The sequence below is a fragment of the Mastacembelus armatus genome, chromosome 17 (genome assembly GCF_900324485.2).
Source record: "Mastacembelus armatus chromosome 17, fMasArm1.2, whole genome shotgun sequence".
Lineage (NCBI taxonomy): Eukaryota > Metazoa > Chordata > Actinopteri > Synbranchiformes > Mastacembelidae > Mastacembelus > Mastacembelus armatus.
The window spans coordinates 502,253-646,431 of record NC_046649.1 but is presented as its reverse complement, the minus strand read 5'-3'; the positions used below and the strand labels follow the sequence as shown (position 1 = coordinate 646,431).

At 40.5% G+C, this 144,179-nt stretch overlaps 3 protein-coding genes and 1 long non-coding RNA gene across 6 annotated transcripts; 3 read left to right on the top strand and 1 right to left on the bottom strand.

Moving 5' to 3' along the window:
• Positions 1–26,176: 26,176 nt before the first annotated feature.
• LOC113133774 (uncharacterized) lies at positions 26,177–28,168 on the bottom strand. The gene is made up of 2 exons (XR_003296014.2): positions 27,757–28,168; positions 26,177–26,864 (listed from the first exon to the last, which is right to left on the bottom strand). It is a non-coding gene; the product is annotated as an uncharacterized LOC113133774 (long non-coding RNA).
• Positions 28,169–32,394: 4,226 nt separating this feature from the next.
• Positions 32,395–65,422, top strand: exoc3 (exocyst complex component 3). 3 transcript variants are annotated; one of them, XM_026314268.1, is made up of 16 exons: positions 32,395–32,528; positions 33,684–33,870; positions 34,591–34,810; positions 40,374–40,546; positions 40,896–41,108; positions 41,761–41,939; positions 45,475–45,591; positions 46,756–46,873; positions 59,997–60,122; positions 60,752–60,852; positions 61,112–61,222; positions 61,961–62,102; positions 62,575–62,697; positions 63,257–63,418; positions 63,601–63,722; positions 65,021–65,225. In XM_026314268.1, the coding sequence occupies exons 2-16, from the start codon at positions 33,727–33,729 to the stop codon at positions 65,223–65,225; spliced, it is 2,256 nt and encodes a 751-aa protein (XP_026170053.1). In that variant the 5' UTR covers positions 32,395–32,528; positions 33,684–33,726. The 3 variants fall into 3 exon arrangements, with proteins under 3 accessions (XP_026170053.1, XP_026170055.1, XP_026170054.1); XM_026314270.1 differs by lacking the exon at positions 45,475–45,591 and having other exon boundaries at positions 65,021–65,422; XM_026314269.1 differs by lacking the exon at positions 32,395–32,528 and having other exon boundaries at positions 33,727–33,870; positions 65,021–65,422.
• A 3,191-nt stretch (positions 65,423–68,613) lies between these two features.
• On the top strand, positions 68,614–94,661 carry dnajb6a (DnaJ heat shock protein family (Hsp40) member B6a). The gene is made up of 8 exons (XM_026313513.1): positions 68,614–68,774; positions 70,930–71,036; positions 76,440–76,549; positions 76,749–76,814; positions 80,075–80,185; positions 92,511–92,654; positions 92,799–92,994; positions 93,714–94,661. The coding sequence occupies exons 2-8, from the start codon at positions 70,972–70,974 to the stop codon at positions 93,817–93,819; spliced, it is 798 nt and encodes a 265-aa protein (XP_026169298.1). The 5' UTR covers positions 68,614–68,774; positions 70,930–70,971; the 3' UTR covers positions 93,820–94,661.
• An 18,846-nt stretch (positions 94,662–113,507) lies between these two features.
• On the top strand, positions 113,508–142,022 carry LOC113134336 (potassium voltage-gated channel subfamily B member 2-like). Its single transcript, XM_026313661.1, has 2 exons — positions 113,508–114,092; positions 139,893–142,022. Exons 1-2 carry the CDS (start codon positions 113,508–113,510, stop codon positions 141,780–141,782), a joined length of 2,475 nt encoding a protein of 824 aa, XP_026169446.1. The 3' UTR covers positions 141,783–142,022.
• Positions 142,023–144,179: the final 2,157 nt, after the last annotated feature.

Genomic DNA, 144,179 nt, shown 5'->3' with positions numbered 1-144,179 from the left:
AGAGAAAGGGAGGATACAGGAGATCAGATGAGTACGATAGACCTGAACCCTATAACCTTAATGCATGACTAGACCCCTCAAATACTGAAGAATTGGATCTTAGTGAAATTGTGGAGACTTATTATAGTACAGAAGAGAACAAAGTAATGCCCATTAGAGTGTTAAAAATTAATGGAGTAAAAATAAAATTTTTGTGTGATACAGGAGCAGACAGAACAGTATTAAGGGACAGAATTCCTGGAGTGACAAGAGGTGATAAACATATCTTTGTGAGATCAGCAAATGGACAGGTCACTCCTTGCAGTTTCTCTCAAAGCCTTGTGATTAAGGATGAGGCATCTGGCTTCCAGGAGAAGGCAATGGCAGTTTTATGTCCAAGCTGTCCAGTCAATCTACTGGGCAGAGATCTGTTGAGCAAATTGAAAATATCCTTGGTGCCCACTACCAATGGAATGGCTGCAATAGGTCCAGGGGAAGAGGTCCTCTCCTATGTAGTGCTAAAACAAGGGACGCCTTACTACTTGTGGTCCCTAGATCTGCCCACGCCTGACCCTGGACGGACAGGAGAGCAGCTCCTGCGCCTGTTGCCTGATCCTCAACCACCTCACACGGAAAGCCTCACTCCAGAGCAGATGCATGTCACTCTTTACTATAAGCACACTCCAGGCCCTGACTTAGATTATGCACAGAAATTTGAAAAACTAGGGCCACAAAGAATAACTCTTAAGACTCTTTACACTGACAGAAAAGGAAAAGCAGTCTGTTCTGTAGGCCTCACCCAGGAAGCTAAACGTCTTGTAAAAGGGTGGACACCTAATCCTTATCTGTCAGTGTCTAAGACTAATGACATGTACTGGGAGGAGTTGAAACAGTTTTTAAATGAAGCAGAAAGCATTTGTGATTGTCATGAGGGCAAGGGGGGCTGGTTCAGTAACAGTGTGGGAAACCGCTTTTACAAAAACCTAAATTGGGTTGTAACTGCCACTCCCCGTGCCCACATGGGGGAGGATGATCGAGAATGACTGTTGCTTCTAGAGGACATAGATCCGTGCTTGGCTGAAGTGCCCAGCAGTTTCTGGTCCCGAGGCAAGACTGATGTAGGCTTAATGACCACTGCCTCAGAAGTCATAATCAAACCTAAATCAGGTTATAGACCCAGAGCAAGACCTTTTTAAAATCAAAGACAAACTTTGCCTGCCTAGAAGTCTTTATCATACAGCAGCTATTTTGACACATGGGCCTTGCCATGTGTCAACAGGAGCGATGGTATATGCAGTGGAAAAGTATTTCCACGCACCAGGATTCAATAACTACTCAAAAAATTTTTGTAAATCCTGTTTGATTTGTTGTAAACACAACCCACAGGGAAATCTCAGACCAAAGAGAGGGAGATTCCCCAACCCAGATTATCCATTCCAAGTCATTCATATGGATTTTATAGAGTTGTCACAATGTCAGACATACAAGTGCTGCCTTGTTCTGATAGATGCATACTCTAAATGGGTTGAAATTGTGCCCAGTAAAAATGCTGATGCACTAACAGTGGCTAAAGCGCTGTGCAAAAATATTATTCCAGATCATGGGATCCCACAGCGAGTTTACAGTGATAATGGTCCACATTTTGTGAATGAAGTAGTTACACAAATGTCCAAACACCTGGGGTTTGAGTTAAAAAAACATTGCTCATACCACCCCCAGAGTGCAGGATTAGTTGAAAGAACTAATGGCACTATAAAAATGAGATTGAGAAAAACCATGGAGCAAACGGGGAGGACATGGGTAGAATGCATCCCTCTGGTAAAAATGTACATGAGGGTCACGCCAACAGACAAAGGCCTGACCCCATTTGAAATCCTTTATGGGAGACCTTTTACACTTCCCATTTGTGAGGATGTGTGTGAAAAACCTCAAGGAGAAACTACTCTTGCAGAGTGGATGAGTAAAATGTTAAATACCAAGGAAGTTGTGAGTGCAAATAATCTGCCAGATGACCTTTTGTCTCCACAGGGCCAGAGGGTTAAACCAGGAGACCGAGTGCTGATAAAGGTCATAAAAAGGAAAACCTGGTCTACACCTAAGTGGGAAGGACCCTACACTGTGATCCTGACTACACCCACAGCTGTAAAGATCCAAGAGAGACCCACGTGGATTCACCAGAGCCACTGTAAGGTACTGCAACATCTGGTGAGTGTCGAGTAGAGGTGGAAGTCGGCCGGTATCAAAACCTTTGGCCGCTGAAGAAAACATCTAATCCTCACTCCCAGCTATGGCACCCACCGCCTGCCCTAAAGGGTGGGAATGTGTTCTCCTACCAGTATGGCTCTGTCTGACCATACTGGTAATCTTCCTCACAATGGCAGATCTCGAGACTATAGCGAATAACAATTTTACGAAGGAGCACAAAAAACCTAGGGCCAAACGATGGACACGTACTGACCTCACAGACTGGCACTGGATACAGGAAATGCCTAATAACACCTTTAATTGTTGTTCTAATACTGTTTTGCTTATTTACTACATGTATTCTGCCATGTATTAAGTCTATGATTACCAAAATGTTCACCCAAGCCTTTGTGTCCTATACTCTCCTACAAACAATTCCACCGGAGGAGGAAGAGGGCCGAGTGTAAAGGAGATGTGAATGTTTTCTTTTATCTATGTAACGTTTTAGGTAGCAAGCCACAAGGAGACTGCCCTGGTGAGGGAGTCGGCTGGGAATTTTCCCCTGAAGGAGGGGTTTTTCGCCCAGCCTTGCTACATACATATCTATGTGTGTTATTCATTTTTATTTTAAGCATTATCACTGTTAGATTAGGACCTATGTGATTTCCTCCACTCCCTCCGTGGTCTGTTATGAATGATGGTTACTCAGAAAATCTTATGAAGTTGGGTCAGCCTGATGTATGTTTCACAATGACAAACAGGAGGGAAATGTTGGGGTTATAAGGACAAAAGTTCAAATTGTTGCCATTGTGGAATTAGATCTGAAGATAGGAAGTTTATGTGAGAGGTCTGTTTCTCCAGCTGACCTCCAGAACCTTATGACCCATGATGAACTGAAGTTTTATTGCACCCAAGTATCCTGTGTCTGGTTTTGTTCCCCACTATACAAATAAAGGACTGCTAAGTGAAAAGAGTGAGAGAAGGGTGAAAGTCGCATGGGGAGAGAAGAAAGTCTCTTCTCTCCGTTTGCAACTGAGGCGTTTTCACTTGCAGACAGATACTCGGTACAAAGTTGTCGTGTGTTTCATTGCCTTCAGGGAAAAGAACCATGTCAGTGTAGCATAAACCTGACATGGAAAATCTAGAGAGGTGGAGGTTTGCTCTGGAAAGGAGAGGAATGAAGGTTAGCCGCAGTAAAACAGAGTACATGTATGTAAATGAGAGGGGCTCAAGTAGAATGGTGAGGTTACAGGGAGTAGAGGTGAAGAAGGTGGAGGATTTTAAGTACCTAGGGTCAACAGTCCAGAGCAACAGAGAGTGTGGAAAAGAAGTGAAGAGACGTGTACAAGCAGGTTGGAACGGGTGGAGGAAAGTGTCAGGTGTGATGTGTGACAAAAGAGTGTCAGCAAGAATGAAAGGAAAGGTGTACAAGACAGTGGTGAGACCAGCAATGTTGTATGGTTTAGAGACAGTGGCACTGAGAAAAAGACAGGAAGCAGAGCTGGAGGTAGCAGAGCTGAAGATGTTGAGGTTCTCTCTGGGAGTGACGAGGATGGATAGGATCAGGAATGAGTACATCAGAGGGACAGCTCATGTTAGATGTTTTGGAGAAAAGGCCAGGGAAGCCAGATTGAGATGGTTTGGACATGTTCAGAGGAGGGACAGTGAATATATTGGTAAAAGGATGCTGAGATTAGAGCTGCCAGGAAGGAGGCTGTCCACCAATTCAAAATTCACCTGATCCTTTAAGCAGAACAAAGTCTCCCTTAGCAGCTACGTTTGATTACTGGCTGAGGAGCCAAACCAACAAAGGGGAAATACACCAGATGCCAATGATGATGTTCCCTAACCCTCAGCCTAGGCCACAAGATGCACAGGCACAGGCCAACTGGAATCCAGAAGTGCTCGTCTACAGACCATGGCAGCCAGATGAACTGAAGGAGGTCGCAGATGAACTACCAGACCCTCAAAAGCCTGGTGGTGAGAAATGGGTAACAGCGATGCAGCAATAACTCACTATGTATAACCCTACATTACAGGAAGTAGAAGCTGTGTGTCCAAACTCCAATGGGCAACAATCAGACCCGCAACATGGTCAACCACAGTAACAGTGGGATCACAGCAATTCACCACCACGATGGACACCCTGTATGATGCTGAGTTACTGCCTTTCCTTTGAGAGTCTGCTGGCCTGAGATTCATAATACCAGTCAAAAAAGGGTGAGTCAGCAGCTGATTATCGCACCTGCATGGAAACTGTATTAGGTGCTCACTCCGGAATTGACCTAGGTAATGCGGCATACACTCACCAGTTGAAAACTGTATCAGTAAATGAGGGCAAATGTATGCGTAACCTACCTCCGCCACAGAACCAGTACAGGTCACCTCGGGCCCATGACCCCAGCAATGTAGCATTAACAGTGATGTTCCTCCCCCACCATGAGACTGGCAAACGGCCCATTGCAGTTCCTGATTGACTAGAAACAAAGCATGTGTAATTACCTGCTTTTGGAGTGAAAGTCAGTGCTCTGGTGTCATTCAGAATAGGTGGAAAGATTACTGCTAAGGTAGTACAATTAGTAGGTGAGGCCTCCTAGTGAGTGCCAACATGCAGTGAAAGCCTCACTGATCAACATCAGGGTACAAAGGTGCCGGTTCTGTAAAAAGAAGTGGTCTAGGTGCAGAGCATGCCACACAATCCTCCATCCCTCTTTCTTTAGCTGTACCAATTAACCAATCCAACCATAGATTTTTATCCCCATACCTGGTTGCCAATTGGACTACATTAGTGGTGGTAATTTTACTATAATCTAAAGCCAAGACTGTACCTGGTACCCCAGTGTTTGTGTCAGGTGCGGGTTTACCTGGTGGAACTGCCGGTGTCGTGGTGTGGGTCTGGTTAAGTGGAGGAGGGTCTACCAGATTAATTTTGATAACGCCCATTGGATCAGTGTCAGAAAGGTCCACTCCGAGGACCAAGTAGACATACTGTATCTCTGTCCCTGGCCCTCTAAAAAAGGGTAAGCGGAAGACTGGCCAATAGTGAGCCCTACTGGATTTTTGCCGTGGCCCCCATTATTGCGGAAAAATCTGACCTTACTCTGCCACCGTGGATCCATGCCACAAGGAGTGGAGGGTAACCAATGTGGATCGATGGAAGCTGCCACATCCTCCCCAGGTTGGACACATGCTGGGAGAATGCTGATTATGGAGACACATATCGTTAAAAACATAATACCCACAAAGATAGAGATCATACCCTCTCCACATAAAAGCAGAATAAAAATACTGGTGGTATAGCTTAGCAAACAATCTTTCTGGACCCAAAGTCTTATTTCACTCCGTGTGTCTGTCCGTTGTTGGAACAAAGAACTTCAAACCTTCTCACCTATTATTTTGAGTCCCCTTCTGTGTTTGCCTCAGCAGCAAGAGACTCTTTAATATCACTTAACCGTTTACCTGGCTCCTCTGCTGGTGTGCACATGCTCCAGTGATACCATACATCACCTTTCCCTTTTAGTCTCACTGCATGAGATGTCCTCTCCACCACTCTGAACGGTCCTGTCCAGCGTGGTTCTGACCACTTGCATTTGATGGTTTTCAGCAACACCCACTCGGCCGTATGAGGTCCTGCCCCTGCTCCTCCTGGTCCCTTTGCTGTTTCTGTGATCTGAGAAAGCTGAGACAAGAGCCTTTAGTTGATCATAATACGGCTTATAGCCCCTCCTAGGAGGTTCCTCAAACCTTAGTCCAGCTCCCGGTCCCGGGATGTCATAATAAAGACGGCCGAATTGACGAATGAGACCACACTGTGCATCGTTAAAACGGTGAGCGCATGTCCCATTACAATGTGTGCAGTTTTTTGGATGACCTTTGCCACTCCTGCTGCATGCCTTGTGCATGGCGGATGTCATTTTTCCATATTGTCAAGCAGAATACTGATGTACATAAGTACTTTTTTACTCCCCCTTTGTTTCTGAAACAGAACACCGTTTACCGTGTGTTCAGCTTCAGAAACATAAAGAAAAAATGGCTGAGAGTAGTCTGGAATAGCCAAATCAGCAGCACGTGACAAAGTTCCCTTGAGGTCAATGAAGGAACGTTCGGCAGATTCATCCCAATCAAGGGCTGCTGCCATGTTTTTAGGCCCCGCTTGTTGGGCAAGGGCACGCAATGGAGCCGTGCGTTCACTGTACGCAGGGACAAAATGACGGCTGAACCCCGTGAGGCCCAGAAAAGATAACATTTGTTTAACTGTGGTGGGCTTAGGGTGATGAAGAATGGAAGCCCGATGCTGGGGAGACAACCCCGAGCCAGCCGCAGATATCAGGCGGCCCAGAAAAGAAACCTGTCGGTGGCACACCTGCAACTTAGATTTACTAACTTTAAAGCCAATGTCATGGAGCTTAAGCAGCACGTGACACGTGCCTTCAAGGCAGTCCTCAGGAGTGGCAGTGGCCAAAAGCAAGTCATCTGCATATTGAACCAAAACAACATTAGGCGGAAGCTGCAGATCTTCCATGAGCTGACACAATGCATGGTTAAAAAGGCCAGGTGACAAGAGAAAACCCTGTGGGACTCGGGTGTATTGCAGCCGTTCGCCACGGAACGTAAATGAGAAGATGTCACGGCATTCTTCTGCCAGTGGTAAACAGAAGAAGGCATTTGCCAAGTCAATACAAGAGAACCACTGATACTCAGGGGAGAGTGATGCCATGCAGTATAAGGATTTGGAACGGGGACAGTTGGCGTCGTCACTATCGCATTGATTCTCCGCAAATCATGTGCCATCCGAAACTTACCTGTCCCCTGTTTTTCTACCGGGAGTATTGGGGTGTTCCAGGCTGCAGTGGAAGGCTCCAATACTCCAGCACGCTTTAAACCGTCGATCGTTTCAGCTATGCCTTCCTCAGCAACAGGTTTTTGGGGATACTGAGGTTGCCAGATGGGAAATGTGTCTTTAACTGAGAAGGAGATAGGCTCCAACTCGTGGCAGAAACCCACGTCCGTGGGACCAGTTGCCCACAGTGAGATGGGCAGTCCCTGTAACTTATGAGGGGCGGCCTCATGGTCAGATTTTTCTCTGCCATGATGTCGAGTGATTGTTTGATGTTCCAATAGGACCTGATCTCTGGCTTCACAATTAATTTTGTAAGCATTGTGGGATGGAGAGAACAACACGTCAGGCAGCTGAGTGGGAGTCCAGTCCATGGCCAACAGCAGGGTTTTAGTCATTGGGCCCAAATCTTTAGCCTGATGTTCGGGATGCAGCAAGAGAGACACATGTGGGCAGGCTTCACGCCCCATTTCATACCATACCTTTTGGTCCTCAGTGAGCTCCACCACTCCAACCACACCCTCTGTTCCCACCAAAATTGAGGTGGTTTTAATATCCCAAATTTTACCCTCCAACTTGGAGTCAAAAATGGACTGATACCAATCCGTCTGATTTCGATCATAGAAAAGAGTGACATGCAGGGGATCCGCTGGAGGAGCGTAGGGCGCGATTAGAGAGATCCAGGGCTCCCAGGACGAGAACAGGGAGAATAGTCCACCCCCTTTTGGGGTTTCAGGTCGTAGTAAACCCCAATATATATCCTGTTATGACCCTAGGGGTCATTATGTGTGTGTGGTTGTGTGTTGTTGGCTCTCCTCTCCCCATTTCGAGTGTGTGTATATGTGTGTGTGTATCGGATGCTGGTGTGGGCGTAGACTCGAGGACCGTGGATTGGACTTCCGGGATTGGTCCAACACTTCCCGGAAGGACTATAAGAAGCCCACGGACTGCTGTTCAGGAGAGCTATTCTCCTTTGCCATTCCCAGCTATTTGATAAAGATGTCGGTTTTTGAGTTAGTTAGAAATTAGAGATTAGATTTTTGTTTCGAGTTTGTAGATTTAGTATTGATAGTATTTTTCGTTGTTTAGATTAGAAATACTTAGAGACTTAGGTTACGTTTGTGTTTTGTTTTCTCCTGTTTGTTTTAGGAGTTTCCAGGCTAGCGACCTGTGATTTTGTGTTGTTTCTTTTGATTAGCTATTATAGGGCTGTTTAGCGTTTTTGTTATTTAATCTTTTGTTTGTTTGAGATCGTAGGGCTATATTTAGCGTTTGTGTTTGTTTTCCATTATTCATATAGTATCGTAGGGCTCACGGAGCGTTTTTGTTTGAGTAGGGCTAAATTAGCGTTTTGTTTGTTTTGAACATTCTGTATTGTATTCTGTGTTTAAACAGAATAAATATTCTTGTTAATTGTAGTTCGTCTCGTTCGTGTTGGTTGAGAGTGGAAGAGGTTTGGAGGAAAACTCCACAATCGTGTTACGCTCCGGCAACCCCTAGGCTGGGGCGTAACAATCCGCCCCAGGATGGGGTGCCCGTGTGGCCCTATCTTCTGCTAGTAACCACTGTCCACTACTCATCAGTCCGTTCACAGAGCAGTTATGAGAATCACCATTGGGAAAAGTCACGACCACTCTCTCCGGGGAGCACAGAACTGATGCTCCCATCTTAATAAGTAAGTCTCTTGCCAGCAGGCGTTAAATACACCCGTGACTTACCCAGGTCCGTTGATGAGGAAGTACACAGAGGCGGCTGGAGTGGTTCAGCTGATTAAAGGTTTTATTTAAACTATACAGAGCGCTCTGGAGATCAACCCTCATGGGACACACGGACTATAGAATGTATATAGCTTAGCCACCGCCCTACATGCCAGTACTTCTCCACAAAAGGAATTCAGACTATTACCATATATGGAGTTGTTATTCCCTTTTGTCTCCCCTCATAGCGTTTTGACGCATCTTTTTCTGATAAGGCTGAAACAAACTTAAATTACTCCGTCAATTCTGATCGTACAAACAAAATAAGTATATCATTCAAATCTGTAAAGGGTCTAGTTTTAGGGGTATACCATCATAATAAAAACAAAACGTTGTGCTTTTTTTAAATAAAGAAAGCCGACAGGGTGCGCTCTCGGACTTTTCTGTCTCTGCCATTTCTCTTCACGGACGCGTAAATAAAACAACCAGAATCTCAGCGAATACTTGCCTCATAAAAATAAGAATTATATGGCTAGAAAGCTTGAAATGTTTTCTTTTGAATGAAACAATTCAAGTCGAAAACAAATCATCACTTTTGATTTAATCCGTATGAACGTAAGGAGAAGTCCGTTTTTTCCTGTCTCACCTCATTACAGGTAATGCGACCCCACCTTGTACTCTGTTCACTGTTCACATGTAAATCTCAGGTGAACCAGGTAAATATGTGCACACCCCCGAGAAATGACACAAAATATCAAACTTCATCATAGAATTTACTCACTTTTTCTGCACGTTTGGATGATGGCACGTGATGAAGCGCTCCTTATATTCCACACAGAGACAAACAGTTTACCTTGTCCTCAGAGTAAAAACACTGATTTTAACTCAAATGAGGAGTTAATTGCTTTCCCAATTGGAGTGGCAAACTCAATGAATGGGGTGTGGTCTGACAGCTGTGTGCATCTGGCACTTTCTTCAATTTGATTGATGTCCCAAACTGAGAGTACCTGTCCCATCAGAGCTCTCCAGTCACCTAAGGCCACCTTTTGTTCCTGTGTGAGCTGCTCAAACTTATTTAGCCACTTACCTCCTCCCTCTGCAGGGTGTGGGAGTTTTTCCACTATTCCATTCATGTCTGCAAATGACCATGGTTTGTACTGGTGTCTGCCCCCTTTCACCAAGAGGGGCGCTTGTATTGCTGGGGCTGGAGCATGGATTCTCAACACATATCTGGGAGCTTGCTGTGGCTCGTGCACCTGCAGTTGACCTGTCAGGGTGACCCCCACACCGCCTTTCTCATTCTCACTCTCCACTACCTCTTCCTGATCTATCCCTAGGTCAATCAACGTTTCTTCCTCTTTATCCCATTGGTCCTGTATCTCCTTACGTTCCCTGTCCTGTCTCACCTGAAATGGCTTCAAATTCTTCTGACTTACTTTTCCCTCGTCTCTTACACTAAACTTACTCTCACTCCCTCTTCATCGCCCTTCGGCCCCTAACGGTGTGGATGTCTGCTTCCCTGTGTCTACCTTCCACTGCTCTAAGTCTCTCAATAGGTCCCCAGTGTCTTCCTTTTCTTCCTCCACATCTAACTCTCCTCCCTTTATCCGCCACACTGGGGCCTGCACATGAGGTGGTGGAGGGGGTGCGTTGTGCAGGGGTGGATATAGGCGAGCCTCCATTCTCTCTTTGTCCTTCTCACACTTACTTGCATCCTTCTTATCATATAGTGCTATCCGAGCCTGCATCGCTCTCACAGCAAGTGCAATGTTATGTACCATCAGTCTGTGAGCTTCGTTTTCCTCCACTTCCTTCTTCCACATCCTCTTTGCCATCATTCCACTTACGGGTTTCTTCTTCAGTTCCTCCACTTCCCTCAATGCTTTCTGATCCTCCTGCATCAGGAGAGCAGCCAAATCCTCCATATCCTCGTCGTGCAATCCATACTTACTAATCGCTTCCTCATATTTCTGCTGATACTTACCTTTCTGCTTTTTCCGTTCCTGTTCAGGAATACCACTCATTAACTGATTACATGCCTCTACCCATTGCCACTTAAGAGTGACATACCAGCCTCCTTCTCCTCCACATTCTCTAATCCTTTCATCATCCATTATATACAGCAGTGACAGCCAACCGGTTTGTATGGAGTACACCCAAGCAACCGGTCCAACTGAGTACTACTTCTCTCGACCACGAGACCACTGCTTCGTTAGCACCGTTAGGTTTCCACAAATGATCTCAGGCAGCTTTTCGTACTCAGGACACTGTCACTGTACACAACACAAACTGTACATATACATATACACCAAAAAACAAAACAACAGCAACTTATTTATACTTACCAAAAAGTAAAAGTAAACCTGCTTGTTATCTTTATATTCTCTTATACCTTTACCTTACCTCACCACTTAACGGCTCTTATGGAGCCGTAGGTACTATGCTTTTAGCGTGTTCAATGAGGGTCTTTAGGGGGCGAACCAATACTTCCCAGAGGCACCCTTCCTCGAGACTTTATCCTGTACGTCTACAGGAATGGACTCCACCCTTACGGTCCTGTAACTGAATTTTAGGTGGATCCCATCCCCGCCAGGGATTTTAACCCAGTGGTCTCCTTCTCCCGTCAAATTAGGCGGTGTTGGGGTTATAAGGACAAACGTTCAAATTGTTGCCATTGTGGAATTAGATCTAAAGACAGGATGTTTATGTGAGAGGTCTGTTTCTCCAGCTGACCTCCATAACCTTATGACCCATGATGAACTGAAGTTTTATTGCACCCACGTATCCTGTGTCTGGTTTTGTTCCCCACTATACAAATAAAGGACTGCTAAGTGAAAAGAAGGAGAAGGGCGTAAGTCGCATGGGGAGAGAAAAAAGTCTCTTCTCTCCGTTTGCTACTGAGTCGGTTTTTCACTTGCAGACATATTCTCGGTACAAAGTTGTCGTGTGTTTCATTGCCTTCAGGAAAAGAACCATGTCAGTGTAGCATATACCTGACATACAGTGGGTACGGAAAGTATTCAGACCCCTTTAAATTTTTCACTCTTTGTGTCATTGCAGCCATTTGCCAAAATCAAAAAAGTTCATTTTATTTCTCATTAATGTACACTCAGCACCCCATCTTGACAGAAAAAAACAGAAATGTAGAAATTTTTGCAAATTTATTAAAAAAGAAAAACTGAAATATCACATGGTCATAAGTATTCAGACCCTTTGCAGTGACACTCATATTTAACTCACATGCTGTCCATTTCTTCTGATCCTCCTTTTGATGGTTCTGCTCCTTCATTGGAGTCCAGCTGTGTTTAATTAAACTGATTGGACTTGATTAGGAAAGGCACACACCTGTCTATATAAGACCTTACAGCTCACAATGCATGTCAGAGCAAATGAGAATCATGAGGTCGAAGGAACTGCCCAAGGAGCTCAGAGACAGAATTGTGGCAAGGCACAGATATGGCCAAGGTTACAAAAGAATTTCTGCAGCACTCAAGGTTCCTTAGAGCACAGTGGCCTCCATAATCCTCAAATGGAAAAAGTTTGGGATGACCAGAACTCTTCCTAGACCTGGCCATCCAGCCAAACTGAGCAATCGTGGGAGAAGAGCCTTGATGAGAGAGGTAAAGAAGAACCCAAAGATCACTGTGGCTAAGCTCCAGAGATGCAGTAGGGAGATGGGAGAAAGTTCCACAAAGTCAACTATCACTGCAGCCCTCCACCAGTCGGGGCTTTATAGCAGAGTGGCCCGATGGAAGCTTCTCCTCAGTGCAAGACACATGAAAACCCTCATAGAGTTTGCCAAAAAACACATGAAGGACTCCCAGACCATGAGAAATTAGATTCTCTGGTCTGATGAGACCAAGATTAAACTTTTTGGCATTAATTCTAAGCTGTATGTGTGGAGAAAACCAGGCACTGCTCATCACCTGCCCAATACAATCCCTACAGTGAAACATGGTGGTGGGAGCATCATGTTGTGGGGGTGTTTTTCAGCTGCAGGGACAGGACGACTGGTTGCAATTGAAGGAAAGATGAATGCGGCCAAGTACAGAGGTATCCTGGAAGAAAACCTCTTCCAGAGTGCTCAGGACCACAGACTGGGCCGAAGGTTCACCTTTCAACAGGACAATGACCCTAAGCACACAGCTAAAATAACAAAGGAGTGGCTTCGGAACAACTCTGTGACCGTTCTTGACTGGCCCAGCCAGAGCCCTGACCGAAACCCAATTGAGCATCTCTGGAGAGACCTGAAAATGGCTGTCCACCAACGTTCACCATCCAACCTGACAGAACTGGAGAGGATCTGCAAGGAAGAATGGCAGAGGATCCCCAAATCCAGGAGTGAAAAACTTGTTGCATCATTCCCAAGAAGACTCATGGCTGTACTAGCTCAAAAGGGTGCTTCTACTCAATACTGAGCACAGGGTCTGAATACTTATGACCATGTGATATTTCAGTTTTTCTTTTTTAATAAATTTGCAAAAATTTCTACATTTCTGTTTTTTTCTGTCAAGATGGGGTGCTGAGTGTACATTAATGAGAAATAAAATGAACTTTTTTGATTTTGGCAAATGGCTGCAATGACACAAAGAGTGAAAAATTTAAAGGGGTCTGAATACTTTCCGTACCCACTGTATTTATTGGTGTTTCCGCCCGGTTTCCAATACGACAGTGTGGATGAAGAGGAGGACGAGGACGCCGTGAATCTTTGCACAGTCAGCCGTTAGACGGCTGGAGAAAATCCACCCACGTGAATTCGTTGGGAGGTCGGCAGGTCCCCGTCCGGAAACATCCTCTCAGCCCTGCTGTCTGACGGAAACCGTGAAGGCAATCCTTACGTCAAGTCAGGTAAAAATCCGCAGGTGAAACTGTGTGAATGGACGTCAGAAAAAAATGTGTGAGTCTAAACTAAATACCGTTGCAGAGCGGGATTAGAATCAAATTGATTCGAATGCACGAACGGTGAAAATTGTTAGACAAGACCACTTGATACCTGTCAGGGACAGGGGGATAAAAGACCATGGCAAAAATAATCTCCCATGTCAGGAACGTAGTTGAGGTGTATCCAGTGTCAGGGACACTAGGAAGGCATTAAAACAGTACTGTGGAGTGAATGTGAATCCTTACTTGTTTGTTTGTTTGTTTGTTTGTTTTTGAAAAGGGAACGTTGGACAGGCAATTGCCAACCGAGTAGAACGGTGTCACTTCCCACTGAAACTGTGTGTTATTTGTTGGGCACAAATAAAAATTGAGAAGTTGAGTGTGTTGGACGGCTGTATCCGCAGGTAATTAGTACCTGTAGAAGCCTGATACAGTGGACGATCCACATGCTGTTGTGACTGATCGTTTGCTTGTGCCAAGTTGCAACTATGGGAAAAGGAAACAGTAAACCCCAATTAACGGGGGATCCTAAATTTATGAACACCTATTCCCCCGGATTGGCAAGATATTTGGGTGAATGGAAGAAAAAATATGAGTTTCCTGGGAAACTGGAAACCTGTGCATGCGATAGATTGGTAACTCAATTGAAAGCAGAAATGGCTATAGCAGAACCAAAGAGAATTGATAAATTCAAATTACAAATTATAGAAGCTGTTAAATGGCAGGAACAGGCAGAAAGGAGACGGCTTTGTGGACTGCAAGCAAAAAGAGAAAAAGATAAGAAGAAAGGTGATAAAAAGTCCCTCATAGCAGCTCTCCAAGAGGATCCAGCTGATTTTGTAGGGCGTCCACAAGCACTAATTCAACAGGAAGAACGTAGAGAGCAGCAGAGACGTCTGCTTGCACAAGCCGCAGCTGCGGCTGAGGCGGGGGAAGCAGGGTCAGCTGAAACCCCGGCTCCCCCAGTCCCCCCCATTGAGATAGTGGGACCTGTCCTACCTAGCCCCAGTCGCACTAGAACGGGAAAGTTGTACAGTCCCCTGGTTAATGAGGTTCAACAATTAGCAGCAGCTATGTCTGACACGAGCCCATTTAAAAACCCCCAGGGTGATGGGTCATGGATGGGGCCCCGTCCTGACCCACCCCCCTGGCCATTACTGGAAGACCAGACTAGCATCTTTCCAGCCATAGAGGTGCCTAACCCCCACTATGGAGTGGGAGGTGATAATAGGCCCCTTCTCTTAGTGAGGAGACCCTGGTCCTGCAAAGAATTAGAGGATGCAGTAAAAGGACTGGGGGATCCCCTCGCTAATGTTCGCCAGTGGATTGTTAACCTGCAGCAACTTAGACAAACTTACAATTTGGATGGACAGGAAATTGACTCAGTGTGTAGAAAAGCCTTAGGACATAGGTATGGAGGAGTAAGAGGAGAATATACTGGCCGAACTCCAGCTGGAGCAGTTCTGCCTCCTAATAATATCGTATTGGGAGCTCAATTCACAGCATTAACAGAGCGGATTAGAGATGCTTTTGTTAAACCTCCTGATTACCAAGCTATTGCTCAGTGTAAACAGAAAGATGACGAGGATGTGCAGGAATACAGAGGAAGGTTAGAGGAAGTGTTTAAAGCAAATAGTGGATTGAAACCTGAGGAGGCCCCTGGTTCAGCCTATCAGCAGCAGTTAAAGCAGGCCCTGCTGAGTGGGTTCCGCCCTTCCATTACGCATCACATACGAAAACTCAACATTAATACTCCTACAGATGGAGTCACTCAGATAATGAATTACGCACAACATGCACAGGATATGCAAAAGCATAAGTCAAAGCAACAGTCACAGGCTGCTGTGTTTGAACTTCTGGATGTGATGAGCAGTGGTGGATCTAGGGGGGGTCCTCAAAGATTCAGAAGAGGCACGGGCAGAGGAGGCCCAGCTAGGCAAGATAGCAGATTCAGAGATGAAGGAGAAGGAGAAAGAGATGAAACATGCTACAACTGTGGTCGACCAGGACATTTTGCACGAGAGTGTGATCAACCACGACAGAGACAGAATAGGAAGAGGCATAGATGGCCAGATGAGTACAACCGACCTGAACCCCATAACCTTAATGCATGACTAGACCTGTCAAATACTGAAGAATTGGATCTTAGTGAAATTGTGGAGACTTATTATAGTATAGAAGAGAACAAAGTAATGCCCATTAGAGTGTTAAAAATTAATGGAGTAAAAATAAAATTTTTGTGTGATACAGGAGCAGACAGAACAGTATTAAGGGATAGAATTCCTGGAGTGACAAGAGGTGATAAACATATCTTTCAGCAAATGGACAGGTCAGTCCTTGTAGCTTCTCTCAAAGATTTGTGATTAAGGATGAGGCATCTGCCTTCCAGGAAAAGGCAATGGCAGTTTTATGTCCAAGCTGTCCAGTCAATCTACTGGGAAGAGATCTGTTGAGCAAATTGAAAATATCCTTGGTTCCCACTACCAATGGAATGGCTGCAATAGGTCCAGGGGAAGAGGTCCCCTCCTATGTAGTGCTAAAACAAGGGACGCCTTAATACTGGTGGTCCCTAGATCTGCCCACGCCTGACCCTGGACGGACAGGAGAGCAGCTCCTGCGCCTGTTGCCTGATCCTCAACCACCTCACACGGAAAGCCTCACTCCGGAGCAGATGCATGTCACTCTTTACTATAAGCACACTCCAGGCCTGACTTAGATTATGCACAGAAATTTGAAAAACTAGGGCCACAAAGAATAACTCTTAAAACTCTTTACACTGACAGAAAAGGAAAAGCAGTCTGTTCTGTAGGCCTGACCCAGGAAGCTAAACGTCTTGTAAAAGGGTGGACGCCTAATCCTTATCTGTCAGTGTCTAAGACTAGTGACATGTACTGGGAGGAGCTGAAACAGTTTTTAAATGAAGCAGAAAGCATTTGTGATTGGCATGAGGGCAAGGGGGGCTGGTTCAGTAACAGTGTGGGAAACTGCTTTTACAAAAACCTAAATTGGGTTGTAACTGCCACTCCCCGTGCCCACATGGGGGAAATTGACCGAGAATGAGTGTTGCTTTTAGAGGACATAGATCCATGTTTGGCTGCAGTGCCCGACAGTTTCTGGTCCCGAAGCAAAACTGATGTAGGCCTAATGACCACAGCCTCAGAAGTCATAATCAAACCTAAATCAGGTTATAGACCCAGAATAAAACAGTATCCCCTAAAACCAGATGCTTTAGCAGGAATCAGACCTGTAGTGCAAGGGATGCTCGATGCATGAATCCTGGTGAGAGCCCCAGAGGCTCAGTGTAACACCCCCATATTTCCAGTCAAGAAAACTGATGGAAATAGTTGGAGGATGATCCAGGATTTGAGGGAGTCAATAGGGCAGTGGAGAGTAGAGCACCATGTGTCCCAGACACACACACCCTGATGAATCAATTAAGACCTGAGATGAAATGGTTTACAGTAGTAGACCTAAGCAATGCTTTCTTTTCTATACCAGTGCATCCACTCACAGGGATGGTTTGGTTTCACCTTTGAGGGAAAGAAGCTCACATACACTAGGTTACCCCAAGGCTATGTGGATAGCCCCACAATATTTGCTTCTGAATTAGAAAATTACTTATCTACATTCCACATATCTCCAAACAGCCAAGTTTTGACTTATGTTGATGACATCTTTATTGCATCAGACACCCAGCAACACATCAAAGACACTGCAATAGCGCTGTTCAAACACCTAGGAAAAACAGGCAACAAAGCATCCCTAGAAAAACTGCAATGGGCTGCCTCTGAAGTTGTATTCTTGGGTCATAAACTAACATCAGAAGGCAGAGCCCTGACTGAATCCAGGAAAATTCTAGGCCTATAGCAGCATAACTAAGGGATGGTTCAGGGTTGCCTGAAGCCAGCCCTAACTATATGCTTTGTCAAAGAGGAAATGTTTTAAGTCTAGCCTTAAAAGTACAGAGATTGTCTGCCTCCTGAACCCAGGCTGGAAGCTGGTTCCACAGGAGAGGAGCTTGATAACTAAAGGCTCTGCCTCCCATTCTGCTTTTGGAAATTCTGGGAACCACAAGTAGACCTGCACTCTGAGAGCGAAGTGGTCTATTTGGATAATATGGTACTATGAGGTCTTTGAGGTATGAAGGAGCTTGATTATGAAGGGATTTGTATGTGAGAAGAAGGATTTTAAATTCTATTCTATATTTTACAGGGAGCCATGAAGAGAAGCCAATATAGGAGAAATATGATCTCTCTTGCTAGTTCCTGTCAGGACTCTGGCTGCGGCATTCTGGATTATTTGGAGGCTTTTTATGGAGATATTGGGACATCCAGATAGTAATGAGTTACAGTAATCTAGCCTTGAGGTAAAAAATGCATGGACTAGTTTTTCTGCATCATTTTGAGACAGGATGTTCCTAATTTTGGAAATGTTGTGCAGTTCCAAAATTAGAATGCAGAACGAAGGAGCACAAAAAACCTAGCGCCAAACGATGGACACGTACTGACCTCACAGACTGGCACTGGATACAGGAAATGACTGGAATGCCCCATCCGTTTAAGACTAATATATGGTATAGATATGCTGCCCATGTGGCCAGAGCAAAAAACCGAACCGGATGCTACGTATGTTCCTAAATGCCACATTCAGTGTCACACCTAACTCTATACGTGGAGCCCCTCTCTGCCAAAGACAGTACATGCTTTGTGGGTCTAACCCAATATGGGAGAGACTATGGTGAGCACTTCCAAGTGCATGATTGGCATAAATACAAGTTCGAGGTTTTAAAGGTAATGAAGTGTTCTGGTGTATCAGAAGCCAATTATACGGCTGAATTGTGTTTCAATGGCACCCTAAATCTCACGTCAGTAACCACATGTATGCCACACACCAACAAAACTCTGATCCCGCAGACTGAAGGTAGTTACCAGAGTAATGTCACATGTAATGCATCGGGTATCACACCATTGAGGATGAACATCACGGGATGATGCGGCCCGGAACAGCCGTTCCTTCAGAGGCAAGCTACCAGGAGTGCTTAGATGTTCGGATGACACCCCAGGGAGTAACTAATGTTTTACAAGGTGTCTATCTTACCAGATAAACCACATAACCTTTTGTCCTGTGTAAATGATGAGCTGAAACTTCTAACTGCACAATCGCATCATGTGCCTTGTTTGTTCCTCACTATAAAAATAAAGGACTGTCAAATAAAGGAGAGTCAAGGTCGCATGGGGGAGAGAAGAAAGTCTCTTCTCTCCGTCTGCAACTGAGGCCATTTTCACTTGCAGGCATATACTCGGTACAAAGTTGTCGTGTGTTTCATTGCCTTCAGGGAAAAGAGCCGAGTCAGTGTAGCGTAAACCTGACAGTCTCAAATTAGTCGTTTATTAAAACACACTGAATAAAGCAGTTACAGAGCTCTGGGTCAAACCTTCCCTAGCCAATAACAGTCTTTGTCAGGGCACGAAGTCTGACTGACTATTCTTCCCTCGACCCAGTGATAATATTACAGAATGAAATGTGCAATCTTTAGGAAGTTGGCGTGTTCCTCTCCCATAGGTTGAGAACGATGGGATGTCCTGAGATATCACTGTTGCTATGCCTCCTGACAGAGGTCAACCTGCACTGTAAGACAAAGTACAACAACAAAAGCAACAGGCACATCCTATCTGATGTTATGTCTAGTCCACTTCTTGTAAGAAACCTTGCAATTACTGAAAAACAAGTTCATGTCTAAACTGCTACTGTTTCACACATACCAAAATGCTTCATGAGTATACTGTAATAATGCATTAAAGTTTAATCTATAATATGATAAAAGTAATCTAATACTGCCTTATACCTTAAGCTGTAATGTAATAAAAGTAATAATTCCCACAGTACTTGAGTTTGGGCCTGTGAATTCTCTTCCCGTTAAGAGCTCATAAGGAGTGAACCCTATGGCCTGATTCAGCGAACTCCGAATTGCCATAAGGGCTATGGGGAGTGCATCTACCCAGTTCAATTTGGTCTGTGCACAGATTTTAGCCAATTTGGTTTTTAAGTTTTGATTCATCCTCTCAACCTTTCCTTGGGACTGTGGGTGATACACTGTACCGAATGCATGCTTTATCCCCATTGCCTTTTCCACCTCCTGCAGGTCACTGTTTTTAAAATGAGTACCATTATCTGACCTAACCTTCTCGGGGAAGCCATGTCTGGGGATGCAATGGTTGATGAGACATTTAATGACTGTTTTGCTGCCTTCTCTTTTTGTAGGCCAAGCCTCCGAGCCAACCTGTAAAGACATATATATCTCCAATACGTACCTGTACCCTTGCACTCTCTCTCCCATATCTGTAAAGTCAACTACCACCTCTTGTCCTGGTCTTACCTGAATGGGAAATGCTCCCATATGAGGCTTCACTGTGGGCTTCGGGTTATATTCTGTGCATAGCTTATAACTTTTCACAAAATTTTTGGTCATATCTGCGATGAATGGATGCCACCAGTGAGCCAAATTTCTGTCCATTTGGCGGTGTCCGACGTGCCCAAGCCCATGTGCTTCCTCCAGCACACTCTTCCTCAGTCCTGGGGGCAGGACCAACCTGCCATCCGGACTTCTCCACAACCCATCCGTGTCTGTGGCTCCTCTTTGTGTCCATACTGATTTCTGTTGGGGAGAGGCCCCCTTTTGTGCTTGCTTAATCAGATCCAGAGATATGGGTGGTAGGAGCTCCGTGAGAACAGATTCAGTACTTACCATCTGTAGTCGGACCTGGTATCCTGCTACTTTTTCTGCTGCTTCATCAGCGACTCTGTTTCCTCTTGCTATGAGACCTTCCGAGGGATCATGTCCTCTGCACTTTATAATAGCCACTTCCCGCGGCAACTTCAATGCCTCCACCAGTTCCTTCATTTCTTCTTCATGTTTTATAGGCTTTTGATCCCCGGTGAGGAACCCTGTCCTGATCCATTGTCCCAAGTCTACCTGTGCTGCTCCCACTGCATATGCGGAGTCTGTGTAGATATTAACTTCCTTTCCTGTTCCCAACTTTAGTGCTGCTACTACAGCTACTATCTCTGCTCTCTGTGCTCTCCAACTTTCCCTCTTCCACTATCTCAAAGTCTTGTCCTGTCCACTTAACTACAGCATATCCTGCCTGCAGTCCTTTGGTATCATGCTTAAAACAACACCCATCTGTGAACCATGTTTCTGCCCCTGGGATTGCATTAGTCTGCAGATCTGATCTCACCTTAGCATCTATTGTGACCTTATCCTGGCAACAATGTGGCTCCCCTGCAATCATGTGGTCCACCATATTGATCCCTTCATGTGTGAAGGTGAGATTAGGTGCTTCTAATGCTTTGCTCAGCCTTCTCTGTCTAAGTGAAATGGGTCAGTGCAGTGTAGGGATTAGGAACAGGTAAAGTAGGAGTGACTGTGATCGAGTTTATTTTCCTAAGATCATGGACCATATGATATTTACCAGTTCCATGTTTCTCAACTGGGAGGATGGGAGTGTTCCAGGCTGAGGTGGATTGTTCAAGGATGCCGGATTTCAGGAGGCCCTGTATAGTTTCAGAAATTCCCACCTCTACTTGGGGCTTATGGGGATATTGAGCCTGCCATATTGGCCACTCGGCGGAAACGTTGAAAGAATTGGGAGGGCAGGACTTACAGATGCCCACGTTCGTGGAGCCCCGAGACCAGAGACTGTCTGGGAGTTGTTGTAGGAGGTGCTCTGCCAGATCATGGTCAGTTTTGTTTCTGCCATGATCTCTTGACAGCTGACAATGTTCAAGGATGGCCGAATCAATCGTCGAACAAGTAATTTTGTACATTTTGGAAGAGGAAGAAAAGTGGACCGCGGGCAATTGGGTTGAAGCCCAATCAGTGAGTGCAAGGGCTCTCTTTACCATAGGACCTAATTCTTAAGCTTGGTGCCCTGGATGTAAGGCTAAGGAAACATGTGGAGCGGCCTCATCTGCCATCTCATACCAGATCATCTGCTCAGGAGTAAGTTTGACGCCCGCAGCCACTCCCTCAGGACACACAAAGAGGTCAGAGCACTCCACTGTCCATGACCGCCCTTCCAAATGATTTAGAAATTCTTCCTGATACCAATCACAGGAGTTTCTGTCATAGAACAACGTTACATGGGGAGGGTCAGGGGGGTTGGTGTATCGCTCCAAGAGAGAGATCCACGGTTTCCACTCCATGTATGTGCTTATAATGCCCTTGAAGGTGGGAGCTTCAGTTTCCAGTATTCCCCAGTAAATGTCTGTTGTTTCATGTTGCCCTGGAAGTGGTTGAATTATCCATTGACCCCCAAGGGATGTGGTGCTGGGGGGACAATCCCCCTTTTCCCCATTCGGGAAAGAGATTTGCAGGCCCTCCGGCCCACAGAGTATAGAGGCTGCAATACGAGTCAGGAGGTCTCTGCCCATGAGATTAACCGGGACCTGGGGTGAGACAACAAACTTATGGACCAACAGCTGGCCGGCGATCTGATCAGGTAGCGGCTTGGTAACAGGCAGTCTTTGAGGTACCCCAGAGAACCCCACCACATCAGTGTGGTGTGAAATGTCACCTTGGTCAGGTGCCCCTGTCAAGGTGGAATATGTGGCACCTGTGTCGACAGGAAATGGCAGCGTTTGTTGTGCTACCCGCATCTGCAGCATGGGGTCTGCCTGTCCCCTACTGCTGGGATTTCTCTGTGGGGTGTGTCAATACTGCGAGGGGTGGTCATTCCAGTCCCCCCCTTCCATCATTGGGAACTGTCCTAGGGGTGCAGCGGATGGGTTTGGCGCCTGATAAATAGGTGCATTTGGCGCTTGTCAAGTGGGTGCATTCCCCCTAGAGGGCCCTTCACGGCCCCTTGGTGGTTGTCGTCTCCCCGGGGCAGACCGTAGACTCTTCCCCCCCTGCCATATCCTCCCCCTCCCCGAGCTCCCCTGTAAGGCTTATATATTCTCCAGCTGTTCTGGCCCCACCCTCCACCTTGTGGGGGTGGGGATCTACCCACGGTGGGATAGGGAAGAGGTCGGGCGTGTCCTGGACAGCGGGGTTTGAAGTGGGCTGAGCGACCAGTTGTTTTCCTAGTTTATGGTCTTTCTTGTTATCATTTACCTTTTTTCTGGCCTCCCCCAATTGTAATTTAAGCAGCTGTGTTTGTAATTCTTTCCTATCCTTTTCTCCCTTAGTCTCATCGTCCTTGGCTCTTTGGAGGTGATGCAATAGGTGCCTTTCCCAGACGGAAGACTCACTTCCCGGTAGGTCAGGGTTAGCCATCATGTCGTCTTTAACAGATGGGGGCACTCCTTCCATCATTGCTTGTCTGAACCATTCCTGTTGCAGCCCTCGCTTCCCTGGGTGACACCCAGTGATTTTCTCCCAGGCTTCCTTACAATTATCCAAATACTCTCTGGGGGGTCTGATCAGATTTCCATGGCAGTTTGGGGACACCAGCAGAGTTAGGCAGTGGGAACTTTTCACACATGATTTCACCTATCTCTGTAATCACCCTAACCAGCGGAGTTTCATCTGACTCCAGATCTGTCCCAGCCTGTTCCTCTACTTCCTTAAGGTCCCTGAAAGTCAAACACCTACCAGCCACAGCTCTGAAATCTCCTAAAGCAAGCCTCTGTCCTGCAGTCAGTTTATCCAACTTCTTAAGCAGTCCACCTACTTCAGAGGGACTGGGCATCTGCTCTACCAGGCTAGTAACATCTCCTAAGGCCAATGGTTTATATCTCTCTACCTCCGTCTCATCTAAAGAGGGAAATTCCCTGCCGATGTCGAAGGGCCAGGTCTCGCCGGTCCTTCGGGAAATCATCTCAAGGCACTTTACAAAAACTAAAACTAAAAACCCAACAATTCCCTTATGAGCAAGCACTTGGCGACAGTGGAGAGGAAAAACTCCCTTTAACGGAAGAAAAAACCTCCAGCAGGACCGGGCTCAGATTGGGCGGCCATCTGCCTCGACCAGTTCCACCAGTGGTGGAATATACTTGTGAGGTGGGAGGAGAGGAAGAGAGGGGAAGGGAAAGAAAAGGGAGGGGGGGGGGATAGGGTGGGGGAGCTCAGTGCACCGATGGTCCTCGGGCAGTCTAGGCCTATAGCAGCATAACTAAGGGATGGTTCAGGGTTGCCTGAAGCCAGCCCTAACTATATGCTTTGTCAAAAAGGAAGGTTTTAAGTCTAGCCTTAAAAGTACAGAGAGTGTCTGCCTCCTGAACCCAGGCTGGGAGCTGGTTCCACAGGAGAGGAGCTTGATAACTAAAGGCTCTGCCTCCCAGTCTGCTTTTGGAAACTCTGGGAACCACAAGTAGACCTGCACTCTGTGGAGGTGAGAGCGAAGTGGTCTATTTGGATAATATGGTACTATGAGGTCTTTAAGGTATGAAGGAGCTTGATTATGAAGTGATTTGTATGCGAGAAGAAGGATTTTAAATTCAATTCTGTATTTTATAGGGAGCCAATGAAGAGAAGCCAATATAGGAGAAATATGATCTCTCTTGCTAGTTCCTGTCAGGACTCTGGCTGCGGCATTCTGGATTAACTGAAGGCTTTTAATGGAGATATTAGGACATCCAGATAGTAATGAGTTACAGTAATCTAGCCTTGAGGTAACAAATGCATGGACTAGTTTTTCTGCATCATTTTGAGACAGGATGTTCCTAATTTTGGCAATGTTGCGTAGGTGAAAGAATGCAGTTCTAGAGATTTGTTTTATGTGTGAGTTAAAGGACATGTCCTGGTCAAAAATAACTCCAAGGTTTTTTACAGTAGTGCTGGAGGCCAGGGCTATGCCATCTAGAGTAGCTATAATTCTAGAAAAGTTATTTCTGAGATTTTTTGGCCCAAATATAATGACTTCTGTTTTCTCTGAGTTTAAAAGTAAAAAGTTACTGGTCATCCAGGCCTTTATGTCAGTTAGACAGGCTTGAAGTCTGGTTAACTGGTTTGTGTTAACAGGTTTAATAGATAGATATAACTGAGTGTCATCTGCATAGCAGTGGTAATTAATAGAGTGCTTCCTAATGACATAGCCTAAAGGAAGCATGTACAGGGTGAACAGAATCGGTCCTAGCACAGAGCCTTGTGGAACTCCATAACTAACTTTTGTGCGTGTGGAAGGTTCATCATGGACATGAACAAACTGGAATCTGTCCGATAAATAGGATTGGAACCATTTTAACGCTGTTCCTCTGATACCAGTCACATGCTCCAGTCTCTGTAATAAGAGGTTGTCGTCACGTCATGCATCGTCATAACTGCGCAAATATAGTCCATCATATGCACACTACAGAATTCAAGTGGAAGTAGTAGGCCCCTGCTGGGTTTCACACAAGGAATCTTCCTGCTGTGAAGCAACAGTGCTAACCACGTTGAATTTCTCCTGGACAATAATAATTCCACCACTGCGGCTCATTATCATCAGGACTTTTGTAAATATTTGAGAGTTTTGACTTTAGTTTATCCCATACAGTATGTTTCAGTTAGTGGCTTTGTGTTAAGTTTGCCAAAACTTCAGCTGCCATGAGGCCTGTGTTAATCTAAAACTGTTCTGCTATCTTTTATTAAAGCTACAGGCACTGAACAGTTTTAATGACTGCACCGTACTGACATATGTTTTTATGTTCCACTGATGCCATGTGTATAATGTTATGTGCTTATTTTATACAGTTGTTTGTTTTTCTGACATATTTTACTGTTTGACCTCTACTTTTCTCAGGTCATGGGTTCCACTGCCTGTAGCCTTTCAACGTGCATGTAGCCACCGGTGTTGAGAGTCCAGCTTCGTCAGCAGTGAAGGTCATGTACCCCAAGACAAGACTGCAGATGGTATTTGAGCGACAGTGTGAGGATAAGATAAAACATAGCTAGAGCTGATCAGTGGGCAGCACCAGGCCCATGAAGCTGCTTTCACTGAACTTATTGAGTCCTGGATTTCAATAAGTGTCACATGTCCTGGTGGGGTACAGCTCCCGGCAGAGGGTGTTTGATAAGAGGGCTCTTCAAAATCCACATACAGCAACATAGAGGATGCATAGACAGAGAGGAAGAGCACCTGAAGAGGAGACAGCCTGTTAGCAAGCACTACACTGAGGCAGCATCCACACCGTCACCTGTGTACCCACCTGGCCACATAAGTGTACTGTTAAATGTAAAGTTGGTGTTTGTACAAGGATGAAGTAGTCCACTAAAAACACATCAGTTCCAGTTTGCAGGTCACTATTTTCTTCAAGGACACATTCACTTATCACACTATAAAGTTTCTTCTGTTGTTGCTAACCCATGACTGCCAACATCCAGATGCTGGTGCAACACTGTTCTGCACAAAACTTGGACTGCAATAGCAAAACATTCCTACTGTATATGAACCCATACTCCAGTCATGTCCGCACTTTGAGAGTCAGTAAAGTTGCACACCCAGTCAGGTTTCTTTCGTTTGGTTTACAGTGTCAGTTGATTAATCCACTGCACCAAAATGTGCTTGTGTACAGAACTTTGAAAAGCTTTAGGCTACCCATTCTGTTGGTAAGTGCAGTGAGTCTGTATACCAGTCCTGTTTCTCAGAAATTAGTGAGCCAATAATAAAAACAGAGCAAAGAGTGAAGTGTTTATTCTATTCTGTCATAACGCAAAAACCTATGAAACTTAATTCTCATCTACAGTCAGTTACAGTATATGGTTTTTATGAGCCCTTCTTACAACAAGAACAATGGGAGAAACTGAACTGCTTTTGAAATTCCAAACTAGTGCCATTACCTTCAAGTGTCAGGTCGCAGAGCACAACGGTGATAACATTTATAAAATTATTTCAACCCAAAATGTGAAGGGAGGCTTGTGCACGTTGTATGCTTCAACCATTTTTTTAATATACTTTCTACTGAACAATGTAGATATAAAAAATGAAAAAGCAGGGACATGTCAATGTAGTGTGCAAATCTGCAGTAACAGTTTAACACCTGAGTTTAACTCACAAATAACCCATGCAGTAGCACTAGCACATCCAACAAGTGGTAAAACCAACACATTTTAAAAGAACGGCAGTTATGTCTTGTGTAACAAATCCCCATATGACTTATAGAACCAGGGTTTTAATCAGCAGTTTGTAGGTTATTCACCAACTGCAGGACCTCTGAAAGTCCTGCCACTTGAATAACTCGTTCAGGAGACAGGTGCCCTCTGCACTTTGCACATGAGTCTCCTGCCTGCAGCATCATGTTTACACACTGACGACATCCAATCAATGATCGGCAGCACTGAGCCAACATTGGCTCTGTCATTGTACCTGTAATGAAATAAAGATATAGCACTGTAAATGTGAGAAAATCTAGTTTCCTTGTTCCATTACACTTATGGACTCATGGAAGTGTACAACATTGTATTGTATGATAAATGTTAATTCAACTACTTATAATTTTGCAACAACTGAGTCTTTAGAGCTCTATTTCATTGAACCACTGATGACCTGTATGCTGGTTGTATACATTAGTCCAATGACTTCAGACCAATTATCTCAAATGTTACCATATTTAGTGACATAATCATGTTATTCTTAGTGGGAGATTTTAATACCATACTGGACTATATTCCATTTTCAATTTTAGGGCTGATAGGATAGAATAGGCCTAAAAATTAATTTACCAGATGTTCCAGCTGTGGGAACAATCGTTTGTCCTGCAGTACATTAAAATTACACTACATTTAACAGTACACTTATGTGGCATGAATGTATGTGGCCTCAGTGTAGTGCTTGACAACAGGCTGTCTCCTCTTCAGGTGCTCTTCCTCTCTGTCTATGCAACCTCTATGTTGCTGTATGTGGATTTTGAAGAGCCCTCTTATCAAACACCCTCTGGCGGGAGCTGTACCTCACCAGGACTTCAGGTCATGTAATGCACTTGTTGAAACCAGGATAAGACCTGATTATAATGAGCCGCAGTGGTGGAAAGTAACAAAGTACATTTACTCAAGTTCTGCACTTAAGTACAAAAAGTAACAGCTTCAAAACATAAGCATTTGTACTTTTCCTCAAGTAACATTTTAATGAAGGACTTTAACTTGTAACAGAGTATTTCTACACTGTGATATTATTACTTTAAGAGTCCCGAGTATTTTTTCCACCACTGATGAGCAGCTAAACAGGCAGGATGAAGCTAACAGCTAAATGGCTAACGTACCTTAGCACGGGCTCGGTGTGTGTCAGCACCGTGTAGACTCACACTGTCCGTGTCCGCCCGCGGATTTAAAATGTTTGGGTTCTGGTTCATTAAAAGTCACCGTGTGTGTCCCGAGACCAGCTGCTGGTGGAAGTGTCCAGGAGTTAGCGAGACTGTTGTCATAAAATTATCAGGGTTCCTACTGTGAAAGTCCTAGTGACTGGCCCCGCCCCCTGACTTCCTTTATCCTTATTTCATTGTCTAAGGTAGGACTTGGATATTGAGAACACGTGACAACCGTTTGCGTGATACCAAGTTACTCCAAGAAACAACAGCGTAAAAAAGGCATTACCCAAAGTCTATTTTACATATGAATAATGAATTGCACTTCATGCACGGACCCGGTCCCTCGACTTTTTCCAGTAAACTTTGAGCAGCGTTGGACCGCAGCATTTTCGTTTATTTTCAAGAGTAACTCCATTTTAAGCACTCTTATCTTGCGAAGAATGACCTCTTCATTATTTTCCATTCTGCTTTCCGCTGCTTCCACCATCTCGTTCTCTGCGATCTTACCTGGTTTGCTGCGCGAACCGGGCATATTCAATAAACCTCGAAATAGGACGATTATTTAATCAAACTTGCCTTAAAACAGTCCCTATTCTTTTAGTTATGTAAAATCATGAGAGAATGCGTTTGTTTAAACAAATATTAACAATTCAGTATGGAGACCAGTCAGAGACGTCTTCACATGTTGCCAACCAAGCCCACCAGAGCATCTAACACCCCCCGATCCAGACGAAGAGGCACTTTAGGTTCGCTGACCCGAAGCTCGCCTCCAAAACACCCAGTATCGTGGAGTATTGACAGCCGGTCTGAGCGAAACTGCATTAAACTATGCTACACTCGCCTTTCTCTGTTTTCTGAATCAGCTAGTGACTCATTTACTGCCGCACTAAATTTTCCAAATTATCTCCGCTTGTTAAGTAATTACAGTTGCTAGTTTTATTTTACTAGAGCAAATGATCAAACTACATGCCACTTTGACTACTGTGGAATGCAGACGCACCTATGGGGGCTTCATATAAGATAAAGGAAGTAACTGGCCTTAGTTTGCTCAAGCGACCCCCACCCAGAACACATAGAAGACAGTTGGCACTAACAACTCCATATAAGGTAATATCATAAATTCCTTTTGGTGGGGCGCTGCCCAACAGTTTAAACATTGTATAGTTTCCATCTATTGTTTAGATCTCTCTGCCTGCATGTGTGAGTGGATCTCCGGAGACGTCTCTGTACTTTTATAATAAACCGGTGTGCCGATTCCTAACTTACACTCCGTCCTCTTTTATCTCTCCATTAATGAACTTGGGTGAAGGTCACAAGGTCTGACTTTTCAACACTACTAACAATTAAAATTCTTTGTTAGGGAAATGCTTTATTCTTTTCATTCTGTTTCAATTGTTTACATATAATCCTACACCTATTTTCCTATACGTGTTCATTTTGTAATTTATGATGACATAGATGCAGATAGCTTCTCACCAACTGTGCCTGACAACTGTTTGACCCTGTTTAACCCCATTCTGTCAGACAAATGGTGAATCACTGTTTAACCTTATTTTGTGACTTATCTTAACAAATGGTTGACCGCTGACTAGGGTTCAATGATTTGACAGATCTGTGATGGACTGGTGACCTGTCCATCTGTACCCCTGCCTTCCACCCAAAAGAGAGCTGGGATAGGCTCCAGCAGATCCCCGTGACCCTGGTTAAGGAATAAGCGGGTATAGATAATGAATGGATGGATGGATGGATTTGACAGATGGTTGAAACTGCTCTCATCCCAGGAAGCCTTTCTTCATACCACCTGAACTATAAAATGCTCAGTTTGACTGGGCCTAGCAGTCAACGTCCTGATGTCCAGATGACTATTTCAACAATAGCATTGCATATTAGCAGGGCTTTATACTGCATCTATAACCTTTTATCAATTGAAAATATTTGGTGCATCTTAAAACGAAAAATATGAAAACGAAGACCCCAGACTGTTTAGCAGTTAGAAGCCTATATCAGACTGATGGGACAACATCCATCCATTATCTATACCCACTTATTCCTATTTAGGGTCACAGGGATCTGCTAGAGCATATCCCAGCTCGCTTCTGGTGAAAGGCAGAGGTACACCCTGGCGAGATTGCCTGTCCATCACAGGGCCACATATAGACAAACAACCATACGTGCTCACACTCCTATGGGAAATTTAGAATCTCCAATCAACCTGATATAGATGTTTTTGAAATGTGAGAGGAAATGGGAGAAAACCCACACAAGCACAGTGAGAACATGGAAACTCCTCACAGAAAGGGCCCTGCCAGGTTTAAAACCAGGAGCCCTCTTGCTGTGAAGCAACTGTACTATCCATGGTAAACATGGGCCTGTCCCAACTTTTGTGAGATGTGTTGCTGCCATCAAGTATAAAATTACCTTATTTTTTTCTTGAAATGGTACATTTTCTCAGTTAAAACATTTGATATGTTTTCTATGTTCTGTTGTTAATAAAATATGTGTGCAAATCATTGCATGCTGTTTTTATGTAGAAAATTACACAGGTCTCAGTGTTGACTTAGGTCATTCCTTCATCATATAGTGGTATCCAACTCTTTAATTTGAGTTAGACATCATGGTCTGTATTCTGACAGTGTTGAAATGTTAAAATGTGGTAACATGCTGTTTTCTTACCTTTACACAAAAATGATGGAAGCAGACCACTGTATTATATTGCTGTTGGCAGTGTAATCAGAGTTTTCAAGTTGTATGTAATGTTGCTTGATTTGGTCAATGCTGTTTAAGATAAGCATACTGCTGTGTATGACTCCACTAAAATACAGTCCCATAGTTTATTTGTGGAAACAGCTTTTTATGACCTGAAATTTTTAACAAATGACCAAATGGTGAAGGAAAAGGAGGAAAACATGAAAATTCAGAAAGTGCTCATGGGTTTTATCAGAAGATATGAACAAATGACCAATATGATCATTAAGGTGTAAGGACTTGTTAGCTTGTCTTTCCTTACATATTGTTAATATTGAATCCCACACAGTTATAACTGTTATATAATTTAAGTGTGATGCATTGTCTCCACATTAAAATACTTAAATACAACAGAAATATGAATTTTGATGATATGGTACTACACAGTTAAACTTTTTGTTGTTTTATATATGTTGATTAGCTTAGCTCACCTGTGCTGATACCATACTTGAGTGTGTCTCGACAGTCCACCAGTATCTGATCCAGAGTTTCTGGTTGGTCTGGCAGGTCCAGACTGAAGCCCTCCAATCCCTCCTTCAGCTGGTGTGGATAGTGGAAGTCCAGGACCTACTAAACAGGGAGTAGTGCAATGTGTCTTATATTTATTAATATACATGCACATTCAATACATATTTTCCAAATCTAAATGAAAATCTCACTTTTTGTAACGTATGTTACGTATTGGGGTTGTATCCAAAATTATTTACTCTGCCCCATTATTACAAATTTATGTTTTCATTGGACTGTACTGCTGAGTCATTGTTTGTCTCTATGTGTCATCGTGCATGACATTCCTAGCAAAGTAATTCAACGTTTTACAAAACTGGCACATGTCCAGGCACAGAATGGCTGGTATGACATTTCCTGGTGAGTTGTTCTCTCACAGTTTCTCTGTGTCTGCCAGTCTGGTTTTAATTTTTGCATTGAATTTAAATACCAACAAATGGAACTATGTCATTTCATAATAAAATGTCCAGCAGAATTAATTATAAATGTGACTGAACTGCATGTTGAGGATTCACACAAAACAGTCCTGATTAGGACCATAATTAGGAATAAGCGGGTATAGATAATGGATGGATAGATGGTTGGATGGATGGATATTGTTATAGATAAAACTATTCAACAGTTTGTAAAGTAGTTAATAAAAAATTGCATTTGCATATGTTAGAACCCAAAGGCACCAAAGAATTAAACAGGTAGCACATAAAGACTGAAGTAAAAATAAGAACTAAGACATGAATAGACTGACAGTTGACACTAGAATGACAAAAAGTATAATTAGTTCCATGTCTGCTATAGTATATACACCTCCAGTCTAAAGTTTGGGTAGACTTCCCCATTCAGTCAAATAAGACGGCTATTGTACTGCATAAATAGTCACTTTTAATTTAGATACATTTCACTGATAATACTTTGCGAGTAAGGGTTATACTTGTAATGTGAACACATTGACAAACCTGTGAATAGACACTGTTGGAAGCGATGCTTGACATAAATTTATTTAATTTTCTAAAGGATTATTGGACTTTATTATTAGCTTAGTGTGTTATATAAGTGTCAAAGAGAAATTACATGACCAATAAAGGTAAATTTGTGTCCTTTAAACATTTGACATCATTTTGAAAGCCATGGAGCACTTAATGAACCTATTAATTTTATTTTGACTAACTAAAAGATATAAAGTAATGTTAAGAATATTCAAAACATTATGAAACGTCTTAATAGTTTTGCTCCTTTCCAAAACAATTTTGGGAAAGGCCAAACTCCCATCCTCCAAAGCAGAGGTTGGTGGTATTGAACCTACACTGGTTAATCGCCATGAAAAAATCAGTACATGAAGAAGAAGGGGTTCACGATGGGCGGAGTTAAAAGGAGGAAGTTGCACCACAACAACAGGGATCCGACACAAACATATACTTTATAGGCTGTTTGTAGATATGGATTTGATGTTCCTGGTGTTTATTTCATAAATGCATGAGGTAAAAGTTTTTCTTTGATTTGTGTAAAAAGAAAGTTTTAGAGGTGTTAAGATTGTGTTAGCTTTGTCCAGTCCGTTGTTAGCTTAGCTTAGGCTCTTAAATTTTTTGAGCTAGAATCGTTGAGTTTATTTAACAGGTTAGCTTATATTTTTGTGTGACACTTTGTATGTCATAGGGAATACTGTTTCTGGCTGATGTTCAGCAGTTGTCCAAATAAAAATTACACTACGTTAACTAGCCGCTAGCTCGCTAGCTGTTATTACATCGTCACTCTACGTTACACTAACATTACTCGGTGCTACATTGATGCTGCATGGAAGCCAATTAGCATTAACAGACTAATTGCATTAACAGCATTAACAGTGTCTGACAGACTCACAGTGCTAAGAAGGTTTAAGAAATGTTGCATCACAGCTGTCGCTCCAGTCACATTTTGTACTGGAATTGGACGTCCCCTTTAGTCTCAGTATTGCTTTAATACATTTTTCGACAGACCTATTGTTTTTTTCCTCTTGTAATTTATGAAAGTATGTCTTGAAAGAATGACTTGTAAGTTACAGTCAATCTACAATGCAAGATCATCTGACAGTCGATCACTATGTACAAGTATATTTTCTGCACAAAGGGGTCTAATCTCTTTCTTTTTCAGAGCTGTTTTTTTGGTCCAAAACAATATAAGTTATACATACACATCTCTTTACTTTATACAATACTGCAATTGACTTTGAGATTTTTAACTTGATGTAGTTTATATTAATTGAGCTTTCCAACTCAATTTATAATGAATAAAAGCTCCCATAATTTTGATTTCAAGCACTCTTTCAACTGCAATATCATTTACAATAAATCTACTATGTGAGCTTATTTTGCAATTTCCAGTGAAAGTTTATTCCTTTTACACCATTTCTTAAAGACTGCCAAATCCCTCTCTACTATCACCAATAGCTGTTCCAGGTTTACGCCAGAGCAAATCTGGAACAGAAAGAAATGTTGTCATCACCAATGACACCAAACTGTGATTTTTATGTGTGGTATAAAAAATGTGGGTTCACGAATATTTCAATGCATTATTGACATAGATAATGTCTGAAGATGAAAAATAGCAAGTTTTGATTTGTATGAGACTTGTGACAGTGTGTATTTTTCCTCTTTCAGCTAAATAGTGTTTATGTGAAGGTAAATACTGTTGAGAAACACTATGGAGGAGACAAGTCGGGAGGCGGTTGCCACTGCAGTGCAACGTGTGGCAGGAATGCTGCAGAGATCAGACCAGCTGGACAAAGTTGAGCAGTACAGAAGAAGAGAGTCCCGAAAAAAGGCCTCTGTCGAAGCTAGGCTAAAGGTGATGTGTTAACAGACCGTGCAACATAGTTCACTACTCATTTACATTACACATAGGTCTATCAACATCCACTTTGTTAGTAAAATATCAAATATGAAAACTCAAAAGTTCACATGAAGTGTCAAAGTGTTCTAAAACCCAGAGCTAATTGTTTTAAATTATAATTATTGTTGATTCATTTTTAGCTTTGTTCATTTTCTAAAATTCAAAATTCTCTTTCTAGAATTGTTTCATATGGTCTCCTATTTTTTGTCTATGTTAGTTTCATCTCATCAGGATCACCATTGTGACCCTCTCAATCCCAGTTTTTTTTTTTCTTTTTAAGTCTTGATTGAATTTTGGAGGCTTCTGCATTACACCTCCATCATGTTTTGAGTATTCACAATTTTGTGACAACAGACATATGTCACACTGTAATAGTCTCCCGATCTGATGAACAGTAGTTCTGTTTTCCAGATAGCATGTCAGCTAAGCTGGTGTTTTCTTTTTACCATTTGTAAGCAGTTTATTATTATAGTAGAGATTGTTTGTATGTAATTAGCCCTCCTGTAACTAATAATGATTTCAGGTGCAGTAAGATATTTTACTTAGTAATGTGATACATAGTTAATTAAAACATGTATCATCCTAATGTTTTAATTGACACAGAAGAATATTATTAATAAAAATGCAAACCTCAACAGCAATATCTGTCTGTTGACGGGCCCTATTGTCCTTCAGGCAGCCATCCAGTCCCAGCTGGATGGGGTTCGCACTGGACTCACCCAGCTGCACAGTGCTCTGCTGGATGTCAAAGACATTCAGAACTCCTTAGCTGACGTGAGTAAAGACTGGAGGCAGAGCATCAACACCATAGAGAGCCTGAAAGATGTCAAGGATGCTGTAGTTCAACACAGTCAGCTGGCATCTGCTGTGGAAAACCTTAAAAACATATTCTCTGGTAAGTTTAGTTAAACCTGCACTACCGGATAAAGGTTTTAGAACACCCCCATTTTTCCAGTTTTTAATGATATTTAGGTAGTTCAAGTTCAGTGAATAACCTGGAATGGTACAAAGGTAAGTGGTAAACTGCCAGAGGTGAAAAAAATATTTAGGCTGCTAAAAACTGAAAAATAATATACATTTCAGCGTTATACAAAAGGCCTTTTTAAGGGAAGAAGAAATGGGGTAACAACATGGAAGTGTTCTGCGGGAATGGAAGTAAACTATTTTGGCTAATTACTCTCTGTATAAAGTCAGTGCTGGAAGAGAATATGTTACTAGACCCTCCTACACAATATTTGGACAGTATTGCTCTCTGAATGGAAAGAAAAAGGCAATTAACAAAGGACAGCTCAGACAGCTCATCATAACCCTTAAAAGTGTAGGCCTTTAGAGTAATTGCAAAGCAAGCTAAGCTCTCTGTAAGGACAGTTTCCTACAACATCAAAAGGCATTTGGAAGCTGGTGGACACTCTTGACAGGTAGAGGTCTGGCAGCCCCAAAGTCTCCAGACTTGAACCCCATCAAGCTGCTTTGGGATGGACTGGACAGAAAGGTGAAAGCAAAGCAACCTACAAATGCAACACATTTGTGGGAATGTCTGCAACAGTTTTGGGAAGAACTTTTCAAACAATATTTAATATCCGTTGCAGAGAGAATGCCACAAGTGTGTCTGTCTGTTATACAGTTGTACTTTTAAATTTAAAAGCTATAAATGATGCAGAAAACTGTTTATAAGGAAAGTGGTCAGACATTATATTTAGTGATTGCAGTTGTCATTATGATAATAAAAAGGCAGACATGTTTTGCATCTTCACTTAAATTTTGAGCAAAGTAACCAGATACAGTTGGCCAATTTTTGCAAAATATAAGTAAAAAATTTAGACAAAATTTTCTTAATCAAAATAATTCCATGATTTCTTTTTTTATGTCCAAATGTTAATTTTTCTATGCTTTACTTTCAGATTAAGATTGAGTTGTTCTATAACTTTTGACTCGTAGTGTACATAAAAGATGTCGGCAACTGTCTGTGTCAGTGTAATATTACTATAGAAACATCTCAAACTTCAGACAGGTTGGAAATCAAAATATCCACAATCTTTGACTCAAACCTATCATATGGTGAAAAAGGTCTGGGGTCTCATTTATAAAACTGTACATACAAACCTTACTAAACATGTACATGTACATAGAAGTGTACACATGTACATGTGTCTATATACCAAAAATGGCATGTGCCAAAAATTATTCAAACTTCAAATTCAATTTCATCCATCCATTATCTATACCCACTTATTCCTTAACCAGGGCCATAGGATCTGCTGGAGCCTATCCCAGCTCTCTTTTGGGTGAAAGGCAGGGGTACACTCTGGACAGGTCACCAGTCCATTGCAGGGCCATGTTTTTGGACTGTGGGAGGAAACCGGAGTACCCGGAGAAAACCCACGTAAACACAGGGAGAACATGCAAATTCCACACAGAAAGGCTGGATTGCGAAACCGGGACCTTCTTGCTGTGAGGCAACGGTGCTAACCACTCATCCACCGTGCTGCCCAATTCAACTTCAATTGAATTCAATTCAGTTTTACTTGTATAGCGCCAAATCACAATACAGTCATCTCAAGGCACTTTACAAAAAAACCAAAAACCAAACAAATCCCGTATGAGGAAGCACTTGGCGACAATGGAGAAGAAAAACTCCCTTTAACTTTGTCAAAGAGGAAGGTTTTAAGTCTAGCCTTAAAAGTACAGAGAGTACAAAGAGTGTCTGCCTCCTGAACCCAGGAGGAGCTGGTTCCACAGGAGGAGCTTGATAGCTAAAGGCTCTGCCGCCCATTCTTAGTTTTGGAAACTCTGGGAACCACAAGTAGACCTGCACTCTTAGAGTGATAATATGGTACTATGAGGTCTTTAAGGTATGAAGGAGCCTGATCATGAAGGGATTGGCTATGCTATCTGAAGTAGCTATATTGTGCCTGGACTCGTTTTTCTGCATCATTTTGAGACAGGATATTCCTAATTTTGGCAATATTGCACAAGTGAAAGAAGGCAGTTCTAGAGATTTGTTTTGTGTGAATTAAAGCACATATCCTGGTCAAAAATACCTCCAAGGTTTTAGGTACTGGCCTCACAGTAGTGCTGGAGGTCAAGGCTATACCATCTAAAGTAGCTATATTGTTAGAAAAGCTGTTTCTGAGGTTTTTAGGCCCAAATCCAACTTCTGTTTTCTCTGAATTTAAAAGTAGAAAGTTACTGGTCATCCAGGCCTTTATGTCCTTTAGGCATGTCTGTAGTCTGGCTACCTGATTTGTGTTATCAGGTTTCACAGATAGATGCAGCTGAGTCTCATCTGCATAGCAGTGGTAATTAATAGAGTGCTTTTAAATAACATTGCATGGAAGGAAGCATGTATAAGGTGAACAGAATCGGTCCTAGCACAGAACCTTTTGGTACTCCATAACTAACTTTTGTGCGCGTGGAATGTTCATCATGAACGTGAACAAATTGGAGTCTGTCCACTAAATAAGACTGGAATCATTTTAACGCTTTTCCTTTGATTCCAATCACATGCTCCAGTCTCTGTAATAAGATGTTGTGGTCAATAGTGTCAAATGCAGCACTAAGGTCTAGCAGGACAAGTACAGAGATGAGTCCATTATCTGAGGCTAAGAGAAGATTGTTGGTGACTTTTAACAGTGCTGTTTCTGTACTATGGTGTGCTCTAAATCCTGATTGAAATGTCTGTGGAGATTCTCAGTTGTCAAGGTGAAGGTGAAGGGTTCAGACATAACTTATCTTCAATCTACCAGGCTGCCCTTTCATCTGTTCCTAGAAAATTAAGGAACACATCCAATATCTATTCCTGTGACCCTGGTTAAGGAATAAGCAGGTATAGATAATGAATGGATGGATGGACATCCAATATTTTCCATGGAGGACACACTCTTGGTGAATCTGAGGGGTCACATGAGTCTACCATTAGATCATATTGACCATCACCTGAGCTCACTTCTTTTGTTTAACTTACGAGCCTATTCAGGTTAGGTGTGAAGTGAAACTAACTTAGGAGGATGGGTCTAATGACTCTCACCTGATTTACATAGCTCACCTAATGAGCCTATGGGTCTAGGCGTGTAGTGAATCCAACCTGAAAGATAAATTGGAGAGCCCATACCAGCTTTCTCTTAGACTAATGAAGCCACTTGGATGAGTGGTGAAACGTTTCAACCAAAAAACTAGAAGTCCAGTTGCCATGATTCAACCTTTAGCCTATCTTTAAATTGTTCATTTTTGTGTAAATCATAGACTACCTAGAATTGTGTGCGTGTGAATCAGCCTCAAGTTTTGTCCTATACTTTCCCATTTTTAATCAATAGTCCAATAGTCAATGCAAAGCACCTCGTGAAGGCTAATCTGCATGTTAATGAGTCTGGCCTGCAATTTCATCACTGTGAATCACAGTGACAGGTGAAGAACAAAGAAACCTAACTTCTCACACACTGAGATAGAGACGGTTGTATGGAATGGGGAGGTGGAAACCAACATGATTTGGTGGCCACAGCAGCGGGATCAGTAATCAAAAGACGCAGAGCCAACATGTTACTGCTGCTATTATTGTATGAATGGCAGAACTTTAGTAAGATGTAGTGTACATTGACATTGGACCACTTTTTCTTCTCTTTTACCAACAAGACCAAAGTGTAATAAGCGTGCACACGTTTCTTCATGCTGCTTATGTGCTGAAAAGTTAATGCCAGAAAGTGATTACAGTCTAAAAGACTGCGCACAGCCTATTAAAGTTGCCGGAGGCACACTGTTTCTCTGCATACAACTGATTTTGTCAGGATCAAATAATAAATTTAAAAAATAGTTACCACATGTGTTCCTATGCCATGACGGTATATACAGTATCTCACAGAAGTGAGTACACCCCTCACAGTATTGCAATCACTTATTTCATATTACAAATTTTATTTAATTGACATAAGTTTGAGAAACCTGTTTTCACTTTGACATTAGTTTTTTTTGTCAAAAAGCCAAACCTTTTAAAAATCTTTAAAAGAGTAAAACATCCAAGGGGGTTGTGAGGAAATAAGATGGCAGGACCCAAGTGCAGGGTTAAGAAAAAAACAACCGTCTTTATTGAGACCAGAGTATTGCCTGAGAAGCTTTGCCTGTGGAACCAGCGATCTTTCGTTATTAACCCTCTGGGGTATAAGGGTGTTTTGGGGCCCCAGACAAGTTTTGACATGCCCTGACATTTTTAAGTCACTCAAATAAGGCCATAAAACACATACTTTGGTCCACAAGACTTTTGAGAACTGGATCTTGTAGCCCAGAGTGTTTGCTTCAAAATTATGTGAAAATCATCTTGTTCGCTTATTCACAGAAAACACTGATTTAAATTTTCTAAGACACTTTTTGTTTAGAAAAGACATATGCAAGAAGGCATGCCTGATCATGAATAATCATGTGATTCACCTGAGAAGACAAAGACCCGCATAATGAGCGGCATAATGAGCGTTTCAGTCAGGAATGTGGCTGAGAGGGAATTACTCGTCAGGGATTATATCCTCTGCTGGGACTCAAATGCTAACGTTCATCATCTGAGTCGCGTTTTTCCTCTGATGAGAAACTAAACTCTTTGTCACTGTCCGGAACCATCCGAAGTGCTTCTTCATCCGCGTAGCGTGCCATCATCCAAACGCGCAGAAAAGTGTAATGAAGCTTGATGTTTTGTGCCATTTCTCGGGAGTGTGTACATAATTACCTGGCTCACCTCAGATTATTTCCATATGAACAGTACGCTCAGTGCGAGGCGGAATCACGTTAGCTATAATGACATAAGACAGGAGAAACCGTACCACTCCTTACTTTCATAGGGATTAGATAAAAAGAGATTGTTTTCATCTTGAATTGTTTCATTTAAAAGTAGACATTTCAAACTTTCTATACATATATTTCTCATGTCTTTGAGGCAAGTTTTTGCTGAGATTCAGGTTTTTTAATTATATGTCTGTGAAGAGAGAACCAATTTTGATTTAATATTTGAATTGGATTTTACAAGAAGGTGTTGAAATAAACATTACTCACTGCAAGCACAAATAACACTGCTGGATTTATTCTTCATGACAATGTGCATCAAACATATGCTATTAAGTAAAAGTAATTTTGTGTGAGGCATCAATTCACACAATTGCTCCTTGCACATTCAATTTTCTACAGTCTGATTTCATTTCTCCACCTCACCATCTGTACCATCAAATTCCCCTTGTCTCCAGAAGGGGAATATATCCAGCTTGAGTCAGGTCTTGTGTACAGGTGTGCACATTCACTCGTCACGTTTGGTTTTTATAGATGACAGACTGCATGGGAAATAATGTATGCCCCTTTCAGGGCCCATTTTGTTCATATGCAACGTTCATAAATGAGGCCCCTGCCTACTCATGGATGAAATTCTCTCCTGCTTTCTTTTTACACTTGGTACTCTGTGTGTCTTTGTCACTTTGTTGTGTGTATAGTACCAGAAATTGTAGCAGAGACACAGCAGCTGATAGAGCAGGGAGAGCTGCTGCAGGCCCATAGGAAGCTGATGGAGCTTGAATGTTCACGTGATGACCTCATGTATGAGCAATACCGTATGGATAGCAAGAACACCAGTGACATGAGCCTCATCTCCATCTACTTTGAAGATGTGAGTTCAAGTCATTTCATGTGAAGTATTAGTGTTGTAACATAACTATAAAACATCTAAGCATCACTGACTGACTTTTTCTCACTCCCGATACCCGATCCTTTACAGATACCTACACTTTTTTTTCCAAGAAAGGAAATTGATCTCATACCAGTACAGTTGATTTTTCATGTAGTTTAAATCATCTATTTAAATAAGATATCATGTATTTTTGAGATGATTTGGTCTTAAACCAGATAGTTCCTCTGTCTGACAAACAGTATAGCTATGTTCTAAGACATTATTATGTAATAACATAATTCAAAGATGGAAGCAGTAATTTTTTAAATGTCTTTCTGTTCATTTCCAGGTTCAGGGGTTGTCAGATGAGCTGGCTAAACAGTTATGGATGGTATTGCAGAGGTCCATGGTAACAGTTCGTCGTGATCCTACCATGCTGGTGTCAGTGGTTCGTATAATTGAACGTGAGGAGAAGATTGATCGGCGTATGGTTGATCGTAAGAAGCAGACTGCTTTCATTCCACCTGGGAGACCCAAACGGTGGAAGGACAAGATGTTTGAGGTAAGAAAATTGTATTACTCTTTAAATCCTCAAGGTTATGAAGATTTAGACAGTTAAGGTTAGGAATATAATGAAAATAAAGTTGGTAATGTTTTTGTTTGTTGTTCTTTCAAAGTTACTCTAGCTTGTCTCATATACTTGTATGTCCCCTAGATTTAGAACCCTTGTTTTTTCATTGCCCTAAATTCTCCTGTATTTAATTATAACTCTTAATTTCTTCCTCCCTTTATTTGACCCTCATCTAACTTATACTTTTGATCTTTTCTTTCTACATTCACCTCATTCATTTCTGTCCTTGTGTCCATTCAGCTCTTTTTCCTTGACTTCTAACTTTTTTTGATCTGGTTCACCTTCTAATTGCCCCTCTAACCCACTTAAGCTCCTCCTTCTGCCTGGATGTCTGGCATCTAGACGCACACAAAAACATCACTAAAATTTACATGTCAGTCAAGTCTTGTATTTTGCTATGAACACTCAATGTTGTAAGGATGTAAAATTATGGCATTCATTATTAATAGATTTTCTGTGGAATAGATATGGTGTTGAAGTTTTAGTTTTTTTTGTTTGTTTTGTAGTTATCTGCTCAGGTGTACAGGCCTGGCTCCTAAAATCATCAGCATTTCCTGATGTCTTTGATTTTTTTCTCTTGCAGGTGCTCGAGGGTACGGTCAGCACCCGCATTGAAGGCACCCAGGCAGTGACGAGAGAGGCTGATAAAATGTGGCTTGTACGTCTTCTTGAAATAACCAGGAAATATGTTCTGGATGACCTCATTGTTGTCAAGAATCTAATGGTGCAGTGCTTTCCCCCACACTATAACACTTTCAACAGGTAACAGTTACAAAATGCAAAATTAATTACTTTGTTTTTCTGTCAGCACAGAGCAGATCCCTAACATGAATGTGGAATGTGTGTTTTTATACCTGCCCCAAGCGCATTCCTTTCACTTTCAGATGGAGCAATTGAAACTGTATTGCACTTTTGTAAAACATTTTTGAGGAAATGGTACCTGAATAATCATAATAGTGGCCAAAGGAAGCAATAGGTAGGTGTCCATTCTTTGGTTGCAGCTTCTGGATGGAGCCAACATTCTGATGTCTTTGCTGTAGATCCTGGTGGTGTGAATCAGTGAGACAGTGTCTCACTCAGTCATGGTGTACAGCTTGATGTCGTCCATGTACAGGAATTGGCTGATGGTTGCTCCGTTTCGTAGTCGGTATTCGTAGCCAGTCTTAGTGATGACCTGGCTGAGGGGGTTCAGGTGAAGGTGAAGGTTCTTAGGGCCCTGTTGATGTTGTATATCTCCAAGCATTCCAGGATCCATGTGTGAGGCATTGAGTCGTAGGCTTTCTTTTAGTCAATCCAGGCAGTGCACAGATCTGTCTGGCCTTACAGTCTCAAGTGACTGCTTTATCTACCACAAGTTGATCTCCTCTTGTGTTCTTAACCATTCCTTTCTGGGCCCCACTCATGTATTGAGGCATGTGCTTGCACATCTTAGGTATGATGCCTGACAGGAGAGAGAGGTTATCGGACAGTAGTTGGATGGGACTGCTCTGTTTTGGGGGTCCTTCAGAATCAGGAACATCCTGCCTTCAGGTAGCCATTCATCATGGGTCCCATCCATTAGCAGCTGGTTCATTTGAGCTACTAGGCACTCATGGAATGCAATTAACTTCTTTAGTCAGTAGGTGTGGATCATGTCAGACCACAGTGCTATCCAGTTCTTCATACTTGAGATCCTTTCTTCATCTGTCATGGCAATGCTTACTGGGTCCTGTTCAGGGAGATTGCTGTGGTCTGGTCTCAGGTCCACTAGCCACTGAGCATTGGTGTTACGTGATGCCTCCTTCTCCCAGGTTTTTCCATTATTGTTCTAGCCTTGGTGGGTCTGCTCGCATGTTACTACCCTGCCACACTTTGGATGGTTTGGTGGAGAGCACCTTATTTATTCTCCTTGCTTCTATTTCTCTGGTGTACGTCTTCAGGCATGTAACCAGGGTTGTGAGTCGTTGATTGGCAGTCTCTAGGGCCACAGGTATGGACAGCTTGTTGTACTTCTTACCCAGCTGTTTCTTCATCCCATCTCTCTGCAGTTCTTCTTGTTGGCTAACTTCTCTCTTTGTTGCCCTTATTTTTACCTCCAACCTCTTTCTCCATGAAGGATACTGCTCCTTAATAGTGGTGTATATCAGCCTGTTGGTCTCAGTGATGGTCACAGTGGCATTTGTCTGTAATGCTGCATTCACATCTTCTAGTAGATTTTCAGAGTACATCACTTAGTCTTGTTAACCGGCTGCAAAGATTCCAGGTGCCCAGCTTACTCATGATCTTCAATCTTAGGTCAGCTGCTCTTCCCTTAGGTTCAACATCCTCTTCATATAACCCCTCTCCCTGGAGTTACTCATGTAGTAGCATTCCAAAAGTTCTCTATTCTTAGCCCTTCTCCATGAATGTTGTGTTCCAGTAGCCCACTTCTCCATCAGATTGCCCTAATTCCCCAGGACCTGACATGGACCTTCTTGACCTGGGCGATGGCCAAGCCGGTATAGATCATTAAACAAAGACAAACAGAGTAAATAAAAAATGCAGTTTATAAATGATGATTTCCTTTATTAAGGGGAAAAAGCTGGTCAAATGTGGGGGCTCAAACTAATTAATTTTTTTAATTTAATACCAACATATTAGCTGTAATTACTTTTTGGCAAGGAGAATAACTTTATTTTACTGGTTATACTGGGTGTTTACTGGTACTTACAGAGAATAGTCTACAGCAACAAAATGCTGTAGTCAGTAGAATGATTTCAAAATGAAATGATATGATTTTCAATTGCATATCTAGTCCACATCAGAATTGTTACAGTACACTGTTCAAATATAAAAGGCCATATACACAAAACATAAATTAAGGAAAAGTTTTACATGGCTTGTGAAAGTGCTGTAACCAGTAAAACAGGCTACAGAGGAAAGAAATCAACATATGCCACAGACAAATCACAGATTGTCACCTCCATCCAGGAGCTGCAACTGAAGAATCCACACCTACCTACTGCTTCCTTTGGCTGCTATTATTATTAGTCAGTTACCATTTCCAACTGAAAAAAAACGAAACTGAAAAATAGAAAAATGAAACAGAAAAAGAAAATTTAAACTATAAAATCAGACTTGAATTGAAAAATGAATTACTTTCAATGTCCTCATCTTTGTTCAGTTCTTATAGACTCATATCTCATTACATAAAAAAAAAGTCGCAGAGGAGAGAAAATCAAAGTACACAAAGACAATGTAAATCCCTAGCCATGCATATTAAACAATGAATGACATTTTGTTAATGCTGATGAAATGTCAAAAAAAAAGCTCTAGTGGTGATTTTAAAACAAAAGTTTCATTGGGAGAACATAGGCTTCTGAAAGCAGTGCTTCCTTGATGTAAGAAATCGGTCAGTGATCAGAATAAACATAATGTGGCACATACAGTAGTAAAATAGCCTCATCTCTGTAATGAGCTCATGTGTTCATTTTGACTGAACTGCACAGCAAGATATATAACCTATATCATTTTCCACTGTTAACTGCAGTGTTCATAGTTCAGCAGGCCAACCTTCCTTGCTTCTGTCTGGTAGGAGTTATAGATTATAGATTTGCATTAACAGACAATCACAGAAATCCCTTTTTTTCTTGCTCCCTGTATTTTCAAACTAAGTCATGTTTAAGGACCTCATTATATTATATAACTTTAGTTATAGTGTTTCACTCTGCTTTTAATCTTATGTGAGGTTTCACAATCTATCTGTGCTTAAAGAAATATTTTGTAACTTAAAATGTAAATAAGAACACATTTTCTCTTTATTGACTGACAAAGCAGCTACAGTATCACACACTCTTGCAATGTCAATGATTCTCAGCGACTGCACCTCAGGTCTGCAGTACTTCAGTAAAGTTAGAAAGATATTTTTATTCCACCTGTAGAAAGACAGAAAAGTTTAACTTTATCCAACTGAGCTGTACTCGGTGCTGGACAAACTATGTGTTAGTGTAAGTTGAGCACCACCTAGCACATGCCATGCTGCTGTACAAATGAAGAACAGTTGCAGTATAACTGACAACTTACCCTGTCAGAGTGTGACATTTGAACCGCTACAACTGTACATTTCTGCAGATTAGTGTTGAATGAATTGGAAAAGGATACCACAAAGTTCCAAATTTAACAATATGTTAAATTGAACTATAGGGTTTTGTTCAACAGTTTCACTACCAACTGATGAAAACCTCCAAAAATCCAAGTATTCAGTTATGCATTAATTCCACTATCATTTAGTATCATTGAGATATGTATCTGCTTACAAGTATGTGTGTGTGTGTTTTAGATTTTTCAGTCTCTACCACAATGCCGTGTCCAGTCGTGTTAATGAACTGGCTGCTGAGGACTTGGAGGCCAATGAGATTGTGTCTCTGCTAACGTGGGTCCTTAACACATATAAAAGGTACACACACACAAGCACAGACAGTGACAAGCTTGGTGCCATTATTTTTGGGACATTCAGGTGGAATCAGGTGTGACAGCAGAGATGAAGATTAACAGTTACTTATTTTAACATGTACTGAAGAAAATATGCATTAAAATGGACACATCATGGATTTTCCTAGTTTTACATGGGTTTACTATGATTATATATGCCTAGGGGCCAGACACCTTTTGGTTCATTTTTCCCTCCAGTGACATTTCAGACACTGATTCTTTTTTTGAAGTGGTTGGCTATATAGTCAAAATAAATAAGAGAAAAAATGGTATATATGATAAGAGGAAAAAACACATGCACAATATAAAGAGAAATGTACACTGTGCCTTGCAGCTTTCTCCGTCTACGTATAGGGAGTTTTCCCTATGGTAGCCCTAAGATGAAACGATGAAGAAAAGAATGAGCATATATTTAAGCTGCCTGTGTATGTTTTATTATCTGCAGGTCCTCACTATACATTTTAAACGTATGTATAGAGCCCACTGTATGGAGATCCCCACAGTTGTGGATTTAATCAGAATCCATATCAGCAATTTCTTTTCAGTATAAACAGGACATGATGTGAAATTTTTCTCCATCATTTGTACAGTAGTGATTGTAACAGATAAAAATAATTTTGTGTGTTTTCTGCTGTCTAATCTGTGCAACTACTGTTTTAGGTGTAGGATAATGAATCAAAATGCACAGTCCCAGTTTGTATAGTTAGGTGCCAGAACCTCAGAAACATCAATAAAATTCAAGATTAGGACAACACTCCACCAAAGTGTCTTCCTCACTGTGTACACTGGCAACAGATATTATAACAGCAATTTATATTTGATAACTGACACTTTATTTGACCTTTTCACTACCAATCCCACTGATTTCAGTATTTCAGCCACATTAAGTTGCAGTTTTTTAATTTCACTGGTGCATCTACATCCTAAATTGCAGTCAGCTGTTGCAACTCATTCAAATGCAATTGTCCAGAAGGCATGAATAATCATGCTTTCCAAAATGTCAAGATACGTCTTTAAAGGAGTAAGACTTAATGTATTTACTGATACTATACTATCGCTGGCTCACAGAATCTAAGAGACATCTGCAGATAGAACTGATCTCCGTGTGTCTGCATGTGTATATTTTTAGTGTGGAGATGATGGGCCACCCAGAACTCTGTTCAGAGTGTGACATCAACCAGCTGGAGCCTCTGCTGCCTCAGGATGTGGTAGATGACCTGCTCAACAAATATGTCAAAACTTTTACAGTAAGCACCACATACATACAGAAATATGCCTGTAGTCAACTTTTTTTTTACAGACACTGACTGGTGCTTCCATATGTAGCAGGGTGTCCGCGGATCCTTAAAAAGTCTTAAAAAGTCTTAAATTCCATATTATAAAACTAAGGCCTTAATTAGCATTAAAATGTCTTAAATTCACGTTTCAGAGGTCTTAAAATGAAATCTAACCGACCCCATAAAGAAGATTTTATTTTCATCTTGAAATCAATTTGAAAGCCTTTCGCGTATTTGTTACGCAGAACGAAATAGGCGGAACCAACTAAAATACGTGTTTGAGGGGAGTTTATTTAACACATCCTTTCCGGCAGCTGCGTGAACTGCGGGAAAGTTTCAGCATTACTCTTTTGCCATGGGTAAATGTAAATTTAATGACAATTGGTTACAAAACCCTAATTTTGCGCCGTGGTTAAGTCCAGTTAATGGCAACGTGTTCGAGGTCCGGTGCAGGTTGTGCAAAAAAATGTAAAACTCGGAACAATGGGTATGAAAGCTTTGGAGACCCACATGCAGTGTGAATAAGACAAAGCGGCTGTCGGAAAACACGTGGCATTTTATTTTTGTTTTACTCAATAAATCAAATGGTGTGTAAACAGTTTACATCAATAAACAGTGTGTTATGGTAATTGGTTGTATTGTGGGATGTTTTGTTTTATTTCTACAAAATTGGTCTTAAATTTCATTCAGCGTGGTATTAAAAAGGTCTTAAAAAGTCTTAAAAGTCTTAAAAAGGTCTTAAAAAGGTCTTAAAAAGTCTTAAATCTAGCTCTTAGAAACCTGCAGATACCCTGTGTAGGCTGATGAGATATGAATGACAAAACACCCAGCTACCAAAAAGGGTTCTTCTGATTCCTGACTGCTCTCCAAGGTGGGCATAGAAGAGCAGCTTTAATAATTGGAGTAAAAGAAACTACAGTAAATACACAATTTCTCAGTGTTATCCTCCTTGAGTACTAAAGTGCATAAAACAAAGTACAAAATGGGCAAGTACAAAAGTACAAGGAAAAGAGGATACAAATAAGAGTGCAAAAAAAAACTTCAGTGGGTTCCTGAGACAGCAGAAATACCACGTCAAACATCAGAAAAACACATTCTGGCATTAACATGAGAAATACTAAACATGTATTCAAATACAGTTACTACCTAATAATAACAACATCAACTGTACTTACAATGCTCACTTTTGCTAGCTTGCACTGGTACATAAAGCGGATGGATTGGATTCCAGCTTCAAGCTGGCAGTTCAACTAATAGCACATTTAAAGTACAAACTGTGGTCTTTTATTATATTCTGTGCAAAATAACTGTGCAACCCACTGTTGCTCTATAGTGCCTAGCTTAGCTGTGTTGAGGTGGCACAAGGGATTATTGTCAGGTATGACCATAAATTTTGAACCAAGCGGATAGCCCCTGAATTTTTCTGCAACCGCCCATTTAAGACCGAGCAGTTCCAGTTTCACACTGCTGTTATTACGGTCGTTCTATTCAGCATTGCGCAGCTTCCTACTGGCAAACACCATCACTCTTTTGTATTGTATTGTGATGATCACTGAGGACTCTCCATCGGTGCACGTTAATTTCTGTAGAGACACAGTACTCCCAGTTAGTACGGTGCTATCCTAACATTAATCCATGGATCAGTAGTGACATTAAAGACTTCCTGGACCCGAAGAAGAGGGCTTTCCAGGACAGGGATAAGGAGAAGCTGAGGAGTATACAACGGGAGCTCAAAAAGACACTGAGGCGAGCTAAGGTAGAGTACAAGAATAATTTGGAAAAACAGCTGGAGAACAGTAATACCAGGAGGGTGTGGAGGGGGTAAGGACCATCACTGGCTACAAACTGAACAACTTTCAGTCTTTGGATGGTGATGTGGATAAAGCTAATACCTTCGACCAGTATTACATCAGGTTTGACAATGTGGCTACTTCCACCTACAACTCTACAGCTACTCGCTCCACCACTACCCCAAATGTTCTTCCCTCCACCTCTGAAGCTCCTCATTATACCTCATTTCTGTGTCTGCTCCCTCCACCTCTGCTGCTGCTCCCACCACTATTATTACCTTTATGGCTGTTCCTGCCATCGGTGGCTCCCCTCCCTGACGTCATGGGTTATGGACTATTTGACTATTTCTAGGACACTTGAATGCAACACTGGGGCTCCACTGTTCTTGCTCCTTTTCTGTTCACGGTCTACACATCAGACTTTAGGTATAACTCAGAGTCTTGCCACATTCAGAAGTATTCTGATGATACGGCTGTTGTGACATGTGTGCACGGTGGACAGGAGGGGAAGTACAGGGACTTAATGGAGACCTTCACTGACTGGAGCAAAAAAAAAAAAAAACTATCTTCTGAACACCACCAAGACTAAGGAGCTGGTGGTGGATTTTAGGAGATCAAAATCAGATCATGCCAGTCAGTCTGCATTGATGGACAGGAGATAGAGACTGTGCAGACCTTCAAGTACCTCGGGGTGGTACTGGACAAAAAACTGGAGTGGTCTGCCAATGTGGATGCAGTGTACTCTTCTCCTTGAGACGGCTCAGTTCCTACAATGTCTGTAGTGACATGCTATGCATGTTCTACCACACTGCCATGGCAAGTGCTACGCAGGGGGCTGGACCCTGCCTTTATCTGTTTATAATATTTTATAGTGAAATTTCTGTGTTTAGGTAAATATAAGAGCTGCTAGACAATCTGAATTTCCCCCATGGGGGAACTGAGAGGTTGAGGAGATCCTTTGTCCCCACAGACATTAGACTTTTTAATAGTAATTGTTGATATGTTATTTATGTTATATGTTATTGACTGGGTGCCTTTATCTGTTTATAATATTTTATAGTGAAATTTCTGTGTTTAGGTAAATATAAGAGCTGCTAGACAATCTGAATTTCCCCCATGGGGGATGAATGAAGTATCTACCTATCTATCTCTATCTATCTACTCAACTTCTTCATGTTCACTCCCTTTCACATGCTCTCGGATCTTCATCTTCAGTTCCTCTTGTGGTACCTCAGATTCATTTAGCTATGCTGCCCCCCTGCCTATGGAACTCCCTTCCCTTTGATATTCACAACGGTGATTGCTTGCTGAATTTTAAAATGCATCTTAAGACATATCTTTTTATTCAGGCTTTTATATAATATGCTCTATTGCACTTTTACTGCATTTTACCTGTATATGCAGAATGTTTGTTGTATGTCTTGTGCAGTGATTTGTATTTTATTCTTTATTTCTGTTTGCCTATGAGGTGACCTTGGGTGTTTTAAAAGTTAAATTAAATAACTAATAAAATTAAATAATAATAAAATTCATTATTGGATTGCTGGCAAAGGCTCCAGGCTTATAAGTATCCAAATTATTTAATGAACTTTTTTTTCTTCAATTACAGGCAACAGTCAAACATGTAGAATATTGTCAGGTAGATTAGTTCAATTCAGTTCAGTTTTATTTGTATAGCGCCAAATCACAATACAATGATCCAAGACAAGTTAAAAAGTCCTATTTATCGGACAGATTCCAGTTTGTTCATGTCCATGATGAACCTTCCACACGAACAAAAGTTAGTTATTGAGTTCCACAAGGCTCCGTGCTAGGACCGATTCTGTTCACCCTGTACATGCTTCCTTTAGGATATGTCATTAGGAAGCACTCTATTAATTACCACTGCTATGCAGATGACACTCAGTTATATCTATCTATTAAACCTGTTAACACAAACCAGTTAACCAGACTTCAAGCCTGTCTAACAGACATAAAGGCCTGGATGACCAGTAACTTTTTACTTTTAAACTCGGAGAAAACAGAAGTCATTATATTTGAGCCAAAAAATCTCAGAAATAACTTTTCTAAAATTATAGCTACTCTAGATGGCATAACCCTGGCCTCCAGCACTACTGTAAAAAACCTTGGAGTTATTTTTGACCAGGACATGTCCTTTAACTCACACATAAAACAAATCTCTAGAACTGCATTCTTTCACACGCGCAACATTTCCAAAATTAAAAACATCCTGTCTCAAAATGATGCAGAAAAACTAGTCCATGCATTTGTTACCTCAAGGCTAGATTACTGTAACTCAATACTATCTGGATGTCCCAATATCTCAATAAAAAGCCTCCAATTAATCCAGAATGCCGCAGCCAGAGTCCTGACAGGAACTAGCAAGAGAGATCATATTTCTCCTATATTGGCTTCTCTTCATTGGCTCCCCGTAAAATATAGAATAGAATTTAAAATCCTTCTTCTCACATACAAATCCCTTCATAATCAAGCTCCTTCATACCTTAAAGACCTCATAGTACCATATTATCCCAATAGACCACTTCGCTCTCCGAGTGCAGGTCTACTTGTGGTTCCCAGAGTTTCCAAAAGCAGAATGGGAGGCAGAGCCTTTAGATATCAAGCTCCTCTCCTGTGGAACCAGCTCCCAGTCTGGGTTCAGGAGGCAGACAATCTCTGTACTTTTAAGGCTAGACTTAAAACATTTCCTCTTTGACAAAGCATATAGTTAGGGCTGGCTTCAGGCAACCCTGAACCATCCCTTAGTTATGCTGCTATAGGCCTAGACTGCCCGAGGACCATCGGTGCACTGATCTCCCCTACCCTAACCCCCCCTCCCTTCCCCTCCCCTCTCTTCTCTCCTCCCACCTCACATGTATATTCCACCACTGAATGTCACTAACCTTGTGCTCTCTCTCTCTCCCCTAGTTTGTGCTCTCTCCCTCTCTCTCTGTTCTCTCTGTACCTTCTGCGGGTGTTCCTGGTCCTGGAGCTGTATGTCGCTGATGTGCAGTTACTGGTCTCACCAACCTGCAGTGTCTATTTGTTGTTTATTGTTGCTGTTCTTTTCTCTCTGCTCTATCCACTCACCCCAACCGGTCGAGGCAGATGGCCGCCCAAACTGAGTCTGGTTCTGCTGGAGGTTTTTTCTTCCGTTAAAGGGAGTTTTTCCTCTCCACTGTCGCCAAGTGCTTGCTCATAAGGGAATTGTTGGGTTTTTAGTTTTAGTTTTTGTAAAGTGCCTTGAGATGATTTGTATTGTGATTTGGCGCTATACAAATGAATTGAATTTAATTGAAATTGAATTAAAAATACATAAGCAAGAATCTAAATTAGAGGCATGCCACCGCTTTGTCACCATATTTGCCCCTCATGATAACTGGAACGCTGCTTCTCCCTGTTTAGTCCTAACTCTGGGCATGAGCAGAAGGCCTGTCCCTGATGTTCTCAGAGTTCGAGATGGTTCATATGGCACCAACATGTCAGAGATGTAATGTAATGAGACTTATACACAAGCAGTGCTGTTTTAAAGTGTATTCTCTGAGAGACAGGAAACCAGTGAAGAGATCTGAGAACAGGAGTAATGTGGTTGTACTTCCTGATTCTAGTCAGGACCCGAGCAGCAGCGTTCTGAATGTATTGTAGCTGCCTTACAGCTCGTTTTGAGAGCCCCGTGAACAGGCCATTACAGTAATCTAAACTGGTGGAGATAAATGCATGGATGAGTCTTTCCAAGTCTGGTTTAGACATGATCCCATTGATTCTGGCAATGTTTTTGACATGATAAAATGCTGACGATGTTATCGATTTAATGTGGCTGTTAAAATTCAAATTCAAGTCTGAGTCCATGATTACCCCTAGATTTCTAACTTGATTTTTAAATTTTAGAGAAAGAGACTCGAGGTGACTGCTGACACTTTCTCTTTGTTTCTGTGGCCCAAAGATGATTATTTCAGTCTTGTCACTGTTTATTTGGAGAGAGTTGTTTTGCATCCACAGAGTGATCTGTTCAATACAGTGGCACAGTGAATCGACTGGTCGATATTCACCAGCTGTGAGTGAAATGTAAATCTGAGTGTCATCTGCATAGTTATGGTAGGACACATTATTGCTGCGTATTAACTGGCCTAAAGGAAACATGTAAAGGTTGAACAAAAGGGGTCCCAAGATGGACCCCTGGGAGACCCCACATGTCAACGCCATTTGGTCTGAGACACAGTTACCAACTTCAATGAAATACTTCCTGTCTTCAAGATGGGACTTGAACCATTTAAAGGCAATACCAGAGATGCCTATCCAGTCCTCTAACCTTTGTAACAGGATCACATGGTCCACTGTGTCAAAAGCAGTACTTAGATCCAGCAGAACTAAGACAGACACTCTGCCAGCATTGGTGTTCATACGAATGTCATTTGCCTAGTTTTAGTCGACTAAAATATATTGAGTTTGATTTAAATGTAATTTAGTTAAACTATTGTAATATACAAAATATTCTAAATGAAAATTAAATAAAAAACAAGTTTCATTATATATATATATATATGGAATATGGCCTTTCCATGAAAGACCAAAAATGAGATATGCATTGTTTATAACTTACATATGACATTCTTCATTCTTTAAAGCAAAAGTGCAACTCCAAAATATTTAAGAGGAAAAACTGACCCATATATCTTCTCTTTGTTTTCTCCCAGCTGTTTCCATTTCATTATACAGTAGTTTAAGTCAGACAGAAACCCAGTGTAGGCTATGATGATGTTGTGTACTCGCGCGTCCCACGTCACTAGGTGGATCAGTTACTTTTCAAATGTACGTGTGCATCTAAGAAGAAGTCTTGTTTTTATTAGTCAACAAAAATGTCAGTATATTTTAATTATAGTTTTCGTCGTCGTCACTTAATTTTTATTTAGTTAACGTCTTGTTTTCGTCAGTGAAAACTTGTCGTTGACGAAAATTTGTCAGGTTCAGAAGGCAGGAAGACCTAAAAGCCACACAAAACTCTAGTCCAAATAAACACAGGTTTTATTCACAGGAAAGATAAAGCAATGTAGTTCTGGTATTGATGAATGACCATGGAAAGGTGGGGGAAGTAGTCCGTACTTGATTCGGCCGCAGGATGGTTCACACCTAGGCCCACACCAGGTAACTCCGTAGGGAGTCTAGGTGGAGAAGGTAAGTCCAGGTTTTGACTCGCAGAGCAATATCTCACGGAACAGAGACTTCTGGTCAGAAATCCGGAGTTATGGTAGAGTCCCAAACTAAGATATAATCCAGAGTTATGGCAGAATTCCACAACTAAACGTTAGTCTCTTAACATAACTGAAAACACCTCCGGTCAGTCCTCTTATCGGTTAGGGAGGGAAAACCACAGTCATAGAAATTCCTCTGAACGAAACTCTCTTGCAGATTAGCGAGGAAGAAAACGAACAATCATTAGTCCTTAAGATAGCTTCAAAACAGCTGGCGAGATTTACCGTGAGAAACTCGTTTCACTCGACAAGGCAAACCCTAGGACCTGGTGAAAACTCCACGAAGAATCCTCTTCGTCCGCTTGGAAGCTCCTCATGAACCGTATCCTGGGTGGCGAAGTAGACAATCCCGCGATCCGTCTGTAGCTGAAGAGGCGACTAAATACCGTGAACTCCTGTAAGAAAAGTGGTGTTGCCTATTTGCTACCGGAAGCCCAGAGATAACTACTCCCACGAGGGAATATTTCAGAATAAAAGTCGCAACCGGACTCTACGTAACCGGTCGTGACAGTACCCCCCCCCCCCTCAACGGCGGCGGTTCCGAGTAAGCGCGGGGTGAGGTAGGAGACTGCTACTCCTCTTCGTCCGCTTGGAAGCTCCTCATGAACCGTATCCTGGGTGGCGAAGTAGACAATCCCGTGATCCGTCTGTAGCTGAAGAGGCGACTAAATACCGTGAACTCCTGTAAGAAAACACAGGTGAGTGGTGTTGCCTATTTGCTACCGGAAGCCCAGAGGTAACTACTCCCACGAGGGAATATTTCAGAATAAGAGTCGCAACCAGACTCTACGTAACCGGTCGTGACAAAATTATAACGAAAATACTTCGTCAACGAAATTAACACTGGTTTTGGTAAACTTTTTCAAGGATTTTGCCTAAAAACGGCAGGTTTGATATGGGCTGGTAGTTGTTCAGTACCATAGCATCAATGCTGCTCTTCTTTTAGGACAGGCTTGATGACAGCAATTTTCAAGGCCCTTGGAAATGTTCCAGACTGTAATGAGTTATTAACTAATTGAATGAGTTGTGGTAACAACCTGCTTAGTACTGATTTCAGAAATTTAGTGGGTAAAACATCAAGGCAACAGGTGGATGAACTCAGACTGGAGATGATCTCTTCAACTGTTATGTCATTTACTGGTGTAAAGTGTGTCAGTTCTACCAAGTGTCTCCTGGATGGCTGCAGAGTTGGTATCTGCCTTGTGCAATTTATTGTTTGTTTAATACCCTTTTGATGCCCTGAATTATGTAATTAAAAAATAATGCAAATTCATTACATTTAGATGTTGAAATTAGTTCCAGTGGAGATGGAGGGTTTGTTAACCAACTCACTGTAGCAAATAGGACAAGTGAGTTGTTACTACTGTTGTTGATGATTTCAGAAAAATACATTTCTCTCTTTCTACGTAGAGTTTCATTGAACACACACAACATCTGCTTATAAATATCATAATGAACCTGGAGCTTTGATTTACGCCATTTTCGTTCAGCCTTCTGGCACTCCCTTTTCTGTGCCCTGACTGAGTCATCATTTCTCCACGGTGGCTTTTGTCTGTTCCTGATTAATTTATCTTTAACAGGAGCAATCACATCTATGACATTTAGAACACTTGAAGTATATGAATTCAACAAATCTTCAACATGAGAGAAAGTGGTATTTTCAAACTTAATCATCACCATAAACAGTTTCCTGGTGTTATCAAGTACCTCCTGAACCCAGACTGGGAGCTGGTTCCACAGGACGGGAGCTTGATAGCTAAAGGCTCTGCCTCCCATTCTACTTTTGGAAACTCTGGGAAACCAGGTTTAAGGTATGAAGGAGCTTGATCATGAAGGGATTTGTATGTGAGAAGAAGAATTTTAAATTCTATTCTGGATTTTACAGGGAGCCAATGAAGAGAAGCTAATATAGGAGAAACAGGATCTCTCTTGCTTTTTCCTGTCAAGACTCTGGCTGTAGCATTCTGGATTGACTGGAGACTTTCCTGATTGTAATGAGTTAAAGTAATCTATCCCTGAAGTAACAAATGCATGAACTAGGTTTTCTGCATCATTTTGTGACAGGATGTTCCTAATTTTGTCAATATTGTGCATAGGAAAGAAGGCAGTTGTAGAGATTTGTTTTATGTGTGAATTAAAGGACATATCCAGGTCAAAATTAACTCAAAGGTTTTTCACACTATGCCATCTAAAGTAGCTATATTGTTAGAAAAGCTGTTTCTGAGGTTTTTAGACCCAAACACAATAACTTCTGTTGGTCATCCAGGCCTTTATGTCCTTTAGACAAACCTGAAGTCGTGCTAACTGGTTTGTGTTATCAGGTTTCATAGATAGATGCAGCTGAGTGTCATCTGCATAGCAGTGGTAATTAATAGAGTGCTTCCTAATAACATTGCCTGCATGTATACAGTGGGTACGGAAAGTATTCAGACCCCGTTAAATTTTTCACTCTTTGTGTCATTGCGGCCATTTGCCAAAATCAAAAAAGTTCATTTTATTTCTCATTAATGTGCAAAAATGTAGAAAAAAACAGAAATGTAGAAATTTTTGCAAATTTATTAAAAAAGAAAAATTGAAATATCACATGGTCATAAGTAATGACACTTTGCAGTGAAACTCATATTTAACTCACATGCTGTCCATTTCTTCTGATCCTCCTTGAGATGGTTCTGCTCCTTCATTGGAGTCCAGCTGTGTTTAATTAAACTGATTGGACTTGATTAGGAAAGGCACACACCTGTCTATATAAGACCTTACAGCTCACAGTGCATGTCAGAGCAAATGAGAATCATGAGGTCGAAGGAACTGCCCAAGGAGCTCAGAAACAGAATTGTGGCAAGGCACAGATCTGGCCAAGGTTACAAAAGAATTTCTGCAGCACTCAAGGTTCCTAACAGCACAGTGGCCTCCATAATCCTCAAATGGAAAAAGTTTGGGACGACCAGAACTCTTCCTAGACCTGGCTGTCCAGCCAAACTGAGAAATCATGGAAGAAGAGCCTTGGTGAGAGAGGTAAAGAAGAACCCAAAGATCACTGTGGCTGAGCTCCAGAGATGCAGTAGGGAGATGGGAGAAAGTTCCACAAAGTCAACTATCACTGCAGCCTCAGTCGGGGCTTTATGGCAGAGTGGCCCGACGGAAGCCTCTCCTCAGTGCAAGACACATGAAAGCCTGCATAGAGTTTGCCAAAAAACACATGAAGGACTCCCAGACTATGAGAAATAAGATTCTCTGGTCTGATGAGACCAAGATTGAACTTTTTGGCATTAATTCTAAGCGGTATGTGTGGAGAAAACCAGGCACTGCTCATCACCTGCCCAATGCAATCCCTACAGTGAAACATGGTGGTGGGAGTATCATGTTGTGGGGGTGTTTTTCAGCTGCAGGGGCAGGACGACTGGTTGCAATTGAAGGAAAGATGAATGCGGCCAAGTACAGAGATATCCTGGAAGAAAACCTCTTCCAGAGTGCTCAGGACCTCAGACTGGGCCGAAGGTTCACCTTTCAACAGGACAATGACCCTAAGCACACAGCTAAAATAACAAAGGAGTGGCTTCGGAACAACTCTGTGACCATTCTTGACTGGCCCAGCCAGAGCCCTGACCTAAACCCAATTGAGTATCTCTGCAGAGACCTGAAAATGGCTGTCCACCAACATTCACCATCCAACCTGACTGAACTGGAGAGGATCTGCAAGGAAGAATGGCAGAGGATCCCCAAATCCAGGTGTGAAAAACTTGTTGCATCATTCCCAAGAAGACTCATGGCTGTACTAGCTCAAAAGAGTGCTTCTACTCAATACTGAGCACAGGGTCTGAATACTTATGACCATGTGATATTTCAGTTTTTCTTTTTTAATAAATTTGCAAAAATTTCTACATTTCTGTTTTTTTCTGTCAAGATGGGGTGCTGAGTGTATATTAATGAGAAATAAAATGAACTTTTTTTGATTTTGGCAAATGGCTGCAATGACACAAAGAGTGAAAAATTTAAAGGGGTCTGAATACTTTCCGTACCCACTGTAAGGTGAACAGAATTGGTCCTAGCGCAGAACCTTGTGGAACTCCATAACTAATTTTGCTCGTGGAATGTTCATCATGAACATGAACAAATTGGAATCTTTCCGATTAATAAGACTGGATCCATTTTAACGCTGTTCCTATGATTCCAGTCACATACTCCAGTCTCTGTAATAAGATGCTGTGGTCGATTGTGTCAAATCCAGCACTAAGGTCTAGCAGGACAGGTATAGAAATGAGTCCATTATCAGAGGCTAAGTGAAGATCGTTGTGACTTTTAACAGTGTTATTCCTGTACTATGATTTGCTCTAGTTGTAGTTCATTTTTGTGTAAGTGGTCTGATAGCTGCTTAGAAACAGCTTTTTCAAGGATTTTAGAAATAAATGGTAGGTTGGATATTGGTCTATAATTAGCCAAGACTCCTGGATCAAAACTAGGCTTTTTGAGTCTTTGTCTTTAAGCAGTCCAGTCGGGATGGGGTCTAAAAGACATGTTGATGATTTAGATGAAGCAATTGCTGATGTGAATTGAGAGAGATCTATGGGAGAGAAGCAGTCTAAACTTGTCTGAGGTCTTACAGATGATTAAAGAGCTACTGTAGTAGAAGATTCATTTATTGCAGGTATAGGAAGCATCTGCTGAATTTTATCTCTAATAGTTGTGATTTTATTTGTAAAGAAACTCATAAAGTCATCACTGCTTAGAGCTAAAGGAACACTGGGCTCAACAGAGCTGTGACTTTTTGTCAGCCTGGCTACACTGCTAAAAAGAAACCTGGGATTGTTCTTATCTTCCTCTATTAGTGATGAATAGTATGCAGTTCTGGCTTTACAGAGAGCTTTTTTATATGTTAATAGACTGTTTTTCCAGGCTAAATAAAATTCCTCTAATTTTGTGAAATGCCACTACCTTTCCATACTTTGTGATGCCTGCTTTAAGGTACGAATATGTAAACTATACCATGGAGCTAATCTCCTCTTATTCACTAACTTCTTTTTCATAGGTGCCACAGTATCAAGAGTTTCATGCAGTGAGGCTACAGCACTGTCAACAACATGATCAATTTGGTAGGAAGTGGGATTGAGGCAGCTGCCCTCTACTGTGTTGGCACATGGCATAGATGTAAATAAAGATGGAATAATTTTCTTAAATTTATTAATGGCGTTGTCAGATAAACATCTGCTGTAGTGGAATTTTCGTCCAAATGCTGCATGATCCATCATTTTAAATTCAAAAGTTATTAAAGAATGATTTGGGGGGAAAAACTATTAGATGTTCAATTTTGATGCCATAGGTCAGAACAAGATCAAGGGTGTGATTGAAACAGTGGGTGGGTTTATTAACATTTTGAGTGAAACCAATTTAATCTAATATTGAATTAAATGCAGTGCTGAGACTATTATTTTCAACATCTACATGAATGTTAAAATCTCCCACTATAATGACTTTATCTGAACTAAGCACTGAATCAGACAGGAAGTCCGGAAATTCAGTTAAAAACTCTGTCTTACCATGAACTAAGAACACAGTAAAGCAAACAATGGATACAGAGATTTTTTTATTAGCAAACTCTAAGTGTTCAGAGTTATAATAACTCACCCTCATGTATTATTATCTCCTAGTTTCATGGCTGCATCATGGAATTTATTTTGAAGTAATGACAGCTTCACTATCTATGTTGCTGACCCCTACCATTTTGTTTTTGACACAGTTGAACAACTCAAAATCCTTGTACCTGCTTTTATTTCATTTTTACCTTCAGGTCGAAATGCCCACATAATTAAATTGTGCGCTCTGCATTGATTACTGTATTGGACATCTAATCACAGTAATAAAAATAACTATCACCTTTCTCTGTGCCACATCTTTTCTCCCAACCATGCACCTTCCCTGAAGCTGTAAAGTTTTAAATGAACATTTAAATGCCTACATATAATAATGAAAATGTTAAACCAGCTGCAATGGTACAGAAACAATGTTACAAACCACTGTTTTGTGGATCCCTACTCTCTGTTTGACTGTCACTGTCTTCAGTCTAATATAACAGGCTGGCTGAGAAAGGCACTGGAAACAGATAAGAAAGACTGGCTGAAAGACACAGAGCCTGAGGCCGACCAAGACGGATACTACCAGACCACTCTGCCTGCCATTGTCTTTCAGGTAGTACACACTTACACATAGATCTTTAATTATGGTAAGTAATCCTGATTAGAAATAGGAATAAGCATGTGTTACATACATGATATGTTTTCAGTAGACTGGAGGTATGAGTGCAGTGACACCCTGACACATTCAGGAACTTGTCTTAAAGGTGTTCCAGATTTAATTGACTGTAGACTTTATTGCCTTGCTGGCAAGTGAAACTTTGCTCATGCACTCTTGCAACATCATATCATGTGGCTACTTAAGTCGTTTGTGGGCCTTTCTGCTGACAAGGAATGATTATATACATGTCCTATAAATATTTTAGTTTTTCCACCTACCATTAATTTGCCACACCTCCTACACAATATCCTTGTCGTATAAGGATTTATCCATTTTGTTAGGGGCACAGAATATAGCATGAACTCATGTAAATGAGGTACAGTGTTTGTGTAATTGTTTAAATAGATTTGAAAATATTAAGCCATGATGACGTACAAACAAAAGTGAAAGATTTGAATACTTCATTAAGTCACTTTTTTGCTTCTTGATTCTTAAAATGAAAACATTTACTTGGAGAGCACCATATTTATTGCTTCTATTCTCTCATCCTGATCTTTATTTATTTTCACTCTACTTTTCATCAGATGTTTGAGCAGAACCTGCAAGTTGCGGCGCAGATTGATGGGAATTTTAAAGAACAAGTTCTGAAGCTCTGCCTGAAACAGATGAACTCTTTCCTTATGAGGTTATTTATTGCATTTCAGAACTTTATAACCACCAGCCCATAAGCTTAATAAAGGAAAAATGTCAGAATCTTTATTTAAGGTCAAACAAAAAATATTGTAGTGTTAAAACCTACATTTACACAATGGACACCAATGTCAAAAATGAGAAGAAATAATCATTTATATATTTGTTCCATTATAAAAAGTTCAACTGATTAAAATACCTTCATGATCAACAATCACTGTATAGACATAACATATGTGTGTTTTGTTGTGTAGGTACAGAGAAGAGGTGGTGGCCTACAAAGAGGAGCACATCAGAGACAGACAGCTGCCGCAGTGTTATGTACAGTACATGATAGCCATCATTAACAACTGCCAGACATTCAAGTAAGATTTAATTTTTTACCTGCACTAGTGTTAACACTTTTAGTAAAAGACAACTTTGGCCATATTGTTAAGTGAGTTTGACTAATGTCTGTTTCAGGCAAGAACCAGAGGTTATGTTATGGTCTGGGTGTATTGTTTTTATATAGGGTAGGTTTACAGTATAAAGGCATATATGCTCTTGCGCTTTAGTATCCTATTAACATAAATGTGAAAAATCCTTCCAAGTCACCCTTGTTCAACAGAAATTATAAAGCATAGCATCTGGAGTATTTGACTTAGGTATAGTCAAATAGTGCAAATACAAACTAGCCATCTTGTTCAAATGTTTAAGAAAAATAATTCCTAAATTCCTAATTCCTAACTTTTGACATCAGTATTGAACCAGTCTCGGGTCCATACATTTTTCTCTAAATTATTTATCCATAATATTCTTGAAAAGGATAAGCTATACCTTTCTTCCTAATTTTTTTATGAACCTTTTTGGTAATAACGCTGTAACTCTTTTTTTTTTTTTCAAATTTTAATAATCTGTATTTTCTTTGTTTTCATTGGGCATATTCAGTAGTATTTTCCTTAAATGAATTCATCACAGTTTGGGGTGATAATTAGCAGAGTTCAATATAAAGAAAACTGTAGTGCATATTTTTGTCTTCATAAATAAATCTATACATAAATGAATGATTAAATAACATTTTAGGCTTTCATTTATTGCGTGACAGTATTGTGTGTGTTCCTCAGAGAGTCCATCAACAGTCTGAAGAGGAAGTACTCTCAGTCTTCAGAGCCTACTGACAGTGATGCTGCCATAGAGAGGATGCTCAATGAGGTGGCCAAGGAGGGATGCCAGTTCCTGTTGGATGAAGTCTTCCTAGACCTTGAAGTAAGAAGGCCTCCTCTTGGACTCATCTACTTTCATAGTCTATTTAAAGGGTGTTGTATTTGTAGCCAAGTCTTTGTATAAGCCTTATTCCTATATACAATGCAATTATATTTTTTCTAAAATATATTCATACTTAAAGTGAAATCTGGCCAAAGGATTTTGGTGCAAATACCAGTTACTTTAGTGTTATGGTTACACTCAGGAACTTCAGTAATACTCTCAAATTTAATTATCTTACACTGTACATGAAATTCACTGAGGTTAAAAAATTATGGCAAACGGCCAGCTGTTATTAAATCCGGAAACACATGGTAGTCACAGTCATGTAGCTGTTTTATCAAATACTATGTCAACGTGAAAGTACAGACTATTGACCTGATGCATAAATGACCAAGTCCCTTGATATATAAGGATTTTGTATAAATAACAAAAAAGCACTCAGTTGCTTGGATTTTGATATCCTTTTGACCAGCATCATCTGAATGAACTGCTGACCAGGAAGTGGCTGATGGGCTGTCATGCTGTGGACACCATTTGTGTGACAGTGGAAGACTACTTTAATGACTTTAACAAGATCAAGAAACCCTTCAATCAGGTAGGATTAGAGCAGAACATGGTGTCTTAGCATGGTATCCATAAAGTCTTAATCACTTTCTGTCAAACATTTTCAGAAATGTTTGTCTTTGTGCCTTCTCTCTCCTGTAGTTTGTGCTCTCTCTCTCTCTGTCCTCTCTCTCTCTTCTGCAGGTGTCCCTGGTCCTGGAACTGTATATTGCTGATGTGCAGTTACTGGCCCCACCAACCTACACACTGGTTGTTTGTTGTTTATTGTTGCTGTTCTTTTCTCTCTCCTCTATCCACTCACCCCAACCAATCGAGGCAGCTGGCCACCCAAACTGAGCATGGTTCTGCTGGAGGTTTTTTCTGTTAGAGGGAGTTTTTCCTCTCCACTGTCACTAAGTGCTCATAAGGGATTTGTTGCCTTTTTTTTAAAGTGCCTTGAGATGATTGTATTGTGATTTGGCACTATACAACGTGAAGTGGAAAATATGCAACATATTCTCACAGTTCCATAGCTCTGGGAGTGTGAGTGCCATCATGTGACATGAGGTTCTTCATCTGATCTTATGACATGTTGGTTGCGATATGTACAGGAGATGACAAGTGAGGCCCTGCGCCGGGTAGTGGTGGAGTACATTAAGGCAGTAATGCAGAAGAGGATCACCTTTAAAAACGCTGATGAGAGAAAGGAGGGAGCTGAGAGGATGATCAAAGAGGCTCATCAGTTTAAGTTCCTCTTCAGGAAACTAGCTGCTGTGAGTTTATGCACAATATAATGCTTTTCTGTATTGCAATATTACCCCTAAGCACACGTATTACAGTTGCCAACCATTAGCAGAGCTGTCATAAACATAGCATAACAGCTTACTGGTTATGAAAGCAAACCCTTTTTAAAAGTTGGAAGGGAATCCTTCACTTGCATGATTGCCATGTTTAGGGTGAAGACACAGACCGACTTTGCGGTGCCATCGCAGCCATTGCTGAAGTATTTAAGCTGACTGATCCCACGCTCCTGTTCCTGGAGGTCCCCACTCTGGTGTCCAAATATCCTGATATCAGGTACACACACATTTTGGCAGCCAGTTCATCAGGCATCAACACGATTAATGTATCTTAACTATTAACTTGCATCTAAAGGTAGAGTCATGATAACTGGACTTCTAGTTTTTAAGTCGAAACGTTTCACCACTCATCCGAGTAGCTTCATCAGTCTGAGAGAAAGCTGATATGGAACCTGCAATTTATCTTCCAGGTTGGTTTCACTCCACCCCTAGTCCACCCCTAGTCCCATAGGTCATTATTCATTAGGTGAGCTATGTAAATCAGGTGAGAGTCGATAGACCCACACTCCTGATTTGGTTTCACGTCACACCTGGCCTGAATAGGCTCATTAGGTGAACAAAAGAAGTGATCTTAGGTGAGGGTCGTTACAATCTAATGGTAGGCTCATGTGACCCCTCTGATTCACCAAGAAAGTGTCCTGCCTGGCAGACATTTGATTTGTTCCTTAATTTGCTGGGAATAGATGAAAGTGCAACCTGGTAGATTATGACAGGTTATGTCTGAGCCCTCCACCCCTGTTAGGAGAGGGTTTTACCTTCTGGCACTAGTGGGAGCTGGCTGCTGGTTGCATCATCTCCTGCGTCTTTAACATTGTACATTTGTCACCCATCTGCTGTAATCATGTGGAATACTGTAGTGTAAGGTAAATCACATCAGTGCAATATATTGTAGTCACTTTACCTGGTATTTATTTATTTATCCATTGATATCCATATACTGTATGTTCCCATAGGCACATATTGTACACACTTATAGTTTTTGTAGCTTTATAGTATTTTACTTTTTTCCACTTGGATATAGATGGCTCCTCTGACTCCTGTCAAACCACCTATCTTTTCTGTCCAAAATATGTACCTCACTGTTTTCAAATGAGTGTCCTGTCTCTTTTTGAGAAGATAGTGACAGTAGTGGGATGATAAGTGTGTTCAGGAGAAATAGTCAGCAGTCTCTAGAGACTGATAAGTTTGTTTTAAGCCTTGCACCATTACCATCACACTTTTTTTCATACACCTCTGTGACACATAGAATATCATGCCTAGAATATCACGCTTTTTTATATTTAACATTAGATCAGGTCATAATTATAACTGACTTTTGACAGTGATTAGTGGAAAAAAAAGGAGTTAATGTACATACATATGTGTTGGGGATGGACGATACCGACTCTGATTGGCTGTATCAAAAATTTGCTCTTGAAGGTTTTGTATGCCATTCCTTTCTCACAAATGCCACATTACCAAAAAGTTGCTGATGATTTTTTTTTTTCTTCTTCTTCTTGTTTCTGCTGTCTGTAGAGAGGAGCACATCCAGGCGTTGTTGGCAGTCCGTGGGGATGCCAGCAGAGAAATGCGCCAGATGATCATTGGGACCCTCAGCGAGAACAAAGTATCTTATTCTGGTGTCACACAACCTATCTTCAAAGAAATAACTGTACCCACTATCACCATGACGACCATGACTACCATGACCTCCATGGCCACTGCAAAGCTGCTCAAATAAAACCTGCCATCATGACACTATTGCCAACTTCAGCACCTTTACACACAATAGCATTTGAAAATGTCTTTTCCAGCCAGTTGTTTTTAATAGTTCATGGCCGCTTGCTGTGTTTTCTGTCCTTTTATTTGCTTTTTTCATTACCATCTTCATCGAGTATATCCATCAAAACAATAATAAAATTATAGATGTAAAAAGGATTGTGGTGACACTGCTAATCAGAAGTCAAAGAATTACTTACCTGTTTTTTTTTCTATTTTTCCTGTTTGTCATTTGACAGTACATAGAATGAAGAAATCTGTTGTAGGGGTTATTCCTTCTTGTATAGTTAACTACTATGGTGGCTAAGTGGCTAAGCAGTGTGTTGTCAATGCCAATTTCTGCCAGTAAAATTAAAAATAAAGTTTAGTTATGAATTAAAAAAACATTTATGGTAACACAAAATTATGAGATACAAATTCGAGAAAAATTTTAAATTTAATGGACGTGCACTAGCCTACTCTGCCTTTAACCTCACGCGTAACTTTTAAAAAGAATGTTAAATTGTTGCAGTAGTGTTTATGCCATTAGATGGTGCCCCTTCACATCGAATAAAATAGATTTTTTTTCAAACTGGTCTTTCAGTCACTACAAGACTGCTGTTATATTTTTTCTCCAAAAAACTCCATAACAACAATACTATACTAATACTTGAGAAACATGCCACTTTTCTATGAAGATGTATGTATTGCTTCTGGAGAATCTTCAGGCGAGTTAATGTTAACTGTGTTTAGTGCTATACAGTACCACTAGCTCCTACTATAAACACACACACACACACACATATATATATATATATAAATATATATGAGCGCACATGTCACATGTCCATAGGTTTTAAATAGGTTCTCAAATATAAAGACCTTAAATCGTGCTCGACAGTAAGCGCGGTTTTCACGAGTGAGAGACATCTGAAGAGAACCACGGTGTTTATTATTAATGGCACAATGGAACGCTAGGGTTTTGCTGTTTTCATTGCTAATATACTTCCAGGTCAGCTGGTCACCACAGAAACGACAACAATGGAACGAACATACAGTGGGTACGGAAAGTATTCAGACCCCTTTAAATTTTTCACTCTTTGTGTCATTGCAGCCATTTGCCAAAATCAAAAAAGTTCATTTTATTTCTCATTAATGTACACTCAGCACCCCATCTTGACAGAAAAAAACAGAAATGTAGAAATTTTTGCAAATTTATTAAAAAAGAAAAACTGAAATATCACATGGTCGTAAGTATTCAGACCCTGTGCTCAGTATTGAGTAGAAGCACCCTTTTGAGCTAGTACAGCCATGAGTCTTCTTGGGAATGATGCAACAAGTTTTTCACACCTGGATTTGGGGATCCTCTGCCATTCTTCCTTGCAGATCCTCTCCAGTTCCATCAGGTTGGATGGTGAACGTTGGTGGACAGCCATTTTCAGGTCTCTCCAGAGATGCTCAATTGGGTTTAGGTCAGGGCTCTGGCTGGGCCAGTCAAGAACGGTCACAGAGTTGTTCCGAAGCCACTCCTTTGTTATTTTAGCTGTGTGCTTAGGGTCATTGTCCTGTTGAAAGGTGAACCTTTGGCTCAGTCTGAGGTCCTGAGCACTCTGGAAGAGGTTTTCTTCCAGGATATCTCTGTACTTGGCCGCATTCATCTTTCCTTCAATTGCAACCAGTCGTCCTGTCCCTGCAGCTGAAAAACACCCCCACAACATGATGCTCCCACCACCATGTTTCACTGTAGGGATTGTATTGGGCAGGTGATGAGCAGTGCCTGGTTTTCTCCACACATACCGCAACGCCAAAAAGTTCAATCTTGGTCTCATCAGACCAGAGAATCTTATTTCTCATAGTCTGGGAGTCCTTCATGTGTTTTTTGGCAAACTCTATGCAGGCTTTCATGTGTCTTGCACTGAGGAGAGGCTTCCGTCGCGCCACTCTGCCATAAAGCCCCGACTGGTGGAGGGCTGCAGTGATAGTTGACTTTGTGGAACTTTCTCCCATCTCCCTACTGCATCTCTGGAGCTCAGCCACAGTGATCTTTGGGTTCTTCTTTACCTCTCTCACCAAGGCTCTTCTCCCACTATTGCTCAGTTTGGCTGGACGGCCAGGTCTAGGAAGAGTTCTGGTCATCCCAAACTTTTTCCATTTGAGGATTATGGAGGCCACGGTGCTCTTAGGAACCTTGAGGGCTGCAGAAATTATTTTGTAACCTTGGCCAGATCTGTGCCTTGCCACAATTCTGTCTCTGAGCTCCTTGGGCAGTTTTCCTTCGACCTCATGATTCTCATTTGCTCTGACATGCACTGTGAGCTGTAAGGTCTTATATAGACAGGTGTGTGCCTTTCCTAATCAAGTCCAATCAGTTTAATTAAACACAGCTGGACTCCAATGAAGGAGCAGAACCATCTCAAGGAGGATCAGAAGAAATGGACAGCATGTGAGTTAAATATGAGTGTCACTGCAAAGGGTCTGAATACTTATGATCATGTGATATTTCAGTTTTTCTTTTTTAATAAATTTGCAAAAATTTCTACATTTCTGTTTTTTTCTGTCAAGATGGGGTGCTGAGTGTACATTAATGAGAAATAAAATGAACTTTTTTGATTTTGGCAAATGGCTGCAATGACACAAAGAGTGAAAAATTTAAAGGGGTCTGAATACTTTCCGTACCCACTGTAAGTGTGGGAGCCGTTCGGGGTAGTACGGAGCCCCGGATTTAACGTCTTTATATTTGAGGGCAATCTCAAAATAAAACCTATGGACGTGACATGTGCGCCCCATCGCTGTGGTTTCCATGGAGACAGTCTCACAATGAAAGATTTACAATGAAAAAGTTTTGCGGGATCTCGCAAAAGGTCATCTTTTTTATTTTTTACAACCATCTATTTTTTCTCTCCCATGTTCCTTCCGGGGCTCCGTATTGTTGCAATAGTAATCCTGCTCTGTCTAGTTTGGTGGCCGATCCAAACCAGACAGTAATTGAAGGTCAGAGGGCGATCGCGCTCGGCTCTGAGCTGCAGCATTCTGAAAGCCCAGCAAGGGGTGGAGAGAGCCCTGATCAAAGCCTTATATAAAGTGAGTTGCAGTAGTCCGCCCGTGATGTGAGAACAGCATTAAATGAGACTTGAAACTGAAAAAAATACTAAATTTACTTTGTGCCCTCATTTCTTTTAAGTTGTTATTGTCTCAAATCTCATTCAATACATTTCCAACATGTTTGGGGTAGGATTTAATTTCTGATCCGTACTCCGAAGCAGAATGTGGCGGTAGTGGTATTGCCCACCGCCGTTAAAATACAAGATGAAGAACGGCAAAAAATAACCAGCAGAGGGCAGCAATACTCAATTGTAGCGTGTACTCTGTCAAACTAAAGAAGAAGGAGGAACAGGACGTAGTGTCTCACCTGAAAAGCTGCAGATCGTTTAACATGAATAAAATTGTTTAGGTTCTGTTACCATATAAGTAATACAAAAACTCTGGAGACTTTTCTATCTGCTGAGATCGTGGACAGTTGGACTTTAACTGGGTAACGTTACCTTAAGAGTGTTTGATAGCACAGCTAACGTGGTAAATGTTTACTGCTAGCAGTCTCTAGGCTAATGCTCTGTAACGAGCTTACGTTAGGTTCACTGAGGTGAGCCAAGCAAAAATAATTGTTGTGACAGTAAATATAATTCCTTGAGAATTGCTTGACAGACTACACCACTATTCTTAAAGCTGTGTGCTTAATTACCCCCGCTAACGCTACTTTTTTGCTCTCACTGTTCATTAATGTTAGCCAGGTAGTAGTAGCAATTCAAGGCACAGAGAGGTAAACAAGACAGCGACACTCAAGACAGTTGAAACTGGTTGTATTGACGTCAAGCAAACATGTAAGGGTGACCCATTTTAATTTCTGAAGTCTAACACGTTTTCAAGATTAATCTAGATTTTTCTTTGCGGTTGATCTGTGTAGTGATAAATCAGGGCACAGACAGTTAATTTGCCACACACAAGTACCGATGGTTTCATAGCAATGGATGCAATTAGTGGCCGCTGGTGGCGAAATATGTGTGGAGCATCCTTTCTGCAGACAAGAACCGCTATAGTCAGAAAGAAGAGCCGAGGACAGAGAAGACATTTTTTGAAAAAAGATTACTGTAAGCATTGTTGCTAATATTTGAAAATGATTCACATTATAATTAGAACATAATTCCTCATGATTTTCAGCACTGGAATATTGAATTTAAAATACCAATGCTTTATATAGCTGAAAATGCACATTTATATTAATGTTCTTTTTTGACTATTGTACTGAGCATAAGAATGGTGTTCATACTGTGCCAAAAATTGCATACAGAGAATGCAAAGGGAGTACATGGGTCTTAATAAAAGTAGAGTGTTTTTTTAGTTTTAATTAGAAAACAAAAAATACGCATTTTAAAATTTGACTAAAAAAAAATGTAGTTGCTGCTTTAGGCCCAGTTGACACACTTCTACTGTCAGAAAAAGTTATTGTTAAACAGGCCTTCACAATATAAATAAAATCTGCATTGTGTGATAACATTGTTCAATATTGCAACGACGATATGACTTGTGATAAATATTTTTGTCTATTTTATCTATACAGTCCCTATGTAAGTCAGTTTAGTTACAAAGCTACTGTTCTCAGCAATATGGTATCAGCAACAGACTGTCGCTGCTTAGATTAGTAAATAAGTACAAACTTTCTTACTCTGGTGATCAGGGCTCTTAAGTTAAACGTGGGCCCGAAACTCTGAACCTAGCAACTCACAGCACAAAGCAGGTGAAAGACACTTACTTTGTCATCATTCATGCAAAGTGTTTCTGAACACTATAAACTAGTACAAACTGGTAAACAGTTCTCTTAACCTACTTTGCATTGGTCACAGTGTCTTTGCTGCAGCACTAACTGCTCACTGGCTGACTGCAGCCACATAGCCTGTGCAAGGAAGGACAGTTCCCCTGATCAGGGTCAGCTGTTGTAGCAGTGTTTCTTCAGCAAAACTGATTGATGATGATTTTTTTTTTTTTTATTCATTATGTTTCAGGCAGTATTGTGATATGTTGATTGCGTATTTTCATATCATGATGACAATGAAAATACGATTCATCAGTCAGCACTATTGTTAAACACATAACCATGTGCATTTCTGTCTTCGAAACATTAAAGTGAAACAGTCTACTCACTCCTTGATTTAACTTTAACAACTCAGACATAGAAATAGCCTGTTATTTTGGGGCAGTAGTAGCAATGATTAGCTACAAAGAATCACAATCTAAAAGCGTCTTACTTCACACATTCATCGTATGAAATCTTAATTTACATTTTGTAATTTAATTGTGTAACTGGGTGGTATTTAATGTTTGAATCACAGTATAATAAAAATGTTGTTTGTAAATGTATGTTTTTTTTTCCACAGTGGTAAATGCATGCACAGTCACAATTTGGTTATATGAGCAGTTACACTATTTTCTTGATTGTTTTAGCTCTTTGCACAATCAGGTATGTAAGTTCATCACAAAGATGGTTTAAATATGTGGTTTTGACTGTTAAACCCAGGATTAACCACATTGGTTCTTAGTACTGAACAGTGCTGTGTTGGTGTTTTGATCACAGATACTTAAAGCTGTTGTATATGTAACATTAGTCAGCAGCTATCTTTTCTTTGTTTTTTAAGGTTCATCAAGCTCACAGTAATATCTCCCTTCATCCACTCATCATGGTGGACTATTATCAGGTTTTGGGAGTACGGAGAGATGCATCTGCAGATGACATAAAGAAAGCGTGAGTTGAAGCTTTTATCACTCACCTGTGATGGTTCTAAATTCTTCACCAGACATCTGCACAGTTGTTTTGACATTATTATCCTGTAAAGGCTTTCTGTAGGCTGCTTTCCTTTTTATGGTGCTTAATTTACAACAAAAGCTCTTGGTGAGCTAAAACTAGCAGGGTTACCTAACTCCATCTCATGATTTTCAAGAGAAAGTAAGTGATTTTTCTAAGGTTTTATTTTGCACAAATTCCATACAAATATTAAAATAAACAATTAAATTTGGGTACTTGCTGTAATTGGTGTGAATCCAGACCCTGATTTAGTTTATTGGTATGTGTCGTAGGCCACTGTTATTTTTTGAAAACTAATTAAAAGCAGTAGCATTGTTGGTTTTCACTCTGTTTGGGGTATGTGGAAAATAGCCTCACAGACCTTGCCTTCTAAGAGTGTATAAGAACAAGTCAACAGTCTGTGCAAAGGTTTAGTGGTGAGTGGAACAAATTTGAAGACAATGGTTCAGTGTCTTTGATTTGATTTAGGGGTTAGAAGAGAAAAATGTTATTGACATTTGCTTTAACTTCTTCTAAATAAATTTAGGATGGAGCACATCAGTGTGCTCCATTGGCTTTAACTGCAGTAAAGTGCTGAGTCTAACAGGGGCTAATTGTTATGGGCATATTCTGCTAAAACCCATCGGCTAGAAATTCAAGTATTCAAAACATGATCCTGTGTGGAAATCTGTTCCTGTGAGCTCCAAAATCCTAATTTTCACATAACCTTGTTTTGTGTTTCTTAGTTTGAACATTTAACTTCCTCATATTAGTAAGTATAATGTTCTCAATTACACAACTTTGTATTATTTTTTTAACACCCCGCCTCCCTCCCAAAACACACACACACACACACACACAAAACACACTCCAACTTGCCATCACAAAATATAACAAAAACTCAATACTCCAATTCAATGACTGATTTTGGCATAAAAATATGACAGAAAATAATAAAAAAACTAATAAATAATAAATACCATATTAAACTGAAGGTTTTACATTATTTTACACCTACTTTGGCTTTTTTCTTTAATTTATTATGTTTTGCTACAACATAGACCTGAATGTGTAGGCCTGCCCCCACACAGCAAAATCAGCATATCAAATTAACACTGTCAGAGTTGATTTCAAGACTTTTGAAGCATCTACATGGGTCCACACCACAAAGTGTTAATTTAACCCTTTTTGGAGAGTTGACATCTTAGCACTTAGTGTAATTGCTGACTCTTTTAGAGTTAGAAATGTAACACTTCTCAACACTAACCAGTGTTAGTTTTTCCTCAGCATTCACATCTAGTGTTAAAAACCAACTCTCTCACTGGGGTTCATTTACATTTAATAACACTGACCCGTGTTAATAGAACTAACTCTTTTTGGTGTTAACCTCCACATCCAGCTCCCCCTACATACTTACAAAAGATAAAAAACAATAAAACTTGTACAAAGACATCAACACTTTATTAAAATAATTTGTTGCAGGTACACCCATAACACTGAACTCATTACAGCATGGAATGACAACAGAGGGCCAGTTTCCTTGAAGATGGTTATACTTCTTCCCACCTGAGGGAGAAGGAACGCAATTGAATCAATTTGAAATTTGGTTCTGACCAGCACACATGCCTAGGAATCAGGAGAAAATATTAAAACATTTGAATTTAAAACCACAATTATTTTTGTTCTCATGTTGACAGTTTTTTTTTGATGAGAAAGACGCTTACATGCTTAGATGCTTCCTCTGTTTCCCATTTACTAATTCTGTACAAACACATCTCTTGTTCTAATCTAAGCTATATGTAATATTCGATCCAGTGAACTAGTACAAATTCTGCAAATAACTATAGTGTGAGAAAGATTCTTGACTGCACTCATCTGAAAATGCATTTTCAGATTTTTTTTTAAGTATTTTGAATACTTAGATAAATTCTTTTAGATTCTTAATCTGAAATTTGTCTTGCATAAAAAGAGCAGCAACTCCGTTGTGACACAAAATACATTAACATTCACATAAGACATAGACATTCAACATAACATTTCACACCACATATTATTTACTCGCCATTATAACACCTTTGATTTTTATAAGATGTTTCAATCCAGATTTTGCAGCAGTGAACAGACAGCTGTACCATACTGCATTACAATACTGTAGAACACTAAGAATGACAGCAGTAAAAAACAACAGAAGCATCTGCTGAGTGACTCTGAAAGATTGGAGCCATTTGCTGTTGATGGTGGGGTTTGGAAGAATTAATTTAGAGCTGAATACAATTTCCTTCTTTGTATTTGTTTCCAGAGCTTCTTTTTTTTTTGCTCCACATCACAAAGCTGTTGACACCCTGTTGGTGCAACCCTGGGCTGTCTGAGCTATCCTACAGTGTTAGTAAAACAGTGTCATCTGAATATTTTAAGACATATTGATTTTGATTATTTGAAGTTGAATGACAAAGTAAAAAGTAGAGAGTAAAACTGAGCTCACACACCACTGAGGTGCACCAACATTGGTCATGATGGCAGAAGAGAATGTCTTATTCACTTTAACCAGCTAGACTGTTGGTGAGGAAAGATGTATACCAGTGAATCAGATATGGATTCACTCCCTGGTGGGACATTTTGGAAATTAAAATGCCAGGTTGAATTGTGTTGAAAGCAGATGGAACTCCTGTCAGACTTCATGGTGTCCCACACTTCTTTTTTAGTTTTAACCCTTGTGCACTGTTCAAAAACACTACCCTTTCGTTATGTCATCACTATTATGAAATTGGCATTTAAAGAGTACAAGCTTGGATTTTTTTTATCATTTAATAGTTTTGATCAGAACTGAAGTTGATTAACAGATTTATGCAAAAAAGTTGAAAAAAATATCTATCTGATATACTTTTACAGCAGTTTATTTTAGTGGATGTTTTCATCCAAAACATAACGAAAGGGTAGTGAATTTGTCCACAGTATATTGACCAATGATGGCACGTTACGCGGGTGAAAAAGCGCTTCATATGTTCCAGACAGTGACGAATAGTTTACTTTGTCCTCAGTGGAAAAACATGACTCAAATGTCAAACATTTGCATCTATATTGTATTGCACTAATTCCCTCTCGGCCACATTCCTGACTGAAAGGCTCTGTTCGGGTCTTTGTCTTCTCAGTTAAATCACATGACTATTCATAATCAGTCACACCTTCCTGCATATGTCTTTTCTAAAGTGTCTTAGAAAATTTAAGTCAGTGTATTGTTTTCTGTGAATGAGTGAACAACATGACTTTCACATCATTTTGAAGCAAACACTCTAGGCTACAAGATCCAGTTCTCAAAAGTCTTGTAATTCAATGTTCTATATGTGTTTTATGGTCTTATTTCAGTGACTTAAAAATTGTAGTTTTTCACTAACCATGCATAAACACTGTTTTCTCAAAAGCACAATCATGTATAAACTTGCTGCTCACATATTATTTGTTTGTGCTGATTACAGTGTTATCAGACTTTAGCCATTAATATGTTTAAAAGCAACTGAAAAAAAGCACAAATGTCACAGCATGTCAAAACTTGTCCAGGTCCCCAAAACACCCTCAGACACCAGAGGGTTAAAGTTATTTTCTGTCTAAGTGTTAACATGTCTTTATTATTAAAAGCCAAATTTCTCTTATTTATAATTTTTTTTGATATTCTTTGTATATCATATGATTTAGTATTTGGATAGATTTTAATTTCGTTTACTACCAACTGCACACAAGTTAATATAATCATTAATCACTGTCGTTCTTTCATTTAGGGAACCTTCATGAATACTGTCCCAGTCACTCCAATCAAAACATGTTCTGAGTTGTTCCTTGTTCTCATTTGTCCAGATTCTTATCACTTTCTTTTGTGGCTTAGTTCTCTTAAATTTGGTCTTGCAAACTGGAACCAAGCCCAGGCAACACAGACTCTAGATGACACCGATTCGTATCGCCACCTACTGGTGCATCAGGATATTTTAGTTGTAATTCATGAACACAGGCAGCTATGATATTAGCTGCTTTTGCAGCTTTACCATTAGGAGGAACATACATATTACAAAAAGTAATATACATTCAAACTCCCTCGGCAAGTAAAAAGGTCTTAAAGTCATTCCCAGAAGCTCCACATTTGGGTGGTATTAATGTAAATCCACTTTGTTGTTCAGAGAGTGCAGATTTGTGAGGATAACTGAAGGGAGTGGTGGGCAATTAAATCTCTGCCGTAGCCGATTCTTGTCTTCTGCATTTCCTACTCCATTTAGTTCTTATTAGCTCCAGAGGAATAGTGGCCAACATCCAAATCTCAGATTTCAAGTTGTATAAAGTCCGCTTTCATAATTCCAACAAAGTCTGTAAGAGCGAGTTGTTTGTATTAGTTCCCTGCACTTGTTCATGTTGCCGTCACTCAGATGTTCTGCTGTTTTGCAATGGCAATGACAGACAGGATCCACAAAGGCAAATAATCCACAAGATCAAGGGCAACATTGATGAAGTACTTCTCTTACCTGGACGGTATTTAGACATACATTCTTACGAAACGAGTAATACGTGGGTTAGACATCATTTACAGCCACAAAACACATGCAAGCATACTGATATGCAGTGTGCAGCCAAGCAGCGCACCCTGCACAGTCCTTCAGTGTCTTAAGTATTTTTGAAAGCACATACTACAGTACTACTATAGTACAATATTTTCACTGAGCAACTTTTACTTATCCATCCATCCATCCATCCATTTTCTATACCCGCTTTTTCCTGAAAGCCAGGGTCACGGGCATCTTCTGGAGCCTATCCCACTTTTACTTATATTGGAGTAATATTTGGCCAGGAGGATCTATACTTTGACTCAAGTAATGAAGTTGAATTCTTGTGCACCACGTCTGGTACAGTACCCCTGAGCAGCTGTTCTTCTGCTTCCTTGTAGCTTTTTCTCTAATATCACACTATTTTTGATTCCTTGCATTACTTAAAACACATCTGCTAACTAAAAGACGCTACACACGTTTCACATTAAAAGCCACACTGCCAGTCCCCATTTCAACGAGGTCCATGTAAAGCAGCAGCAGGCAATGTTGTTTTTGCATTGACTGTAACTTATACTGCTGTGGAGAGCAATCAGTGAACAAGGAGTCTTGCTACAAAGAGAGAGCGTTACATGGACACAGCAGTCCATGGTGCATTCTGTAAATCCCAGTTTTTTTTAGGACCAGCTGAAGAATATTCAATACAATGTCGATTACTGTAAGCAAAATAAAAATAATTTATAGTTGAATTACTGAGTCTTTCATGTTAATCTTGTCAGCAGCTAGCAATATTTTTTTCAGACACCTTTGTTTGAATAGTCATTCTCTTGTCTTCATGCAGGTACAGAAAGCTGGCCCTCAGGTGGCACCCTGACAAAAACCCAGACAATAAGGAGGAAGCAGAGAAGAAGTTCAAGGAGCTGTCAGAGGCTTATGAAGTCTTGTCAGATGGTTTGTATCACTTTCTGTGCATGGCTGGAAATGAACACCAGACACCAGAGCACAGTAGTTAACAGAGTGAAGCAAATAACAACAACATAGGCTATGAAGGGAGTAAAGCAGGTCTAATGGTACCCAACTCTCTTTCCTCTTCAGTGATCCCTGTGGGTGTGAGTTGTGTTAGTATTGTTATTCTACTTTCCTCTTCCAGCTAACAAGAGGGGCATATATGATCGTTACGGCAAAGAGGGACTGACAGGGAACAATGGAGGAAGAGGCAAGTACTCAAAACTTAGCAATAACCTCCTTTTCTTCTGTGCATGTAAACCAGTCAGAGGTTTTTCACACCCCCTCTAATTTAAAGTTGTAGCCATTCAAAGTGTTACACTTTGCCATAGTAAGTAGCTGCTTTTACCATTTTTGTTCATCATTTGTACCACAGCACAGCATGTGCTACACTTTGTCTGTAGGTGGCGTTCAGCTTACACTCATACATACAGCACTCTGTGTATGCACACTGTAGCCCATACTAGAATGAATCTGTACTTAGAAAAGTAAAGATCAGGGTTTGCTGTAAACTGTGATTATTGTGTGTAAATTGTCTTACTTTGCGTTAATGTTTTGGACAGTTTCACTTGACTTCATGAGGACAATTATCCAACTATTGTGCCTGTACAACTAAACTGAAAAAGTAGTTTTGTAAGGAATATATTTGTAAGGAAAATATTTGATTGTTTGATTATATTCTGATATAACATAATTTTTGAATTCTACCTTTAACATTCTACCTTTTAAAACAGTAAAACCCAGGTACAATAGGGAAGGTTTGGCAGAGGTAGAGTTAGGCAGGAGACCTAAGTTTGCAGATTGACATGGGGATTACTTTTAATTTTTGCTGTGCCAGACTCAGCACATAATAAATCTAAAAGTACAGTGGGTACAGAAAGTATTCAGATCCCTTTTAAATTTTTCACTCTTTGTCATTACAGCCATTTGCCAAAATCAAAAAAGTTCATTTTATTTCTCATTAATGTACACTCAGCACCCCATCTTGACAGAAAAAAACAGAAATGTAGAAATTTTTGCAAATTTATTAAAAAAGAAAAACTGAAATATCACATGGTCATAAGTATTCAGACCCTTTGCAGTGACACTCATATTTAACTCACATGCTGTCCATTTCTTCTGATCCTCCTTGAGATGTTTCTGCTCCTTCATTGGAGTCCAGCTGTGTTTAATTAAACTGATTGGACTTGATTAGAAAAGACACACACCTGTCTATATAAGACCTTACAGCTCACAGTGCATGTCAGAGCAAATGAGAATCATGAGGTCAAAGGAACTCCCCAAGGAGCTCAGAGACAGAATTATGCCAAGGCACAGATCTGGCCAAGGTTACAAAAGAATTTCTGCAGCACTCAAGGTTCCTAAGAGCACAGTGGCCTCTATAATCCTCAAATGGAAAAAGTTTGGGACGACCAGAACTCTTGCTAGACCTGGCCATCCAGCCAAACTGAGCAATAGTGGGAGAAGAGCCTTGGTGAGAGAGGTAAAGAAGAACCCAAAGATCACTGTGGCTGAGCTCCAGAGATGCAGTAGGGAGATGGGAGGAAGTTCCACAAAGTCAACTATCACTGCAGCCCTCTACCAGTCGGGGCTTTATGGCAGAGTGGCCCGACGGAAGCCTTTCCTCAGTGCAAGACACATGAAAGCCCGCATAGAGTTTGCCAAAAGACACATGAAGGACTCCCAGACTATGAGAAATAAGATTCTCTGGTCTGATGAGACCAAGATTGAACTTTTTGGCGTTAATTGTAAGCGGTATGTGTGGAGAAAACCAGGCACTGCTCATCACCTGCCCAATACAATCCCTACAGTGAAACATGGTTGTGGGAGCATCATGTTGTGGCGGTGTTTTTCAGCTGCAGGGACAGGACGATTGGTTGCAATTGAAGGAAAGATGAATGCGGCTAAGTACAGAGATATTCTGGAAGAAAACCTCTTCCAGAGTGCTCAGGACCTCAGACTGGGCCGAAGGTTCACCTTTCAACAGGACAATGACCCTAAGCACACAGCTAAAATAACAAAGGAGTGGCTTTGGAACAACTCTGTGAACGTTCTTGACTGGCCCAGCCAGAGCCCTGGCCTAAACCCAATTGAGCATCTCTGGAGAGACCTGAAAATGGCTGTCCACCAACGTTCACCATCCAACCTGACAGAACTGGATAGGATCTGCAAGGAAGAATGGCCGAAGATCCCCAAATCCAGGTGTGAAAAACTTGTTGCATCATTCCCAAGAAGACTCATGGCTGTACTAGCTCAAAAGGGTGCTTCTACTCAATACTGAGCACAGGGTCTGAATACTTATGACCATGTGATATTTCAGTTTTTCTTTTTTTAATAAATTTGCAAAAATTTCTACATTTCTGTTTTTTTCTGTCAAGATGGGGTGCTGAGTGTACATTAATGAGAAATAAAATGAACTTTTTTGATTTTGGCAAATGGCTGCAATGACACAAAGAGTGAAATATTTAAAGGGGTCTGAATACTTTCCGTACCCACTGTATATATCAGAAGCAGATATAGAGGAAGCTGCTTGCTATAATGGACAATAATAAACACCCCCTCCACGACATCCAGACTAAAACAGGGTAGCAGCTGCAGTGGGAGGCTCATCTCATTGCGCTGCAGAACTGAGAGGTTGAGGAGATCCTTTGTCCCCACAGACATTAGACTTTTTAACATTAACTACTGATACTTTATATAGTAGATTTTCTGTGTAAAGTAAATATAAGAGCTGCTGGAAAATCTGAATTTCCCCCATGGGGGATGAATAAAGTATCTATCTATCATTGAAGCTATAGTCAGAAAACTGACTTTTGTGCTAGAGGATCATAGATTTTGGCATTTTGTACAAAATGTTAAATCAACACTAGAATGTGTTTGTATCTGAGCAGTGAAAACAGTTTTTATTAGGGGTGGGAATGTTTACAAATTATCATAAATGAGTACTTGCAACCCATGACCCTGGTTAAGGAATAAACAGGTATAGATGATGGATGGATGGAGTACTTGCAAGTTTTTGAAGCGTTCACATTTTTTCCGTATAACAGCCTAATGTTAGTCTATCAGTCTGTGAATTACAGAAGGGGGGATTCCGAGTTCTTGGATCAATAAGTCAGTAGCGAAAAACTCATACAGTGCCTTTTACAACTGTCTTAAGGCAGACGATTTTATTACAACAAGCTGTCCTCCACACTGGAAACAGTCCCTGCACCCTTGTCAAGCTCACTCCATTAATCCAATTTTTTTGAGTTCAGTTTGGCCAAAGGCAGGTGGACAAAACATAAATCAGAATTATTTTATTTATTTAATGGCAGTGTATATATAGCAGTTAATGTGTGGTCTGTGCCAGCAACCAGGAAGAACAACAGCACAACTCAGAATATAGTGACTGTAGTCTGAGCTTTTTGCCACACATTTCTATCAAACAAACCTTTAATCTGACCTTTGTATGACACTGAAATGATCTTTCAGGGGGCCATTTCCACAATGGAGAGCATTTCCGTGAACCATTCACATTCCGTAACCCGGAAGATGTCTTCAGGGAATTCTTTGGTGGCAGAGACCCATTTCCAGACTTTCTTGGTAAGTTAGTTTTCTCTTTCTTTAAGCTTTGGTTTTATTTGGCCTGGGCACACAAAATATATATATATATATACCTTTATATACCTTACTGAGTCAATAGACATAGACAGAAGCAACTGCTCATTTTATTTACCTTTACTATATAAACCATATTCAGAGATCAGAGTTTACTTATCTCAGCCTATATCATAAGAAAAAAGGATAGCAAACAGACTTAACAGTCAAACTAACTATACTCAAATTTCAGTTTTCTCGTCAGAGGAAAACACAACTCAGATGAGTAACGTTTGCATCTGCATTGTGTTGCAGTAAGTCCCTCTCAGCCACATTCCTGACTGAAAGGCTTATTACCAGCTCATTATGCTGGTCTTTGTCTTCTCAGGTAAATCACATGATTATTCATGATCAGGCATGCCTCCTTGCATATGTCTGTTCTACTAAAAAAAACTGTCTTAGAAAATTTAAATCAGTGTATTGTTTTCTGTGAATGAGTGAACAAGATGACTTTCATATAATTTTGAAGCAAACACCCTAGGCTACAAGATGCTGCTCACATATTATTGTAACCCAGTTTGTGCAGATTACAGTGTTAACAGACTTTAACCATTAATATGTTTAAAAGCAACTGAAAAAGGCACAAATGTCAAAACTTGTCCCAGACCCCAGGGGGTTAAAGTACTCCGGAAAAATGCAAAAAAAAACTTTGCGCATAGGTAACAGTATAAATCAACACTGTCTTCAAATGAGTGTCCTGTTTTTCCTTTAAATGGAGATGCACATCTGATTGTGGTCCTGAGGAGCTGCTCCTCCTGTGCTGGGCCCCCTCCTGTTAAGTGGTTGTTTGGTTTCTCCAATGTAGAGTCTGAGCATTCTTCCTTACCCTGGACGACATATACTACATTGGTCCTTTTTTGTTTTGGTGTTTAGTCTTCAGGGTGAACCAGTCTAAAGGTGAAGACATGCTGCAAGGTGGCGTCGAAAGAGACTACTTGCTACGTGTGCCTACATTAGCATGCTAACAGCAGCAGTGCTGTGCAAAAGATGAGCACGGTATGAAGGACAACATAACTATTGCAACAGGCCACAGGCTGTTTATTTCTGGGGCTTTTATTTATTTTCTAGTGGCTCAACATTATAAGTGACATTGTTCACTGACTTTAAAATTAGAAGCAATGAGCTCAATAATATTACTACTTGCCTATTAATAATAACATTATGTTTACTGTAATGAGTAATTTTACTACTATGCTTGAATTTTTCATGACATAACATCATACTCACAGGCTTCTGTGTTGAATACACTGAAGGCTATCATTTTTTTCAGCTTCCTATCCTCTAACATAACCCAACAATCTTGATGTCTTATTTCTTTGTAGGTCACTTTGTCTTTTTTAACAGGGGGATCTCGGCCAATCCACGTTCACAGGATTGGTGGCAACTCATACAAACTGGAAAGACAGAGTGGTTAAAAAACTTTCGAATGAGAAGAAATACTTCTCAAGGTCTTTGTTGTTTGCGGTTTGCCATGTGGTATGTCCAGATGTTGTCCACATTGTCCCAGGAAGTCATTACAGCAGTAAATACTGTACTAAATCCACAGTACCTAAAAACACACTCTGCTGCTGAATTTAGAAAAAATATTACAAGGCTTCAGAGTAGGCTGCAGCCATAGATTATTTTTGGAGTTGAGTATTCTACCAAATATTTCAGCGATTACTTGTGTAATCAGATAAAATAGACTTTTGCATTTTTAAACAATTCTACTATTGCGTAATGCATGACAGAAACAATAGGTTATCTTGAAGTGATGTTACCTTCTGTCGGCTCCGCTGCGAGCCCGTCTGATTCACAGCTGAATGCTTTCTGTTCAGATGTTGAAGCGTTGACGAAGTGCTGTTGTGGTATGGCAGTTCTACTTTACAATACATGCATTGCACAGTGTTGTCATAATTTTTTAAGTTTGAAAAGATCCCAAACTTTGGACATTTTCTGCCTTTGACAGACAGTTTCGCTCTATGCCATAATGGCAACTTTTAATACTGAAATACGTAGGCAAAGAATTTGCTTTGAGGATTTTTTGTAATTGAATTCCTCGATTTCCTCGAGGATTTGTTGCAGCCCTGCTTCAGAGATAAAAGGAGATACCCACAAGTTCTCAAATTTCCCACAAGCTCTCTATCCTAGCTGTACATTTCCCACATACAGGCCTTCACCAGCTGCAGGATGAAATCTCACCTGGGGATGGATGTGGAGGTACACTGTTTGAAAAGGACATGGATGTTTTCCCAGCCATGTCCAAGAGATTGCAGAACACTGCGACTGGCCATCTTTGAGTAGCATCTTTAACTGAACATAGCTGAGCCATCTAATCAACCCCTCCCCATAACAGAAATTAGCGCAACATAAATACATTTGTGACAACAATAACAGTATATTTATCTATTTATTTATCAATAGGCCTAAGTATTGAGCTCCTAATGATCATATCTATCTTGGTAAGATTGTAGAATGTGACTGTGTCTGGCTTCCTCTTCTGGTCACTCCTGATGGTCATGGTCTGGAGCATTGTGCATAAAACACTTTTATGCTTTTGCCCTGGTACACAATGAGAGTCGCACGTTCATGTTTCAGCACCTTGGTTAAGAACAGCTCCCCTTGTTTATTGTGCCAGCCAGGCTTGTGTTCTTTATTTAGGTGATTTTTATCCAGGGAAAGGGATGTAAAAAAGTTGTCAGTGGTAACATTTCTTCCCTTTTCCCCATGTATGGTTCCACCAACCTCATGACCACACTCTCTCCTAGAGCCTGATGTGGTGGTCACATCTTGTCTCTGCCCAGGTATGGGAAGCCACTTTGTCTGGTTTGATTGCCATATATTGTGTGAAGCGGTACCGTGCTTTTGTAGGGAACAACTTTTCAATCACTGTAATGTTTGCTCCAGGCTTGTAACAGGCGTGACAGTTTTGCCACAAAACCTGGGCTGTCATGGTGTGAGCTGCTGTGTTTGGGTCATTGGGAACTGAAGAAGGGACCAAGTACTGGTAAGTGTAGAACTTGTTGAAGCTGTTGCAGGCCAGTAGGTTGGAGTTGGTGGCCATGAAGGATGATTGTGTGATTGACCAGAAGACAACAAATTAACATTGTTCAGTCTTTGACTGAACATCTGAGTATTTGCTTGTTGTTGTGCTTGCATCATTTGAAACCTCCTTTCCTCTGCCTCCTGTTGTACAGATGTACAGCAGATTCTGAAGGGTTGCATTCTCCTGTGTTTGGCGGGTTTGCTCGGCTTCAAAGATTCCATTCAGCTGCTTGTTATGCTGAACAAGATAAATCTACACCCCACGATCATAATCAAAAGCTTCAGCCTTGCGCTTCCTTCCCAGGTGCCTCCCTGGGAACAGCCAGCTTTTCTTTCTTTGCCCTTTGTCCATCACTGCTGGGTGAAGCATTACTGTCCTCTCTGTCAGTGGAGTTAGTGTCATCTGTAGAGCCACTTGGTTCTGGAGACACCTTGTCCTTTCAGTGAAATATAAACAATAGTTTTACATTTAAACATTATGCAGTAGAGCAGGAGTGTCAAACTAATTTTCACCGAGGGCCACATCAGCATAATGGCTGTCCTCAAAGGGCCATATGTAACTTATAAATGTAACTAAATGTAACCGAATGTAATGTAAAATGAATGTAACTTGTCCTTAATGTTAAATAACTGAATTTATTACTTATTCAAGTTACAAGCATAACAGTTGCACAGAAAAAATATGTTTGCTCGTTCCTCTGTTATAACATAAATCCTTTTAATTTGTCAGGTTATGAAACCCAGATAACTCCATCAATCAAGGATCAAACTATCCAAGTGAATAAAGAAAAATAAAATCAAACATAAGTTATGACATTAACTTTGTTCAAACGTTCAACAGCTCGTCAGTGACAGAGAGATCCGAATTCATGCCTCTAATAAAAATTGGTAACTGTGCTGGACAAGTTGTTGCTTTTCTTGAAGGCTAGCTTTGGCGTACTTAGCTCCGTGTTTGGTGTCAAAATGCCGGCGTAGATTATACTCTTTGACAACAGACACCGCCTCGTAACACAAAAGACATACCGGTCTTTCTCCTTGAAGCACAAACAAATATTCGCCTTCCCATCTTTCTTGAAACAGTCTTCTATCTCTATCAACTTTTCTCTTTCTGGACATTTTGGGGTCATTATTTAACTCTCAGTTCCACTTGTTGGCATTGACGTGGAAACACGTTACCTCGCGGGTATCACAGTCGACAGGCATTGTGGGAAATGTAGTTTTTGGTCAAAGCACGCTTTTGACCTATTTTTTTAGACACTCAGACCTTTTATGCTCTCATGTGGCCCGCGGGCCTGAGTTTGACACCCCTGCAGTAGAGTATAGCCGACTACATTTCAGCTAGTGCCTGAAGAATAAAACATTGCCTCCAGCAAAGAAGTTATGGTTTTTGTTGTTAGTTTCTGTTTGCTTGGTAGTTTGACAGGATAACTCATAGAAAGGTATGAACAGATTATAAAAGTAATTTACAGAAAGATGGGAAATAAATCATTTTTGGGTTGATCTAATACTGTATAAAAGTTAATGATAATAAATAATCCTAAATTATCACAAAAGTAACAAAATAAGCTGAAATTACCCAAATAAACGTTGTATATGGATCAGAGGGAACCAGACGACTGACTGGTATATACGATGTACAGTATAATAATCACAGATGGCAGTAACCAGACAACTAGGGTAAAAACTTGCAGAATCGCCAGACTTGAAATGGAATGTTTCACACTTTTGACATTAATACACAGCATTGACATTATGTACGGTGGGTACGGAAAGTATTCAGACCCCTTTAAATTTTTCACTCTTTGTGTCATTGCAGCCATTTGCCAAAATCAAAAAAGTTCATTTTATTTCTCACACTCAGCACCCCATCTTGACAGAAAAAAACAGAAATGTAGAAATTTTTGCAAATTTATTAAAAAAGAAAAACTGAAATATCACATGGTCATAAGTATTGAGACCCTTTACACTCATATTTAACTCACATGCTGTCCATTTCTTCTGATCCTCCTTGAGATGGTTCTGCTCCTTCATTGGAGTCCAGCTGTGTTTAATTAAACTGATTGGACTTGATTAGAAAAGGCACACACCTGTCTATATAAGACCTTACAGCTCACAGTGCATGTCAGAGCAAATGAGAATCATGAGGTCGAAGGAAAACTGTCCAAGGAGCTCAGAGACAGAATTGTGGCAAGGCACACATCTGGCCAAGGTTACAAAAGAATTTCTGCAGCACTCAAGGTTCCTAAGAGCACAGTGGCCTCCATAATCCTCAAATGGAAAAAGTTTGGGACGACCAGAACTCTTGCTAGACCTGGCCGTCCAGCCAAACTGAGCAATAGTGGGAGAAGAGCCTTGGTGAGAGAGGTAAAGAAGAACCCAAAGATCACTGTGGCTGAGCCCCAGAGATGCAGTAGGGAGATGGGAGAAAGTTCCACAAAGTCAACTATCACTGCAGCCCTCCACCAGTCGGGGCTTTATGGCAGAGTGGCGCGACGGAAGCCTCTCCTCAGTGCAAGACACATGAAAGCCCGCATAGAGTTTGCCAAAAAACACATGAAGGACTCCCAGACCATGGGAAATAAGATTCTCTGGTCTGATGAGACCAAGATTGAACTTTTTGGCTTTAATTCTAAGCGGTATGTGTGGAGAAAACCAGGCACTGCTCATCTTCTGCCCAATACAATCCCTACAGTGAAACATGGTGGTGGGAGCATTATGTTGTGGGGGTGTTTTTCAGCTGCAGGGACAGGACGACTGGTTGCAATTGAAGGAAAGATGAATGCGGCCAAGTACAGAGATATCCTGGAAGAAAACCTCTTCCAGAGTGCTCAGGACCTCAGACTGAGCCAAAGGTTCACCTTTCAACAGGACAATGACCCTAAGCACACAGCTAAAATAACAAAGGAGTGGCTTTGGAACAACTCTGTGAACGTTCTTGACTGGCCCAGCCAGAGCCCTGAGCTAAACCCAATTGAGCTTCTCTGCAGAGACCTGAAAATGGCTGTCCACCAACGTTCACCATCCAACCTGACAGAACTGGAGAGGATCTGCAAGAAAGAATGGCAGAGGATCCCCAAATCCAGGTGTGAAAAACTTGTTGCATCATTCCCAAGAAGACTCATGGCTGTACTAGCTCAAAAGGGTGCTTCTACTCAATACTGAGCACAGGGTCTGAATACTTATGACCATGTGATATTTCAGTTTTTCTTTTTTAATAAATTTGCAAAAATTTCTACATTTCTGTTTTTTTCTGTCAAGATGGGGTGCTGAGTGTACATTAATGAGAAATAAAATGAACTTTTTTGATTTTGGCAAATGGCTGCAATGACACAAAGAGTGAAAAATTTAAAGGGGTCTGAATACTTTCCGTACCCACTGTATGTAACGTGCATCACTTACTCACCATCAAGCTCAGCTTCGCCTAAATAGCTGGTCAAAGCAGGTGATAGGTGTCTTATTTGTTTGGTGCTTGGATTGCACGGAGCATGCAGTTTGAAATAAGGAGACGAACACTGAATACCAAACAGACTTTCAAGCTTTAATCCACTGCCTGAAACCGCATTACTTGTTGCTAATCAATTTCGACACCCACCAACCTCTTGCCGTAGTACCGTAAAACAAGTGTCAGAAATATTCAGTGCTTACGTGCATATTACAATGGGGTGCTTTGGTTAGATGAAGCCTTGTCTGGACTGCTGGTCTCCACTGTGTCTACGGAGCAAACTGTTGGTCTTGTTCCTAGGATCTTGTCGACTTTGTCAAACCTCAGACATTTGTCCTTTGCTTCACCAGAACTACTGCTCTTGTTTAGCTCAGGTGGCACCTTTATGTAACTTTGGCAAAGTTTTTTCACTTTAACACGGCACTGTTCAGGAGACCGCTCGAACCGTAGTACCAGAAAACTAATGTTGCAAATATTCAGTGCCTACATGAATATTACATCTCCTTTCTTTTAAAACAAACATGACGCAAAATCACATTGTCACTGTAGTGTACATATATATACTTGAATCACTGGAACATTGCTATATCATAAACACAGAGGATGCTGCATTTCAAATATTTCAACATATATGACACTTATAACACATGTAGCATACTATACAACGATATTTGGGAACAAAGTGTCCTCTCAGGCAGTCCGCACCAGATTTTAGATTCCATTCTTTCATAGGGGCAGCAATCTGCCTACACCCTAGACGAAATACAAATCACAAATCAAGAATTTCTCTTGGCCGCACTGCTCGACCTGACCTGGTATGGTATTTATTGGCTGGATCTGTCTGTCTTTTGAATGCTGTACTGGCACTTCAGCAGGTACCTGAAGGATGGGCTAGGCATTTATGTCTTCCTCTTCCTCCTTGACCCTCAGGGGTTGACGAACGCGCCAGTGCGTTTTGTGGCATCTTCTCCTGATAATGCTGAAACAAACTTAAATTACTCTGTCAATTTTGATCGTACAGATAAAAGCAATACATCATTCGAATCTGTAAAGGGTCTAGTTTTAGTTGTATACTCATAATAACAAAACGCTGTGCTTTTGTTAAATAAAGAAAGCAGACAGGGTGCGCTCTCTTCTCTGTCTCTGTCATCTCTCTTCACAGACACGTAAATAAAACAACCAGAACCTCAAGTCGAAAACAAACGACGTAAAATGTCAAACTTCATCATAGACTTTACTCTCTTTTCACTGCGTTTGGACGCGAGTGAAGAAGCGCTTCGTATGTTCCAGACAGAGACGAATAGTTTACTTTTTCCTTAGAGTAAAAACACGACTCAAATGACGAACGTTTGGATCCGTATTGTATTCTGTTGTGTTGCAGTAATCCCTTCTCAGCCACATTGACTGAAAGGCTTATTATGCGGTTCTTTGTGCGGGTCTTTGAGTGCGTCTTTTGTACCTCAGGTAAATCACATGACTATTCATGGTGAGACACACCTTCCTGCATATGCACAAAAACTGTCTTAAAATATTTAAATCAGTGTATTGTTTTCTGTGAATGAGTGAACAAAGATGCCTTTCACATCATTGTGAAGCAAACACTTTACACTACAAGATGCATTTCTCAAAAGTCTTGTGAACCAATGTTCTGTATGTATTTTATGGTCTTATTGTACACTGTCCACTGTTCACATGTAAATAATCTCAGGTGAACCAGGTAAATATGTGCACGCCCCCGAAAAATGACACAAAATATCAAACTTCATCATAGAATTTACTCACTTTTTCTGCGCGTTTGGATGATGGCGCGTTACGCACGTGAAGCGGCGCTCCTTACATTGCACACAGAGACAAATAGTTTAGCTTGTCCTCAGAGTAAAAACACTGATTTTAACTCAAATGAGGATCGTTTGGCTCCTCATTGTTTTGTATTGTGCTGCACTAATCCGTCCCATCAACATTGACTGAAAGGCTCATTATGCGCGTCTTTGTCTGGTCGTTCAGTGCGTCTTTTGTGTTCTCAGGTAAATCACATGACTATTCATCCTCAGACACACCCTCTTGCATATGGCCTTTCTGGACAAAAAGTGTCTTAGAAAATTTAAATCAGTGTATTGTTTTCTGTGAATGTGTGAACAAGATGACATTCACAGCACTCTGAAGTAAACACTTTAGCCTACAACATGCTGGTCTCCAAAGTCTTGTGAGCCAATGTTCTGTTTGTGTTTTATGGTCTTATTTCAGTGAGTAAAAAATTGTAGTTTTTCACTAACCATGCACTAACACTTTTTTCTCAAAAACACAATCATGTATAAACTTGCTGCTCACATATTATTGTAGCCAATTTTGTGCTGATTACAGTGTTATTAGACTTTAGACATTAATATGTTTAAAAAACACTGAAAAAAGCACAAATGTCAGGACATGTCAAAATTTGTCCAGGCCCCAAAAACCCCCTCAGACCCCAGAGGGTTAATGTTTGCAGAAATGCAGGGCTCCACGGGCTTCTCTTTCGTGCTGAGAAGGTGACACCGGTTTCTGCAATATACCTGACCATCTGGAGTGCGAACATGGTAGGATCTTTCTCTAGTGGCAGGATGAACAACAGCAGGCTTCCAGAGGCCGTGCTCTTGTATGCAAATGAAATGCGATGGGTTGTCCAGTGTGAAGCTGTGACAATGGACGAGCTGAGTGATCGTAGTGCTCTTTCTGATGCTGCTGCTGCTTTACTCTTTTGGAGTGTGCCTCCTGACAAAGTGATAATTTGAGGTAGGAGCTGTTTGTTAGTGGTTGGTAGTATGGATCACAGTCTGCGACTCATGAGGAGCTGTGCGGGTGACTTGAAGTTGTCAACAGGTGTGTTCCCATACTTTAACAGGCCAAGTTGGGGATCTTTCCTATCCATCTTGGCTTTTGTTAAGATTGATTTCGCGATCTGCACAGTCTTCTCAGCCATACCGTTACTCTGTGGGTAATGGGGGCTAGAGGTGGTATGTGCAAAACCCCATGACAGCTTCAGCTGTGGTGGTGCTAATCTTGTCCAATTCAAAGTTGCGGCTATAGTAGTCTATTGTAACCATGTATTCTTCGTGGTTCCAGGTAAAGAGGTCTGAAGCTATCATCTGCCATGGTCTGGTCTGGATTCATGGGCTCCTTAGTGTTTGAACAACATTGCTCCAGGCAAGTATTGCGTGTTTCAACCATGCGTTCTATTTGTTTACTCATTCCTGGCCAGAATAACACATCTCATGCCCTTTGCCTCGACTTCTCTATGCCCATGTGACCGACGTGAATGCATGTGAGCATGTCTTTTCTGAGTGAGGTGACTATTTTCTCACCTTTGAGAATGATTCCTTTGGCCAATGAGAGTTCATCTCGGAAGTTCCAGAAATCACTGATATCTGCGGAGCATTTCTTCCTCTCTCTAGGCCATCCATCCCGAATCACGTCTGAGCTGGACAAGCTGGCTGTCTGAGTCGGTCTCGGCACAGATTTGTTGCAGTTTTTCGTCACTGACTGGTAAGCTTTTGCATAACGTGAACCTGCATGTCTATTCCTTCACCGAGATTGTCATGCTCGGTCTCTGTGGACTTTCTAGAGAGGGTGTCCGTCACTGGAATCTCTTTTCGTGGCTGGTGTGTGATGGTGATGTCATATCATTCTTTGAAGTCGTGGCAGAGCTGCGGCTAAAGGTTTTCTTATCACTGATTCAAGCGGCTTTAGCTCAGAGCCAACGCTCAACAGCTTCTCCCGCACTCGCGGAGAGTAAATGCCAAACACGATGTGATCTCTAACCATTTCCACACTGTCTGCATAAGCAGTGTTTCACTAATAGTCGTTAGTTCAGTCACAAATTGTTCAAAACTTTCGTTGGCTTCTCGTACTCGTGAAATTTATATCTGGTGAAGATTTTGTTCGTTTTGGGCATATGGTTCATACTTGTAGTATGTTTGCAGTACCTTTGCTTCATCCGTCGTCAGTGCCCAGGTGTTGAAGATATCTTTTCCTTTTTCTCCTATCCACAGGAGCAGATGGCTGCACTTTTCATCTTTGCCATTTTACTTCAATGGACCTGCAAACATGAGCTCTGCATGCTGTCTGAACTTACGCCATGCGTCTGGTAAGTCAGACAGTTCCCAGTTCTTGTGTGGCAATGGTACTCCTGCAAATTACATTTTATTTACTTGTCTTCTGACACCATGTCTTACTTGTTTGTTGCTTGGATTGCACCAAGCATGCAGTTTGAGGTGATGAACAGTGCAATAAGGTGATGAACAGTGAGTACCAAACAAACTTTCAAGCTTTAATCGCCTGCCTGCAACCACATTACATGTCACTAATCACTTCTGACACCCACCAACCTCTTCAGTGCTTACATGCATATTACAATGGGGTGCTTTGGTTAGATGAAGCCTTGTCTGGGCTGCTGGTCTCCACTATGTCTACGGAACAAACTGTTGGTCTTGTTTCTAGGATCTTATCGACTTCATCAAACCTCAGACATTTGTCCTTTGCTTCACCAGAACTACTGCTCTTATTTAGCTCAGGTGGCACCTTTATATAACTTTGCCGAAGTTTTTTCACTTTAACACGGCACTGTTCAGGAGACCGCTCGAACCCTCACTCCTTTTGTATAGTCTTTCATTTTTTCGCTGAACATATTGAATACCACCGCTTTGTTGTTTGTTTTCTTTAGCAGCTGAGTTATGTGTGTGTCTGCCCAAATATCAAGGAGGCATTTGTTTCCTCACAGCTCCAGGTTTGTCCATGGCTCATTTTAGCAACTGGTAACAGTGAGCGCGGCGTGTGAGGGATTCTGCAACTGATTATTTCCCTTAATGTCCGGCGGATACTGTAGACTATAGGCATATGCTTTTTGGAGCTGAGCCAGATTTATAATCACACCATAAACGCATGTTTGTATTCACTCATGCACAAAGGGGGCAAACGAACTGTGGTCCACTTTAACCAACCACACAGCAGGTGTGAATATATCATTAAACTTTAAACGGGTCTAGACCATTTGAACTTTTAGTGTGTAGGTTAATTTCTTTATATCTTCTATACTTTTTTATTTCTGGCAGCTTGCATTATAACTTTTTTGGGTCTTTTTTTTTTTTAATTTTTTTTTTAAACTTCTCCACTTGTATTGTGTAATCCTCTGTCAGGCTAGAGTGGGTGATGTCACTAATGACATCACACGCTAGCTTTTCCTCTACAACTTTTTTGTCTGTTTTCTTTTGTTCTTCTGTCAACTTTAAGCTTTCCTATGGACCTGTGGATCTATGGATTTTCCACCAGATGGCCGAAACCACGGAGTGACCGTTCAATCTCCCATTCCCTCACATTATAAAAGAGGTCTAAGAGTTCTGGTCAAAGTCATAAATGAAGGCTTTTCTAACTCACCAGCAATCTCTCATTTTTTGGAATATCTTCCAAAAATAAAAATAGGTATCCATCTCTTCATCGAAGCCTCCTGGCATTTTTTGGGAAGGAATTATTTTGATAGGTCTTATTTTTCTGTAGTCCTCCATTTTCTGAGGTGAACTTTTCTCAACTTCTTCAGTACTGTGCCGTCTTAAGTGCTGTGTCACTGAGTACATTTATTTATATATTTGGGAGTCAACAATATTATTACAGATCTACTTTTTTATGTTTTCCTGAAAGTTTAAGTTGCTATTATGCCATTTTCAAAATGACTTGGCTGCTTAAGTGTAAAGAAGGTAGTACATCAGTTTTTTTTTTTTTTTTTACCAAGTTTGGTGCCTGATTGAAATTCTTCCTTTCTCTCCTGTTCTGTCTCAGGTGCAGATCCTTTTAGTGATGATCCTTTTTTCAGCAACAATCGGCAGCAACAAAGTCGCACAGGTTGCAGGGCAGGTGGCTCATTTTTTGGGGGGTTTGTCGGTTTTCCTCCTTTCGGCGCTGGCTTCTCACCTTTTGACCAAGGTGAGAAATAAACCAGTGAATAAACAGAAATAACAAAAATCGACTGCAAGTCACAGCTAAAACTGTATGTGTGTAATATTACACATTGCAAACCACTGGGACCTTTTTAAATGACACTCTCGTTCTCTGTCTCATGTCTCTCAGGCTTTGGTTCTTTTGGCTCCATGAGTACCATGGGTCATATGGGTCACATGACAACCATGGGCAGTCTGGCAGGAAGTGGCTTCACCTCTTTCTCGTCCACCTCCTTTGGGAATGGTGGGGGAGGAGGCATGGGCAACTTCCGGTCTGTGTCCACCTCCACCAAGATCGTCAATGGCAGGAAGATAACAACTAAAAGGTAGATCTTGATCATATTAAAATATATGGAGCAGCTGTGCAGTGTGAGTTCTTCACTTCCTTCAAACATTGTAGTGGTATTATTTTAATCATTGTTGGTGTCTTTCGAATGAGTGGAAAATGGAAATGCAAGCTACGTAAAGATACTTGCTCTGGTATACAGACATTTAATTTGAAACACCATATATAAGAAAAGCAAATAATACTAATAAGCCTATGCATATGTAAATGAAGTTATCACCAGAAAATAAGACTGCAAAGGACAGTTCCGTCCCATCTACTATGAACCATGTTGTATAACAATGAAAATTCATCATCAACTAGGCACAGCATGAAGAGTCATTGTACTCTTTAACACTACTATTACTCAGTTCTAATACTGAATTTAATAACTATGGTATTTAACTCCACATTTAGGTAAAACCTACACATTCACACAGCTCCCTGCCGAACCAGTCACAGTGCATGAGAGTTGTGTAGTTATGTTAATTAATAGTTTCACAATTTCACAAAATTCACTTCATCTATTACAAAGAAAATGGAATTAATTGAAATTAGTTTAATAAACCAGGAGATACTGTATGAAACTGTTTTAAGTAGATGTGACTGAAGCATTGCAAAGCATACATAAGTTTTCAGGAGAGAATAAAGACTTTAGAAAACATGAGTGATTAGAAACAGCAGAGTATCGCCTGAGTAGTGCACTGTGTCCTCTTCCAGAATTGTGGAGAACGGTCAGGAACGGGTGGAGGTAGAGGAGGATGGGCAGCTGCGGTCATTAACCATTAACGGCAAAGAGCAGCTGCTGCGACTGGAACACAAGTAGAGGACCGAAATATCTTCTGCTGGAGAAGTGTTACCTCAGCACAAACATACCAACAAATTTGAGCTTGAAATATAAAGGGAAAAAAACAACAGAATGATGTATTAATAGTGTTCTACTATTATTTGGATGTACATACTTAGGTTGTGTTTATTTACCTTCATATCCTCTCCCTGCTAACTCTCATTTGTCAACCAACAATTCAAATCGGAGGATTTGGATGTAGACTTTTCTATGCATTTTGTTAATAATTATTTCTGACATAGAGCTATCATTATTTTTTGGCTCAGGGTGGTGTAATTGTTTCAGTGTTTGGGACCACAGTATTGTTGTGATATGTATATGACTAGACCCCCACCCAATTCCTCATTACTTTATGAATGCACTCCACATGCGTCAGTCTGTGTGCCGACAGCACACACACTTTTCAATTAGAACAAAGCATGACTTTGCTTTTTCATCTGAATAGTATCCAAATTTTTAAAATTGATTTATAAAAGGGATTAGGAATGATTAAAGCATCTTCCCTTTTTCCCTTGACTGCTTGTCTAACCTCTCAGTAATAATTCTTTCTTATTAAAAAAACAAAACAAAACAAAACAAAAAAAAAACTACAATGCTGGTCAGAGGTGTTATGCAATTTTATAAGTTCTAATACCAATGTGTTTTTGGTTTATTTAATTATGCATGTACACCTATTGATGTATAGTCTTAATGTAAAAGCTGCATTATAATTCACAAATAAACAAAGGCATTCTGTAAATGATAAATAACTATAGAAGGAATTTTGTGTACTTTGTAAACCAATAAATCTTTCATCCTGTTTTCAGGATGCTGAAATCTTGGCTGGAATCTCTTAGTTTACAGGGATAGTTAAAGAATTTATGCTCTAAATTTGAAGTATTGTGTTTCTGTCCTTACGGTTAGATTTTGCTTTTTCGGATAATTTGAAAATGAACGCTAAAGAAACTTACAAACATTTGTATTAAAGTAAAATATTAACTTTGTAACATGTTTAATTGCAGAAACTCATATTATATACTCAAAATGAATCTGTGTCAGATTCATTCACAAAAGTGAATGACACAATAGTGTCAAAGTAACACTAAAGTGTTATGTCCCATCTGTCAATTAGTTACTGCTTATTGCTGCTATCCATCGGGGGCTGGAGCTGATCCTGGCTGACACTGAGCAAACAGTAGGGTACACCCTGGACAGGTCACCAGTCTATCACAGGGCTGACACAGACACAGTGAAACACACTCACACCTACTGGGAAATTAAATTAACCACTCAACCTTGTATTTGTACTGTGGGAGACAGCTGGAGTAAATGGAGAAAACCCATGTAAACATAGGAAGAACATGCAAAATCCCAAGACTTTTTTGCTCTGAGGTAACTGCCTCACCATGCTCTCAACAAATGTGTCTTTTTAAAAAAATATCAGTATAACTGCTGCAAACTACACTCCCACTAATAAGCACGGCTCCAGAATTAGTGACAAAGTTGTCACTGAACAAATATCTTCTATGCGTGTATGCCTTGAGCTTGGAGCTAATCACTTTGAGAGGATTCTGAACAACCATGACAGAAACGATGAAAAGGTTACACATCCCATCTGACATGGGGACAATTCAAGATCCCCATTAATCAGCTATACAAGTGTCATGAGTGAGTACAAGGTCTGGGCTTCTTCATGTAACCCAGATCGTGATTAGTGCTGAAAAGTTGAAAATTAAGTTTTGTGTCCAGAATGTTTTTTTTTTCCAAATTAATTTGTTCTGTTGCTCCAAATTAACTGCTTGGCCAAGCTTGAGAGCTGGTTAGGGAGGGGGTTTTTTGTTTGTTTTTTGCATGGCCTCTCTCTCAGATCTTTACTTTCTAATAAAGAGTGAAATTGGAAGTGAAAAAATTTGCCCCATTCCAGATTTTTTTAAATTTTTTTGCATATTTATCAAATTCAGATCATCAAACAAATTTGTGTTGCTTTTTCAGATCTTTTAACATTTAACACTTTGTCAGACAGGTTCTATTTAAGTGATTTCTTGATTTAGCAGGTATCAGTAATCAGTGGCCTGGGTGTGGCAAGTGAAATGTAACTCAGCTTTCCAAAAAATGTGGTTAATGTGGACTTACTTTTTCACGTAGGGCCAGGCTAGTTTGGACAGCATTTTTTCCCTTAATAAATGAAATCATCATTTAAAAAATTATTTTTGTATTTACTCTGGTTAAGTTTGTGTAATATTAAAATTTGTTTGAATCTGAATAATTTAAATATGACAGATATGCAAAAAAAAACAAAAAAATCAGGAATTTATAGTGTTTCATATCCTTGAGAGGATTTTCTTGATTTTCTTGTCATTTGGTGCTAAACAAATTAATTTAATTAAATTGAACTGAATTCATGTATTGAGGAATGGAGGTCACACATTTGAATTTGATTGATTATAAGAAATTTGGATTCCAAAAAACCTTTAAAAGCCTAATGCTTCTGAAAAAAGTTTTTACTCCTGCTTAGAATCGTGCATCTTATTAGTGCCAGTGAGTTTTCCAGTCTCCATCCCTCTACCTCTGATAGTCCCTATATCTGAGGTCAAAACTGATCTGAAGAGTTTAGAGAAAACTACAGCAGCATGACAGTGCCACCTGCTGCTACATTGCATAACTATATTATAGTATGACTGGATTATAGTAGTTATGCAGTGTGATATGCTCCAGTTCAATCTCCACAGCAGTGAGTTAATGGGCTGCTATTACAGCTGCGGAGCTAACTTCAAATTCAACCAAGTTTTCATCTGTTGCTCATTATACATTTATTTCTTCAGGAAGTGAGAGGGAGCAATAAATACACAATCTCACCCCTCAGTTTTTAAACCGACTTTTGGAGCCTGGATGAGAGGGGAGAGAGGGCTGAAAATGAGGCTGTCATTGGTTTAATTTAAAAAATGTATTTCATACACTGGTTCAACTACTCATCTATACATGTTACAATAAAGTTTAAAAAAAGCCACAAAAGCATGATTTAATATCTATGCTGATATCAAAAAGTATCAAGATCATATTCTTAAGTAGAAACAGCACAATATAAAAATATTCTGTTACAGGTGAAATTCTCTAAATAAAGTATTATCAAATATACTTTTAGGGGGTTCTATTATGTAAAACCTACTTTTTTGGCCATTTCAGTACAATTACCTGGCTGCCTGGTGTCTGTAGACACACACCAAGTAAGGTAGAGGTGTGCCCCCCTCCTTTTTTTTTTTCCTTTTTCCTGTTTTTTGAAGAACATCGGTGAAACGGTATGTTTTACACTTCCTTCTCTTCTATACATATACAAGAGACATTCCTCTGGTTCTGCCCAAACACCACTCATGGAAAACCTCACCAAACCTCTGCTGGTCGCCATTATTGCACACTCACCTCACCCCCCGAGAGGATAAACACAGCAGGACACAAGCTAAGGGCAGAAGCTGCTCTGGTGTTGACTGTAACAACATGAGTCTGTTCTCACTGGCATCAGTATTCAATTCAGTTCAATTCACTTCAATTCAATTGTATTTGTATAGCACCAAATCACAATACAATCATCTCAAGGCACTTTACAAAAACTAAACTAAACTAAAAACCCAACAAATCCTTTATGAGCAAGCACTTGTTGACAGTGGAGAGTAAAAACTCTTTGTCAAATAAGGGAAATAAATAAATATAAATCTATAAATAAATAAAATAAAATTTTATAATAATTTATAAAACAATAAAATTATTAAATAAAATTTGTAATAAAATCTATAAATTATAAAATATAAATCTTTGTCAATTTTTACAATTATAAGTCAAACACAGGCCCAAGCCAAATTGTTTTTTGTGAAAACTGTCACATATGCAATGTAAACAAGCACACAACTGAGACTCACTCTCTTTTGGACCGCCTTTGCTGGACACACAAGGCACACCTGTCCTAATGTACAATGTACACGAAATCTGTGCGGTCTGTGCCTTGAGGGAGGCTGCCCAGGTCTTGATGTGAACGCCCACAATCTTGATGCTTGCTAAACTGTACCGTAATGTCAAGGATTTGAACATTTCTGAAACTAGGTGACACCAACTGAAATTATTCAAAACACTTAGAGAATTAAAATCAGTGACAGCTCATTCTACACTCCCATTAAAGTTGGGATTATCTACTCTTACTGCCATGCTAGACAGTGATTCAGTGGCCTGTTCTTTAAGTGAAGTAGCCCGCCAATCGCTGAAGAATGCTAGTATTGATCTGTCCCATCAAGAATATACAGATGTTTTATTCACTGTGATGGTGTCCACGTAAATCAGTGGTGAATCTTGAGATGGAAGTCTATGGATGCAAGTTGTCTGAGCCCACTTTTGTTGTGAAATAGCAGGGTGATCTACCTGTGGGCTCTTACGTGATCAGGCATTTGGTCCACCAGTTCAAAAGCTCCTGCTACTGAGAGGCTGTGTCTACATCTAGTTTGGGGGATGCAGACCTTGAACAGTTTCCCTGCTTGCTGGCCTGGATCACTGGCCCGGTGAGGAAGTCCCAGATGAGGTTGGCACTGTGAGATGTAACAGAGCTCTCACTCTGGAGGCTGGTAGTCAGTATGTGGTGTGGGGAAAGCTGTAGAGGGATAATAAATTGTCACCTGGTAGTACTGTCATGTCGGAACCTACGTCTTCCCGCTCCACAACTCGAGTAGTCATTATAGTAGCCAGAGTAGTAACACCTCTCAGGGGAGACAGATGGCTCCCCCTAAAGATCCTCACTGTCACAGATGGCCCTATTACCGTTTGTAGGAATGCGTAGATTGCTGACCTGTACACATGCCTTGCTCTAGAGGACTTGGAGGTCCCAGAAATCAGTTGTTTGAATCAGGCCACATCTGTGCAACCCCTTGGAATTTCAGGCTTGGAGGATAGTTAAAGCGTTCACCAGAGGCTTCAGCTGGTTGACCTTGTGATCAAGTATGAGGACATCTCTTGCCATCCCTTGACTACAGAGAATTCAAATGGTTTGTGCACAGGATTCAACTCATGGATGACAGGCCCTTCTGCTTATCCTATCATTGTGTGTGTCTTGCGGAGTACGAGAAGCTCTGCCAGGTACTTAACTAAATGGAGGACATCCATCCATTTTCTATACCCGCTTATTCCTTAACCAGGGTCACAGGGATCTGCTGGAGCCTATCCCAGTTCTCTTTCAGGTGGGAGGCAGGGGTACACCCTGGACAGAAAGGTAAGACTTTGCTTAGACAAAAGTCTTGTCACATCTTTAAAGGATTCAACCAATCACAGATTCGAGCATCACCTGTGACAAATACTGTAATTAACACATTCCCAGGTGTGTAGAAGAAGAACCCCAGCGCATCCTGACCTGACAACATGCCAAAGACTCAACCACAGACCAAAGTACTGATCATCAAGAGCCTGAAGACCAAGTCTTCTGCTGAGGTGGCAGACATCTTTAATGAATCTAAACGTCAAGTGGAGAGGATAAGAGAAAGATCTGAAAAAACTGATGAAGTTCATGACAGGCCCAGGTCAGGCAGACCCCGTAAGACAACTGTTCGAGAGGACCGTTTGTTGGTTCGACAGTCCAGGGCCAGCCCTTTTTCAACTGCAGCAGAGCTACATAACAACTGGTCACCAGAAACCCCTGTATCTACAAGAACAGTTTGTCGAATTCTCTCATGCAGTGGTCTCAATGGCCGAATTAGTGCTCAGAAACCAGCATTAAACAGAAGACAGCTAAAAAATTGTGTTGCATTTGCCAAGGCCCACAGCTTGCAGGGAGGATGGACTGTGGAAAAGTGGCAGAAGGTTGATTTTTCCAATGAATCATCTATTGAACTGCATCCCAATCGTCGCAAATACTGCAGAAGATCTATTGGAACCCGCATGGACCCAAGATTCACACAGAAAACAGTCAAGTTTGGTGGAGGAAAAATCATGGTTTGGGGTTACATTCAGTATGGGGCATGCAGAGTGGCAACATCAACAGCCTGAGGTATCAAGACATTCTTGCTGCCCATTACATTCCAAACCACAGGAGAGGGCAAATAATTCAGCAGGATGGCGCTCCTTCTCATACTTCAGCCTCCACATCAAAGTTCCTGAAAGCAAAGAAGGTCAAGGTGTTCCTGGATTGGCCAGCCCAGTCACCAGACATGAACATTATTGAGCATGTCTGGGGTAAGATGAAGGAGGAGGCATTGAAGATGAAACCAAAGAATCTTGATGAACTCTGTGAGTCCTGCAAGAATGCTTTCTTTGCCATTCCAGATGACTTTATTAATAAGTTATTTGAGTCATTGCCGAGACGTATGGATGCAGTCCTCCAAGCTCATGGAAGTCATACACAATATTAATTCTTTTTCCACTGCACCATGACTTTATGTTCTGTACTGTACATTATTTCTGTTAAGTGACAAGACTTTTGTCTAAGCAAAGTCTGACCTTTCTGTCCTAATTAAATAATTAAAAATCAAGGCATGATAAGATTTTATTTTGGTAAAATAAGCGTAATCTAGTGGCCTTTGCCTTTCATATAAGCCACTTCTGGGCCAAATGATCATCTAGAAGTCAAGTTATTATTTGTTGTTCCTACAACTTGGATAGGCGACAAGACTTTTGTCAGGGTGTGTATGGGTGCTCCTGTGAGGAGTAGGACTGAACTGGGGATTTTGCCACATTATTGTAAAAATGTTTTAGATTTCAGTAACACTACAACTAATCTTTCTTATACAGATTTGATGGGTCAGACCGGGACTCCAATGATGAGAACTACTGGGCTTAGGCCATGGCATAAGGGTTTACACCTCTGAGTGAGGTAAAAAAGGAGAGAATTAGAGAATTATAAGGGAAATGAAACATTTAGGTTAGCATAAAAGAATAAGTTGCTTGTGTAATAAGAGTATGGGACAGCTAATAGATTATTAATTATTAGGGCATAGACAGTTGAGTTTCAATTCAATTCAATTCAATTCAATTCAATTTTATTTGTATAGCGCCAAATCACAATACAAATCATCTCAAGGCACTTTACAAAAACTAAAACTAAAAACCCAACAATTCCCTTATGAGCAAGCACTTGGCGACAGTGGAGAGGAAAAAACTCCCTTTAACGGAAGAAAAAAACCTCCAGCAGAACCGGGCTCAGTTTGGGCGGCCATCTGCCTCGACCGGTTGGGGTGAGTGGATAGAGCAGAGAGAAAAGAACAGCAACAATAAACAACAAATAGACACTGCAAGTTGGTGGGACCAGTAACTGCACATCAGCGATATACAGCTCCAGGACCAGGGACACCTGCAGAAGGTACAGAGAGAATAGAGAGAGAGGGAGAGAGCACAAACTAGGGGAGAGAGAGAACGCAAGGTTAGTAAGATTCAATGGTGGAATATACATGAGGTGGGAGGAGAGAAGAGAGGGGAGGGGAAGGGGGGAGCTCAGTGCACCGATGGTCCTCGGGCAGTCTAGGCCTATAGCAGCATAACTAAGGGATGGTTCAGGGTTGCCTGAAGCCAGCCCTAACTATATGCTTTGTCAAAGAAGAAGGTTTTAAGTCTAGCCTTAAAAGTATAGAGAGTGTCTGCCTCCTGAACCCAGGCTGGGAGCTGGTTCCATAGGAGAGGAGCTTGATAACTAAAGGCTCTGCCTCCCATTCTGCTTTTGGAAACTCTGGGAACCACAAGTAGACCTGCACTCTGAGAGCGAAGTGGTCGATTGGGATAATATGGTACTATGAGGTCTTTAAGGTATGAAGGAGCTTGATTATGAAGGGATTTGTATGTGAGAAGAAGGATTTTAAATTCTATTCTATATTTTACAGGGAGCCAATGAAGAGAAGCCAATATAGGAGAAATATGATCTCTCCTGCTAGTTCCTGTCAGGACTCTGGCTGCGGCATTCTGGATTAATTGGAGGCTTTTTATGGAGATATTGGGACATCCAGATAGTAATGAGTTACAGTAATCTAGCCTTGAGGTAACAAATGCATGGACTAGTTTTTCTGCATCATTTTGAGACAGGATGTTCCTAATTTTGGAAATGTTGCACAGGTGAAAGAATGCAGTTCTAGAGATTTGTTTTATGTGTGAGTTAAAGGACATGTCCTGGTCAAAAATAACTCCAAGGTTTTTTACAGTAGTGCTAGAGGCCAGGGTTATGCCATCTAGAGTAGCTATAATTTTAGAAAAGTTATTTCTGAGATTTTTTGGCCCAAATATAATGACTTCTGTTTTCTCTGAGTTTAAAAGTAAAAAGTTACTGGTCATCCAAGCCTTTATGTCAGTTAGACAGGCTTGAAGTCTGGTTAACTGGTTTGTGTTAACAGGTTTAATAGATAGATATAACTGAGTGTCATCTGCATAGCAGTGGTAATTAATAGAGTGCTTCCTAATGACATATCCTAAAGGAAGCATGTACAGGGTGAACAGAATCGGTCCTAGAACGGAGCCTTGTGGAACTCCATAACTAACTTTTGTTCGTGTGGAAGGTTCATCATGGACATGAACAAACTGGAATCTGTCCGATAAATAGGATTGGAACCACTTTAACGCTGTTCCTCTGATACCAATCACATGCTCCAGTCTCTGTAATAAGATATTGTGGTCAATGGTGTCGATTGCTGCACTAAGGTCTAGGAGGACAAGTATTGAAACAAGTCCATTATCTGAGGCTAAGAGAAGATCGTTGGTAACTTTCAACAGTGCTGTTTCTGTACTATGATGTGCTCTAAATCCTGATTGAAAATCTTCAAATAGTTCATTCCTGTGTAAGTGGTCTGATAGCTGCTTAGCAACAGCTTTTTCTAGGATTTTAGAAATAAATGGCAGGTTGGATATTGGTCTATAATTAGCCAAGACTCCTGGATCAAGACTAGGCTTTTTGAGTAAAGGTTTGATTACTGCAGTCTGAGTTTGCATAGGTTTGTATGTTATGATAAAACATGTTTTAAAAAGAGTCGTGCATCATGCACTATATGAGGAAGTGAAAATAGCATTGTCTCCACGTGTGAAGAAACAGACACACAACTAGGATAAGTGTGTGGTTGCAGGAGGACCCACACACGCACACACACACACACCTACACACAAAGTTTCACATGGGCAGTTTCCTTATAAGGACTTATAAAGGCTCCAAGGAAGGAATGTGGAATGTGCCAAGAGGCTGGGACTCTGCCTATGCACCGACGAAGGGGAGGACTGAGTCTAAACTATAGTTTATCCCCCACCTATAGTCAGCCAATAGTATTCATCATTCTACTCATATATATATATATATATATATATATATATATATATATATATATATATATACTCATTGAACTCAGGAATGTCATATCTCTTCTGTGGGGTTGGTTGCAGATTAACAGCTTGCTGGCTGCGATTTCCAACACAGAAGAGGGTCCTTGTACAAGCTTTTTGGAATTTCAAATTAAGAATATATTTTTGAAAGAAGTCTTCTCCTCTGCTTTTTCAACAAAAGAACACGCCTTAACACACAGGACCCAAATGCAGGACAAGTCTTTATTTAAATAAGTTTTTTTTAAGGTGAATGTGTGGTATATTATTAGTGCAACTGTGTTACAGGTGTTACGGTATTTTTGTAATGCACGTGGTTCAGCACAGGCTGAGGAAGATAAACAGTAAAGACGACATACCATGTAGGTCCGTGTCTCTCTGTTTTTCTTCTATTAAAAATACTACAGTGGCGAAGAAGCTGGCTGGCAAACTCATGTGTGTAAGTGAGTACTACAGAAACTGTTCACCAGTTTTTTTTTTTTTTTTTGAAGCAGCTAGAAACTCAAAGTCTGCAAGGGATTCACAGTGTGATGGCAGAGATAAGTCAGGCTGTAGCTCCCGAAAAGTGGAAGAGTGGCATCTAGTGGCTGTCGCGGGTACTTCGGGAAGAAATTGCAAGTACAAGAAAACACGAGAAAATAAACAGGAACAAAAAAAAAACAAAAAATTCTGAATTGCACAGAGGTGATAAACAACAAGTGTCAGCAAAATGGCAATGATTGGTGGAGTTCCTGATTTTGAAAGTAGAAAAGAAGATTTATAACTTACTTTGAGCAATGTGAAAGATGGCTTACAGCAAATGACATTGCAGCAGAAAAGAAAGCGGATGTGTTCAGAGTATGGACTACTGAAGAATTTAAGTTAACCAACGAAAAGAAAGCTGATGTGTTCAGAGTATGGACTACTGAAGAATTTAAGTTAACGAACGAAAGTGACCGATCTCACATAGAACGAAATGACTGAATAATTGTCATTGCATTTTAAGCCAAAACCAATACTAATCACTGGATGCTTCTGATTTCACAGACGATATCAAAAAGAAGGTAAGACATTAACAGACTCCATTGTTGATTTGAAAAGACTTGCTATGCTAGCACATGTGAGTTTGGCCAATGATGCACTGAGGGATCAGTTTGTCTGTGGCATGTCAGGAGAAGCTTGTCGTAAACACTCTTATCTGGGATGGATTTGACTTTCAAACAAGCCTGTGAAATTGCTCTTGGCTTGGAACTGGCTCACAAGGATACAAAGGAGTTGACAGAACGTGCTGACCATTCCAGTGCTGGTGTTCACGGTGTTACCAGCTATTCATAGGGAAAACAGAAAGACAAAACACAGACGGTCTTCTGATTCAAGTTTCACTGCATCAAGTAGATTGGCACAGAGTTCTTCAGCTACATGAAAAATGTTATACCAACATTGTGGTAGAGAGGGTCATCAGCCACAGGAATGCCATTTCCGCACTGCAGCATGTCATGCATGTGGTAAAACAGGCCATTTGAAAAAGATATGCAAAAGCAGTAAACGAGCTGGTAAGGTCCAATTATTGACAGCTACAACCAGAGAATTAAGTGCTTCCAAGGATGCTCAAGGACAGAAAGATGGACTATTTCTGCAACTGGAACTCTCAGGGAAGGCAGTAACTGGTGCATCTGTATCTCTAATTTCTGAATTAGTATACAAAAAGTTCTTGCTTCACTGCCCCTTGCAGCCTGTGGAAATGAATCTCTTGTCATATACCGCGGATACAATTCCAGTGCAGGGAGAAATTCAAGTGCCAGTCCAGTACAAGGGAAGTGAGTGGCCACTGCCATTGATGCTAGTCAAGGGTGACAAAACTCCATTACTGGGACAAAATTGGCTGCAGAAGAGTAAACTCTCTTCTACTCTGGAGTTGCTCGCAGTGAGCTGGTGTGGGCTTGCTTATAGCTCCCCAGCTCACCTGCCAAATGTTGGAGTTTTCACCCCTGAATGAAAGGGTTGCTTCCCTGGTTGGGGACAGGTCTCTCACTGTTGTTTTGGCCTATTGGCCGAACAGCAGTGCAGAGTACCTAGCCTTTTTGGAGTCTCTGGGAGGGATGCTGAAAGGTGCTCCAACTGGGAATTCCATCGTTCTGCTGGGGGACTTCAATGTTCACATGGGCAGCGAAAGTGAAACCTAGAGGGGCGTGATTGGGAGGAACGGCCTCCCCGATACGAATCCAAGCAGTGTTATGTTGTTGGACTTTTGTGTTAGTCACAGCTTGTCCATAATGAACACCATGTTCAGGCATAAGGGTGTCCATCAGTGCACATGGCACCAGGACACCCTAGGCTGGAGGTCGATGATCGGCTTTGTGGTCGTGTCATCTGACCTTCGGCTGTGTGTCTTGGACACTCGGGGGAAGAGTGGGGCAGAACTGTCAACTGATCACCACCTGGTGGTGAGTTGAATCCACTGGCGGAGGAGGAAGTGGGACAGACTTGGCATACCTAAACGTATTGTGAGGGTCTGTTGGGAACATTTGGCTGAACCCTCAGAGAGGTCTTCAACTCCCACCTCCGAGACAGCTTCAACCAGATCCCAAGGGAGGCTAGGGATTTTGAGTCCTCCATTGTCGATGCAGTAGCTCAGAGCTGTGGTCGTAAGGTCTCTGGTGCCTGTCATGGTGGCAATCCCCGAACCCAGTGGTGAATGCTGGAGGTAAGGGATGCCGTCAACCTGAAGAAGGAGCCCTACTGAGTCTGGCTGGGTTGGGGGACTCCTGAGGCACCTTCCATAGAGGAAGCAGAGGCTGGGAGGTCAGAGGCTGATCCATCCATTACCCAAACTGAAATCACTGAGGTAGTTCAGCAGCTCCTTGGTGACAAGGCCCCGGGGGTGGCTGAGATCCACCCTGAGTATCTCAAGTCTCTGGATGTTGTTGGGCTGTCATGGTTGACACGCCTCTGCAACATCAAATGGTGAATGGGGACAGTACCCCTGGATTAGCAGACCGGGGTGGTGGTCGAAGCGGAGAACTTGAGCAACTCGTTTTGAATCAAACAATTTAACACAACAACTTAAGGTTGCCACCTGCACAGTGAAGACAGTGTGTAAATAGGGTTTCACTGATTCAGTATGAGAATAAACCATTTCTACATAAAACACAAGACAACACACCAACTGATCACAATCAGGTCTCGTAATATAAACGCATTATAACTCAATATTGATCAACACACTCAACGCCAAATACAACTTAACAGAGTCCCAACATATTCATTGAAAGATACAGTCACAATAAAGCAAAATATTTGTGTGCTCTCGACACTTATATGTAGCCGGGTGGTAAACTTAAGTATATACTTAAGTAACTTAAGCATAAGTAAATGACTAAGTAGTTTTCCACCTGTATCAAAATGTCCCCTAAACAAAGCAAGTTGTTGTATTTTGTATTGTTCATGGTTATTTAAAGTTATCACTGTTTAAAGTTGATTCTGATGTGGGTAAATGTGCCTCAAGATGGAGAAAGCAGTGCATTATATTTGGTCACAAGAGGGCAGTATTGCATAACAAATGGAAAATCTGCAGCGAATTTCTCCAAGTGCACTATGGGTTACTTCCTGTTTTTGAATGTGATCCTGTAATGGAGACGTGCGGAGTGTTACGCATTGGTTTTCTATGTGTAATGAATGATGTTGGTGAGGACTCTGGAATTCTGGCCGCATGGTGAAGACCCCTGTGACAAGGATTAGTGGAGCAGCGGAGTGAGCTCCCGTGTCGAGAAGTTAAGCCAGAGCCCACTGTCATATTAATGGTAATATTAATGGTAATTCTCAGACCACGAAAACCATGCACTTTACCCACAGCAATGCTTCGCTAACTCTGCTGTGGGCGGTCCCTACCGGAAGCGCTAAGTCACATCACGCATCACGTAGATGGCGCTGTACCCATTTATGCAATAATTTAACATACCTTTCCACTCCGTTACACATGCAGTTACCCACATAACTTTGTTAATCCTCTGACAGTGAACAAAGGAGGTATAAATACACAAAAGACACCAGGCTAATGGAAAACAGGTGCAAATATTTAGCTGATAAAGCTGATAAAGCTGCCAGGGACAAATGCAGGGAAAACAGGAACCCAGTACAAAATAAAGGTCCCCGGCAGGAGGTCCCAAAAGGTAGTAATAACTGTACACTGATCACGGTTTATAGGCTATTACATTTCAGAATCAGAATCAGTTTTATTGCCAGGTACAGCAAAGAACACTTTACAGTACTCGGAATTTGTCTTGGTGTCTGGTGCAAGCATATATGCAGATATAGAGTATGTACACAGTTTTAGAATAAACTAGAAAAAAGAATAAAAGTAAAATAAATACTATATGTATATATATATATATATATATATATATATATATATATATATATATATATATATATACACATATATATATATACAGAAAAGTGAAGAGTGTGTGAAGTGTAGTGCAATTTAAGAATTTTAAAGTGAAAAATTTACTGGAAATTTTCTTTCCATAATGAACACCATGTTCAGGCATAAGGTGTTCATTATGTCTGAACATAATGAACACCTTATGTTGTTCATTATGGCTGGAAGAGTTCTTGTCTGGGATGAGAGGGGTCGGCTGCAATCTTGGCTGCATGAGATGTATATGTCCTGGAGAGATGGGAGACTGCAGCCGATCACCTTCTCAGTAACGTGGATGACACGCTGAAGCTTGGCCTTGTCTTTCGTTGTGGCTGCAGCAAACCAGACCATGATGGAAGATGTGATGATATATTCGATGATGGCAATGTAGAAGTTCACCAGCATCTTTGAAGGGAGGTGAAACTTCAGCTGCCACAGGAAGTCCATTCTCTGCTGAGTCTTCTTGGTGAGGGAGCTGATGTTTTGCTCCCACTTGAGCTCCTGGGTTGGACGTATATAGTCCTATTGTTAATGGGTTGGACGGCATATCTACATTTGTTATTGATAGGACACACTGATTTTCAAACCACTTCTTTCACTTTTTTCAGGTAAAACTTTAGCAGTTGCTAGTGTTTGTAATGAATGTTCCATTGTCATGTATTTCACTCCAGAGGCTTAAGAAATAATAGAGAGAAAATCCTTTTTTGTTGTTTTGTAAGGGCGAAAAGGAAAACCTTTTCTGTAAGAAACTGATTCAAAATCAGAAGATAAAAATTTTTGAATTAACCAGTGGGGTGACAGAATCATTTTTGGTCATGGTTTCATTAAATCAGCAGGCCTAGCCCCTTCTCTTCTGTAACTCACCAGATAAATTTGTAATTTCTAGAAACAGTAACAATGGCCATTGGTTGATTTGTGTCATCAACCTTAAACAATTTTACTTTCTGGTCTAAATCTGGATTCAATAATTTAGTACATAACAAACAGTTAATTTTGGACATTTCATGTGCAATTATGAATTACTCTCTTTTCCAACGGCTAATATCATTATGGGTGGAGACTTCAATATGGTTTATGATGAAGTTTAGATGGATTTCCTGCTAAAAAGGCAAATAACGTACATAATCCTATTTTTATCGGAATTCTGTAGAATCATTAGTGATTCTCAGTGTGGTGTTCATGAAAGGATGATCTATTCATAATAATATTGAATAAATCCTTGACCATTTAGAGTATAATTGTTTGATTTATGATTTAATTTTATTCCTGGACTTTTATAAGGCATTTCATTCAATTGAGCACCATATAATGTTTCAGAGTTTAAAGTTACTCGGTTTCAAGGATAAATTTCAGAATGTTATAGTTTCACAGAATGAAAATACAAATTGTTCTATAGCTTTACCTCGTGGCACATCACGTAGATTCAATACACACCTTGGGATCAGACAAGGTTACCCTGTCTCTGCAGTTTTCTTAATAATTGCTACTGAAATGCTTTCTATTTTTATTCAAATTCTAACATTGCCCCCTTAAATGCACTTGGCAGACTAATGATCATTATCATCATTTATGATCATTTGACCGTTAGCTGATGACACAGCTATCTTCATGAAACAGCTTATTGAAGTCCCAAAGATAATTCAATTGATTGAAACCTTCTCCAAGGCCTCTTGCTTAAAACAAATTTTAAATAAATGTGAACTAATGCCAATCCATCAATGTCATTTAACAGATGCTTACAACATCCCTATAAAATCTTCTGTAATAGAATATGAACATATGCAAGGTTACAAAAGACTGCCAAAATAAACTTAACTCTTGGCTGTTGAGAGACATCAGTTTAATGGGCTCAAGCTTTTTGACTAAAATGGAAAGTATATCAAGATACATCTATCCAGCGTATTCGATTGCTTTTCCTAAGGCTGCTATTAAAAAAAAAAAAATCTCATTAATTTTGATTACGTATAGAGGAAAAAAAACACTGTTAAAAGAGCATTGATGACTAAAGAAATTAAGGAGAGAGGCCTGCTGTAACGATCGCCAGAGTACACAGGGGTAAGGAACATAATCAAAGTAGTTTATTTTAGGATAGGGACTGAATTAACTGGAACAACGATGAAAATGGCACAGGTAAACGTAGGAGTCCGCAGGGAGTCAAGTCCGTGTCTAAGCTACGAGATCGGACCAGGATGGAAGTGAGGAGTGTGCTTTTATGTGGTAGAGTGCAGAGGAGGTGCAGGTGAGTGTGGTTTGGGAACAGGTGTAACGGATCGCCGTGATTGTCAGGGAGGAGAGCCTGGCTGATCCGTGACAATACCCCCCTCTCCACGGCCAGCTCCTGATGGCCGACCCCCCTCCTGAGGACCGCTCCTGGCGTTGTCGCGACTCCAGGATCTGTGGAGACTGGGGAGACTGTGGAGACAGTGGGAGAGGCAGCTGCTGCGGATGCGGTGGTTCAGGGGACCGTGGCAGTGGCAGTCGCAGCTGCGGTGGCGGCGGCTCCGGGGACCGCGGCATCGGCTGTTGCAGCTGTGGTGGCTTGTGAATTTCCCACAAGGTATCAATAAAGTGGATTGATGATTATACTATATTTTGTGTTATTACTCTGGTTCCCGAAAAAGAACAAAAATTATCAGATAAATGCACTGCGGTAAGAAGCACTTTGTCTTTGAATTGTAGTAAAGTCCAAGTATGAAGTAGCACAAAATAGAAATATGTGAAGTACAAATATATCAGTACTATGATTAAGTGCAGTGCTTTTCACTTCTGATTATAGAAATAGGCCTGCATAAAAAATGAGTGTAATGTCATTGTATGTATGAAAGATGCTCCAAGGCGAGCAGGGGTCCAGGTGAAAACCTGGAGCTGTCCTTAGTACTGAACGCCTTAATCTCTCTCTCTCTCTCTCTCTCTCTCTCTCCCTCTCTCTCTCTCTCTCTCTCTCTCTCTCTATCCACCCCACCCCTCCTGTCTGTTAGTTCTCCGGGCCAGGCCATTCACTCTACTTTATCTGCTCTGCGTATATCCTTATGGATCCCTGCGCTCCAGTCACCCTTCCCGGGACATTCCCTCTCCTGTAATGATAGATGGGGTTTTTTTCTGTCAAAATGTGGATCTTTAGTTGTTTGTGCTCACTCGAGGGGCTTCATGAATCGGCGGCCGTAGGAGAGACAGAGTGGCTGGGATAAATAACTGGACTGGTGGGACCTCCTGGAACGACAAGAGTTCGGGTTTTCTGAAATACCAGCGTTTTTTAGAGGTAAGCTACACGAGGATTCTTTTACCCAACGGATCCTTTTAATTACTTAAAAATATGTTTTTGCACTATTAATGAGAGGATTAATAACATGGCAAGCCTTATGGTGATTTGTATTCATGTAGATACAAGTTTTAGCAACTTTATGTCTGTGAACTTGGTGTGCACTCAAGTGCATAATCACGAGTCTCAATGTTAAGTCTGAGGTTTCTTAATCTCTTGATAGTAAAAAATAAATGACTGGACAAATTTCTCTAACTGACTTACTTTGCTTTTGTAAAGTCAGCTGTTCAGCCTATTACAGATCTAAATTCACCTTAGTTGCATAAACTCAAGATATAAACTGTGCTTTTAGTTTATTCATCTAAATGTTAAATGAAATTAATGGTAATTCATTTAGGAAGGGAATGACTGTATAAGACTGAGATTTGGAAGCAATGTAGCAGCTTGGCTCCTGACGTACTCATAAGTCTGTGACTATCCCAGGAGAAGACAGTCTATAATTAACTAAGGCACACTTGAGCTAGGGGCCACAAAGCCTAATGCCACTACTGAGATTTGTGGAACTCCATTACACAATCAGATAAAGGTCATGCAGTCAGAGGATTTCTAATGGCAGCATAAGGCTTCGTAGACCAACAGGAGATAAGTTTCCAAGAAAATGTGCTTTTCAGATTTCTTTCATGTTCTGGGAGATTCATCACATGAGGAAACCCACTGTCATTACAGACTTTTTACATAATTAAATATGTCATTGTTTAGGATTTGATCACAAGGCTTAACTGGGCTACCAGATATCTCAAATATTTTTGTCTGTAATATGACTAGAATAGGGCTCTCCACTATAAATATCCAGATTTCATATTCTTGATAAAGCTCTCATGTAAGTTTGCTACTTACTTTGTTATTATGCATTTTACTGTATATTACACTGTATGTCCCTGTCAACTACAGTTCAACTGAAAATTGTGACACATTTTTACAGATTTGTTTTATGTGTGAGTTAAAGGACATGTCCTGGTCAAAAATAACTCCAAGGTTTTTTACAGTAGTGCTGGAGGCCAGGGTTATGCCATCTAGAGTAGCTATAATTTTAGAAAAGTTATTTCTGAGATTTTTTGGCCCAAATATAATGACTTCTGTTTTCTCTGAGTTTAAAAGTAAAAAGTTACTGGTCATCCAAGCCTTTATGTCAGTTAGACAGGCTTGAAGTCTGGTTAACTGGTTTGTGTTAACAGGTTTAATAGATAGATATAACTGAGTGTCATCTGCATAGCAGTGGTAATTAATAGAGTGCTTCCTAATGACATATCCTAAAGGAAGCATGTACAGGGTGAACAGAATCGGTCCTAGCACAGAGCCTTGTGGAACTCCATAACTAACTTTTGTTCGTGTGGAAGGTTCATCATGGAGCATCATTTTGAGACAGAATGTTCTTAATTTTGGCAATATTGCACTAGTGAAAGAAGACAGTTTTAGAAATATGATTTATGTGTTAATTAAAGGTCATATCCTGATTAAATTAACTCCAAGGTTTTTCACAGTTGTACTGGAGGCCAAAGCTATACCACCTTGAGTATCTATATTATTAGATAAGCTATTTGTGTTGCGTCTATGCCCAAATACAATTACATCTGTTTTCTTTGAATTTAGAAGTACAAAGTTACTGGTCATCCAGCCTTTAGTGCTTCCTAATAACATTGCCTATGCGAAGCATGTATAAGGTGAAGAGAATTGGTTCTACGACAGAACCTTGTGGAACTCTATAAAAAACTTTTGTGTGTGTGGAAGGTTCATCATGAACATGAACAAATTGGAATCTGTCTGATAAATAAGACTGAAACCACTTTGATACTGTTTCTTTAATCCCAATCACATGCTCCTCTGCCTGTAAGAAGATGCTGTGGTCACTGACGACAAATGCAGCACGAAGACCTAAGAGGACAAGTACAGACTCAAATTCATTGTCTGAGGCTAAGAGAAGATCATTGGTGACTTTTAACAGTGTTGTTTCTGTACTATGATGTGCTCTAAATCCTGATTGAAAATCTTCAAATAGTTCATTCCTGTGTAAGTGGTCTGATAGCTGCTAAGCAACAGCTTTTTCTAGAATTTTAGAAATAAAGGGTAGGTTGGATATTGGTCTATAATTAGCCAAGAGTCCTGGGTCAAGATTTTTGAGTAACAGTTTGATTACTGCAGTCTTAAAAGACTGAGGTACGTAGCCTGTTACTGGAGATAAATTGACCAGGTCTAATAAAGATAAGTCAATTAATGGCAGGGTGTCTTTAAGCAGTCTAGTCAGGATGAGCTCTAAGAGACATGTTCATGATTTAGATGAAGCAACTGTTTTTGTGATCTATGGGAAAAAATCAGTCTAAACATAACTGAGGTCTTACAGATGATTCAAAAGCTACTCTAGTGGAAGAATCATCTGTGGGAGCTGCAGAAAGAATTTGGTGAATTTTATAATAATAGTCAAAGTTTTATTTGGAAAGAAACTCATAAAGTCATCACTGCTAAGAGTTGATATCATGTCTTGTTTTTCCAGCCATGGATCTAACCTTGAGTTCAGTGGTCTGAGTATAGCCAGGTGAGCTTGATGGACCTGGGCAACCCTCCTCCTCAAAAACCACCACCGTCATTTCATTGATTGTCACATGCTCCATTTACACACACTCCACTAAAGCCTGAGAAGACAGCATTGCACACATAGTAATTATGATGGACAGAGTAAGCTTTAGCACACCCAAAGTCAACCCCCGCCCTGCCGCAGCTCATGTGCTCCCCCCTGAGCCCATTGACATTATACGTACCAAGGCCCGCTCCCGTCGGGTCAGGCTCAATGTCGGAGGTCTTATGCATGAGGTCCTGTGGAGAACACTGGACCGGCTCCCCAGAACCCGTCTGGGACGACTAAGAGACTGCAACACACATGAGTCATTGCTGGAGATATGTGATGACTACAGCCTAGGTGAGAATGAGTATTTCTTCGACCGGCACCCAGTGGCCTTCTCCTCCATCCTCAACTTCTACAGAACAGGGAAACTGCACATGATGGAGGAGATGTGTGCCCTGTCCTTTGGCCAAGAGCTGGACTACTGGGGCATTGATGAGATTTACCTGGAGTCATGCTGCCAGGCGCGGTACCACCAGAAAAAGGAGCAGATGAATGAGGAGCTCAGGAGGGAGGCAGAGACACTGAGGGAGAAGGAGGGGGAGGAGGAGGACCAGGGATGCTGTCCTGACAAGAGGCAGAAGCTCTGGGATCTACTGGAGAAGCCCAGCTCATCTGTGGCAGCAAAGGTAACAACAATTGCACACTATAGAAACATCATGGTAAAGGGAAATTTCATTCAATGATACTTTAGTATAAGAATTTAAATGTCTGAACCGATTATAGTATCTTTCAGGTCAGTAGGAGGCTTCATAACACTACAAATAAACACTATAACCATTAGGACATTACAACCGAGTTGCATTATGGGACATGTAGGCTCTAGTATTTTTGAAACCAGGGCCTAGATGTCAGGTGATTCTCTTCATCTTGATAGTAGAAAAACAACATGAAGTATGAGCTGATCTGGACAAAGTAAGACACACTTAACTTGTGGGGCAACAGGCTTACAGGGCAATACTAAATCACTGGAGTACCCTGTTAAAGACAGTCACATACTGACAGAACAGACATTGTAACATTGTAATAGCTCTGTATCTTCATTTAAAAATGTTTCATCTTTTGACACAAACACAGGATATTATTTTATGTTATGTTGCAGTTAACTACAGTTTGTAATTAATCAGTTGTGTCAGATTAGGAAACTGGCTAAAAATTCTCAAATTAATTCTACTGTGCATTTGTCCCTATTTTTCTTCTCAGAATATTTTCATCACTGTGACAAAGTAAAACTATGCATTTTAAAAAATGAGTGTTAAAAAAATATTTACTGCCAGCAATAAATAGTGTTAGTTATTGTTAGTTCCCATATAAAGCCCTTTTTTTATTTCACACCAATAAATTAAACATGCAATGCTGGATTCTTTTTCCTGTTGCATATGCTTTTGTATTCTGGCATGTTAGTGCTGTACTGAGCAGTCACATAGTCCTCACTTGTGGAACGGCAGTGATGGTTTTAGGTTAAAGGCGTAAATCACTCCAAAAGCACAACATATTTTTCATTTTCCTTTAGAACCATTTATCCATGCAGATATTTTACTTATTCAGATATTTAGTTATCTGTCCCTGAGTTATGTCTGTGAAGATTCTCAGCCATCCAGGTGAAATTATCTAGAGGTTGAGTGATGGCAAATGGACTTCTGGTTTTTTAGGTGGACACGTTTCATAACTCGGATGAGTAATGAAATGTGCATTGTGCAATGAATGACATAGGCCTTTTCAGAGTTGTATTTTCTGAGATAGGTTAAAGTATCAAGGTCTGGGTAACAATTTGGTGACATGTAACGATTACATTTTAGTTTTTTTGTATAAATAATACAGATTTTCAGTGAGCTAAGCTTTATGTGTGTGTCTGTAGTGTGTATTTCACATAGCACATTGTGAAATAACTTTTTCCTCTAAGCTTTGTTTAGTAGCAGTGGTACACATTGCAAGCTTATAAAAGTCATTTGGCAGTTTGTTTATAAGTGGGCTTACCATGCTTGTTTTACTGACTGCAGCAGAGCATGCAGAAAAAAGATTGACAGCTCCTAAAATACAGCAGACCATTAGTCCATTATTAATGATGAGAGAGCAGTGGATGTTTGTCTGTTACTGCTAAATATACTACTGTTGACAAATCTTTTTTACTGAACTAAATTTAATAACTATTAATATTTTCACTGGCTCACATGTAATTTTTTCAGTGTGTCCTGTTTTATTTAGAATTAAATTGTGTGTATGTGGGACTTTTCAGCAACATAAATTATAAATAAGCTGCTTTGTATTTGAATCCCATTTTTTACATAATGCAGCATAAACAAAAATATGCACAAAAGCAAGTTGTTAGGAAAGAATGAGCAGAGGGAGTTCAGAGTTTAATGCAGGTTTAATCATCTAGATTTGCACAGGATCTGATTATCTTTAGAGCTCAGATCTAAGCTGCTGCAACCAAATCAACACAATTACTGTATGGCTAACATGGAAGTTTGAAATGTTTGTGACAAAGATGTGGCTATCATAAAAGATTAGATTTTTCATGGCCACATTTACATAATTTCAGTAAGAAGAAGGGAACTGGTTTTACAGTTAATCTTGAACGGGCAAATCTGTGATGTTTTGAGGAAGGCCTAAGGAAATACACAAGCATTCTGCTGGAGAGCTGATTCCCCATTGACTAAAACACCGTTGGCATGGGTGTATAAGCAATGTAATACAGAGAAACTCTGATTGTTTGTCGGGTTATAATACTCACACTGTGCACCTACATGAATATGACTGCATGTTATTAACCAAAGTTTAAAAAATGTTATAAAGCATGACTGATTTGTACCTTTTTTGATTTTCTTTACTTAGATTGCATTGACATCATTCACATCTGCACAACATTCCATTAGTCTTCAAATGTGTGTGTAGGATTTCCATTTTGTCCATGCAGACATGGTAAACAGTTAATTTGAGTGCACGATAATGAACCAACAGAAAAAATCTGTGGGTAGAGAAGCACCACATGAATGAGCTAGAAACAGTAAGCACATGTAATTATTCGAATCATTGGCAAGGTTACTCCTGAGTTTTTGATTCTGAGAAATCATTTCCTGGAGTGACCTCAAGTGGAAAATGATTGTCCCCATTGTTTGGGCATTATGACTATACAGTATAATATTAACATGACAAGTAAACACAGCCTAACAAGTGTCATGTCTGTTTATATGTAACTATTTTTTTTCATGATAAAGGTCCACTGTACTGTTTACAGCAGTGCTGGAACCCAGAGGTCCATCTGACCATACTGGAACCATAGTGTCAGCAAAAGGGAAGTTCCTTAGGCCCCTCTGCAGTGACACCAGCCACTCTGTGACAGCAGTGATGCAGTCCAGCTCTAAAGCAACAGGAGTGCCTCTTCCTGGTGACATGTATAGCTACACTACTGCTGCCTATGACAGAAGCTTTACCTGGTCATTTTAATAACATGGTTTTGCATTTGCTCTGTGGCAAACACACGCTGTTTCAGAGTCCAGATGGACAACTATCTATTATGTATATAGTACTATATTATCCCAATAGAACACTTTGATCTTAGAGTGCAGGTTCACTTGTGGTTCAGAGAAGATCCAAAAGTAGAATGGGAAGCAGAGCCTTTGGATAATATAAGTATTAAATGTTCCAATAAGATTAAGAAGAGATTAGTTTCATACATTTTACATAATCTGTGTAATCTTCTTATATTTGCCTCTGATTATATTTTTTGACATGTTCCTTTTGCACTGTTTCTTGTAGCAAGGGACACACACAAACACAGACAGGATTGTTTTATTTTGGCTTTACAGTCTGCCATATGTTGCCTCTACTTTGATAATTTCAATTATTTCACAACTCATTAAAGAATAAGGTAAATACACATATTTCTTCAATCTATACAAAGTTTATTGTAATATAAAATTCAAACTGTGAGTAAGTTTGGGTGGAACCATGAATTATCCATGGTCACCTGTTCATAGACAGAAAGAATATGACTTACTGTAGGAGTATGGCTTAATCTTCTTTGGGGCTTTTACCAGGACTGCTGCTGCTGCAAATAGACTACCTGGCAGGTTGGATAGTCTGTCCTGTCCCCTGTCTGACCAGCTGGAAAGATGAAGGTGTGTGGGGGAGTGTATGCTAACCTTACCTCAGTGTGGAATTGCTAGTCCATAGCTGCCACACAAGTCTCACTCTGGTCCTTATTTATAGCCTCAGTCTTTCAAAGTAATGTTTTCCTCAGTTAGTGTAACTGCCTTGCTCCAGAGGTGGTGAAGAGCGTCTGCAGCTCATGAGGAGAAAAGTTCATTTATTCATTCATTATCTATACCCGCTTATTCATATTTAGGGTCACAGGGATCTGCTGGAGCCTTTCCCAACTCTTTTTGGGTGAAAAGCAGGGGTACACCCTGGACAGGTCACCAGTCATCACAGAGGAGAAAGGTTGTTACCAGAACTGGTTTTCTGCTGTGTTTCGTAATGCACAAACATGATGACACAGTCAGTGGTCTGTGAGCAATCCAGGGGTGGTTCTAGGATTTCATTTAGGGCTTATCCCTCATGATTGTTGCTGATAACATTTCCTAGTGTTGTCCACATGTCATGTGCTGGGCGCCGTACTATGTATGTATGGACAGCTAATTTGAGATGACAAATTTCCATAGACACTGTACCCATTGAATGCACAAATACAGGCTAAACAAAAAAAAAAGAAGATAGAAAATACCTTCTATAACCACCTACCAAGACGTTTCATCAGCCGTTGCACTTTTAAGGAAGGGCTATCATGCATGCACAGAATAGCAAATAAAATAAAATAAATAAATAAATAATAAGAAAAACTTGCAAGAAGGTCCTGGGTTCGTAACCCAGCAGGGACCATTCTGTGTGGAGTTTGCATGTTCTTCCTGTGCTTGCGTGGGTTTTCTCCAGGTTCTCTGGTTTCCTCTCTGTCCAAAAACATACAGTGGGTACAGAAAGTATTCAGACCCCTTTAAATTTTTCACTCTTTGTGTCATTGCAGCCATTTGCCAAAATCAAAAAAGTTCATTTTATTTCTCATTAATGTACACTCAGCACCCCATCTTGGCAGAAAAAACCAGAAATGTAGAAATGTTTGTAAATTTATTAAAAAAGAAAAACTGAAATATCACATGGTCATAAGTATTCAGACCCTGTGCTCAGTATTGTGTAGAAGCACCCTTTTGAGCTAGTACAGCCATGAGACTTCTTGGGAATGATGCAACAAGTTTTTCACACCTGGATTTCTCTCCAGAGATGCTCAATTGGGTTTAGGTCAGGGCTCTGGCTGGGCCAGTCAAGAACGGTCACAGAGTTGTTCCGAAGCCACTCCTTTGTTATTTTAGCTGTGTGCTTAGGGTCGTTGTCCTGTTGAAAGGTGAACCTGGTGGCCCTGCAATGGACTGGTGACCTGTCCAGGGTGACAGTTTCTCTCTCTTCACTCTACTGATCACTGCACAGTTTGCTTGACTGCTTTTTAAAATTTTAAATTGCGTTTTGTTGTTGTTGTATATTCACCTACTTTATTGTTATGCTCTATAAGGTGACCTTGAGAGTTTTGAAAGGCGCCCATATTTATTAGGCCTGAGCCCACTGAAAGTGCAGGCAAGGGCCTATTGTTATTGCTCAATGAGCCAGGAGTGGAAAACTGCAAGGGGTCGTCCAAGGTAGCATAGAGGACTGACCCATACCCCACCATGATGTGGGACTGCGCGAGACCTTTTCGAAAATATACATATTATGATTGACAGGTGGCCATGGGCCTGGAAATCGTTAGGAATATTCTTATTATAATTTTTCTGCGCTTTAAACTCAAATTTGACCCCCTGAACATATTCAAAAACTCACAAAAATTTGCAGCCAAGTCAGAATCATGAAAAAATTTTGTTTTTTAAAGGTTTCATACATGACCTCAAAACAATGGCTCCACAGCGCCCCCGAGAAAGTCAAAATACATTGGGCCTATGGGAGGCCGACCCCCATTTTTTTCATCATACACTCACCAAACTTGGAACACCTCTTGTTCCTTTCGGGGCAAGCAAAAAAGCTGATGATGTCAAGATCGTATGACCAACAGGAAGTCCACCAGTCTGGATTTGATCTAAAGGTCATTGGGTTCGCCGTTTTTGCTCACCTCGTACCCTTTTGAACTTGTCCTAGAGATTTTGAGCGATTGAGCTCATTTTTATCCAAAAGTTATCCAAATTTTTTTGCTCACATTCATAGTTTTCCTTTGATGCCGCCGTCCATTCGACGTACGTTTTTTGGCTTGCCAACAACTCTTCAACTTGTAATAACTCACACACATTGTCGGATTTGAATTGGGCCAAATGATGAATTGTAGTTCCTGCCACCCTGAACCCATTTCATTAAACTAAATCAAAATAGCCCCAATAGCGCCCCCTGTATAACAATTTGAAAATTGCCATTCAAACCAAAACATTTACTTTGTCAGAACTGTACCAGATTTAGCACAGACATCCTTTAGGGCATGCTTATCAAAAAAGCCAATCGTAGCCATGCCCTATTTTCAACGCTGTTGCCTTGGCGATGACCAAATTCATTTCCAATGGGAATTTTGCAAAATGTCCAGTTTTTGCACACCTCACACCGCACACCTACGTGAGCGAACTAGGGCATTTGACCAAATGAGCTGATTCTTGTTCAGCATCATCTAGACATGTGGGGCAGCTAAAGTTACCCAAATTTTTTGGCTAACTTTCACGGTTTTCCCTTGCCAGACCCCAGACCTATTTATTTGCCAACTTCACATTGTGATAACTCACAAACGCATGGTCAGATTTCAATCGGACCAACTGATGAATTGTAGACCCCACCGGCCTGAACCCATGTGACTAAAGAAAACCACAATAGGTGGAATAGCGCCCTCTATGTACTTACACTTACTTTGTCAGAACTGTACCAAATTTGGCACAAGCATCCTTCAGGGCATCCTCATCAAAAAAGCCAATTGGACCATGCCCTAATTTCCATGGCGGGGCGCACAGGGTGGGCACTCGGGGGGAGGCGGTTCGCTGGGGGGACGCGATTCGCTCGTGGCGAGGGCTATATTTATTATTATTATTAATGCATTATTAATGCGTTAGGACAAGCCCATAAGCCAGCCGTCACACTGAACAAGCAAAATCATCTTATTTAGATCACCTATATGTGATTATAAAATTTATTTGTGACAGTGGCTGCTAAAATGTACATTAGATTTTGGAAAGCTCTTCCTGTTTCACCTTTGGCATTGTAGTATTGGTTTGTGTGAAAGTATTTTCATAAAATTATGGGATTAGTGTGACTGCCTTATTAAACTGTGTCAATGTTGCAATAAAATAAGGCTGTAAATCTAGCATTTTTAAAAATTATGTTATATTATACATAAATTTGTACACATGGTTTAAAAAAAAAGAAGCTGGCCAGTGCTCCTCCAGCTGTTCGGCTTCTTCATCTGTACATACATCTGTTCTTGCACTTAATAATACAAAGCTGTGGTTAAAGGCTACAGGTCTGTATTCATTCAGTCTACTAATGGGGGGCTTCTTAGGAACTGGGATGTTGGTGAAGTGTCTTAAGCAGACGAAGTTATGTGTGAAAATGGGGACCAGATTAATTAGTAATCATTTCAATACTTTTCATTTAAAATTCATTGTGAGCTCTTTATTGAAATTTAAGACACAAGTCAACAATGAGTCACTGTGCCTGTATAAAATGTCTCTTTCACTGTTATCACCAGCAGAAAAGATGACGTGGTTGTTCTCTGCTGCAAAGCTTATCCTTCTTCTGCAATTCTTTTATTGACAAGTGGGTTCATGTCAAACTGATTGTGTGAGTGTATCACAGCTAACAAACTGCCAGTGGCTTTTTGGCTTGTTTATGTCTTTGCTGCTTTGTTTGCCTTCAGTGATTTCTTGCATCTGGTTAATATTATTATTATTAAATCTAGAGGTTGAGTCATGGCAACTGGACTTTCAGTTCTGTAAGGCTGAAACATTTCGTCACCCATCCAAGTGGCTTCATCAGTCTGAGAAAGGGTGGCCTGGAACCTCCAAATTTATTTCCTAGGTTAGTTTCACTCCACCCTTAGTCCAATAGGCTCAAATCAATTCAGCCTATAACAGAAAAAAAAGTAACTTCTCTCTTGGAAGATCAAAAGACATAAGAGAAGCTAAAAAAAAAAAAAAAAAAATAGGGACCCCACCAGCACCTACAAGAAAAAGGTGATTGACTGATTGACTGTTTAAAATAACTGGAAATGAACCAGGCCTTGGACAGAACCACGTACTACAGACTGTATCCAGGGGAGACCACCCCCTGCCTGTATGGGCTCCCTAAGATACACAGAGAAGGAGCCCCCCAGGCCCATTGTCAGCAGCATAAACTCAGTGACATATAACATTGCCAAATACCTTTCCACCATCTTAGCACCACTGGTAGGCCACACAGACCTGAGCTGAAATTTACAGACAGAAACATGGGTGCGCCATGGGCTACCCTGTGTTACCCATCGTTGCCAATCTGTACATGGAAGAAGTAGAAAAGAAAGCTCTCAGCTCCTTCACAGGAACAGCACCAACCCATTGGTTCAGATATGTGGATGACACCTGGGTAAAAATCAAAACCCAGGAAGTTCAAGTCTTCACAGATCACATCAATGCAGTAGACGCAAACATCAAATTCACCAGATAGGGCACCAAAGAGAACAGGCTAGACTTTTTGGACTGTGAGGTCGTCATCGGGTCTGATGGGAATCTAGAGATAGAAGTATACAGGAAACCCACACACACAGACCAATACCTTCTTTTTGACTCCCATCACCCACTGTAACACAAACTGGGAGTCATCAGGACTTTATACTACAGAGCAAATAACATCCCTACCTCTAGGGAGGCCAAGAGAAAGGAGGGCACTCACTTGACTTGAGACAGCCCTCAAAACCTGTGGCTACCCCAAGTGGGCTTTCAACAAGGTAACATCCACATCAGGCAAAAAAACATGAGACACAGCTGAGCCTCAAGATCCAAAGAGGAAGATCCTGGTCATTCCCTATGTAGCAGGGGTTTGTGAGAGGCTTAAACAGATTTTTGGGAAACATCAGCTACCAGTCGACTTCACACACACCAACACACTGAGACAGAGACTGGGTCACCCTAAAGACCAGATACCAAAACAAAAGAGGAGCAATGTGGTGTATGCTATACAGTGTAAGGACGAATGCTCAGAACTATACATTGGAGAAACCAAACAACCACTCAATAGGAGGATGGCCCAGCACAGGAGGAGCAGCTCCTCAGGACCACAGTCAGCTGTGCACCTCCATTTAGAGGAAACAGGACACTCTTTTGAAGACAGTGAGGTACACATTTTGGACAGAGAAGATAGATGGTTTGAAAGACGAGTCAGAGAAGCCATCTATGTCCAAGTGGAGAAACCCTCTCAACAGGGCTGGAGGACTCAGACATAATCTATCTTCAATCTCCTAGGCTGCCCTTTCATCTCTTCCCAGCAAATGAAGGAACAAATCCATTGTTTCTCAGGAAGGACAGACTCTGCAGACAGTTGGAGAATCATAAGTAGTCCACCATTAGATCCTAACGACCCTCACCTGAGCTCACTCCTTTGTTCACTTAACAAGTCAATTCAGACTAGGTGTGAAGTGAAACCAACTCAGGGGCGTGGGTCTAACGACTCTCCCCTGATTTGCTTAGGTCACTTAGTGAGCCTATTGGACTAAGGGTGGAGTGAAACTAACCTAGGAAATAAATTTGGAGGTTCCAGTCCAGCCTTTCTCAGACTGATGAAGCCACTTGGATGGGTGGCGTAACATTTCAGCCTTACAGAACTGAAAGTCCAGTTGCCATGACTCAACCTCTAGATAACCTCCCCTGGACGACTGAGAATCTATACAGACATTATGATTAAAGGGGGATATGCAGAAATATAATGTTACACAATTAATTACGCATATTTATGCATGAATGTGTGTATGTATGTATGTATGTATTTATTAGCCCTGATGCTGTTGAGACCAGCTCTACCTTGCATCTTTAGTGACTCCTACTGTTTGTCAGAAAGTCATTTTTTTCAGATTGGACTGAAATGCAGCACTAATTTTATCATCTGTTTTTGTATTGCATTTAAACCTGTTGATGTTCTTTGTTATAATAAATGCCATCCTAACATGTCTTTATTTTATTTTGAAAATGTGCCTATACATTTGTAGGTAATTAGTATAAGGACTTTGTTAATTTGACTGATGAATTGTGTATATATTGGGAAACTTTTAAGTGAGTATGGTAACACATAATGCTACTTTTTTGTTTTGCCATTTGGTTGAGAATTCATGATCCTATTTGTGGATTTGTAGCACTATTGCACTGCCCTTTATCTTTCAGAACATGAAAATGTCAGGAGGTGTGGGGGATTAGGGCTTGTGTGTAAGATTGTCTGCCACTCCCCTGTAGCACAGATTCATCAATATTATTATTGATATGGTACAAATCTTGCTTTCTGTAAAAAAAATTAAATATTCTTTTCTTTTTTTTTTTTTTTACTCAAACGTGATTACTGTCACTATGGCACCAACAGGTCCACAATATTGCAGCTTCCATTGTGGTTTAGTGTAGGTGTTGTAATTATCCTTCCTGGATGGCTTATAACATACCATGTTTGGCTAATTAAAGCCAGTTTGTCACACAGGCCAGGCTTGTCTTTGGAGTAATTACTATAATTCTAACTCTGTCTTTTTGTCTTTATTCTCTCTGCACCTTCCTTCTCTCTCTTTGTGTGTGTGTTTCAGTTTGCAAAAGGCAAGACGGAATACCATGGTGGCATACAGGTCCTAATGATACATAGTTTGTCTTTTTAAATATTGACTCAGGGCTCAACATTTTACATTTAGTCTCAGCTTCTGATGAAGCCACTAAGCAATGAAGCAACTAATATCAAATGCCCTCTGGAGAACAGCTCTTGTTTCCTGTTTGTAATTTACATCTTGGTATTTGGTACAGTTTGCACCTCAAAATAAATGATCATACAAATAGGACAATGCAAAGCCAGCAGTAAACCTATCAAGCATATTTAAAAAGAATGATGATGCTCCAAAAAAGTCCAATCTCAAAAAAAGTGTGTGCCAAGAAATTTTGCAGTGCAGAAGTTATCCACTCCTCTTTGTGCTGTTTAAACTTAAGTGGCCAAGCCCACATGTTGCCCTGAAAACAACAACCCGTGCCTCCAACATCTACTGTGGCTGTGCAGCAGGATCAACAGTGACCAGAGAGCAGATATTTAATTTGGGGATTTGTTGATGCAACTGGGTGCTAAAAAGTCAGCATATATCTTTAACATTGTAAATATCATGTACTTTTCCATTGCTAAAAGAAGGTACATGTCACTATTGTCATTTATTATTAATCAAAGTAAAGTAACCAAAGTAGGACGTGTGGATTAACTAAGGAATGAGTGAATACCAGTGACCTCAGTGTAACAACAGAGAAATATAATAGGACTGGTGAAAGCGGAAGCTTTATGAATGAGCTGATGACCTCTGTAGAAGCAGCAGCTGTCTAGAAGATCTTGTTCCAGAAATACTTGCACATATTGATCAGAGCTCCGGTTTCTCTGCCCAGTTACTACATCCATTTTTTCCATTTCATTCTTTGTCAGTTTCTCTGATGTCCTACTTTGCCATGTGTCCAACATCTTTTTCTCTTCATATACCTCAGAAATGAAGTCATCTTAGGATCAGTGTGAGAGGTTCTATAACAGTAATAATGACTATTAGCAAACACTCCATAGATCTGACTGGGAGAATTAACCAGTGCATGATTTTACGGATGTTTTCTGTTATGAAAGTGCAGAGTAATAATGAGTTTAGAGACTTTTATACCTTACAATTTTCATTTCGACCCTTACATACCCTTTCCCCACACACCTCTTCATTGCTGCATTGTAGGTGATAGTTCAGAGGCAGATATTATATCTCAACAACTTCCTGTTGATATTGGTAGCCCCCAGAGGATGGATCATATTTTTTGTTAAGGTTTAAGTGTTAACAGACAATGCCATGTGTTTTATCAAGATTGTTATTATAATGTTTCTTTTCTTTTAACACTTTTTTCTCACAGTCATTAGTGTTCTGATAAAACATAAGGAGTCATCCTCTATGGACCATGAATGTAGCAGTTGTAATGACTATCCAGTCATTCACTCACCCTGTGAAGAGAGAAAAGGTAGCCCATAGAAAGAAATTTACAGTTGATTTTGTACCAAACTCCAACACTGAGCAGATCTATTACTAAATGTTTTTGAGTTGAGTTGAGCTCAGCTCTCTGTTAGTAAGTCACTATGAGACAGGGTTGAAGTATTATTGATCAGTTAAATGTGGAGCATCCATTAATTCTTCCTCCACTGTACAGCTTCTAAAGCAGCTTAGGTGTTCCTGGTACTACTTTAAATCTGCCCTGGATGTCAAGGTCATAGTGTTTGGCTGCCATTAAGCCATTAAGACATTGCAGGGTGGACAGACTTTGATAAACCTGCCCTCTGCTTCCCTTTGCCCTGTCTCTTTTTGGGCTTCTATTGATCTTGTCTGATTTTGCTTTCACATTTCTATTTTTTTCTTGGTTTCTTTCTTTTGCTTGCCTTAGTAGTTATGTCTGAAACAAGGAACAAAGTCATTCACTATGAATGAGGATTATTATAATTACTTATATAATTATAAGCAGAGGAAATAAGGTTCAGAGTGTAATGCTATAATACTCTGTGTCCTTTGATAGTCCAGATGGCCTCACCAGAATAGCAGACACAATAATATTAAAATAAGAAGTGAGTTGATTCTGGATAAGCATATCAAATTCACAGGTCATATTGTGTATTACTATAGATATTGAAACATAAAATATTTTGCCATCAGTCACAAATGCTTCCTACATTTATGGTATAAGTTAATCTAATTGTTAGAAGAGTTTGTTTTCACCACTTATACATCCATGATGATTTTAATGGATTCACCAAGCTTTTGTAATGACTTACCATCAGTAAAGATGTACCAGCATACACAGAGATTGAGACACAAGAGTCTCACTCTATCCTTTCTATAGATAGTAACACAATCCTATTACAATTATCCTGAAAGGTCCTAGCAAGAGCTGCAGAAAGAAGATTCAGACACACATAGCACATGTTTCAGCTCCCTTATTCAGCTTGAACATCAGAATTCCTCCATTAGAACAGGAGGTCTCGGTGGTGATGTTGAATCCCCTGAGTTATTTTTTAACTGTGAGAAATAGTACTACTTTAGCTTGAAATCAGCAATTGAATAAATAGGGTTCATATATTCTCACTGAATTTAAGGGGTTAATACTAATCTATTTGGTTCAAGTAACATTCAGCAATTTCTAAAATATTCATGCTTTAATGTTTACCGACGCCAGTGGATAATGCTTTATATTGTGTGGACAAATTAGAGCAATACATAAAAGAGGCTCAAGAAAGTTAAAGCATTAGCATACACAATAGTCAGAGAAGGGAATACTGACCTCAATCCAATTCAATTCAATTCAATTTTATTTGTATAGCGCCAAATCACAATACAAATCATCTCAAGGCACTTTACAAAAACTAAAACTAAAAACCCAACAATTCCCTTATGAGCAAGCACTTGGCGACAGTGGAGAGGAAAAAACTCCCTTTAACGGAAGAAAAAAACCTCCAGCAGAACCGGGCTCAGTTTGGGCGGCCATCTGCCTCGACCGGTTGGGGTGAGTGGTTAGAGCAGAGAGAAAAGAACAGCAACAATAAACAACAAATAGACACTGCAGGTTGGTGGGGCCAGTAACTGCACATCAGCGATATACAGCTCCAGGACCAGGGACACCTGCAGAAGGTACAGAGAGAACAGAGAGAGAGGGAGAGAGCATAAACTAGGGGAGAGAGAGAGCACAAGGTTAGTAACATTCAATGGTGGAATATACATGAGGTGGGAGGAGAGAAGAGAGGGGAGGGGAAGGGGGGGGCTCAGTGCACCGATGGTCCTCGGGCAGTCTAGGCCTATAGCAGCATAACTAAGGGATGGTTCAGGGTTGCCTGAAGCCAGCCCTAACTATATGCTTTGTCAAAGAAGAAGGTTTTAAGTCTAGCCTTAAAAGTATAGAGAGTGTCTGCCTCCTGAACCCAGGCTGGGAGCTGGTTCCATAGGAGAGGAGCTTGATAACTAAAGGCTCTGCCTCCCATTCTGCTTTTGGAAACTCTGGGAACCACAAGTAGACCTGCACTCTGAGAGCGAAGTGGTCGATTGGGATAATATGGTACTGTGAGGTCTTTAAGGTATGAAGGAGCTTGATTATGAAGGGATTTGTATGTGAGGAGAAGGATTTTAATTTCTATTCTATATTTTATAGGGAGCCAATGAAGAGAAGCCAATATAGGAGAAATATGATCTCTCTTGCTAGTTCCTATCAGGACCCTGGCTGCGGCATTCTGGATTAATTGGAGGCTTTTTATGGAGATATTGGGACATCCAGATAATAATGAGTTACAGTAATCTAGCCTTGAGATAACAAATGCATGGACTAGTTTTTCAGCATCATTTTGAGACAGGATGTTCATAATTTTGGAAATGTTGCGCAGGTGAAAGAATGCAGTTCTAGAGATTTGGTTTATGTGTGAGTTAAAGGACATGTCCTGGTCAAAAATAACTCCAAGGTTTTTTACAGTAGTGCTGGAGGCCAGGGTTATGCCATCTAGAGTAGCTATAATTTTAGAAAAGTTATTTCTGAGATTTTTTGGCCCAAATATAATGACTTCTGTTTTCTCCGAGTTTAAAAGTAAAAAGTTACTGGTCATCCAGGCCTTTATGTCAGTTAGACAGGCTTGAAGTCTGGTTAACTGGCTTGTGTTAACAGGTTTAATAGATAGATAAAACTGAGTGTCATCTGCATAGCAGTGGTAATTAATAGAGTGCTTCCTAATGACATATCCTAAAGGAAGCATGTACAGGGTGAACAGAATCGGTCCTAGCACGGAGCCCTGTGGAACTCCATAACTAACTTTTGTTCGTGTGGAAGGTTCATCATGGACATGAACAAACTGGAATCTGTCCGATAAATAGGATTGGAACCACTTTAACGCTGTTCCTCTGATACCAATAACATGCTCCAGTCTCTGTAATAAGATGTTGTGGTCAATGGTGTCGAATGCTGCACTAAGGTCTAGGAGGACAAGTATCGAAACAAGGCCATTATCTGAGGCTAAGAGAAGATCGTTGGTAACTTTCAACAGTGCTGTTTCTGTACTATGATGTGCTCTAAATCCTGATTGAAAATCTTCAAATAGTTCATTCCTGTGTAAGTGGTCTGATAGCTGCTTAGCAACAGCTTTTTCTAGGATTTTAGAAATATATGGCAGGTTGGATATTGGTCTATAATTAGCCAAGACTCCTGGATCAAGACTAGGCTTTTTGAGTAAAGGTTTGATTACTGCAGTCTTAAAGGCCTGTGGTACGTAGCCTGATACTAGAGATAAATTTACCAAGTCCAATAAAGATGAGTTCATTAATGGCAGGGTGCCTTTAAGCAGTCTAGTCGGGATGGGGTCTAAGAGACACGTTGATGATTTCGATGAAGCAACTACTGATGTAAATTCAGAGAGATCTATGGGAGAGAAGCAGTCTAAACATAACTGAGGTCCTACAGATGATTCAAGAGCTACTGTAGTAGAAGATTCATTTATTGCAGGTATAGGAAGCATCTGCTGAATTTTATCTCTAATAGTTGTGATTTTATTTGTAAAGAAACTCATAAATTCATCACTGCTGAGAGCTAAGGGAACACTGGGCTCAACAGAGCTATGACTTTTTGTCAGCCTGGCTACAGTGCTGAAAATAAACCTGGGATTGTTCTTATTTTCCTCTATTAGTGATGAATAGTATGCAGTTCTGGCTTTACGGAGAGCTTTTTCATATGTTAGTAGACTGTTTTTCCAGGCTAGAAAAATTTCCTCTAAGTTTGTGGAACGCCACTTCCTTTCCAGCCTTCGTGATGCCTGCTTTAAGGTACGAATATGTAAATTATACCATGGGGCTAGTCTTCTCTGATTCACTAACTTCTTTTTCAGAGGGGCTACAGAATCAAGCATTTCACGCAGTGAGGTTACAGCGCTGTCAACAACATGATCAATTTGGTAGGGAGTGGGATTGAAGCAGCTGCCCTCCACTATGTTTATACTTGGCATAGAGGTAAATAAAGATGGAATCATTTTCTTAAATTTATTAACAGCGTTGTCGGATAAACATCTGCTGTAGTGGAATGTTCTTCCAAACGCTGCATGATCCATCATTTTAAATTCAAAAGTTATTAAAGAATGATCTGACAAAACAGGATTTGGGGGAAAAACTATTAGATGTTCCATTTCCATGCCATAGGTCAGAACAAGATCAAGGGTGTGATTGAAACAGTGGGTGGGTTTATTAACATTTTGAATAAAACCAATTGAATCTAATATAGAATTAAATGCAATGCTGAGGCTGTTATTTTCAACATCTACATGAATGTTAAAATCTCCCACTAATTCAATTCAATTCAATTCAATTTTATTTGTATAGCGCCAAATCACAATACAAATCATCTCAAGGCACTTTACAAAAACTAAAACTAAAAACCCAACAATTCCCTTATGAGCAAGTACTTGGCGACAGTGCAGAGGAAAAAACTCCCTTTAACGGAAGAAAAAACCTCCAGCAGAACCGGGCTCAGTTTGGGCGGCAATCTGCCTCGACCGGTTGGGGTGAGTGGATAGAGCAGAGAGAAAAGAACAGCAACAATAAACAACAAATAGACACTGCAGGTTGGTGGGACCAGTAACTGCACATCAGCGATATACAGCTCCAGGACCAGGGACACCTGCAGAAGGTACAGAGAGAACAGAGAGAGAGGGAGAGAGCACAAACTAGGGGAGAGAGAGAACACAAGGTTAGTAAGATTCAGTGCTGGAATATACATGAGGTGGGAGGAGAGAAGAGAGGGGAGGGGAAGGGGGGGGCTCAGTGCACCGATGGTCCACTATAATAACTTTATCTGATCTAAGCACTAGATCAGACAGAAAGTCAGGGAATTCGGTTAAAAACTTTGAGTAAGGGACAGGTGGACGGTACACAATAACAAGTAGAACTGGTTTTTGTGTTTTCCTATTTGGATGTGAGAGACTAAGAGTGAGGCTCTCAAATGAGTTAAAATTGTTCTGAGGATGAAAGTTTAATAATAAGTTTGAGTGGAAGATTGCAGCTACTCCTCCACCTCAACCTGTGCTTCGAGGAACATGATAATTTTTATGACTGAGGGGGGTTGATTCATTTGGACTGACATATTCATCCTGCTGTGACTCGATGTTGCCGCTCTGGCCCCAGGAATACATTTGATTTTTATTATGGTCGCTGGTGTCTCTAGCTTCACATTTCTGACTATGGAATCACCAATTATCAGAGTCGGTTTCTCAGCGTGTGTGTTGCTGAGCGGGGAAAATCTATTAGAAACATGAACAAGCAGGTGATGAGCCGAGGGCTTCTGCTTAGGAGTATGTTTCCGTCGGACCGTCACCCAAGATAATTCTCCAGGCTGCTCCGGAGCTGCTCTTGGACTGCTAACAGACCCTGAGCCTGAGCTTCATGGCTCCACACCTGCTAACAGGGCTAGGCTAGCTGGATTTTGTTCAAAGGTGCGGAGCAGCTCTTCCAAATCAGTGATCCTCGCCTCCAAAGCTAGCAGAACCTTACACTTATTAGAGGTATCATTATCACTAAAGGAGGCAGAGGAATAACTAAACATGTGGCACAACGAGCAGGAGAGAGGGAGAGGGAGAAGCCATGCTACTAGCTAGCTAAGCTAACTGGTAGGCTAACGAGTGCTAAATCTGGAAATAGCAATAAGTACTGGTCAAAATAGAAAGGTACTTGACTATTACTGGAATGTGTAGTGGTTAATGAATTTAGTTTTTTTTAGGTGTGTTAGACTTGCTAATCTGTAGACAAACTATACAGCACACACAGCACAACATGCTTTTAAAGAAATAAAATGAAAAAGAAAGAAAAAATCATATTCTGTTTGTTAAGCCAGATTCCCTTAAGAAATGCAATAAGGTCATTTGTTTAAGTCAGTCGGTCATCTCGAGCATGGGCATTTACATTAACCTTACCATAAGACTTGTGGGATGTTGTAACTAGTAATATAATTGGAGACACAGCTAATCAGAATGAACTTCCTCCAGTTCTCTGATTGGTTGATTTTGTGGCACAAAAAATGATTATCATTATAATTATCGGAACTGCATTATCCATCCAACATTAGTTATCCACTTCATCTATTAAATCCAAATCTTTAATGTAAGTAATGAAAGCACTCCAAATTTTGTCAAATACATGCTGTTCAGCCTTTAATATGTAGATTATCTTTTCTAATGGAAGGCTTGACAACATCTGCCTTATCCAGTATTTGGTCTGTGCATCTTTGTCCACAACAGAGCTACACATTTTTTGGCATAAAGCAAGCTGAGGTCTATAAATACTTATATAATTATAAATATATGTATAAATGCTTTACTATAATTTTATTTCTCTGGATATAAGCCCAATAGGGTCCAGTAAAATTTGTTTTGAAATGATCTTTTTAATTATGACTCTTACCTCTTCCCAAAATAATTTAATCTTATTGCATTGCCAAATACAGTAAAACAAAGTTCCTCTAGCTTTCATGCATTTTGTGCATATGTCTAGTACATTTTTAATATATCTATTTAATTCCATGGGTGTTACATATGTCGGCATTACCCATTTATAATGTATAAGTTTAAGGCGAGTATTTTTAGACATAGCTTAGTAAATACTGCTTTCATCCAAAACTTCGAATTGCAAATCTTCCTTCCATGCACCTCTTAGTCACCCTGCCCCCTTTCTTGCAAATGGCCGACAACACGTAGCTAAATTAAACTAGCTGTTGTTCTTACATTTTAAGAGTTATATTAACGGCCTTGGTGCCGATTAAAGCAAAAGCGTCCCAGTTTTCTATCGGCGCGCTGTAAAATGTGAAACATGACTCCCCTCCCCCTCTAGCATCGAGCGCTGCCTGCCCAGTGTTGTCAAGGCTACATTTACAGTAGGAGTGGGGGCTGCGTTGAATTATTTTTAGTCCCTTCAGTTTCCACAATTTGAACATTGCATCTGCTCTTCCTAATACAAACTGATTACCCCATATATTGAGATAATAAATGTGAGTCTTTTAGAATTTTGTACTTCATACCATTTTGTACTTCATACCATATCTCTAACATATGTCTTACAATTGAGTTTTTAGTTTGTTTCCATTGTTTTTTTTGCTGTATCTGAATATATATATATGAGGGATAAGGTAGGGATAGATTGTGAGATTCCATTTCTATGTGGAGACTCACTTGTTGAAAATTAGAAGATAACAAACCTCAACTCTGTAGCTCAGTAATACCACAATAAGTTTGGACATTTAAGCCTCCTCTGTCAAATGGTAAATACAACAAAGACTAATGAAGTCTTGCCCTCCTATTGTTCCATATAAATCTGACAAACATGGTTTTGATTTTTGAGAACAAATCTGAAGGTGGCAGTAATGGAATATTTTCAAATAAATAAATTTCTGACATTACATAGTTAGCATCAGCAATATTTTCCTGACTTGGCAAAATCTCTACTTCCAAAGTATTTAAACTGCTCAACAACATTAAATTGAGTTACCTCTAAAATTTGCTTCCTTCTTTCATTTGAATTTAGCAGTAATATAGAGGATTTTGTGCTATTTGCCCTATATCCTGAGGTAACTTGAAACATTTTAATTAGCTGTAATACAACTGGGATGTTATGACTTAAATTTGACATGAATAGAATGACATCATCAGCATACAAGTATATTTTATGTTCTGTCAGTCCTATTGTTATTCCAAAAAAATGCTGATGTGAACGTATTCTGATTGCGAGAGTTTCAGTTGCCATTGTGAACAACAAAGGAGTGTCGGCAACCCTGTCGGCATCCTTTACTAATTTTTAGTCAAGATTTCTGCAGTCGTGTTTTTGTATATTGCTTTAACCCATTTTATGAATTCATCTCCAATTCCAAATCTTTTTAAAAGATAGGACACTTGCCTCCACCCGTTCCAACCTGTTTGCACACGTCTCTTCACTTCTTTTCCACACTCTCCGTTGCTCTGGATTGTTAACCCTAGGTACTTCCACCTTCTTCACCTCTAACTCCCTGTAAGCTCACAGTTCTACTTGAGTCCTGACTCATTTACACACATGTACTCTGTTTTACATGTACTCTAAGCTTAATTTCTCTCCTTTCCAGAGCAAACCTCCACCTCTCTAGATTTTCCTCCACCTGCTCCCTGCTCTCACTACCAGATGATAATGTCATCTGCAAACATCATGGTCCACGAAGATTCCTGTCTAACCTCATCTGTCAGCTTGTCCATCACCACAGCAAACAAGAAAGGGCTCAAAGCCAATCCTTGGTGCAGTCCCACCTCCACCTTGAACTCCTCTGTCCCCCCCACAGCACACCTCACCACTGTCTTACAGCTCTTATACATGTCCTGCACCACTCAAACATACTTCTCTGCCACTCCAGACTTCCTCATACAAAACCACAGCTCTTCTCTCGGCACCCTGTCATACGCTTTTTCCAAATCTACAAAGACACAATGCAGCTCTTTCTAGCCTTCTCTGTACTTCTCCATCAGCATTCTCAAAGCAAATATTGCATCTGTGGTACTTTTTCTTGGCATGAAACCATACTGCTGCTCACAAATGCTCACTTCTGACCTCAGCCTAGCCTCCATTACTCTTTCCCATAACTTCATTGTGTGACTCATCAGCTTATTCCTCTGTAGTTTCCACAACTCTGCACGTCTCCCTTGTTCTTAAAAATGGGCACCAGTACACTTCTCCTCCATTCCTCAGGCATCCTCTCACTCTCCAAGATCTTGTTAAGTAGCCCAGACAAAAACTCTACTGCCACCTCTCCTAAACACTTCCATACTTCCACAGGTATATCGTCAGGACCAACTGCCTATCCACTCTTCATCCTCTTCAACGCCTTCCTCACTTCATCCTTACTGATCTTTGCTACTTCCTGCTCCACAACAGTCACCTCTTCTACTCTGTGCTCTCTAACATTTTCCTCATTCATCAACTCTTCAAAGTATTCGTTCCATCTTTCCATCACACTTGTGGCACCTGTCAACACATTTCCATCCCTGTCCTTGATCACCCTAACCTGCTGCACATCCTTCCCATCTCTGTCTCTCTGCCTCGCCAACCTGTACAAATCCACCTCTCCCTCCTTAGTGTCAAACCTATCATACAACTCCTTATATGCCCTTTGTTTGGCCTTTGCCACTTCTAACTTCTCCTTACGCTGCATCTCCCTATATTCCTATCTGTTCTCTTCTGTCCTCCTCCTGAACTTCCTCATTCCTACCCTCCTGAGAACCGAGGAAAATAAGTGACTTCCAATTTCTTCTTTTTTGTAATTTCCTACCTATTTTTGGTAAAAAAAAACATGTTACAATTTAGACTTTTTTAAATTTATTTTTATTTTTAATTTTATAGCATGTCCACTGTAGTGGACCATAGAACCGTTTTTGTGTGAACAAACTGTCCACTACAAGGGACACAAGTCAGTGGGCTAGGTCTCAGGAGGCTACAGCCATTTCCATCCTTTTTGCCAATTTCTACTGGTACCCTGTAGGTCCACAGCACCGGTGGCAGTCGTTAACCCGGGCTGCGGCCAATCCGGTGTGGAAGTCATATGTGTGATTCGCATGTTTGATTTGGTTTAAATTTTACATCGGATGCCCTTCCTGACACAACCCTCTGCATTTACCTGGACTTGGGATGGACACATGAAGACACTGGATTGTGCCCCCTTGTGGTTGCATTTATTTGGAGATCATCTGGTCCTGCCCTTTTTCCTGACTTCATGCTGTCAATAGCGTTCCCTATTTCTTCTTTGCTAATTTCCCTCTCTAGACATTCTTTATGTTATTCTGGGAGATGAGGTTTAGGCAGTTCATCAAAAAACCTATTTAGATTTTGTGAATTAATCTCATTTTTGTATCATATAGTTCTTTATAGTAACTAAATGCATCATTCAGTTCTATAGAATCCACCACAACCTTTCCATTGGTTATAACAGTTGTGATTAATGTTTTGGCCTCCAATTGTTTAATCTGCCATGCTAGTAATTTACCAGATATATCTCCTTGTTCAAAGAATGATTGCTTTAGTCTCATAAGACTGGAGACAGCTCTAAAAACAGACAACGTATCATATTCAGCCCTCAAAATCAGTAACTTGCTTTGCATTTGTGGGTCAGTGTTCTCATAAACCTTTCCCTGAAGAGTCTTAATTTTATGTTTGAATTGTATTCTCTCCTGCCCTCCTCTCCTCTCAAAAAATTTCTTTTGATTTTGAACCTGTGTAACTAATAATATGCTCTCTGAGGAATGCTTTAAATGTTTCCCACTTTGTACATGCTGAGGTTTGTGTTAGTATTCATTTCAATAATCTCTTTTATCTGTTTTTCTATATATTTTACAAATTCTTCATCTTGTAACCATTTATGCTGAAAATGCCATCTAGCTGGGTATTTTTTATCCACATACTCTTCGTGAATTCTGGACCTTAATTCTGAAGAAATTAAAAAATAATCAATTCGAGAATATGTCTTGAATATATTTGAGTAACAAGAATGGGCCTTAGCATGCGGTTTCAGCTCTCTCCAAATATCCAACAGATTGTTGGATGTTGATTAAATGATGAATAACTGCTCTGCACTTATTATGTGACTGATCCACTCCAGTGGATCCATATAGGGATTCAATGTACAATTAAAATCCCATGCTATTACGTATAAGCCTGCTAATGTTGAGAGAGTTAGGAACAAATCTACAAAATATTTTAGATCATCTATATTGGGGCCATACAAGTTTACTAAATTTAAATTCTCTGATAATTCAGAGCTTTGAACTATTAAATATCTCGCAAACTTATCTTTAAGTATCTGTTTCACTTGAAATGGGACTGTACTATGGATGAGGGTCACAACACCGCTGGCGTGGGATGAGAATGATGTTGAAAATACACTACCCTGCCATCTCCTCCTTATTGTTGGGATTGCTGTGCAAATCTTTTGCTCTTCATCTTTTTTCAACTTTTTTCTCTTTTTTCCTCTTCTTGTGTCAACTTTCAGCTATATAAACAATGTATATATCAAAGTAGTAGAGATTTTTGTCTTCTTTTTCCAATAGGTGGCCAAACCCACAGAGAGTGGCTGCTCAATCTCTCATTCACTCACATTATAAAAGAGCTCCAGGAGTTCTGGTGAAAAACACAAATGAAGGCTGTTTCTAACTCTAACTCTTTTTGGAATATCTTCACAAAAAGTGGATCCGTCTCTTTGTTGAAGCCTCCTGGCACTGTTAGTAAAATAATTTTTTTATAGGTCTTATAGTTTTTCTGTAGTACTCCATTTTATGAGGTGAAGTTTTCTCAGCTTCTCTATTCTGTGTGTGTAAAGTGCTGTATCACTCACAGCTAAAGTGATCAGGGAGACAGGTAGGAGAGTACTTGGTGTGTCACACCCCCTCCCACTCTGGGCTTAGGTCACCATAGCAACAGCTCACAAAGCAGTAGCAGAGATCAAAGCATGGTTGGTAATTAAGAATGACTGGCTGCCTAATGTCCACTGCTGTTACATATGGTGACCATTCTCAGTTATGTAGAGCAAGTGACTCTGTGGCTGTTTTAAATGTCAGCCATGGTGTAGTCTCCCAGCAGGCCATGTTCGGACTTTCACAATAAAAATCTAGAATCTAGAATCTAGAAAATATTACATTTTTGTAAAGTATAAGGAACATTCAAATTGAGGTCCTGATTCTAGTAAAAGGTCCCAAAGAGTCTCCTGCAGCACTTTGTCTTTTCAAAATAAAAGTCCTGAAATAACATTTTTTCAACAGAAAAGCCCTGAAACAGCAACTCAACATTAAAATGGATGTTGGCTATTGGCATACAGCTTCAGGCACCAAGTGAGGCCATTTTCAATGTCAGCCATGGTTTCTGACATGGTCAGACTTTCACAGTAAAAGTCTACAGTTATTTATAGGAAGATATTACATTTTTTAAAGTACAAGGGATATTCAACATAAACTCCAGATTCTAGTATAAGGTCCCATGAGTTTCCTGCAGCATTTTGTCCTTTCAAAATAATAGCCTTTTTAATAGTATTTTCTCAAAATAAAAGCCCTGAAACAACAACATGATCTTAAAATGGTCGTATACAGCTTCAGGCACCAATTGAGGTCATTTTTAATGTCAGCCATAGTGTCTGCTCCCAGGACATGGTCAGACTTTCACAATAAAAGTTTACAGTTATTTATACGACGATATTGCATTTTTGTAAAGTATAAGGAATATTCAAAATACAGTACAGATAAGTATAAGGTCCCGTGAGTCTCCTGTAGCTCTTTGTCCTTTCAAAATGAAAGCCTTTATATAGCATTTTCTAAAAATAAAAGCCCCCTCGCTACAATTCATAGCTCTCGATTATTCCAACTGCGTCAGGCGATTCAAACATGCTTCAGCTGTTTAGCGGCCAGCGACGCGGTTTGCCTCGAGCTTTTCGCAGCAATCCCAACGCAATTTCTTCAGAAACTGCATCGTCAAATCTTAATAATGTCCTTTTCTAATAGGTGTGTTTCTTGTAAAAACACAATTTTGGAATCTATTTCCTTTAATTTATTCATGACTTGTTTAACTTTTTAAAGTTGTTGTAGACCTCTGCAGTTCCAAGAAACTAATTCAAGAGATACTCCCTGAGACACCTCTAACAAATGATAAAAATAGATTATCTCACAGTATGTAAATAAAAATACAGGGAAACATGGTGAACCTGGATTCTCAAACCCACATCCAACACACTGAACCTGAACTACCCTTTTCCCACTTCCGCGGGATCCCCCTTAAAAACCTCTTGGCTCCCAGAATCACTAAGGACCGCTCCACAGCTAGTGAGGATCAGTCAAACCACCCTTTGTTATTTCTTTAACTGAACACTCACTGTAGCTCTATCTTATAACAGCCATTAACACTCATCTGCAACATATGTAACATATTAACTTTAAATCTATTCAACAAATTTATTTTCCTTTTAAACTAAAATATCCCACATCTAGTACAGTTTTACTGTAAAGTATATATTTGACACGATTTTTATTTCTTCAGTACCAGAGTGTAGCTTCTGAACGCCAATGCACTTTCAAGTGTGACACGTTATTCAGATGTTCTGCTGTTTATTTTAACTCTTGCCAGTGTCCTCCTGGATTTTCTTGATAAATTCCCATGCTTTGATTGGTGTTTTAAAAGTATGGGTCTGTTCTTTGCAAGTTACCAACAGTCTGGCAGGATGAATCACTCCATGTCAGATCCCCACGTCGCGCAGTCCCTGGTGGATTGGGTCGGATTGTGTCCGCACTTGGTGTATTCCAGTGGCCAAGTCAGCATAAAACCTTACTTGCTGGTTCTTGTAGTGAATGTCTTTTTTAGCCCATGCAGTTGCAATGACTGCTTGCTTATCCTTGTAGTTTAGAAATTGCATTAGTGTTCTCGGCAGTGTTGTCAAGTCCTTCTTTGGTCCAATTCTATGTGTTCTTTCAATAATACCTGAGGATTGCAGTCACAGCATCCAGTACCTCTGGGATCCACTTCTCCACAAAGCAGCATGTATCCCGTCCTTCGGCATCCTCCAGCAGGCCCACTAGTCTCGAATTATTTAGTCGGGATCTGGTTTCCAAGTCCACGAGAAAAGCGCTATACAAGTATAAGGCCATTTACCATACATCATAACTCATCATGATGTAATGATTTTTAAACCTGTATTAATAAGTGACAGGCTGTGATACCTGGGAGGGTGGTTTTAGGATATTTATTGGGTTTCAGAAGGAGTGTAATGACAGCTGTTTTCAGTATATATTGGAACTGTAGAGGAAGGTAGGTGTCTACTCTGACTATCATCATCAAGTCATTATGATTCATCTTCTGGGACCACCCAGTAAATATTCTACTTAAAATAAAAATAAAGATGTAAATCGCATGATTCAACAGAGGAAGAATCAGAGGTCATCAGTCAGTTGTTATGATATGCCACCTCTAGCCCATGCAGCTAAATTGGCAAAACAATAATTTGGGGGGCCAGCATTGTGCATGCTCACAATGGATTTGATCCAGGTTCAGTAGCTCTGTATTCTTTTATCTATGTATAGATATAGAATATATATGAAACTAATTCTTAGCTAGTGCAATAACCAACAATCTTGTCTTTCTCTTACAGGTCCTGGCCATGATCTCTATCCTGTTCATCATAATTTCCACAATCTCTTTGTCTCTCAACACCCTGCCAGAACTGCAGGTGGTTGATGAATTTGGTCAGTTCAATGACAACCCAAACTTTGCCCATGTAGAAGCAGTCTGCATTGCCTGGTTCACTATGGAGTACATGCTGCGTCTACTCTCAGCACCCAACAAGTGGAATTTCATCAAAGCACCACTCAACATCATTGATTTGTTGGCTATACTGCCTTACTATGTGACCCTCTGCCTAACTGAGTCTAACAAGAGTGTGATGCAGTTCCAAAATGTTCGCCGTGTGGTTCAGATCTTCCGAATTATGAGGATCCTGAGGATTCTTAAACTGGCTAGGCACTCAACAGGACTTCAGTCTTTAGGCTTCACTTTGCGAAGGAGCTACAATGAGTTGGGTCTGTTGATCCTCTTCTTGGCCATGGGTATTATGATTTTCTCTAGCCTGGTGTTCTTTGCTGAGAAAGATGAGGATGCCACCAAATTCACTAGTATCCCTGCCTCCTTCTGGTGGGCTACCATTACCATGACTACTGTTGGCTATGGAGACATCTACCCACAAACCCTGCTGGGCAAGATTGTTGGAGGGCTATGCTGTATTGCAGGAGTGCTGGTCATTGCTCTTCCCATTCCAATCATTGTCAACAACTTCTCAGAGTTCTACCGGGAGCAGAAGAGGCAGGAGAAGGCCATCAAGAGAAGAGAAGCTCTTGAAAGGGCCAAACGGAGTGGAAGCATCACATCTATTAACCTAAAGGATGCTTTTGCACGTACTATGGAACTTACAGATGTGTTGGTGGATAAAAGAGAGGACAGTAAGTGTTCTGTGGACAATCACTTGTCACCTAGTCACTGGAGCTTCCACAAACACTACTCCAGTACAGAAGTAGATAATCCAGGTATGTCCCAACATTCTTATTACCAGGAGGTGACTCAGCTGGGTTCTCCTGAACGAATCAAGCTCTCATCTACTACCCCTCAACACCCCAGTGCAAAGCAGCTGGAAGATGCTTACAACAAAACAGCAGACATATGGAGGCAGCAAAGCATAGAAAGAAGCTCTCCTCTTTCTAATGCTGAAGGAAGTCAGACAGGGACTAGAGACCTGCGTATCCCCCCACCCTTGGATCTAAGTCAGATCAGCACCATGGAGATGAACAAGGGCCTTGACATCTTCCAGCCAATGACCATTACCAAAGAGGGTTTGTATGAATTTGTGTCCAGTCCCAGAAAAAGTGACAGAGGTGATATGGGTTTGTTGCCACCGACTGTTGAAAGCTTTGGAGTGACCTATAAGAGTGTCTGCAGTTCCTTGGAAGATTATGGCAGTTCACAAAATACAAGAGCCCTCAAGGTTGACTTCATTGGCTCACAAGATGACATGCTTCTGGCAGTAATGACACCTGTGGCAACCCCAGTCTCTGCTGGCACATCCAAGCTTGCTCAACTACTTTCTGATGACATAGTTTCCACACTTTCTCCATCTCCGATCTCTGCAACAGAGGAAACTAAGTCTCCACTGTCAGTCCTGCCATCTCCATCTCTTGCCCAATCTGTCAGTCCAAACAACTCCCAGGGGGGAGGTGAGGCATCAGTGACCAGGAGCTTAGAAGGTGAAGGGCAGCTCACAGGCCTAAGCCACCAAGGAAGGAATCACATGGAGAGGTCTCTTGTCAGCTCAGGCAGTACTGCTATCTCATTGTCATCTAAAGCCAGCCCACGCAACTGCACTCAGGAGCTAGTAACTATGGAAGTAAGGGTAGAAGAAGAAGGAGAGGGAGCAGAACACAGTGAAGAGAAGCAAGAAAACCATATTGTTTTGGATGAAAGACTGACATCGCCCTGCGAAACTATGATGTAAGCTCGAAAGTAGAGAAAGGCTTACAGAGATGCCAAAACACACAGGTTAAGGAAAAGACTGTAAGCAGCAACTTCTCAGATTAAACTGAGTAACAACTATTAACTGGTGTGGACTCTTCACCTGTTGACAAAGACACTGTGTATTAATAGGTGGTGCAGTTTTTCTAAAGGGATACACTCATCATATCCAACAAGATGTTTGGACACTCTTCTGTTTTTTCACAAGCACTTCTGTCCAGAAACAAATACCTCTGCAATGTTGTTCAGTGGCTTTAATAAACTGAGGGACTCTGAGTGAAGTCAACCACCTTTACTATCTGAAACACTCTGTTTCATGTTACTTATTCTTTAAAGACCATACTAATATGCTGCTGAGCAAAGCAGTTGCACTTGTTCTTTTAGGGCTCTGGTGTGACCATAAACAAAGCCTTGTATGAATGAAAATGTTCATGACTATTCTAAAGACTTTTTGTGTACAGAACAACAGATGTAATTTTTTAAAGTTTTCTATGGCTTGCTATTTAGGCACATTGATTTCTTTGGACTAATTAAGCCAAGAAAACCTGGAGTGAAATAATATTTTTTTACATTTGTCAAACCTACTTTTGAAACTGTGCATTTTACAAGACTTGAAGAAATAGTCATGGAATCCAAGAACAAACATAGGCACATGACAGAGGACAAAATGTCATGATCTTCACTCAACATGTGTCAACTCTAACCTGAACACTGATACTATATTTGTCTCATTACTTCAACAAAATATATTGTTTTAGGCATGTTTTTATTTAAATCTCATCCTTCCTTTTTCTAAACATTTGGAATATGGGTCTTGAATTTGAAACTGGGAATAGAATGTGGATGTAAAAACTATTGTATTCACTGTTAGTCCACTGTCTGTACTCACATACAAAAAAATAAATAAATAAAAAAAATAAAATAGGGAGACATGAAATTAGCAGATATATCAACACACTCATCATTTGTGTGTGTCACCACGCATTTCTATACTCACACACACTTTCTACACAGTGTTAAAAAGAGACTGTGGACACCTGTTTAATGGTGCAATCACGCAGCCCTCCACAGCCAAGGAATATCAAGTGTGCATGTGGTATTAGTGTTGACACAGGAAGCTCCCAAACACTTAATGCATTTTAGACTCTAAGACCTCTATATTCTCTATAGTCTCTATAATCTAACCAATTGACTTGAGTATGTTATTAGAACAGCTAAAAAAGATGGATAAAAATAGTGAAATAAATCTATCCTATGAGGAGCACTTGTGGCCTTCAGTTGTGCTACACCTTTGAAGCACACTGCAGGAGGTGGCCCCACCAGATTTGTGCTGATCTATCCAGTGCATGTTCATGTAAGACAGAGGGTGAGAGAAAGTGTGGGTGTCTTATATTGCATGATAGCTGAGTGCACTGTAAAGGTTGTATATGAGTGCCACCTGCTGGCATTCTCTAGGCACTTAAGTGAAACGACCTGAAAGGCCTCTTTTGCATTCTGTGTAATATTTTTAATCTGTATGTTTAATATATCTTATCAGCACTGCATTAATTTGAATGCATGCTGAAATATTCATACACATTAATTTAATGGTGGGCATAATCAATTACTCACACACACACTGCAAAATGAGTGCATAGTGATGGGACCAGCGATATGAATTATAACTGTATTTCAAAGTATACTTGTTCTTTCTACATGAAGATGTCATATTTTTCTTGTCTGTTAAAAGTAATATGTTGCATTTTTATAAGGGGACCTTCGAGCTGTGCATTTTTCCCATCTCAGTATATTTTTTAAAAAATTGGTGCCTTTTCATAAACATATTTATGAGAAGGTGGAAAATACCTGCATGATATGGCAAGATTTTGCTTTGTTTTTGTTATTTTCTCTATTGTTATTATCTATTATTATTTTCTCTCTTCAGGTTGTCATACCTACTGTATGAAAAACCTTTTTGGTAGGTTTTGCATACCTACTGCTTCATCAATGTTTGTCATCTAGTTAATATAGTTTATAGTTCATCTATTACTGGGCCACAGTATCATTAATTATAGATAATGACCCTTTTTGTGGAAAGAAGTGGTTTCACCAAAGTAACAGCCCTTTTTTCATAACTGGAGTGTTGCCTTTTTTATTTTTGTCCAACTGGCTAAAGTGGAGAAATTGGGCAATGATCTTTAATTGGAATTAGCTGCCTAAAGGGGACAATACTGATAAAATATAGTACATTACAATAAACTACAGACTTCATGTTGGGAGTTGGTTAGACCATGTGTGCTCTTTCCCAGTGAGAATGATTTAGTGGTGGAACACATCCTGTATATTACTGGTTTACCTCTGTCCACATGTGGAAGGAATGTTCTAGTCTGCTTGGTTTGAT

Coding starts and splice junctions, on each gene's coding strand:
- dnajb6a (XM_026313513.1), top strand. CDS start 70,972: ATGGTGGACTATTATCAGGTTTTGGGAGTACGGAGAGATGCATCTGCA. Junction 71,037..76,439: donor GCAGATGACATAAAGAAAGC/GTGAGTTGAAGC, acceptor GTCTTCATGCAG/GTACAGAAAGCTGGCCCTCA. Junction 92,655..92,798: donor CTTCTCACCTTTTGACCAAG/GTGAGAAATAAA, acceptor CATGTCTCTCAG/GCTTTGGTTCTTTTGGCTCC.
- exoc3 (XM_026314269.1), top strand. CDS start 33,727: ATGGAGGAGACAAGTCGGGAGGCGGTTGCCACTGCAGTGCAACGTGTG. Junction 41,109..41,760: donor GGAAGGACAAGATGTTTGAG/GTAAGAAAATTG, acceptor TTTCTCTTGCAG/GTGCTCGAGGGTACGGTCAG. Junction 61,223..61,960: donor AACAACTGCCAGACATTCAA/GTAAGATTTAAT, acceptor TGTGTTCCTCAG/AGAGTCCATCAACAGTCTGA.
- LOC113134336 (XM_026313661.1), top strand. CDS start 113,508: ATGATGGACAGAGTAAGCTTTAGCACACCCAAAGTCAACCCCCGCCCT. Junction 114,093..139,892: donor GCTCATCTGTGGCAGCAAAG/GTAACAACAATT, acceptor TTTCTCTTACAG/GTCCTGGCCATGATCTCTAT.